General features: G+C 41.5%; 2 protein-coding genes across 5 annotated transcripts; both read left to right on the plus strand.

The window, feature by feature from the left end:
- The first annotated feature begins 22,083 nt into the window (after positions 1–22,083).
- pemt (phosphatidylethanolamine N-methyltransferase) lies at positions 22,084–97,976 on the plus strand. Of its 3 annotated transcripts, XM_078279439.1 has the most exons (7): positions 22,084–22,337; positions 24,182–24,289; positions 52,194–52,309; positions 65,446–65,591; positions 75,984–76,095; positions 94,216–94,290; positions 95,120–97,976. In XM_078279439.1, exons 1-7 carry the CDS (start codon positions 22,245–22,247, stop codon positions 95,172–95,174), a joined length of 705 nt encoding a protein of 234 aa, XP_078135565.1. In that variant the 5' UTR covers positions 22,084–22,244; the 3' UTR covers positions 95,175–97,976. The 3 variants fall into 3 exon arrangements, with proteins under 3 accessions (XP_078135565.1, XP_078135568.1, XP_078135566.1); XM_078279442.1 differs by lacking the exons at positions 94,216–94,290; positions 95,120–97,976 and adding an exon at positions 80,311–80,871; XM_078279440.1 differs by lacking the exons at positions 94,216–94,290; positions 95,120–97,976 and adding an exon at positions 80,160–80,299.
- Positions 97,977–107,329: 9,353 nt separating this feature from the next.
- LOC144536146 (dexamethasone-induced Ras-related protein 1-like) lies at positions 107,330–109,103 on the plus strand. 2 transcript variants are annotated; one of them, XM_078279115.1, is made up of 2 exons: positions 107,330–107,770; positions 108,099–108,389. In XM_078279115.1, the coding sequence occupies exons 1-2, from the start codon at positions 107,500–107,502 to the stop codon at positions 108,290–108,292; spliced, it is 465 nt and encodes a 154-aa protein (XP_078135241.1). In that variant the 5' UTR covers positions 107,330–107,499; the 3' UTR covers positions 108,293–108,389. The 2 variants fall into 2 exon arrangements, with proteins under 2 accessions (XP_078135241.1, XP_078135240.1); XM_078279114.1 differs by having other exon boundaries at positions 107,361–107,770; positions 108,025–109,103.
- Positions 109,104–123,563: the final 14,460 nt, after the last annotated feature.

Raw genomic sequence — 123,563 nt, forward strand, 5'->3', positions numbered from 1 at the left:
CTATTGTTTGTGTACTTCTCTTCCGCTTTTAATACCATACAGCCACATCTGCTGGTGCACAAACTCACTGAGCATTTTGGGATGGACAATAACGTTGTGGGCTGGATCTTGGACTTTCTCATCAACAGATGTCAGAGAGTGAGAGTAAATGGACATTTCTCTGGACTAACTCCTACATCAACTGGCTCACCCCAGGGATGTGTCCTCTCTCCTCTCCTGTACATCTTGTACACTAATGACTGCCAAAGCGAGACTGCAAACCGCCACATTGTGAAGTTTGCAGATGATACTGTTATTTTAAGTCTTCTGAAGGACAAAGAAATGTCCTTGTTGGTGTCAAGAAACCTTTTTGGAACTAAATGTGACAAAGACCAAGGATATGTGTATAGATTACTGTGGTTAGAAGTTAGTAATTTCATGGCTCAGATTAGAACCCAAATTGAAACGTAAGCAACTAAAATTGCTGAATGTTAGAACATTGTGTCAAATTGGTCGTTATTACTGTGACTTATAAAGTGTCAGGTTTAGTTCCATCATAGTGTTAATAGTGTCAAAAAAAACGTTAGCTGACGCTGTTGTTCAGTAGCTAGCTCAGAGATTATTGGCTAATGAAATTACTGATTTAGCGGGGGGGGTTGGTTAACACTTTTGCATGACACTGTATCCGTGTCACATTCTCATTAGGGGCTGAGCCCCCCTATAGGTCTGATCCTAGGATCGCCCCTGCAGAGGATTAAAAAAACATGATGGACTCTTCAGAAGAGGTCATTATCTTCGCCTGAGTTCGCAGAGAGAGCTGTGTGGAGCTGATAGTCTTAATTAACTTTATATCAACTCATTTGGCAATGGCTTGAATGTAACGGACGTTCATTAAATATCAAGAAGTTACGCAGTAAAGATAGTGGTTTGGATTAAAACACTCCCAAGGAACACACATTTTATGGGTGCAAGTCTTTTGTGGAAGTGAACTCCGCTCCCTGGCTTGAAAGTCCTGTGTTTATGACCCACCCTGACCTGCTCCCTACGCGGCCAACTGAGTTCTTATACAGCAGCAGTCACTGGTGTGCATACAGCAAAAAAAACGTGCAATGCTTACGAATTACTGTACTTCACTTTTCATAGCAATATGAATGTACACACCTTTATTGTTGTATTTGTATTGATCTTGTGTGGTCACTGCTGTGAAACCAATTGCCCCTTTGGGGACAAATAAAGTTCTACTTGACTTGACCTCAGTCGCCAGCAAGCCTTTGTCTGTCTTTGACACTTGCACAACTGTCTGTTCAAAATCAATAAAAAGACTTGTATTACATTTGGGGTTTTCTCGCTGTACCAAACTCGCACCGAACTGTGACTCCTAAACCGGGGTATGAACCGAGCCGTAACTTCTGTTTATCGTTACGCCACAGCACCCAGTAACAATAACTCTTAACGCCGCCTAACATGACTTAAAGGTGAGACACAAGGGTACCAGACAAGGGTAAGACACAGAGACTACAGGCCCTGGCTGAACCACAGACTGTCATAAAGACACATTTCCTTCCTGTCTGTGTCAATGTTTGTTTTCCCTCCTTGCTCAACCCGGCAGTAAATGATTTCATTGGAAAAGTAGATTAAGACTGCCATCCAGAAATGGAAATGTAATCATACAGTATGGAACATGGATAAATAAACACATCCCAGGTTCTCCAAAAAAACGTATCTACAAAGATTATATATGTCCAATATAATCCATATACACATTGATTAAGTCCCTATTGTGTTATCTTATTTGAAATAATCTCTGATATTTGAAATATTGTTTATATTGCAAGTGGGACATTTTTATCAAGTGGATGAATTAGAATAGTGTACCAGCCACTTAACAACTGCATGGAGAGCAAGGAGATAACCTTCTATTACCTGGAATGAGGTCAGCTCATTTTTATTGTAATAGTCGACCTTGTTCCAGTTTAAGCATTTTCTGTGGCTCTCTTCCCAGTATAACACTAGGAAGCATTAACAATCTGCACAGGTGATGGTCAAATCATGTAACCTGTAACTCGTGTTGGTTCATTCATTCATAAAGAATTACATCATTATGGGTTAAGGTTAGCATTATTGTACCCAGACATCAGTGGGAAAAAAAAAAAAATATTTAATGCAGCATCTGGCGTGTCTGCTATATGACCCAAATCAAACACACCCACGATGCTGTGTGGCCAACAGGTGAAGGCCGGGTCTGGCTAACATTCTAAATGCTAATATGCTCATGGTGAAACAAAATGAACACTTGAACAAACATCAGAGTGACAACAACTACCTACCTAAATGACCGAAACCATATTAGGGGAACATTTGTTTGACGTGTACTTTGGCTTTTTAGTTAAGTCCATGTCACATTCAATAACATGGAGGGGGCAGGCTTTATGACCTATACTGCAGCAAGTCACCACCACAAATACAGTCTACTGTATGCATCAACCCCTGATTTCCACTAGACACATGCTAAGTCTAGGATGATAAACACATACAAAAGTGAGGCATGAATGGCAATGTATTTTGTTTTGTTTATTTTTTACTTCTGCACATACAGTATATGTGTTAATATGTATATACAATACAGAAATTGATAATACATTTTTATAAGATTGATAATATCCTGAGGGACCTAAGAACAAAATAAGTATAAAATAGAATGTAAAAAGGGTAGGTGTAATAAGCAAATGCTTCAACCTCCACCTTTTCGATCAGTGTTGATTGTAAAACGAGTTAAAGGTCCCATGACATGGTGCTCTTTGGATGCTTTTATATAGGCCTTAGTGGTCCCCTAATACTGTATCTGAAGTCTCTTTTATATAGACCTTAGTGGTCCCCTAATACTGTATCTGAAGTCTCTTTTATATAGACCTTAGTGGTCCCCTAATACTGTATCTGAAGTCTCTTTTATATAGGCCTTAGTGGTCCCCTAATACTGTATCTGAAGTCTCTTTTATATAGGCCTTAGTGGTCCCCTAATACTGTATCTGAAGTCTCTTTTATATAGACCTTAGTGGTCCCCTAATACTGTATCTGAAGTCTCTTTTATATAGACCTTAGTGGTCCCCTAATACTGTATCTGAAGTCTCTTTCCCGAAATTCAGCCTTGGTGCAGAATTACAGCCACTAGAGCCAGTCCCACAATGAGCTTTATTTAGGATGTGCCATTTCTATTCTCATCTCATCTATTGAGCAGGAGAGAGGGGGGGGCAAGGTGGAGAGTGGGGGTGTGGCCTTGACCAACTGCCACTTTGCTCATTTGAAAGCCATGATGCCTCTCTCTCATGGATGGGCCAAATTCTCTGGGCGGGCCAAGCAGAGAAAGGGGAGGTAACCTTGCTCCTTATGACCTCATAAGGAGCAAGATTCCAGATCGGCCCATCTGAGCTTTCATTTTCTCAAAGGCAGAGCAGGATACCCAGGGCTCGGTTTACACCTATCGCCATTTCTAGCCACTGGGGGACCATAGGCAGGCTGGGGGAACGCATATTAATGTTAAAAAACCTCATAAAGTGACATTTTCATGCCATGGGACATTTAAGATGACACTGCATGAACTAAGGTGACACTTTGTTTTTGTTTTGTTTTACCATTTATGTTATGTATGTGATGTTGTGTAAAATAGAAGCATTCGACTACGGTGAGAGCCTTGCTGAGTGTTCTTTCAAAACTTTATTCATGAGAGTGCATCATTAATCATCAGAGACCATTCACCTGGCTGATGTGGGCGTTCTCAGCAGCACTGTGATTCACTTTGTGTTATGCAATAGGAACTCAACAGTGATGGCAAGGGTATCATCCTGTGTCTCTTGTAGATCTGATGTACAGCAATGTTTGTCTTCACCTTGTGATTCAGAACTCTTAAGTAATCAAAACATGATGGGTTATGTCTCATGTCAGTTTATGTAAAAGCTCTCTTACTCCATTTGTCTTATTTTATCTATATCTATTTTCTCTTGTTTCTCTTGTATTTCTAAGCAACGCATTCTAATGAACAGGTTTGGATGACAGTGTACAAAAAGCATGCACACCAATTCGTATGATATCCTATGAAATTACGCATGTGAATGTGCCGGCCAGCCAGGAGTTTTCAAGAAAAAGATGGCAGAGAAACCGCAAAGGAGGAAAAGGTCTGAAGAGTACAAATTTAAAAAAAGAAGTTGTATGACCGGGAAAGGAAGACGAGCCTTGTTAACATCGGTGAGGCATTTCCACGCTGCAGAAACCTACGTGATTTCAAAGGAATGAATGCTGATGAGGGCTCTCGTCGTTATGGACAAGTGAGTAATAACGTTAGCTTCGCTGTTTCACTGTTTGCTGTTTTCAATAAGTCGGTTTAACCTTGTCCGTTCGCCATATTCTTCCATTTCATTTAGTCTGCAGAGATCCTAGCAGAAGTGGTCGCTATGGCAATGCGCTTGACATGCATCTGAGAGGCGTAGATTCTGAAGAGGGGGGGTTGTGTTCATATATCAAACATCTTTGCGCAGCTCACTACACCTTTAAGTAGGTCTCCCAGGACATGAACATTTTCTTGGGTGAAAGTCTTGTGTTTTCGCCGGGTGCTGAACTCGGGAGCGTGCCTATGTTCCCACAGCCCTATGTTCCCACAATTCTAAGATTTTTGTCAAAATTAGGCCCAATGTTCCCACAGTTCCCACATTTCTAAGATCTTTTTCCAAAATTAGGACCTATGTTCCCACATTTCCTTTTTCATAAATTTGTTTCAGATTTTATCCCACTTTCTCCCAATTTGGTAGCCAATTATACCCAACCTATAATCCAGTAGCAATGGACTACAGATGGAATGTAACCCTAATTTTAAGAAAAATCTTGTGTGGGAACATAGGGCTGTGGGACCATTGGGCTGACCCCCCCGAACTCTGCTCCCCTGCTTGAAAGCGCTGTTTGTTATGACAAATCTATCCAGCCCGACCTCCTCACGACACGATATCGAGCCCTCTTATACAGCAGCAATCAACATGGTGCACACAGTAATACATTCGTGGAATACACAGAAATTACAGTGCATTACTTTTCATAGCTACAGTTTGTGCATGGACAAGTGGTTCATGAGAACAGCCTGTTCTAAAACTCCAATGGTTGTACCTTTTTGTCAAGTGAGAGTTAATCTGACCCTGTGGATGCTTTGCCTGAGCACCACTCACAGTAAGCTATGTATCTATTATAGAAGAATAAAAGAAACGGTGACAATAAGAAGGCCAAACACTGAAGGTTCAGTGTTGTTGGTAGAAATGAGAGACAGGTGCAGACAGAAAGCAGTTCAAAACAAAGGCAGCTCAGACCGTATAGACGGATACCTTTCTGAAACGGTGTCCATTTAGATGTTGAAAACAGTTAAATCTGATTTTTTAAAAAAGTAACTTTCTGTTCTATAATGACAGCTGCTCTATTCACATGGCACTTCTATTACCTTGAGTCAGTTTGTGCTTTTGGCAATTTACCCCACAACATCTGTTTTTCAGTCAGGTTTGGCCAAGGATAAGCAAAGTCTGTTTCACTCAAATCTGCTGACTAGATCCCGAAGGTTATCTGGATATGACACAACGTAGTAGCCGCAAGAAGTCTAGACTGAGCTTGCACAAAATGTTCCTTACTAATGCTGCCACATGTCGCTCATTATCCTTTGAGACTTTGCCCTTTTGATGGATTTCAGCGTGTTCCTTTTTTCCCCTTTCTTTCTTCGCTGAGAAGCCGAGTCAGCCTTCTGAATTTGAATCCAAATTGTTCCAAGGGCTCCCACATGTTTCCTCAGTAACCAATGTAATTTTCCACCCACAAAGGTTTATAAAGTGTATCAGGGTGCAATTTTCCAGGGGGGATGCCTTTCTGGTCTATATATCCCTGCCTCTGCTGAATTGTTATTATACTGTGAGCCGGCTACAGGCGCCGCCAGGTGATGGTCCTTTCAGGGGCCGTGGTAGTGGAGTTTAGCCAGAAAAAATGAGCGTCATGCGGTGATGACAGTCAAGTCTAGGCACCAAAACAACTAGTTAAGTTTAGAAAAAAAGATCTTGATTAAAACACTCCTGTGGAACGAACGAGTGTGTGAACTCCGCTCTCCGGCTTGAAAGCGCTGTGTTTTATGTTGACACCACGTTGTGTTATTTCATTTTGACATTATTTTCCATTGAATATTGAAGTTCATAAGTGAGTGTTTTGGCATGGCTGGCTGTATATCCAGGGCATTGAAAGGGGGGTTTAATTCCTTTTGTTTTGCTGTGCATGATCAAAAAACATCCCCCCCTCACAAATCACACCCTGAAGTATATGATCCGTAATTTGTGGCGGTTGTTAGTTTACAATACATGACACAGACATGACTAACCCTAACTCTAACCCTCTGCAAATATGACATTGACCTGACTGCATGTGTTGTTTTTTTTTATTGTAGTCCCATCTGTTTAGTACTATAAGCTGTTGTGTTGCATGAGGCTGTTCCTTTAAAGCTATTCAGGCTGTTCTCATGAATCATTCATAAATATAGCTACGGAAAGTAAAGAACTTTATTTAAAATAAAAATTATTTAACATTTTTTTGTTGTATGCACCACATTGACTGCTGCTGTATAAGAGCGCTCTGGACGGCGAAGGGAGCAGGGGGTGGATGGCTGGGTCATAAAACACAGGGCTTTCAACCCGGGGAGTGGAGTCCATGTCCCGGGGAAAACAGCTCGATGGTGTTTTAAGCACCCAACGTCTCCTTCCAGACAGCGCTGCGACCGTTGACTTCAAGGCACCCAACCCTAACCCTAACCATAACCATTGCCTAATCCTAGTGCCTTCCAGGCAGCGCTGCCTGGAAGGAGACATTGGGGGCTTTAAACACCGATAAACGGGAAAACGGGAAAACACAATACTTTCACCCAGGAAACGTGGGTTAGGGTTAGTAGAGTGTTTTAACCCAAACAACGATCTTATTTCTAATGTTAACTAGTAATTTTTGGTGCCTAAACCTAACTGTCGTCGCCGCATGATGCTCACTTTTTGTCAGCTAAACTTAACTGTAACGGGCGCTGGTTTCCAGTGACCTTTTGTCGGCTAAATTTATCTTTAAACACTGCTAAACTCAACTGTCATGTGCCTGGTCGTCACGTCAATCCAGCAGTGTTTGGTAATGCTTGTGTACAGTAATATGTATGTTGCTCTTTGTGCTCCTGTGTGATTACACTGTCTGATTGCGATACATTCTGCATGTGGCTCCCACACTATGCAAGAGCACAATTGTGGCTCTGTACAGCTTCTTTTCCCTGCAGAAAAGTTCCCCCCTCCCTCAGTCAACAGGGACGTCTGCCACTCCTTTGCCAAGCACACAACACACATATTCACTAAACCACTACTGACGCAGGTATGTAGCATACGTTTTGCTTTCAGCAGTCATATGTTTCCAACCTAGTTTGACAAGGAGGAGCAGCACAATTGTAGCATTTCAAACGGTTTACGTAATGTCTCTGCATAATCGGAACAAAGTGTTTGTTTGTATGTGGATGTCACAGGTTGCCTTGCCTAGAAAGATTTAGGACGAAAGAGGATCTTCGTCTGTGTGTGTGTGTGTGTGTGTGTGTGTGCATGTATGTGCGTGCGTGCGGGGGGTAGCAGGTAGCAGGAGGAAGAGAGATGCTTTAGTGAAGTCACTGGCTGGAAAGTGTCAGTGTTTGAATGTGTGAGTGAAAAAGCCAGTGACTGAATATTCAGTGAACGTCATTAAGTAAGAGAGAGCCTAAGTCATTGAGAGTAAAACGTCAGCTAGTTAGGGGAAATAAAAGCATAATAGCAAGGGAAAAGCATAGTCAATGTGTTTATTTTCATACACGATTGTGTATCTAAAGCCCAATTCACACTAGCCTGGCCCTACCAGACTCTGGTACATTTCATTTGTACAGAGAGTCTGGCCACTCTCCATTGACAAGTGTTAACTTCCTTGAAGGCGGGTACTCTGTTGAAGTTTAAAACTATTGGATCTGCCCAGAGCCGCTCTGGATCTGCCATAACCAATCGCTAATGTTTGGTTGTGATGTATGTCATGCGCACGTGCAACAAGAGGGGAGACCGACAACAACTATCGGCTTATATTTAGCATTAGCATCGCTAGTGTTAGCCTTAGCCAACTCCTTCACCACTAACGGCTGGAAAATCAAACTTTTCCCGAACCCCGTGGGGAGGAGGGCCACAACATCATGGCCACCAACACAACTCAGCAAATATTGTTCTTGCTCGGGCTTTTACTTCTGGATATTCGGCAGTGTTGCCACAACGGACCGACTGGCTTCGCTCGCATCTTTCTAGCACATGTCCTCAACGTCATCGTTCTCAGCCACTCCCTCTGTTCACTGATTGGACCGCCAAATATTTGGCCAGAGAAAACCCAAGACTATACCGCAAACCCAGACAGAGCACTGAAGGAAAATGAAAATTGAGCGGAAGTACGTAGAAGGGCGGAGCCAGGCTATATTCGCACAAGACTAGTATTACCAGGGGACCTCGTGTGATTTTGACAATCCCCCCCAACGTCTGTGGTTCATACAGCGCATTCACACGGGATAAGCGAAGTCTGTATTTTACTCGAAATTACTGACATTATTCCTCACATATGGTGCCAAGGCTTTCCTTTTATAATTGCCAATGCAGCCAATAAAACCCTGAATAACAGAAATGCCGACACAGGACTAATATAATCACATGACCTCTGTGGACATCTGTGATCCTAGTCCCATGTGAATCTACCATGTCAGTAATTTGTCAAGTAGAAATTCCACTCAAATTAACCACCACGCAGTACGGTATTTCGCCAAACACAGAGGTTGTGTGGTAATAATAGTACAGTGCGACTTGCCATTTCACTGTGATTCGGGGGTGTATTGGCTGCGTTGGCAATTCTAAATGAAAGTTTTGGCAGAGCCTTGATATCATTTCAGTGAAATACAGACTTGTTTTATCCCGTGTATAGGGTAGTCTATATCCTTGACGTTCCACTTCCAGGATTGCTCCGGTGCCGCAGAAAATTCCGGCGGATGCATGTATTTTCCGTTTCCTTCAGCTTTCTTTGTGTTGGAATTTTTAACTCTGGTGGGTTTATGAGGACTATGGTTAACTGCTCCTCAGATCTCTGCATGATAAATTTAGCCAGCTAGCTGGACTATCTGTTCATGCTGAATTTTCTCTCACACGACTATTTTACAGCGGCTCCATGCGGAGCTTAGCGCCGCCCATGACGATTGTGATTGGTTTAAAGAAATGCCAATAAACCAGAGCACGTTTTACTCCCATCCCTGAATGCTGTGTGGACTAGCCAGACCCTCCTCCGCTCCGCAGTGTGTGGATGGTCTGGCAAAGCGAGACTAGATTTAGGGTAACCCTAACCCTGGTAAATAGGGCTAAAGATGGTTCTAACTCCTCCACCAAAGATGGACCGGCCAACTGATGGAACATTCTCACTCTGCATTCACTCTGTGACTCATTCTCTTTCTCAGATTGGCAGCCAAAATGGAAGGCCTCTTTGCGACCAGCCTCTGCCACCACTACAGAGGCCTCGCGTTGACAGACTCATAAAATTACTATGATCAAATTAGAAAACCATGTCAATCTCCTTTCCTAGGCAGACTGAAGAGAGCCTCCCACAGAAATGTGACGCATGTCTCCTGGAAGTTGAAGCCTTTTTCTTCTCTCACATTCATTCTTAAATGGAGAATACATTTGATGGTGTGTAACTGTAAGTTTCAATGAACAAGTGTCTATCTAGACTTTTTTAACAAGGACTGCACTCCAAAATCTAGCTGAATCATGCTTTGTTAAATATGTAGAAGAGCGCTTAGAGCTGGGCGATAGAAGATATTTTTGACCAATCTCGATATCATTATTGTGACGATATTGTAGAGCTGACAATTGGTGCTTTCACAAAATATTTATGCAATGAGATTTTTTTTATAAATAATCATCAGTAAAGTGGATATAATGACTAAGTTGGTAAAGGCAAATAATAGAACAGCTAGAACAGTCTGGTAAGTTCATAAAATGACTGGAATGAAGCCTGTAAAACCAGAAAAAGACAGCTCGACCGTGTTTTTTGCCTCCAACGGTGCCTTTCGGGCAGCTAACCCTAACCTTAACCCTAAACATAACCATTGCTGCGCTGCCTGGAAGGAGACGGGGGCAAAAAAACACCAAAGACCAAAAAGACAACACTTGTGTCATATCATAATATTACGATATCCAAAATGTAAGACGATATCTAGTCTCATATATCAATATCAATATAATATTGACATATTGCTCAGCCCTAAGACTACTACATTGACTTTCTGTTCAGTTTGATGGAAAGGGGCATTTCAGCTTTGGCCTATGACTGACGCATGCAGACCTTTTTTTTTTTCCTTCATGTTAATAATCTCACATGAGCCGGGATGTGTGCAGAAGTCCCGTCTTTGTCATTTCCCATCAGTCTGCTGCAGCAATCATGTGACAGTCATCAGCTGTATCGATCCACAGTGGCGGGGAAACTCTTTGTTTACATGCAGAGTTCAATCACAGCTTGCCTCATTAACACTGTAATGGCGGGGGAGGGAGGGGGTCAGGATGGAGGAGAGAGTTTATGGCGGGAAAGATGGAAAGAGGTTGGGGAGAGCAGAAATGGAGAGAAGTGAAATTGTGTGATAAATTTGTCCAGGGTTTTTGGAAAGAGAGGCAAGGTGTCACGTGGTTGAAGTGGGACTTTTAACAAGAGTTCAATGTATTTCTCTACTGGGGAGTTTTGCCGACCCAAAACAACATGCAGTCAGAGACTGGCTTTTTAAAACAAACGTAACTTAAAAAAAACACAGGTCAGCCAATCCGGTTCAAAGCCAGCTCCCTTGGCTCCCCAGCCTTGGCTGTATGCTGCACAAGTCTGTTGCCTCGAGTCTCCAACTAGTGGCATAAAAGGTAGTCTCGCATTGCCAGACCTTCCTCCACAGCGCTGCGAAGGAGGGTCTGGCTAGTCCACACAGCATTGGTAGAAATGGTAGAAAAACGTGCTATGGTTTATCGGCATGTTTTTAAACCAATCACAATCGTCATGGGCGGTGCTAAGCGCCACACGGAACCCCGGTGCCGCTGCAAAATGGATTTGGGAAGGAACTTGTTTTGGTGGAACATGTGTACGTTCAAAAGTTGCTTTAGTCGTGCAACAGAAAACTCAGATTCTACAAATAGTCTAGCTAGCTGTCTGGATTTATCCATGCAGATACGTATCTGAGAAGCAGTTAACCGTAGTCCTCATAAATTGACCGGAGTTTTAATGCCAACACAAAGAAAGCGGAAGGTGACGGACATCCGCCAAGAAGAAGGACATTGAAATTTCCGGTGGCAATGGATCAATCCCGGAAGTGGAAGGTCGTGCATATAGACTACATAAAAGGTCAAAACAACTCAGCAGTCTTATCTGGCTACTTCAATTCTAAATTTCATCAGGAGTTTAAAGGAGGTAAGGTGCAATCATAAATCTATGATACACAACATAGAGATGAGACAAACTAAATCAGTTTCTCCGATGATTTTGGTGTTAACAACTACAAGTAGTGGCTGCCTCCTCATGTGTAGTACTCAGCTTATGATTTATTAACTGAAGGAGGGGTGACACGCAAATTCACCCCTCTGCTTCCCCACAAAGCATCTATCCCCTGTCCTGCAGCAGACCCTGGGTGCAGCGTGCCATGTGTTGCATGTGCCTGGCTCCATCCCCTTCCATCTGTCACTCTCACAGTTCCCGCAGGATGTCAGCCGGACCCTCGACTCATCCGCCCGCTCACAACCAGGCCGTAAGCCAGCATCGTGCTGTCGGCTTTTTGAAGGCTTTGTCCTATGTATCCTCGGCAGTCACGCCCTAACCGCCGTCTGTGAGCCCTGTTCCTCTCCAGGCCAGCCGCCACTGCAGCCCCCGTCACTGAACCCTGCCGTCCGTGGCCACGCTGCCCTTCAGGCCTGCCGCTCCTCTTCAGGCCTGCCGCTCCTCTTCAGCTCCTCCCCACTGGCCAGCGTCCTCCGTGGCCCAAGTCTCTGTTCTCCACCGTTTCTTCCCTGTCCACACCTGCCTTCTCCTCCTACTTTATCAGGAAGAGACAAGACAGACAAACCCACACAGCGCCCCAGTGCACCAATTGTGGCGCACAGCAGCAACGGTCCCACCACGTCTAATGTTAAAAGCGGTATACCTTTCCCAAATGGCCTTCCAAAAAAAGCTTAAGGTGTGTTCAGACCAAACTGTATGAATGTATTTTGCACCTAGGGAACATCCGCCCTCATGTCAGTTATGTTACGACATTGGTGCTAACTTGGTTCGTAGTGAAGTACAACCGATAGCTAGAATCACGTAACACATATATAATAATACATATTATCGGAACTTAGGGACCGTTCGGTATTTATGGAATGGACCACAAGACCAAAGTGGCTTGTTTGGTGCATATTTTTCCATGTAGCTCTTAGTCTCTGCCCTCCTTCGCTACCAGATGGGTCTGACCCATGAGTTTGCTGGGGGGCAGGGGGAGCTGTCCCCCTGGTGGCTGAAACGAATAATTGCATTGTTTAAAAAATGAGTGGAATAATTACGTCTGATATGATCAGATATTTTATAAATATCTTAAATAACACAAAACAATTAACTGGTGGTAGGTAATACATCTGATTTCATATAGTGCTTTAGTAAAAAAAAGTATTTCCTGGCTGACGATGGGAGCAGCAGGACGTAAAAAACGAAAATGACTGTTGTACTATGTCTGGACATCTTACCGTGCCAAGGTTGCAATAAAGGTTTCCTAAATGCCACATTTGATGTCAGCTTACTAATTGATTGCGGGTTTTGTGTAGATTTTGACTTTTATACGTTTATTCCACTTTGTTTAAACTGCGAAGTGGAGGAAGCCTAGTGACCATAGTCACTATAGCAACCAGTTTGTGTGTTGAATGTTACCCAGAGTGCCTTGCTGAATGGTCTCAATACTTTATTGTTTTATTTCATGTGAATACTAGTTTACTAGAGGACTAACTTAGTATTTGAAGTAATGCAGTAATGCATGAAGTGTGCATTTAGTTTCCATGCTTATTGTGTTTCCACAACAATGTTAGTGAGTAAATCTACTGAAATGGCCACCACACCATAACAGAGGAGTGATGCGTCAGATGAGAATGCAGAGGTTTAGTCACATATGTCATGGGTGTAAAAAAACAATGGGAATCTGTATATATTTGCCAAACGCAAACCAGTACGGAAGTTATTGATAAATTGCTGGGGGAGGGTCATGCCTTTTTTCCAAAATCGTTTTGGAGGGTCATAGAAATTGTTTTACTGGCGAGGGGCGGGTCATGTCTTTTTTGGCTAAAGGTCCCAAGACTCCTCCGGTGGCCCCTTAAATAAATAACGAACAGTCTCTTACCATGCATTCCTATGGCTTTGCTCTCTTTTCTCCAAACCCTCTCCTTTTTAGTTCTGTCCCTGTACAATAGTGACGTTGAGTTGTAGAGCTCTGGGTACCCATGGGCGGCGAAAATAAGTTCTTTCATTTCTGATTCTCGGTGACATCAGGAGAAGCTCAACGCTGATACGCAAATTATTCTGTTAAGTTGTAACATTTCAACTCGCGTGGACTCGTGGCGCCAGGTGTGAATTTGCATCTATTTGTGTTTTGGATTGACAAGCAAAAAAATCGCTTAGCGTTTGGTCTGAACACACCTTTAGAAAGGGACAAGATACAAAGAATCTTACAAATGGGGAAAATGGCATACACCTTTGGACAATACTCTCTCTATGGTGTTGGACTTTTATACACGAAAGGTAAAATCAAACCCTAGACAATTGCTGCGTAAAGTGACGCTTGTATATTATATATAGATGTCTACATAGACACAGCTTAACTAATGTTTTGTATGTGTAACTGAAACCGCAAGGCCTCTTTTAAAACTCACAAAAACTGTCACTTTGGGACAGCAAAACAAGACATTGGTATTATTGACTTAATTGAAATGGTGAACGTGTTAACACCACAGTTGACTATTTATATATCCCGCAGGCACAAAGCAATGTTAGGCATCACCTCTCCTTTTAGCTCTGTTTCGGTCTCCACCAACTCCTGAGGAAAATATTAGCTGCTAAATGTTCCACTATGTTCACCAACTCATAGGCGCAGATACCGTGAGTGCTCCGGAGCTCGAGCACCCACGGAAAATACTGAGCACCCACGTGTGCCAGACTGCCAGTAGGCTACATTCATTAAAATTAAACATTGCTGCTCCATATCCTAGCCACCAATCACAGCGTCTCTCGGATGAAAACGCCTCTTTAGTGACCTCCCCCTCCATCCCCCCACTATACAGTGTGTGCATGTGCATTAGGTCATCAGAGCGAGACTAAAATGGACAGATTTGTTATTAAAAAAGCAAAACCTAATGATGAAAGTGCATCGACGACATCCACCAACAGTGCGGAGAGTTCCACCAGTGCATCGCGGTTACGTGTCAGTTAAACTTCTCATCTCCAATCCTATCTGTAGCCTATTTGTGAGAAGTGGCGCTGTCCTCAGTTGAAAGATAACCTACTTTACGGCTTTATTATCGAGTTAATAGGCGTGTGTGTTCGTGTCAGCCGCTGTCCATTTCCTAAGGTTCTGAAATGCAAACGTTTTTGGACTACTTTTTTTTTTTTAAAGGGCGTGCGCCCATGAGCACCCACGGAGGAAAACATAAATCGGCACCTATGCACCAGCTAGTCTTTAACTGTGTCTGTCTGCAATAAGGTGTTAAGCAGGTAGTGATCACTGGAAAAGAAGCAGTAACATTGTACAATGTTCTATGAAACGGAGACAAAAACAATTGACAGAAATCCAAAAATAAGCGACGTAACATAATATAAAGTAATCTATTTTACTTCAAATCTATCTTGAAACATTTATGTATACATTAAAAGGGCACAAAACCTAAGATGGATGCTATGGGGACATTAGCCATAAAACAAGAAGAGATTATTTCCAAATGAGGCAGTGAGAATCATGAATTAATTTGCTTGACCTTTATTTACCTATTGCTCATACATGAACAGTGTAGGTTGGACCGTTCTGTACTGTCTCTTTTTATTGTCCTTTTAATTTTGTCTTTAAATGTTGTTTTGATGTCTTTTTTTTTTATGCAAATGACTGTTTTGTTGTCTTTAATTGTCCTGTTGCCAATGCACCTGTCACTGTGACATCACTGTGTATATGCTCTTTATTTCCATCCATTCCATCCATTGTTTTATGGTAAGAGGGGTTTTGTTTAGAAGAATTGAAACACTAAATAAAACAATATGTTTTATTGTCACATCCTGTTTTGTTTTTTTAACCAATAGGCAACATGGGTGGAGAGCCATCCTTTCACTCAAGTCATTAGCAGCACAGTACTGGTGTGTAAATTATTGCAACCATGACCCTGATGAAATCTTATGTAAGTCGAAACGCCTTTGTTATTTTATTTTTTATTTTTTAATTTAGCAAAAATCTTACAGAGTGCCTTGGATTGTTTTTTAAGGAGACATGCATTTTTACCTTTTTTTGACAGAGACCAGTTTCCACCCATGCAACGAGCCCTTCACAAAAGACTAAATAAAAATGAATAAAGGAATAAATTAAGCCGTAACACCATCACTGCAGCAGGTAGCGACTTAATAAAGCTATCTCTGTTTTTGTTTACTTGCCAACAGGAAAGAGGAGTGTGCAGCACATGGATCCACCAAAACAACACCAGTTACTTACTACACAAGTTTGATTTGCATAACCCAATGACGTCCTTCTGCCTGGATTACAAGAAACCCCCGAATACATTTACACTATCAGTACATCTTGTTGGCAGATATTACGTCGGCAAATATTACTGTAAGTTACAATCACTGGTATGTAGGGATCAATGTTTTCTCTGCGTGAGTTAATTTGCGTAAATTACAGCTGGGGTGACAACACAATCATTGGACGAGTACAGTACCAAATAAATGAGAAGAAAAAAATGAGTTTTAGGATTACACATCATCAGCCGTGCTAATTCAGTTGAGCTGACGACAGTAGTAGCGGGGCTGTCCAACACATAAACAAGAGGATGATCTTTATTGTTTCGTTTGATAGATTTGCTATGCTTATCAATTTCCTGCCCTGCGTGATTTGATTCCATATTGAGATGTATTGCAGTGCTCTGACGCTGTTCAATGAACTGCCCGACAGAGAGAAGCTCAACAAGCCAAAGCTCATTATGGCACTGGGAAAAGAGAACAGAAATAAGATGTAGCTCAGCTCCGATCAGTTTTAATAAGTGTTTGCAGATGGAAGGAGAGACGGATGATTGAATGGGTTGATGAATGGATGCATGGATGGATCATTGGTAGCAGGGTAAATTGAGGGATGGATGTATGGATTGGTAGCTAATGATGCTAAATATGGCTTAAATGACTGACTTCCTTTTTTCTGTGCGGAAACCTACTTATATCATTTTGGAGGCAAAACTGCTCTGAGGGCGGAAATAATCTAAATGTCCAACCTAGGACAGAGCCAAAGACTCACAATTTAATTTTGTATATTAGACTGAAGCCTATATATTACACCTATTATGACTTTTGAACAGATGAGTTTATTTCAATCCACTGATACTGTATAATAATGAGAGTCATCTAAAGGCCCTGACACACCAACCCGACAGCCGACCGTTAGCAGAAAAGCCAGTCGGACTGATCAGTCTCAGGCTCCCCGAGGTCCAAAAAGTGCCTTGGAACACACTGAAGCGACGCCGACTTGAGCGTACCTTCCGCGCGTGCGCGATATGTAATACAAAAAATGAAAACCGGAAATGACAAACGCGTCACGTGGGTCTGGCTTCTCCAGCTGACCGATAATGGCGGCTTGTTCGAAATACGACCTCGTATTTTACGAAAATAGTTCACTGAAACGTGTTTCTGAAAACATTTTAAGCGAGAAATAGGCCATATAGTTGCTGAATCTCTCTTCATTTCAGATTGACAAAGGTCAGTTTAAAAGATTTTCGATTTCCGGGTTAGCACTCCACCAATCAGATTGGTCATTGAGTCCGACTGCCCACCCGCCCTCCGACCCAGCAAGTCAGGTCGGCCAAAATGAAGGCTGATGGCCCTCCCTCAGGAGTTGGTTGAGACCAAAAACTGAGCTTAAAGAGAGAGAATACTAAACTTACATTCATCAGGGGGCCAGAGACACGGCTCGAAATCAGTGCTAATGTCGCTCCATGTCTGCTGAATGTGTAAATAAGTGTTTGCCATATCAACTTTAAAAGGTCAATGTTATGTTCCCAACATCTCCTGCCCACAAGTGGCCAAAAAAACATTTCAATATAAAAAGTCTGTTTCCATAGCCAGCTTTTTTTTCCAACTTATGTTCAGGCCAAAGGTGACTATTGGAAGATTACATTGATACCCTCCGAACAGTCTCCTGTCTGCTCATTGTACTGGCAGTACGCCAGCTTTGTTCTTTGTGGGTCTCTTGAATTTCATGAACCTGCTGACCGTCTGCAGTACGTAGGACAGACCGACCAAGGCAGGCAAGCAGCCAGTAAACTCAGGGTACAGGTGAGGACAATGCATGTGCTTAAAGTCCTCCCACACACACACACACACACACACACACACACACACACACACACACACACACACACACACACACAGTATAAGCACAGTTTCATTTTGATATCAGTTAGGGGGGCTTATGTGTTGATCAATAATGACACTATTCTACTTTTTTAGAAAATGTGCAACAGTGTGTGTTTGGAATCTTTTAATGTCACATAAATTGCAGAAAACAGGAAGAGTGTCTTCTTCGCCGACATCGTGACTTAGTCTAATTAACTGGAATTATCAGCAATCCAAAGCAGTTTAACATGAACTCAATGTCTTAACTCATTTGCAGCAGTATCATATGTATCAACTGATCATGATATGTTAAGATCAAGTGTTCTAGTCCAATTGGTCCTAGGCATTTACAGCGGTGGTTCCTGGTTAGCTTGTGGCCCTCTAGGGTGAAGCAGTGTTTCCTCACCAATCCTCTTCACAGGTCGCATTACGATTGAAAGTTGCAATCGGTTCACAATAAAACAGCATTGATTTGAGAGAAGTCATACAAATGATCCAAGTCCAATATTTGGTAAAGGCTTGTTAGGGCATTTTTTGCAAGTGCCAGTTGGTCTAAAATTAATAAACTAATTTGGATTTGGCCACCCTTGCCCCCCCCTCCTAGAACTGCCACTGGCACTGTATGAGTGTTGTGATTGATTCCAATTCATCTGTCTGTGTCTCTCATGTGCATTCATGAGAGCCGGTGTGGTTTTGAGTAACGTCAGGCTTATTTTTCATCTGTGTCTGATGATTCAAAGCTTTCGCTAGATTGTCAGAGAGATTGTGGGAAAGCAAACCCTGCTCTGCCTGGGTCTGACTGTAAACAAGAGAGAAAGCTGGAGGAAATGATGTTGCCGAGCTGCTGCTTTCATAGACAGTGTTTACCCGTGAGGAACACCATGTGTGTGCGTGTGTGTTGAATGTGTGTACGTGGCAATTTGGCTGTGGGTGTAATGTGGGTTTGTGTTTTTAAAATGTTTTTGTACACTATGAGAACCTACTGGCACTAATACTTCAACAATAGAAAGAGTGTGGTCATTGGTGAATCTTTTGCACCAACTTTGAATACCATTTGTGCAATTTTTTTTATTTTATTTGTATTAATTTGTTGAATTCCCATGAGAAATGAACACTACCAAAAAACACTTCTACGTAGAAAGAGATAATCTCAGAGTGTGAACAAATGCGGACCATAAATTGCATCAAAAACAGTGTTTGATTTCATGATGAAAAAGCATCTTGATGATAAACCTGCCGATTTGTGTACCGCTCAACTGCGTTTACTGCAGAGAAAGGTGTACTCGAGAGATCAACAGTCTTTCATTTCCCTCCGCTTGTTTTGTCCTCCTTATTTCTATTTAATAATATACCGAAAGTGTGTGCAATTACATTTTAGGATGGTCCTTTGTTTGTGTGTGTGTGCATGCGTGCGTGCGTATGTGTGTGTGTGTGTGTGTGTGTGTGTGTTTGCCTGTGTGAATGAAAACATAACACACATGGTCTTCCTGTCTAATCCACGGAAAAGTAAACACAGTCAGCTGTGTGAATGTTTAACTGTATGTGGAAATGGATGCGTTTATGTATCCTGCAAACGGAACAGACATTGTGTAACTGAAAGTATTGTGAAAAATTTAAGTGTGTGTGTGTGTGTGTGTGTGTGTGTGTGTGTGTGTGTGTGTGTGTGTGTGTGTGTGTGTGTGTGTGTCTTTGTGCAGGCACTTGTGTGCAGGTCCACCTGTATTGTTTTTGGTCCCGCGTGGACAAATAGACACATAAAGGAGTAGAATGTCTTCTTTTTCTTCCTTTTCTTTCTGGGTCTGATGTCAGGAACGATGTTTACCATCATCTCTACAATACGGTAAATACGATGCAGTTTAGAATGACCCAGCCTCTCTACAAACCGTTCTCTTTCTCTAAGAAGGAATGAAAGGAGTTACTGCTGCTGTGAGGATACAACAATGACTTCCTTGGTCAACTGTCATATAACATACACGACATCCTCATGCCGGTCTTCCTTTTTATGTGTTTTTTTTTTTTTTTTATCTCTGCTCATCCTATATTCTATTCACGACATTTGAATGTAACACATTTATTATTTTGTCAATAGGGATGAAGAGACTGAGGGAATAGATGACAATACTGACACCAAACAGATACTTTAATGAAGCAGATCCATGCCAGTGTCGCTGTTACAATAAGGTGTTTGAACGGATTAAACAAACAAGATACAATGCGTTAATCATTGAGCTTTAGAGGATTTTGCTTTGGACAGAGCCAGGCTAGCTGTTTCCTCGTTTCCATTCTTCATGCTAAGCTAAGTAAACAAGCAGCTGGCTGTATAGCTACATATTTACCGTACAGACATTAAAAGCAGAATTCATCTTTTCATCTACCTCCTGGAAAGAAAGTGATTGAGGTGTGTTTTCCAAAATTTCGAACTGTTTCTTTAGGTATTATATGAAATAAGAGCCTAGATTTGAATTGTGTATTGGCAATTGCTCGGTTAGTACGACAACATGTTTGCGATACGTTCTGAGGGAAATTAGCAGCAGATTTAGAAGAGAGGACGGTGACAATTTTCCCAACCAGATGGTTGTAATGTCTCAAACGTTGAGTTTTCTACAATGCTATTATTAAAAAAGAGACATTTTCAATTTTACCTTCTTTTTATTCACTCAGAACGTGCTAAAGAAAAATATCCGGATTAGCAGTACCTTGAACCAGTTATGGCAAAATCATAATAAAATGTATAAGATAAGTGTATTAGTGTAAAAAGGTGTGCACTTTAAACCTGCAATGTCTTTTGTGTGGCTTTTCTAGTCGTGTTTTTGTACCCTGACAAATGTATGTCCAATAGTCACTCTTCTCGTTGCTCTGTTTTTGGTCTCCACCATCTCCTAACTGATATATCTGGCTCTGCTCAACGCTTCACTTTGTCTCTTTGTCTTGTCTTTCTGCCAGAGCAGGGAGAGTACCTTTTAGAGCTTTTTATGCAAGGCTAAACCTGACGTTTTTGCTGTCACGTTTCCATTTAATAGTTCTTTCTTTTTGTTTAGGTTTATATTCCTTTTGTTATTTTTTCTCTGGGGGGGAGACAGGATAAAGAGAGGAAGAACAAATGAAGGAGCAAGAATGAAAGGGTAGATGGAGGAAAGAGTAAGCATCTTAATTACAGCCATAATCTTCACTTGCTGGCTGGATGTCATGCACCTCGGATTTGACATAAGAGTTCTCGCCAGTCAGTCAGCGGGCTGATGAACAGACAGCACACTCAGTCAGGGAGATGCAAGGCCTCATGTCTCCCACCGCATGGGGCATCTGGTGCTTAACCGATCCACTCCAAACAAACAGCAGAGGGTAGGATAGGAGTGGAAATAAGGAGTAAAAGGAAAGACAAATGCAAGGAAAGGAGGAATCCACAGACTGTCAAACTAGCTCGCAGGATTTTACCCGGGAAGATGAAGCGAAGAGAAAAGGATTAAGATATCAAAATATGACTCGATCAGAAATAAGAATGGAGAGGACATGTTGACAGCAGGGGGGAAAAGAGAGGAGGAAGAAAGAAGAGAAACGGGAGGAAAACAGAAAAAAGAGAGCGTACACTAACGAATAATAATGAGGCGGAGGAAGGAAATAAATGCTTTATGAGAAGAGAAGAAAAAAGGAGGAGAAATAAGAAAAGAGAAGAGATGAGAAAACAAGGAAGAAGAGGGGTATAAGGGATAAGAGAGGAAAAGAGAAAAAGAAATGGAGAGGAAAGAAGAAAAGAGAAGGAAAAAGGAGAGAAAGGGGAAGAAGAGAGAAGAGAAAACGGGGAAAAGATGAGAAAGGTAGGGATAAGAGAAAATTATGGAGAAGAAGAGGAGAAAAAAAGAAAGAAGGGAGAAAGGAAAAGAGAAACAATGAGAGTCGATGTAGAGGAGGCAGAGGGATGAAATATTTTTATATGATTTTTTTTCATGTCAACCAACAACATATATATATATATATGTATATGTCAAATTAAAATGAAGCTGTTTAATAGCTGATGACAGATGAAAATGCATGCTTGCTGGCGTGATGACAAACAATAGACCTTTTAAAGCGTTTGAAAACAACTCCCAGTTCAGTTTTATTTATACTACATAACAGATAATATGTATATAATATGTCCCAATAAATGTGATGATTGTTATATTGTAATATTGTCAGCCAGCAGATGTCACTGTAGAGACACGAGTATTCATTTACTACAAAGGAGAAAACTAATGCAGGAAGAAACAAATCCTACACGTTAGCATGTGTTCCAGAAGGTCCAAAAGTTTAGGATTTAAGTTCATTTCTGGGCGAGAATATCGGCTGCCTGTGTTAGATACATAAATTAATTGCTTGTATCCAGTAGCCTACAAGTGGAGTATGAACTACACTTCCCACGATGCATTGAGCCGGGGTTATAGGTTATCAGGACTTGTGTTGTTCTCCGCGGCAACTGCACCCTTCTGTCACCGAAAAATAAGAACCTTGCACTTAATATTGTGCAATATTTGCTATCTAACCCACACATATATGAGGGCTGTTGGTCTGCCAGTGTTCACTCAGTGTGTATGAGCGCTGTTCCGGACGAAAAGCCTGCTGGGAATAATCAACCTGTGCTGCTGGACTGCTGCGGAGGACTCAACAACGTCGATTATTCGAAGGTAAAATTGAAACGGTTGAATACGAGGCTGGTCTGCACGTCTAACTTTCACGTGAGTCGGTGTAACGGCCCAGAAAAGCAGCGAGAGTCCCGGTTTGACCGCCTAACCAGTCGGCTTTATTGATTGCAAAGTGAGCTCGTGACAGCCAGAAAAACAGGCGGTCTATCTCCCTTTTTCAAAATAAAAGCATGGTTTTCTGCAAACCCACAGTAAAGAAATGGTGGCTCCAAGCAATGCAACTTGAACAAAACACAATATGAGAGTAACTTTTCGCAATAAAACAAGTTATAAAATGTTTTTTTTCTTATCTTTTCTTTTTTCATATCTTTAATATGTTTTTTTTTAACCTGCATACTGATACAGTTGAAAAAAACAAAAACAAAGTACCATGTTTCACCAATAGAAATAAGTCATATTTCTATGATCCCTCTACAGTGAACAACAGAAGCAGCTTGTCATATGCACAATTTCAGGAAGTCACTGTTTATGATTTTAAGTGACTTAGCACACTAATTGTTGCAGAGATCCAGCAGAACTGGACAGTAAAATGTCTACTTTTTCTCTTTTTATTTGTTCATTCTGATGACAACACATTGGCACAAAGAATTCTGAAGTCTAATGATGTAATGGACTCCGCAAAAAGCATATTTTGAAAGTGGAGAGCGAGTCTGTCAAATATGGAATATTTGTGGCTGTTTTGCCCTTTTGGCCCCAACACTTTGATATAAAACACATCAAACATTCAAAGCAATCTGAGGTCATCGGCCTAAAAGATATCTTGGTAACACTTTATTTTAAGGGGTGTGCATAAGACTGACGTGACACTGTCATAATTATATCATGAACATGAAGGAGTCATTTGGAGTGTTCATGAGTGTTTATTCGGTATATTATGACAGTTTTAGTGCAAAGTTAGCGTTGTCCGAAATGTCTTTGTCATGACAACTTGACATTAACAAAGACGACAATCTCTGTGTTATGACAACTTGACATTAAACAAGACAATACAACCTGTCGATGTCAAAGACATCTGGGACAATGCTAACTTTGCATTAAAAGTGTCATAATTTACTGAATGACGCTTTCGTAAAATGGCCCATATTTGACAGCTACATAGCAGGCTAAAAAAATGTATTAAAGTATGAGTTTAGAAATGCTATTTTGTTGTAAAAAAAACCCCATCTTTTATTTGTCTTCATCTCTGGCGTCAGCAGGTATGAGATGGCAAACCACACACAGCACTCCAGTGTGTGAGGGGAGAAGGAATATCAGACTATAAATACATTGTTATGCCAATGTGCCATGCTTCATTTAAAAAAAATAAAAGCCCCATTATGCCTGTTTTTTCCTTTCATCCACAATGAAAACATTGTATAAAGGCCCGCCACTGTGATTTGATACACCAGCACAAGCACAGCTATATTATGCAGTTATAATTTGACTTTTAGACCATAACTAACAGCGTCTGGCACAAAAAAATAACTTCAAATAATTTAAAAAAGCCTCTTAAAGGTCAAGAAAATGCTGATGTAAGCCTATCTTCTGAAGCTCTCGGTACTTCAACATTTAACTGAAACGTATCTGCAAGCTAAATGGGAAATAACATGGGAATAAGTAGCTAAAGTGGTTTGAGGTTTAAACAAGTCCAACATGAAAACAAAAAGGAATCTCAAGACCAAGACCAAATAAGTCTGAGTACGTACCAACCTTTGCAGATTTTCAAAAAATTCAGTTCAAATTTGCTCTAAATTTGGATGGAAATCTGACAGAAATCTGTGGAGACCTCTGACAATATATGTTTTTTCTGTATTTATGTTTATTTTTCACACGGCTGTTTCTTTCAGATGGACTTGACGCCGATGGAAGGATTCCTAAAATGCATCAACTTTGGTGACGCCAGCTTTTGTATCGCTGTGATTGCCATCATTTTCAACCCTTTCTTCTGGAATGTGGTAAGAGATACTCCTAGACACTCTAGCTACTAAATAGTCATGTATAACCTCTAGTTTATCCTATGTATCTAAAGGTTTGTCCGGTTAAGTTCACTGAGGTCTGGAGCAAAAACGATTGTAAAATTTGAGACGTCAAAATCATAACCGTAAGCGTTTATGATGGCTGAAAATTTATATTTTTCACGGTCACTGTTTATGATTTTAAGCGACTCCAGCAGAACTGGACAGTAAAATGTTTACTGTTTATGTATCTGTTGTAGACGCCATATCTGTCACTTACTTTACTTAGTTCTCTTTTTATTTGTTCATTCTGATGACAACACATTGGCACAAAGAATTCTGTTTGATTTCATCAGTCTAATGATGTAATGGACTCCGCAAAAAGCTTATTTTGAAAGTGGAGATAGAGCCTTTCAATGATATTCCTAAATTGATTTTCGGTTGGATACCAGCAAATGTCCTATAGCATACTTGTGTTGGTTTCGAAGTGTACAGGCAGCTCAGCGTGTCTTCACCCTTTTATACCTAACTTTGCTGAGACAGCAGTCTGTGTTTTTGGCAGCCATGTACAAACAGTAGCAACACTGCTGCTGTTTCTGGCTATGAGTAATCAGCAGGCACTTAGCCTAACAAGCTAATCAGTGAATAACTGTGTTCATTAACTCGTTGAAATGTACTGAATCCCCAGCAGTGGTGCTTTTGCACACCAGATGCACACCAGGGATTCATTGGTGGGAAGCTGGTGAGATATTTTGTCCTATTTGCTGCAATACTAACTCCTACTGGTTGGTTGGGGCACCTGGTGGATGGGGAAAATGTGAACTTCCACTTCAGTGACGCCCTCCTCCTGAAGCCTTACTCTGTTGGCTGCACTGCATAGAGCATTTTAGGGCTGCAGCTATGGATTATTTTAGTACTCGAGTTCCATCGATTATTCGAGTAATCGGATAAGACTTACTTTTGCTTTATTAAATAGCAATAGTAAATAGTGGTTTGTTGGCGCTGCAAGAAAATGGCGAGCTCGCTATTTTCTCTCTCTTCTTGCATTTTGCAATACCCGCCGTCTTCGTCACGTCACAATCGTCGTCGATCGTCATAATCAGCCGTGTGGAAACACATTGGGGTGTATATAGAGTTTAATGGTTTATACGTAGCCTCGAAGCAAAGACATTTGAATCAATGATTTATAGTTATCAAGTTACTCAAGCAATCGTTTCACACCTAGAGCATGTGTAAAATAAACAACACTGGACATTGTATACCTCCAGCCATTGCTCCAATACCTCGGTTAACATGGTGGAAGAAACCAACTGGGAACTATAGTGTTAGAAGCTATAGCTTTGAAATTTGCTGTTCACAGATAGGCTGTCATTGACTGTTGATCCGTCTTTGTCAAATCAAAGAAAACGGGGTAACACTTTACTTGAAGGTATCTACATAAGAGTGACATGACACTGTCATGAACACACACGACACAGTCAAGACACATAAACGTTTATGACTTGTTTATACTGTTTATGACACGTTCATGACAGTGTCATGTCACTCTTATGTAGATACCTTCAAGTAAAGTGTAACTGAAAACTGTCCCCACAGTGTCTGAGCCTGATATAACTGCCCCTTTTGTCTATAACAGAGGATTATATTTCATAGATTTATCAGATATCTTTATCTTTTAGGATCACGATCAGGCAAGCAAGACTGATTATAGCTAATCTCTAAAAGACCAAACATCGCAAAATATTGCATTTTAATATGGGGCGATTAAAACGTGAGTTTTTGGGGAGAGGGGGGGGGTGTTGATTGCAATGCACTGTAAAAGAGTCAATCCTAAAGCATGGACCAGTGCTATGCAGCCTTGAGTCATACAGTACATTTCAAGTTGCATCTTGCGCAGTGATGGGGTTTACTGTGTGAATCATGCCAACACTCTAGTCTAATTATGCGTGGAGCTTTAGATAATACTGCACTTAATTTAGTAGTCATGTTAGAAAAAAACCTCTTTAACTATATTTCTTCCCCACACTCTTGATGTGGCACTTTGCTGTCAAACATGGCCAAAGTGCACCATTATAATTATAATGTACTTGCTCATAACTAAAAAGCTACATGCAACAAAGAAAATCTGTGAATAAATAAAGACATTCAAATTTGCAAGATGTTCAACAGGTATTTCTATTCTGTTTCTGTTTGAAATGATGTGTTCCATCCAACATATTTTACTTAGTTATGTCAACTACTACATGTACATAATAATAATATAATAAAAAAAATGTATTTACATTTTAAGTTCATTTAATATAGCACCTTTTACAAAACAAAGTAACAAGGTGCTTCAAGAGTGAAATTGTTGAAAATAAGACCAAAAACCAGTAGAAGAAAGGGAAAAAAAAGAACAAACAATAAAAACTAAAAAGAATAAAATTACAATAGAAATATAAATAAAACCAGCTGTAGACAATCCAGGCAGGTGAAAAGGGAATCATGATGGTAACTTGGTGGTAGTAGTAGTAGTAATAGTAGTAGTAGATAACTTTATTGTCCCCCGTGGCAAACAAATAGACCCCGACAGACATAACATGAAGAACATACAGTACATCACACACTACAATACACTCTACACCCTTGGGTTTGACCAGGCCAGCTGGACATCTAGCTTGTTTTGACTGATTTAAGGCTTTTATGGCTTGTGGTACAAAAGAGAATTTGGATCTGTTCTTGGTCAGAAGAGGTGGGCAGAAACGACACCTAGATGGCAGTAGTTTAAAATGAGATGCCGGGGGGGGGGGGTGTGTGTAGTCACATACAATGTTATTGGCCTTTCTCACCAGTCTGTCTTTGTAAATGTGTTCAGTGCTCGGTAGTGTTATCCCAAGTAACTTGCTGGCAGTTGTAACTGTTTTTCTGATTGTCTTTTTCTGTGACTCAGAGGCATTTCCGAACCAGCATGTAATACAGCAATTTAAAACACTTTCAATAAAGGCAGTATAAAACATTTGGAGCATTTTGTTAATGACATTAAAAACAAGCAGTTTCTTTAAAAAGTACATTCTTTGCTCTGTCTTAGTGTGCAAAAGATCAGTCCATGAGTCCCATTTAAGCTTGTTGTTGTCCACAACCTGAATAGTCTCCCCATTGATAAAAGTGTCGGTCGATTTCTGCGACTTTCTAAAATTTATGGACATGTCTTTGGTCTTATTGGTATTTAAAATTAAGTGTGACTTATTGCACCATTCTAAAAAGGAGTCTAAAACTGGCCCTTGAGCTACCTCCCCATCCTGTAGCAGACTCACTAGAGCTGTGTCATCTGCATATTTAATAAAGTGCCTGTTTTGTAAAGTGCTAGTGCATGAATTTGTGTATAAAATAAATAGTAAAGGAGATAAAACACACCCTTGTGGAGAGCCTGTGGATGTTGTCATCGTAATTATATAATTCACTGGCTAAAATGTCTGCAAGAATCTTAGGTTGCATGGTGTTAAAAGCAGATGAAAAGTCCACAAATAGAATCTTAGCATGAGTCTCAAGTCTCAAGGTGAGTGAACAAAAGGTGTATTAATGTCAAAATTGCATCATCCAACCCCCTGATGATAGTGGGTTTGGAATACAATGTACCTCTTTACCAGACGCTGTGATGTCCAGATCTGATAACATTGCTAGGCTGTAGGATCGTTATATCTAAAATTGGCGTAATTTACTTGCTGCTTTTTGAAATGGTGTTTCATTTTACCATTTAAGTTATCACACCTGCACTGCCTGGCAGCACGCATTCTCATCATGCATTAGCTCTCTCCTTACAAAGAAAAGCCATAATAATAAAGTAAGTGTCACTGAGGTGCTCTTGGCTTTGCACATGATCCCAAATCACCCTTTTTGTGCATTTTGCTGGAAGCAGAGCATATGAGCGAAGTAGAGCGGTGAGAATTTTCCGCTCCTTGTTCACGGAGCTGTTTGTTCTCTCCACTCCCCCCGCTCAAAGCTGCTCCAGGCCGCTCCGCTTAACATCGCTCTGCGCTTAGTCTCACATTAGGTGCTTTCTGACCGGATAGTACTTGTACTTTTTTTAGAGGAAAAGTACACTTCTAAGCAGTTCTAAAAACTACTCTTCCCCCAAAATCTTTTTTTCCGTTTGCATTCCCACTGGCCAAGTGGCCGTATGGGACTGGTAGGAGGGGTAAGGGAGTGACGCAAGCACTGCAACGGTCTTTGCCGGTGAGCCGCAGGACACGCTTGTGGAGTTTAACTCCGAAAAGACAGTTAACCACAGGTTCCCGTTAATCTTATGATGGACATGTGTTGTGATATTTAAACAAACGAACCGTCAACGGTGAAATAAAAGCCTCTTATTTACGAGAGCGGTCTGAGAGACCTCCAGCTCACAGCGAAGGTGTCTGAGCAAGACTGGCCAAGCGACGAGCTAGAGGCCGGGGCAGGCGCTTGCTGGCTGTCGCCTCACTTCATGGTGGTTCTCAACTCCGAAAACTTTGAAGCAAATTGTCAATTCGGCACGCTAATGAGGCCAGAGGAACTTAAAAATCCCCAAATTTTTACAATCGGAACATAAACAACATAAACATAAACAACAACACAAAAAAGTGTTCTAGGAACGTTTAGTTCTAAGAACTGCAAAAATCCCTTCGGTCGGAAAGCCCCTATTGCCAGACCTTCCTCCACAGCGCCGCAAACGAGGGTCTGACTAGTCCACACAGCATTCCAGGATGGGAGAAAAACATGCTCTGGTTTATTGGCATTTCTTTAAACCAATCACAGTCGTCTTGGGCGGCGCTAAGCGCAGGATGGAGCAACGTTGCCACTGCAAAATAGCCTCGGGAAGGAACTTGTTTTGGTGGTACATGTGTACGTTCAAAAGCTGTTTTAGTTGTGCAACAGAAAACTCAGATTGGACAGATAGTCTAGCTAGCTGGTTGGATTGACCCTGCAGAGATCTGAGGAGCAGTTAACCATAGTCCTCAGAAATCGTCCGGACACAAAGAAAGCGGAAGGTGACGGACATCCGGCATAAAGTTAGGGATTTTTGGAATTTCCGACGGCACCTGAACAAAACCAGAAATGAAACGTTGTCAACATAGACTACTCTGCGCTCAACTCAGTATCAAGTCGCAAGTCGCTCACGGCTCGCTCCAAAAAGGAAAAAAAAACGTGTGTTGTATGTTTTGGATGAAATGCGCCCAACCACCTTTCATGCCAGGATCTTCGCCAGCAAAATGCCGGCCTGATGGCAGGCAATGGTGGCATGAAGGGAGGGCGGGCGACGTTCATCTACATGTACTCGGTGGGAGCGGTACCGGAGCGAAATTGGAGCTGGATATAGCGGGAGATAGGGTGACGTTCCAACATATTAAAAATATCCTCTGCACTCAATCCAAAGACCTTCTGCTCTGCATTTTATCTTCAGACTGAAAAAAAAACTGTAAGTGGCTGAAATGGGAGGTATTCAGGCAAAGAGCATTAGGACTGATTGATCTTACTTAGAGAATCAGGTGATAAAAGATCTTTTCATCTTATCTGTTTGAGCTACAGTGCCATATTCCTGCAAGGTGGGAGTGGTAGGGATTGGGTTTCATTTAGTTTTATTTGACTACCACCTTTTTAAAGAGCGAAGAAAGAAACAGACATATATGTGATCTTTGTGCTTAAAGATTGAGAAGAAATATACATATATATATATTTCATTAGGGCGCTAACTTGTACATTTGTCCAAGGAATATGTTAATTTATGGTGATGACATTTCGATGAAAGGTAGTGGTAAAGCATGCTTCTCACCATTTTTCTTGCACGTAACGTCACACTGTCACCTTGTTTCATGGCACACTGTGTGCAGCATGTGCCGTGCTCCTGATAGTGGTGAAGGTTTAGCATGTTTCTGCTCAAAAAGGCTGAAACGTTTCATCTTGAACTATAAGGGCATTCAGAGAGAGCAGACCTCCGCCAAGGCCAGGCCCCATATTCTGGCTCTTTACCTCATTTGTCTTTCTCACTTCACTTCTGCACCATTTTTCTCTCTCTGCCCCCTGCTGTTGTCTCCTTTCAGCGTGCCCTTCTGCTCTCACTACCTATGGTTTTGTCATAGTGGGGTTAGTGAATCACATTGTTGTATTTTTCCTGTATGACCAGGTCTTCCTGCCCCCTCTTACCTCATATACTCACATGATCTCCATGAATTTTCTTTCCTACGTATTCGTCATCCTTTTTCCAAAATTAGCGTGCATATGCACGTTTTAATGCGTAAGTTAACTTGCTAAAAATAGCCAATTCCGACTCCTTTCCCATACCCAGTAGACAAGTATGCCTTTCAGTTTTTTTTTCTCCTGCTGTGTCATGTTTCCATGTCACGAACACGCTGGAAAAACAGGGTTAGTAAACAGCAGCATGGAGACCAGTGACATATGACAGTGAGTGACAGTGAGATGTTACAGTCTTTCTGATAACTATTACTTATTGAGCAATTTGGAACGATGTCCGAGCACTGCATGCGTGGAGACGGACTTAATTTGTGGCCGAGATTACATAAGTCAAAGGGTTATTAGTGTCTTTCCCTCTCTCTTACCTTCGTGATTAGCCTGCTCCTCTGCCTTTGCCTCTGTAATGACTGATTTGTTTTATAGGATGTAATAAAACAAAGTGAGTATTTCTGCCTCAGCTGTCGTAGAAGATATGCACAGATGCAGACCAAGGTGTGAGTCAATGGTGAGTTATTTACCTAGTCTTGTATAAATGTGCGTTAAATTTTTCTGCATCATCGTAGGGGTTTGTGTGGGAAACTGATATTGCTTTCTCTTCTCATCTTCGAAGTCTCCACTTTCTGATTTCAGAGCAAACTAACAGTTACTGCTGCGGTCTGGAAGATAATAAAGCTAGATCATGCACATCTTTGCTTAGAGGTGTTGGGAATTGGTATGGGTACAGATTCAATTATTAGCAAATTATCAAAGATGTTTTATCAATATTAATAAAGTTATGAATGTGTGTATTAATAACTTTACCAAATCGACAAACAATCAAAACGGGGCACCACCCTGGAACCAGGGACCAATAACTGAGCTGTGAAACAGTCTCATTGGTGGTGTTCTCTTTAAAATACAGATCTTAATTAATCAGAATCAGAATCAGATTTATTGGCCAGGTTTGTGCTCTCAAAGTACAACACTTACATTTGATTAATTTATCTGGTATCTCTGAAGGAACAAAATAAGGGGTGAAATTCGAGCATTGACCTGTTTAACCAGCCCTTATTACAACAAATGTGAAGAGACCCGTGTGGGTAGCTAAGGCACGTGATCAAGACCCCAGATGGCGATTCGTGGAGCTGGTTGCAGCCAAGGGGGTAAGCCTCTCCCCAGAATGCGTAGCTCCTATGGCGCCATTTTGATGTTACCAAGCCATCACCTCCCGCCACTTTGACAGCGAATAACTTTACATCTGAAGCGTTTAAAGACTCTATTTGTCCATTGTTTATTTCTAAAGAAACATGACAATGTATAAAAGGCTCCATTACCTTGTATTCCACGTTATGGCTCCGTAGCAGATGTTTTTGTAAAAATAGGCTAACGGTTGTGTCATAACCACGCGACTTACTGTCGCATAGTAGGGGAATTACCGTATAGTACAGGAGAAGCTTGCAGGCAGTTTCGACTTACATTCGCTGTGTAAGTTTAATTACTAATGTTAGCTAGCATTTTAGTTAGCAATAATTAGTCTGTGCCTATGTTATCCCCTTACATATACCTACGCTCTCTGTCTCTGCAAGATTGGGAATGATTGAGATTTCTCTTGGCACAGCTACCAGAAGACTTACAACTTTCAGACAGGTTGCTCACGTCATATTTACATCGTCTCCGTCTGGAGGCTGCGCAGTAACGCTCAGCCATCACCAGAAAAGTGCTTCTAATATCCTTCACTGGTCTCTGTCCAGAGCAACGGGATCTGTTGGTCCATTTTATATATGTCTATGGTTGCAGCCCACAAGGCTATGAGCTAGCCGGTTAGCTTGTTCAAGCTAACGTTTTACAGACAAAGGCATACACAAAGAGGCTACTTTGCTATGGGCTAGCCAGTTAGCTTATCTGTGTATGAAACTGAGGAAGCTAGCAAGGCCAGCTGCGTATATGAAGCTTTGTTACACACCACGACTAGGGTTTAGCCGTTAGCTTGTGTGTGTGTGTGTGTGTGTGTGCCCTGATTTTCGGGGCTCTGAAAATAACTAAACTCCGTGGAAGGGAGCAACAATGTAGCATTTACAGTTTCACACCAGCTACGTTATTCAACACAACATATCAACCATGTCCCGTGATTTAGGACTTTCACAGAAATAGATTGGACTATGCAATGCCCAGAAAAGCTTGTCCCTTTCTAGGGCAGCAGGGAACAAGTCTCAGTCGACTTTGAAGAAAAACAGTGTCTGTGTTGTCCGATTTGAAACACTGGTTGCGTGTTTCCATAGGATCCAAGATGTTCACCAGAACACCGAAATAAATCCACTTTTCGGGAAATGGAGCTATTTCGCACAAGCGCTTGCGCGCTCCCTACAGCAACGGCTGTCGCAATGTAAGACAGAGGTTTTTGGGAGTTCATAAGTTTTGTATCCTGGCCACCGGACGTGGCACCATGCGACGTTCAAAGTACGCTGAGCCAATCGGAATTCAGTGTTCTTTAGAATTCCGGCCATTGTGAAGTCTCTCCATGTGGAGGTAACATCCAGGTGTGAACCTTAGGCTGCAAAGGCCCAGATTATTTTGTCTGAGGAAAGGCTTCAGGCCTGTGGCCTCCTCTCTTTGTCTGAGAAGGAAGCCCAGGCCGCATGTGTGTCTCAGAGGTCTTTATTTAAAAGATCATTTTAATTCCCCTTTCTCAGTGGTTCCAACAGAGGGCATCTCCCCACTGTTGGTTAGGATGATGCCTCATTCTTGTTTAATTTTCTCCTCTCTCTGGACAGCAACAGGTTGCCCTTGTTCCCACCTCTCCAGATATCTTTAAAGGCAGTTACACACCGGGCCGATAATCGGCCGTTGGACAGTCTGTTCAGTGTGTTCTGTGCCGTCGTCCGTCCGAGGAGCTGTCGGCCTTCATTTTGGCAGACCTGACATGCTCAGTCGGAGACAGGGTAGTCGGGACTCACCCGGAAATGGCGAGCGGAATGAGCGTGACTCAGCCTCTCAAAATCTGACGAAAATCTTTTAAACTGACCTTTGTTGATCTGAAATGAAGACAGATTCAGCAACTGCATGGCCTATTTCTTCTTTTTTTCATAAACACGTTTCGGTGAACTATTTTAGTACAATATGAGATCATATTCTGAACAAGCCGCCATGACAGTCTGTCTTTGAATATCCGGAGAAAACAAACCCACGTGACGCGTTTGTCCAATCAGCTGCCGGTTTTCATTTTTTGGGCAACAATACAGATTAGCGCCGCCTGCTGTCATGGAGACCTCTTACGTCTCGTCGCTTTGGTGTGTTCCAAGGCACTTTTTTGACCAACTCTGGGAGACTGATCAGTCCAACTGCCTTTTCTGCCGAGGGTCGGCCGTCTGGTTGGTGTGTAACTGCCTTAACTCTTCCAAAGTCAAATCTGTTCTATGAGATTAGATCGGCTCTGGGGCTGCATGAGATAGATGTCAGTGTCAGTGACACTGAGGTACTGGGAGGAGAGTGGTCAGCCTGTTCTTTCTTGTTTTATACACCTGGCATCCCAGCTGGAATCGCATGGACATGACGGCTAGCCTTTAGATAAAAGGATGTGGGAACTGTGTTACTAGAAGATTGCTGTACAAGCCTTATTCTGCTGACCTTCAAAATAATGCTCCAGTGCAGCATTAATGCCTTCAATAAATTGTTGGAAAAATGTGTAATGTCTAGTTTGAAACCAATGGAAAGGTTTTAAGAGAATGACTGCAAAATGGAGAGAATTTGACATGATGTCTTTTCTTGCGTTCACCAGTGTCCCCTAACCCCCTTTACCCCAGTCTATATACTTCTGCAGTTGCCAGGGGGTACTTGGGACTGCTCAACTAATATTAAAGGGATATTTCACCGTTGGAAAGATGAATATATCTTTAAATTGGGTACTTAAGTAGTAGAAATGTGAATTTTTTTTTAGAAATGGGTGGCTTCTAGGCCAAGAAAATGTGTTTTTGGCTCATGTGGATAAAAGACACCAAATCCCAGAATGCACTTACTTCGCTGCTTTAGCTTCTACTTCCAAGCCACGCCTACCGTTTACAGACAGACAGTGAAGCAGCATTCAACTCAAGTGTTTTATTGTCATTTCAACCATATACACGAAACAACGTTTCACCGTGGCTCAATTGGTTACACAATTAAAAATGAATAAAAACGACATTATATAAAAACGACATACGAAACAGGCTACATTTAGTGCACACATATGCTCCGTAAAGTTCAGCTAACACATAGCTACTAGCATTTGCGCTTGGTGGGCTGTAAACACCGAATATAAAGTTATATATTTGTGTGGAATGTAGAATGGTCGGCATTTAACAGTCACAAACTCCACCAGCAGTTAGCAGTTAGTTGGATACAAGCACCAGTCCGTGTTAACACAGCCCTCCTCCACTAGTCTTACCCGGCGATAGCTGTTGTTCAGCAATGTTTCCACAACAACAAAAACACAGCAGTCTCTGAACTCGCGTTGGGAGTTTCGTTGAAGTTGGATGTAGTCCAGTTTGTTGTCTAATGAGCGGACACTTGCAAGCAGGATTGATGGAACAGGTGGCCGACTAGCGTTAGTTTTCCACTGGCACACTCGTTCAACGTTCCCCGCTGATGATGTCCCTTTACTGGCCAGAAGCATCGAGCAACACCGCTGGTCTACATAGCAGGCGAGCGAAGCTGTGTCGAGTATTCCGTCTGTAATAAAGTGTCCTGCATATTCTCCGATCTGTACGAATGTATCCCGGTGGTACACATGTGCGGTAGTTTGAATGCACATAATTGTTGTTCTAAAATTGTCGTTTTACGTCATCGGAAGATTTTTTCCAGACCCACAATACAGAGATCTCTGGTCTCAGGGGGACATGAGGGAGGGAAGCACGGTCATTCAAAAATACTACCGTGTTTCTGCTGATACAAAGCTTAATGCTAAATCGGTTGCTTTTTAAAGTATCCCTTTAAAAAGAATGGAGAAATTGCAATTTCATTGAAAAAATGTGTCGGCATATTGAGTCACACCTGAAAACTACATTTTGTGATTAAGAGTGTGTGAAAAATAGCCACAATTTGTGATGCGTTTTCCATCACCCAGCAGTGGTTGGTCCACCAGAGGGTGGAGCTGACACAACAGACTTGGGCTACATCAACACAAATACATTATTGTTATTACATTTTTAATAAATCATTTGATTTTGACCATATGGCTTTAGCAATAAACAAGTCATTCTTTGTCAGTGAAGTGAAGTGCTCTTCTTTTTTTTTTTAAGCTTCAGTTCAGGCACCGTTTAGGCAAAAAAAAACAATACCCAACCCCCAGTCCTCTACTGTACTGAGGCCTGGGATCCTGAGGCTTCTGCGTATCTTAGCTGTTCCTAGGACTGTGCTCTTCACTGCCAAAGACTACTTCTGTCATTGTTGTGCACATGATAGATAAAGATAGCCTGGCTCCCTCCTACGTACTTCCGCTCAATTTTCATTTTCCTTCAGTACTCCGTCTGGGTTTGCGGTATATTCTTGGGTTTTCTCTGGCCAAATCTTAACCGCTCCAATCAGCGAACAGAGGGAGCAGCTGAGGACGATGACGTTGAGGCCGTGCCCTAGAATTGTAGTTCCGTAATGGCGGCGGAGAAAGATTCGAGCGAAGCCGTTCGGTCCGTTGTGGCAACGCTGCCGAATATCCAGAAGTTAAAGCCCGAGCAAGAATAATCTTTGCTGAGTTTTGTTGGTGGCCATGATGTTGTGGCCCTCCTCCCCACGGGGTTCGGGAAAAGTTTGATTTTCCAGCTCGCTCCGTTATCGATGCTAAGCCAACGTCACGACCAAACGTTAGCGATTGGTTATGGCAGATCCAGAGTGGCTCTGGGCAGATCCAATAATTTTAAACTTCAACAGAGTACCCGCCTTCAAGGAAGTTAACACTTGTCAATGGAGAGTGGCCAGACTCTCTGTACAAATGAAATGTACCAGAGTCTGGTAGGACCAGGCTAAGAAAAAGAACCCTGAACCTCAAAATATTGATTATACTTAAAGTATTGGATAAATGGTAAAAAAGTTAAAATGATTGGATAAATGGTTGAAATAGTTAGCTGTTCAATTTTATATTAAAGGTCCCATGGCATGAAAATGTCAGCCCTGGGTAGCCCTGGGTATTCTGCTCTGCCTTTGAGAAAATGAAAGCTCAGATGGGCCAATCTGGAATCTCCTTCTTATGACCTCGTAAGGAGGAAGGTTACCTCCCCTTTCTCTGCTTTGCCCGCCCAGAGAAGTTGGCCCACCCATGAGAGAGAGACATCATGGCTTGAAAACAAGTGAAGCATGGCAGTTGGTCAAGGCCACTAAGGCCTATATAAAAGAGACTTCAGATACAGTATTAGGGGACCACTAAGGCCTATATAAAAGAGACTTCAGATACAGTATTAGGGGACCACTAAGGCCTATATAAAAGAGACTTCAGATACAGTATTAGGGGACCACTAAGGCCTATATAAAAGAGACTTCAGATACAGTATTAGGGGACCACTAAGGTCTATATAAAAGAGACTTCAGATACAGTATTAGGGGACCACTAAGGCCTATATAAAAGAGACTTCAGATACAGTATTAGGGTACCACTAAGGCCTATATAAAAGAGACTTCAGATACAGTATTAGGGGACCACTAAGGCCTATATAAAAGAGACTTCAGATACAGTATTAGGGGACCACTAAGGCCTATATAAAAGATACTTCAGATACAGTATTAGGGGACCACTAAGGTCTATATAAAAGAGACTTCAGATACAGTATTAGGGGACCACTAAGGTCTATATAAAAGAGACTTCAGATACAGCATTAGGGGACCACTAAGGCCTATATAAAAGAGACTTCAGATACAGTATTAGGGGACCACTAAGGCCTATATAAAAGAGACTTCAGATACAGTATTAGGGGTACCACTAAGGCCTATATAAAAGATACTTCAGATACAGTATTAGGGGACCACTAAGGTCTATATAAAAGAGACTTCAGATACAGTATTAGGGGACCACTAAGGCCTATATAAAAGCATCCAAAAAGCAGCATGTCATAGGACCTTTAAAAAAGTGATATCCGCCCGTATAGTGTAAAGTAACATCCAGTTCAAACCAGTTCAAATAAATATATTTCCTTTCGAGCCCCAATTACAGAGAAGACTATAACCAAACGTTTGCAATAACAGAAATCAAGAGCAACACCGCATGAAATCACGAGTGAGTCCGCAGATTAGGAGCTGCATATGTAGCATCAGCTATGTAGGGCTCCTATGTTTTTGCTCCAACTCTCAGGGGTTATCTGGGTCTTGAAGAGTCCTAATTTGGCACTCCTGATGAGATTAAACACTTTTGTCTTTTGCTTTACTTCAGACCGTCTAAACACAGATAACTCATGTTGTTGTTATTGCTCTGCCCAAGGCCAAATTAGGACTCCTCAAGCTCCAGATAAGACCCCTGAGAGTTGGAGCAAAACATAGGAGCCTCACATCACTGACGCTGTGCATGCAGCTCCTAATCTGTTGACTCACTCGTGACTCGGTGCTGCTGTTGATTTCTGTTATTGCAAATGTTTGGTTATAGTCTTCGCTGTAATTGGGGCTCGAAAGGAAATATATTTATTTGAATTGGTTTTGAACTCAATGTTACTTTACACTATACTGGTGGATATTGTTTTAATCATTTTTTGGGGTATAAAATTGAACAGCTAACTATTTCAACCATTTATCCAATCATTTAAACTTTTTTATTATTTGGCTATAATCGATATTTTGAGGTTCAGGGTTCTTTATCTATCATGTGCACAACAATGACAGAAGTAGTCGTTGGCAGTGAAGAGCACAGTCCTAGGAACAGCTAAGATACGCAGAAGCCTCAGGATCTAGAAATTAGAGAGGAGAGGAGTGGTAAGATTAAATAAAAACAACACTCCAAACACAAAGGAAGTATGAGAAGGGAACAAAGGGGGAAAGTGCAACATTAGTCCAGTCATTTCATGAAAACAGGTAGGCCAAATTGCAACAGAAGCAAACTCAACTGATTTTGTATCCTCAGTATGTCCTGAGTAAGGGAAAAAAAGGTTTACCCCCATTTTGGCTTAAAATGACTGGACTACATGTCAGTGTGAACCTGCAGTGTATCTCTGATTATTTACAGAGTCTAAATGCTGGGAAAAGAGAATAGAGAGAATAAAAGCAAACTGTGCAGAGGAGGCACCTCAAGCAGCTTATTGAGAAATGAAACTAAGCCAAAACTCAAGAAAGAAAGAAAAGGGTGGAGAAAAAAAACAACTAGCTGAATGGATATTTTATTTAAAAAGTACAGAGTAAAGGGGGGGAAATATAAGAGAAAGACGTGCGAGTGTAAGAGTGAAAGGAGGTGTGATGAATTGCTCACACGGTAGGATGTGTCATTGTCACGTCTCTGCAACATTAACTGAAATACCATTATTTCCTGATAAGTGACGCTGATGTCAATGAACTTCTTGAAGTTTTTTTACTTTCTGTTGAAGAACTTCATTCTAAAACAGAACAAAATTGACAACTACTCTTAGATTTCTTGTGTCAAAGTGCAGACAGTCATACAGTAAACAACTATTGAGGTTATCATGAGATCTTGGGACTTACAATCTTAACCATATTTACATGCAGAATGAAGATATCTGTATGCTTTTTTTGTAATGAAACCCTTCAGTTTAGCCATGGCAGTTTCTTTCACAATGAAATTCAACAATCGGCTTTTATTCTGATTATTTTCATGGTCTGACGCACGAGGGTTGCGCACATGGGAGCTTAAAGTCTTTGTCTTAGAACAAAATTAATGGAGTTATATTTAGCATAATTATTAACAAGACTGTGACAGCTGAGGACTATGCATTATGGTGTCTGATTTTAGATGCTGGTGTGTGTGTGTGTGTGTGTGTGTGTGTGTGTGTGTGTGGGGGGGGGGTATCCTTCTTAAGAGCCAGCTGTAGCTGTAGTTTGGATCTCAAGTGACAAAAAAAATTGTGAATTGAATGTTTTTGTCAAGCCTGAGCTCTTTGTGGATCTTGGTTCAGGGTTCAGAAGTGACTGCTATTACTTTAAGGTCCTTAGTACAGTCAGACATTTGAGTAGGGCTGGGTTAAAGAAATAGATTCTCCAATTAAAATTGATCAAATATAAAAAAAAAAAAGCCTACTTACTGACACAGTTTGACCCGTCCCACTAGTCCCACTGGAATTCTGTGGACTGTAAATCCCCCAGCAGCAAAACCAAGCAGTGGGCTTGCTACACTATGAACTACTACAACTACTATTTCTAGTCATAGTTCCATTATCCTTTTTGTGACTATTATTGCCACTGTTCATCACACCCCCAACCGGCACCGTTAAACACCGCCCACCAAGAGCCTGGGTCTGTCCGAGGTTTCTCCCTAAAAGGGAGTTTTTCCTCACCACCGTCGCACTAAATGCTTGCTCTTGGGGGAATTACGGGAATTGTTGGGTCTACGTAAATTATATTGTGTTCTAGACCTACTCTATCTGTAAAGTGTCTTGAGATAACACTTGTTATGATTTGATACTATAAATAAAATGGAATTGAATTGAATTGGACCAAACCACTGTGAGGCAAGGGAGGGAGGGACTCAACATGTTTCTAAATGTAAAACCCCTATTGTTTCCCTGTTTGCGTTTGTATTGTTTTACTACTTACACAATTATTTGAAGTATATATTATGTACAACATGTATACAGTGTGGTTTTAATGATAGTTTTAGGGGGGGGGGGGGGGGGGGGGGGAACATCCCTCAGACCCCCCCCTGCGATTTCCACCTAAGGTCAGCAACCATTTTGCATATACAATAGTGAGATCTGACTGAACTAAACTTCAAAAATAAGTTCATAAAAGTAAAAAGATACATTTTATTCTTGCCTTACTGTATGGTGGTATTTAACGACAGTTAGGTACTCTATGGATCATTGTGATAAGAAATAAGATTGTGCACTCAGGGGCGGGGCTAGCAGGGAGGCACATGGTGGCACCGGCACCCCCTAAAATATGATTAGCTCCCCCTGGTGCCCCTCCCAATCCATCGGGCGAGTTCTGTCACTTGACTGCCTGTTCAGCCAATCTTCCCATGTCTTTGTCACATGACCAAGTAATGTTTCCATGACTACTATCCAAAATTCTGATACCATAGGACCAGCACTGGAATAGTTTTTGTTTTTAAAGTAGCAGACTGAGCATATAGAAAAAGGGTTATTGTATACAGATATACAATTTGTTTAAATTGAATGATTCTTGGTCCCCCCCCCCCATGCCAAACACTGTGCCACAGATCGTTAAATGGTGTGGCTTGAGAGTGGCAATAGGTGAAAGGTCATTGGGTTAAGGGTGAAAGGGGTATACCTTTAGGATAAGGCATCTGACCAGCGAATGTCATGGAATTCTAACTGTTACATAATGAGTAGTCTCTCATTGCCAGACCTTCCTCCACAGTGCTGCGGAGGAGGGTCTGGCTAGTCCACACAGCATTCCGGGAAGGGAGAAAAACGTGCTATGGTTTATTGGCATTTCTTCAAACCAATCACAATCGTCTTGGGCGGTGCTAAGTGCCAGACGGAACAACGGTGCCTCTGCAAAATAGCCTTGGCAAGAAACTTGTTTGGGTGGAACGTGTGTACGTTCAAAAGTTGTTTTAGTCGTTCAATAGAAAACTCAGATTCAACAGATAGTCTAGCTAGCTGTCTGAATTTACCCTGCAGAGATCTGAGGAGCAGTTAATCATAGTCCTCAGAAATCTACCAGAGTTTAGAATGCCAACACAAAGAAAGAGGAAGGTGACGGACATCCGACCGAAATTAATGACATCCGGTGGAATTTCCAGCGGCACCTGAACAATCCCAAAAGTGGAACGTCGTGGATATAGACTAGATAATGAGAAATCTAATTTCCAGAGGGAGCCCTAATAGAAAGCTTATGAGCTCAAGTGTCAAAAATAGCAAGGGTTCAGCTTCTGAGAAGCATGAATTGAGTGGGACATGATCTGTAAAATTCATATTTATGTACAAGTGAACATTTGGACAAAAACAATGTTGGGCTTAATTTGTGACCATGAAGATCAACTGCAAATACTGTATGAATTGGATGCCTAATTTTCTGAATACCTCTTCATGGACCAAGATGCGTGTGATGGTGATATTTTGATCTGATTGAGTCACTAAGACATGAGGAATCATCCATTGGGAACACAACATTTCCAAGATATTTTGTTCAAAGTGACCAATATTGCCTTCCTTAGAGCAACAAGACTAAGAGTCAGTGCTTGCTCTTGGTGAGAATTGTTGGGGTTCTGTAAATTATAGTGTGGTCTAGACTTAATCTGTAAAGTGTCCTGCGATAACTGCTGTTATAATTTAACGCTATCAATAAAATGTAATTGAATTGAGTCTGTAGCCATGCTAGCAGCTCTATGTAATGAGGCTGTACTTAGACACGGCGGTGCTTTGAGCAAAATGATACATGAGCATGCAAACACGCTTACAATGAAAATGCTAATAATATGCTGATGTTGAGCAGGTATAATCTTCACTATGGTCACTATTGTGTTAGCATGCTAACATTTGCTTATTAGCACTACATTAATTTTGCAGGTAATTGATCATGAACCCAACTATTGGACAAATTGAAATGTTACGATGATCAGTCAAAGTTATTACAATTTATCCTGCAGGGGAACATGAATCTGTATTAATGAGCCTGAGTCTGTATTTAGCATTGAATAGTTGTTACATAATATTTCCCTCATGGTTGTGTCCTTAGTATACCTCTTCTGGGAACATGGATGTTCGTACAAAAATTCATAGCAATCTATCCGATATTTGTTTTTCAGTCTGGACCAAAGGGATGGACTGACGGATAACAACTGATAGATTTTTGATTTTGAAGAAGGCCTGAGGGCCAAAACGTCATCTAAATAAAAAACAGAAATGCACACGGAGCCAGAGTGTGCAGCACATTTTCCCCCTATTTTCTAATAGACAACATTGCCGTCCCTAGAGCCACACTGATAGCATGGCTAAAAAATAAAGTGTCCTGTTCTCCCCCATTTTGATCCATATCTACATTAAGTTTGTTTGGTTAAACACTTGCTCCCAGAATCTGCTCCACTGCTTTTGGGACAAAATGTCCACAAATCCCCAGATATTTCAATATTTAATTATTGGTTTCTAAATTGAGGAGGATTTAATCAGGGCTTCGCCGATGCGCATGTGATCTGTCTATGTTCTTGTTCTCTTCCTCCACGATACTCCAGGACAGCACACATCCTCGCATTAATGCACTTGGCTGTGCGTGTGTCTGCATCTGTGCCTGTGTACATGTCATCCTCCATCAAACCGCTGTACTATACAATGGGTCGAGCTGTTGTTTAGGCTGATAGAATCACAGTCCAAGCTAGGACTGCACAATACATCGTTATTGGCATCGCAGTATCAACTGACGCAATATACACATCGCAAAAAGGCTGCGACATATCGCGAAAGACACTCAGAGATAGTTAGTTGAAAGAAAATTATCAGTAGAAAACTGCACTTTAAAATGTAACTGTTATTCTCATTTTATGTTCAATTCAATGTTCAATTTGTTCAATAAAAGAATGTTGTATTTTAGCGGAATACTGAAAGCAGCAGAAATGCAGAACTGAGTACACTTTAATGTCTGTTTATTTATCGCAAGTAATATCGCAATATATGAAAGTTACCTTAACTCAAGGTACAGCAAAGTACCACACACATTGTATTACATAAGATGTACATTGTATTACATAAGTTGTACATTTGGTTCAGTCGCCAGTAAGTATAGTATATATAGAGGATGCTTTTAGCCATATTTTACCATTTTTGCTGCTTAGATGTTCTCCCATTTGGGAAAATCTGAATTTCCATGTCGGAAATAACTTTTCAATGAGCTGTCTTCCTTTTTGTGAAGCCCATTCAAGTGCCTGTATCGGAGATTTAAGTGGGCAGATGGGGACCCAGGAGCAGCCTGTTACTCAAGCCTTGATTGAATTTGTCTTAGAGAGCTGTTAGTTCTGCCAAGCTGGCGCCACTCGCTGTACTCTCTTCATCCCTGCCTTCTGTGAATTCCCTGGCCTGATTGAGGATTTGGTAACAGCATCAGTAGTCTGTCTGTAGAACAAAACACACGGCATTTTAATTGTTTAGTGAGTGCCCACTGCCCAGTGGTTCATCATGTTGGATGATTGTTGGGATGGTGCAGTCCCATCACTGCTTCAGACTAGAGCGTACAGGCACAATTGGTCTGCTAATGTGGATGGTGGACCCTGATTGTCATGTTTCCCACAGGGTAATAAGATGTGTTCCTGGGTTTTTAAATGAACCCCCATGTATTTCTCTAAATAAACCCCTCAAGAAGAAATAAGTGTCGCCGAAAATGGTAAGTGCAAAGTGTGCCTTTTTGGAGTTTACACTAGCCCGTGCATTGTCAAGCATTTTAGGTTAATTACAAAACAGCCTTCTTAAGTCAGGTACAGATGCACCCAGATAATGAAATGTTCACACATTTGTTTAGTGTGCTTGCATTCATGTTCAGATGAGCATTTTATTGCAAAACCAGGAGTACATTGCATTTTGATGGTCAATTATGCTGTAATCACACCCTCAGTTCCCCAGTCATCCTCATTAATGTTCGAAAATGTACGATTACACTCTGGCGTTTCAGAGTCAACATGGACGTGGGTCTGTGTGCCACATATTTGTTGGACACTAAGAAAAGAAGACATTGTCAGCGGTAAAAATATATAACTATATTTTCTCTTCCTCTCTTATGAGTAGTGAGCACACTGTATATCTCTTCCCAACCTCTTTATTTTATTTCCACACAGTCACTTATTTTCAGGTAAAGCCTAAGCAGCATGGTAACCTGGCACCGGCACCTCCTCGTTTTTGGCGTTGCTGAATTTTTGACATTCTTAACATAGCGTGAAATTACACACAAAAGCTTGCCTATAAAAAGTCTGCCATATAAGAAATATTGTCTCTTCTAGACCTCTTCAGTCTACGTCAGCATTCCGCCAGTTTCGAAAACGAACACCTGCGCCGCCATGCTCTATGAATAGATACGAGAGGATGATGACGTATGTGTGCGCCGTTATATTAGGTGTCACATTTAAATTGCTACATCAAAAAGCTTTACGTCATCGCATCATCTATGCATTCACAAACGTGTTACCTGCTAGGCTAATTCCTTCCAGCTCCATTGTTGTTACTGTTCTGTTTCCCTCTGGCTCGCTGTGTCCCAGTGTCCCACAGAGCAGACTGTAATGTAATCAACATTTGGACGTAACCTTAGTGTGAGTCACAGAAGAGCTTAAATTGTTGGGCTTTAATTACACAGCAGTCTTCTTCTCTTGGCATTGAGACAAAGACGAAATAGGGATGAAAGAGACATTAAGGAAGACGATGCTGGAAGCTTGCAATGTGCCTTAAACCTGCATTCTATCTAATTTCCAGCAGGGGGCGACTCCACTGGTTGCAAAAAGAACCCCGTTTCTATGGAAGTCTATGGGGAAATGACCCTACTTCTCACTTGATTTACTACCTCAGTAAACATATTCATAATTAATTCATGGCCTCAATTGCCACTTTCAAGTCTTGTTCAATTCAGCATGATGTTCATTTTGTAAATTATGGTCCAGTTTATTTTAAAATGAACGATGTTGTTCTGCAAACCAAGCTACCTAGCTACCACGAGCGCTAGCTGGTAACTTAAGGGAGGCTTCACACTCAAGACTTCAAAACAGCAGTCCACAAATCAATGGGTGATATCACTGCTGCTACCAGGGTTTCCGCGGGGTCTTAAAAAGTCTAAAAAAATTCTAAAATTTCAAAATCAAAATAGTCTTAAATAATTTTAAACGGGTCTTAATTCTACGTCCATGTAATGCTACCTCTAATGCTCATTGAAATGCTCCCGCAGCGCTTTAGAATGTTTTTTTTTTGTTGTTTTTTTTATTCTCTGGTGTAGTTCTTTCTTCCAAATATAATTTGCTGTATTACGACTAAAAATGAGACCAACATGCAACTAGGGCTGGCTACCAAATTCAGTACTTTTTAGGCACCGACCGAATTGCCTCTAAAGTATTGAGTATCTAAAAAGGCCTCGTCAATACCCAATTTCAATACCTAAGGAGTCTCATAATCACAAATAATGTTTGTGATTGGCTATCTAACGTTACACATCGTATAGACACGCAGAGATGGGGCTCACGTAGTAGGAGCTGAAACATAAATACAAAGATTTGTGCCGTAATGTTGAAATTTCTTTTTGTTTTGTAAAATTGGTATCGAATAAAGTATCGTTTAGGAACCAGTATCAAAGTCACTGTATTGGTACCGGTATTGAATACTTTGAACAATACCCAGCGCTACATGCAACTTACTGTATATTGCAGCCAACCAGCTTCAGTTTATTGGCGCAAGTCTCTTCCAGATTGTACCACAGACATAAAACAGATTTTATTCTTCAACTATGGGAAAGTGGAAAGTTTAGCGATACTGCTTGAAAAAAAGCTGAATTTAGGGCTAGGTTAAAGCCAGTTGCTAACAACATATTTGAAGCCCACTGCTTCTTATGCAAGAAAGCAAATAAACTGGGAACGTTGGGTGGACGGGTGCTGGAATCTCATGCAAAAAGTGAGACACATCTTGTCTTAAGGGTCTCCAGCAAACGACAGCTATCAGCCAGTTGTGTTTCAGCCGATGTTTCCGGACGATGTTTCTGGACTCTGACATCTAACTGACATTTTTTGTGGATGTTGTGATACAGGTAATAGGTGGTCTTAAAACAGTCCAAAATTTGACTTGGGGAAACCTGCAGAGACCCTGTTCTGCATCCATTATTTTGCCCTGAAGATGTAGTTGTTTGGTCAGTTAATTTTGAAGAGCCTAAGGCAGCCTCGTGAATTACTACCTCTGATTGCACTCGACTTGAGCATGGAGCTTAAGCTCCCATCATTGCCACAGGCTGCTTAGTGACAATCAAACACTGCAGTGAACATATCTTGAAAAGGACTGTCCATGCGCATCCTTTCCCATAGAGCTGAAGAACCAGTGAGAATGCCATTTGAGTAGGTGTAGAAAGCCTTCCTTTTAAACACCATATACAGTTTCCTCTCACCTTTATACATTTTCTTTTCTTTTCTCTATCTTTCCTCTCCTGAACATAGAAACAGTGTTGCCATGGCAACATTTGCGTCTTTTCTTTGCTGTTGTACAGTCCGTCAGTGCACTTCCTCAGCCCTCAGTCAGCCAGTCATTTTGAATCCGTCCACAGTCAACTCTTTCAGTCAGTAATGACACAGGCGTATGAGTTCCCCATATCAAGAGACAGGCCACACGCTTTGTATGTTGCATAAACAATAAAGGCCGTTTCACATGCGCTGCGCTCGCCGCTACGTTGTCCTATTCCCAACTATATTTGTGCTTGCCGCCGGGCTCAGCGCAAATTTACGTCATACATGCGCCAATATTTGAATGCACGTCACGTCTGCGTCCGGTGTTTACATCAGACGTGCAGTACATGCGACATTGTGGATACACAGTAGTGAGTTGGTGGAGACGATGTTTCTGTCTTTGAAACAAAAGAAAGCCTTGGCACTTGCCCTGGTTGTGAGGAGAAGACGGAGGATGGCAGCAGGAAGAAGGGTGTGGGTGCACGAGACCCTCAGGTCCAGAGAGCAGTTGGGGGAATTCCGGCTGGTGAAGGAGCTCCGCATTCACTGTGACCGGTTCCAGGGGTACTTTCGGCTCAACGGGGAGCAATTTGACAGTCTGCTGATGAGAGTCGGGCCTACGATTTCCCGGATGCGAACAACATTCCGAAAGCCCATTTCTACAACGGAGCTTCTGGCTAATTGTCTCTCCCTGACGTGTGGCTCCAGACAAGACAATATGGAAAAGTACTTCCAAGTCTGCCCCTGCACCACTTTTCCTTTATGTTCCCTTAGGTTCTTCCACCTTTTCTTACACTCCTCCTCTAAATAGATGAAGACGTGTGGATTATTTTCATTTCTAAATAAAATGTTGCTTTTCAACACTGTTTCATTGCATGTTTATATTCTTAAGTAAGAGGTCTGCAGTCATTGCAGTTGGCTATAATAAAGCTAAGATATGAGCCTACATTCATACATGCATCATTCATTCTCATAAAAAATACAGATATATCCTACAAATACCTGTATGGAGCTGTATAATCAACTTGGTCTTTGGTTTTCGCAGCTCACAACAGTAGGCTACAGTTCTTCTTAGTTGCTTTGGCGCATTTCTCAGATCAGAGATGACAGTAATGTGTAACTTTGTCACATAGGGAATAGTGCTCCCTTTCATGTGCATTGTTCATTAGACTATACTTACAGAGTAAACTGTTAAATATGGACAGCAACACAAAGCAGTTTCACTATCTTGGTATAAACAATGGCGTAAGGACTTGTCAGTTTGATTCATAAATACTTGCTTTGGACACAAATAAAAGATTTCCAGCAAGATACACGATTTTTCAGGTCAGTCACTACGCGGTGCAGTTTACACCAATTGTTTTAAGAAGTGCACTCACTGTTGTGCAAATGCAAGACATATATGTTGATTTCACATAGCTAAAACAAACCTGAATGATTTAAATTAAGAGGCTACAATAATCTACACAGCTGGCATGCCTATTATGGTGAAATATGCTTCCACAGCATAGTTTTGCGTCCGAGGTCTCTGTACGACCTCAAACTTGTGTCGTAGCCTATACAGCTCTGGGAGATCGCTGACGGCCAAAATCAACCTCTCGTCCATGTTCCGTTTGTGGATCCACGTGTATTTTGTGTTTTTGTTGTTGTTTTGTTTCAGACACTTGAATGCACGTCACAGCGCACTGCAGCCGCTCTTGCGCGTGCCGCGGTCAAAGTTGAACCATGTTGAAGTTCAATATTCACCGAGGTTTATCCTCAATCATTTTTCATCAGGTTTGACCATATTTGCTGTGCAGTGCAGATTTAAGCTTCAATTATTTAATCTGGCATAGCCAGACTAAGGCCATGATCACACTTGGCGTCTTTTTTGACAAGAAAAAGTTGACTACGGGGCTTTTGTAGTTGCAGCTGAGAGCGTCTTTTGTTGCTATAATGACAGCTTCAGTATGCAAAGTGCTATGTGGAGCGGTGCAAGATAAAACAAAGCGGTTGAGCGATCTAGAGAAAGAACAGAGAGAGGGAGCGGTGCTGCTACTAACTTGCTAGCACAAGTCTATCGGCAACTTCTCCATTTTTTCTTGCTGTTATGGAAACGATTTTTTTCAGGTCGAACTTTTCGCTACTCCAACTTCAAAAAGACACTGAGCTGCAGAAACAAATGTGGGTGGGGGCGTTTAAAAAAGCGCTCAGGACTTTTTTTAAACACAGTTTACTCCATAGGATTATAATGTAAAACAGACGCTGGCAGCTTAAAAAAAGACGCTAAGTGTGAACATTGCAAGTTATTGCCTAAGTTCGCAAATGTGTAATAGTCTGGAAGTGTGACTCAAAGAGCGGACTCAAACGCAAGGCTCAAACGTAAACAGATTTATTGACCAAAAACTTGAACATGGATCGGGGAGTAACTCAGGAGCAGAAACTAGGATAGCGAGGGACTCAGGGGAAAACCTAGGATGGCGAGGAACTCAAGGGGCAGAAACTAGGATGGCAAGGGACTGGGAAGTAGGGAATAGGATGGCGTGGGAGCTCAGGGGAGCGCGGGGAAACCGGGGCCGAAGATCCGAGGAGGTGACACAGGAGAAGGGAAGCAGAGGAGCTGAGGAAGGGCTGGCTGGACGCGGGGATGGAGGCAGGATGAAGTAGGGTGCCGTGGGAGGAGGACTGAATGGTGAGGCCGGCTGACTAGATATGGAAGGCTTGGAAGTGAACACTGCGAAAGCAAACACAAAGAAGGGTAAGACAAGGAAACACACAATTTTCTCAAATTACATCTAAATAGTACACTGAAATGTTTTTGTCTAAATAAAAGCTGAAAGCTGCAGAAAATGAAGGGGAGTGGATTTCTAACAACAAATTCATCTGGTTTCCAGGATAGAATGATCCAGTGTTGTTGTCAGACCACCTAAACTGATACCAAGTAATCACCAAGAGTATTGAGACTGCGACAAGACCAGGACTTAGAGTAACTTACGCTTAGCTTACCTATCTTAATGCTTCCTTTATAAGTGCCTATAAAAATCCGAGGTGGTCCAGGCTGTCTGAGTCAGCGTTACATTGCAGAATGTACACACTGCTGTGTGTTTTCTTTTAGATGTTGTTTTGCAAATTAACTCCTTCTGGTTTAGGTAACCACATTTTATTACCGAGGATTTGGCTGACATCCACCAGACAGCCAGAGCTTCTTCTCCTCTCTCCCGCATTCACATTCTTGGCAGTGTGTGTCAATGAGGCGGGGAGAAGGGGGTCAACAGTAACAAATTTCAAATTAGAAATGAGTCAAGTTATTGGTTGCATTTGAAGCAGGACTTTTACATCCAGTCACAGCAATGATCAGGGTGCGATTTGTGAAAAAAGCAGAGGAGGTGGATGTTTTTTGATCATGCACAACAAAACAAAACATTAAGAATTCAATCCCCCTCCAATACCACAGATATAGCGCCACTCGGCCAGCCATGCCAAAACACATATGCACTTCAATATCCAATGGAAAATAATCTCGAAAATGAAATAGGACAATGTGGTGCCAACATAAAACACAGCGCTTTCAAGCCGGAGAGCGGAGTTCACTTTGCGGCGAAAACAAATCACTTTCAGGCCTTTGAATCAACCTCTCTGAACAAGGCCCTTAAGGTTATATAATGCATTTGAGTCATGATGATTAAACATGTTTATATGGAGCTTGTTTTCTTGAGAGTCCTGCTTTTCCTCAGTTTTCACTAATTTTGGAGGCTTAATGCCCCCGCTAAAGCACAGATGACAAAAACAACAACAACTCAATCTTACTTTTAGACATGCTTGCTGTCTGAACACAATGTTAGTCTGCCCCATCAGTCAGCCATTCACTCAATTACTTCTCCATCCAGTCAGTAGTTGCATCCACTTGAATAAACTGTCAGTTTGTAAATTGCTAAATGGATTCTGAGCTGTCTGTTTAGAAATATACTTCAACGAGGAAGCATCTCAATCTGTATCTCTGTCCCTATTTTACTCTCTATATTGCTAACCAAAGCTAACACTGAATCAGCCGTCTTCTTTGCGGGGAAAAAGATCGATGTGGGAAAAAGAGGGGAAATCCAACAACTTCTTCTGTGCGTTAATTGGCGGATCGCAAACCAAGTTTAAGGCTCATACCGCCACTTACCGCCCCATTACTGTATTGGAGTGTGTAGAATAATCAATGGCATTACTTAATCTGCACGGAAGAGCGATTCACAGTCAGGTCTGTTGTGTTTTAGCCTTGATGCCAGCCGAACTTAGCCCCGCCCACAACATTTGAGGTCGGGAAGTTCGGTCTGGATTTGATCCGTTGTGGAGCAACTATGCTCGAACCAGAGCTGTTCGGACCAATGATCAACAGTAACGTAATCAACCACGTCACCAAAGAACGCTTGGGTTGAATTTGTTTACAACAAAGATGGCTGCCGCTGAAGAATTGAGATAGTGGTGTAGATTCCGCCATTGTGTCTGTTATAGAAGATATCGACAGCGCATTGAGTTTAAAAGAGGAACGGAGAACTGCGATCAAGGCATTTGTCAATTGGAAATATGTTTTTGCCGTCCTTCCTACGGGATTCGGCAACGTCACATACTCCGTTGCTCTGATTGGTTGTAGGTCTATCCAATTGAGTGCAGAGGCATTTTCTTTCCTGGTTCGGTTGAAACACGCCCCATAATCACAGCCCAGTGGAGCAGTATCAGACTCATATTCTGACTAGAATCTGAGTATGACGACGTCAGGCTAGTTGTGTTTTTGTGTGTGTGAGAAAGAGAGAGAGAGCGCATATACGGCAGTATGTGGCGGTCAACTTATGCGGGCCGCCACACAATATATCAATGTATGGGAAACACTGCTGATGATAGAGCAATGCTTTAAATCATGAAGACATCAATACACCACCAACCACTACATTAAACACTGACGTGTTTCCTAAAAGCTGAAGCGAGTAATGATGAAGGTGATTACAGGCTTCAGAGGATGGGAACAAAAAAAGTCCACAACCTTCTTTGGTCAATGTTTCAAATGAAAAGGTAAGAGCACTTTTTTTTTTGGTAAAAGCATCAAGACGACCATCTTTTAGAGGTAATTGAAATAAAAAATACCATACTGGCTCTTTCCTCAAGGCTTTAATCAGAAAGAGTAGAGGCAAAACTCCGAACACATCTTCCTTTTTTAAGAATGATTTCAGTGCCGTTCTTTGTTCTTTTCTCAAAGAAAAGCTTAACTCCAAGTCTTCCAGAAGACCGCTGTTCCCAGCAGCAGCAGCAGCAACCATAAGCCTGCCCACCGACACGATGTGATTGGCCTGACTAGAGTTTGGTTCTTCCAGCTCGCAAGCCAACGGAGAGTGCCTAGACCCCCCTGGCTGCAAATTAAATTTAACTAACCGAAGCGTCGAATCTCACAAAATGGTATTCGGCACAACCCTAAACACTGTCATCTCATGACGTCTGCTTTCTGTCATTTGTCAGGTGGCGAGATGGGAGCATCGAACACGGACGCTTTCCAGGCTCTTTGGTGGCCCCTACCTGGCCTGTTACTGCCTCGGCTTCATCATTATTCTGCTCAACGTGTACCGAAGCCACAGGTGAAGCACACACTTGTCTCCTTTCCTCTGCTCCATTCATGCTATTTAGTGGGAATGCTGATTTAGCAGGATTCCAACTATTGTTATTCTGTTCTTTCTTTTTCTTCTTATTTATTCCATACGTTTTTTGGCTCTCCGTAACTTCTGTATACTTTCAGCTATTAAAACCATTCAACTTTTAAAATCTTCAGCTCTTTCAGGAGATGATGGGACTTCTTAAACTTTTTTTTTCTACCATTTCTGCTTTTTTAAATATTAAGCTTTTAAACATTTTATTTTAACATTAAAGTCAATGAGACCGGCCTTCAAATCCTCTTCTGCTTCAAAATGTATCTCCTCCTACATTCCTTCACCTACAGACAGGATTCAAACTTTAAACTGTTGACAAATTATTCAGGTATTCAGGAACTATTATGTTTTGATATCTTTTACAGTTTTTGTGAAAAAGCTGTGTGATCATTTCAGGATTTTTCTGCGTTTCTAATGAGTGTGTATTGGGCTGCTTAGAGTGAAAGCTTAGTTCCTTCTCTATAAATTGCTCTCACACCCACAATTTTTACTTGTCATGCACAAATAATACATCAAAACGTAGGTATTTTTATCTAGTTAATGTCAGTTATGCGATACGTCTTATACTTTTGGCTCGGCGAGCTTCCAAATGACAAGAGTTCCAAATCTTCCTCCATTCGCTGCCCTGTTAAACATCTTCCACATTTCTGAGTGAAATGCAGAGCGAACCACTTTTTTAAATTGCTGATATGCCCACATTTTTAAGTTTATCCACATAAATTTTATATCGATACGTTCACAAAGGCCTTGTGGTGGTCACGATTACGTTATTTGACTGATACCCCTTATTTACCCAGGTAATTCATTTCAACTTTCATCTTTGACAGTTTTACAGTTCAGCTTCAAGCTTTTCTAACAATGTATTTTAGCTCTTTACTTAGGTAATGCGGTTTAGTTTCCAACTCTAACAATTTTCCTGATTTTTCAGCAATGCAGTGCATTTGAGCTTTAATATTTTTCATACAATTTGTTTCATATTTCTGCATTTGTGAGTTATTATCAGTTAGAAAATATACTCAGACCTCACAATGTTCTACGTCTTTTGTCATGATTCAACTTTCAAGCTTTTAACGTTTAATGAAATTCATACTTATTAAAACGATTTCCACTTTTTCAACTATTCTCACTTCTTCAACTTCTTCTTATGGATTTAAGCTATTCATCCAGTTTAGCTTTAGCAATTCAGCTATTCAGCATTCCCATGCATTTTCTGCAGGAAATGCATTTTCTAGTTTTTTTTTAATCCTTCATTCCTGTCCAAATTAGCTCCGTTTTGATCAATTTAAATTTTATTAGAAGCATTTTTGATTAGCATTATTACATGATTAACCATGATTAACCATAACACGTTTGCGACATTGTTGAATATAATTTAGGCGGAGACAGCTGTTTCTTCTTAAGTAGGGCTGCACAATTAATTGTGATTTTATCGAAATAGCAATATGGACTAGTGCAATATCCGGCATCATAATAGCAATGTGCCAAGGTACAATCGCTCCTGGCTTTTAAAGGGAATTGGAGATGACACTCTGATTGGTTTATTGCATGTCTCGCCCAAAACACACCTATGATTAATAAAGACACTAAGACAACCCTTTTGAACCATGCGCCTGGCGCACGGACCCTTTTTTCCGCAATTAAACTACCAAAGTGGGTTAAAACACGCCCCTAAACGCACCTGCGCCAAGCGCTTCACGCTGTGCGCTTAGATCTTTAAAATAGGGCCCTCACTCTCTTTCCCTTTCACCCCGTTTCTCTCTCAGTTGTCCTTCATCTTATACTTCTTCCTATTCTTCTTTCTTCCACCTCTGTGTCCTCTTTTAGTCTTTCCTACTATCGCTTGTTCCTTCCTCCCATCCTGAACTGTGCCCCCACACTTCTGTATGTGCCAGTGTCACCCCACGCCTGCCATCATACTGCACCCAGCGGATGTACACGCTGCCACAACTCCCACTGGGGATCAAAACGGTGACAGGGCACCCTCTGCAAAAACACTAAAAATAAACACTATGCCAGGGTCAGAAGATCATTTTTTTTCCCTCTCTCAAAGGATGTCTGTGATGTCTGTTGCCCGGCAACAACACTGTGGATCAAGCTGCTTCAGAGCAGTACATTGTCATGCCAGTTTTATCTTCTGCTTCTAAAGAGAATGTTTCTAAACACTAAAACTAAAAATCGTAGTAGTAGCAGAGACAGTTTACTGTAGAGCCGAGATGCCCCAATTTGGAGTCATTTTCTGTATCTGTGTCAGGTGGTTTTCTCCACTGCCACGCCTAGCGGCAGAGACTAAGTGTATTATTTCCAATGGGAGAAGTGAACGTGAGCACAGATTATGACCGATTTTTGGTCACCCATAGTCACCAAAGTAAATATTGGACCCATTTTTCACAAGCAACATATCTCCTAAACATTCTCACACTAAAATAGCGTTTTTCAGATGAGTCAAATCAGGAGAGAATTTACTGTGTTTGAGACCTGCTTCTGTCTCAGGAAACAAACTCTCGCGAGATCTGGCAACACAGATACAGAAAGTATTAATTCATGCAAATATAACTTAATTCGTCCACATGACGTTTACTACACTTTAAACGAGGCCACGGCAATTTAGGAGACAGGAAGTGTGTACCGTTTCATACCACTGGCGCAGCGTGTAGCAGGCCAGAGCAAGCTTGATGTCGTCGAAAGCACGGGAAGAAATTTGGCGTGCCACTGAACGCACACTCCTACGCAAAGCTGCCTCTACACCTGTACGTGACAGCCTGCAATACAGCTCTGCCCCAAGTGCAAGATGTTTGACGGTGGAATGTCGTCCAACGTTCTTCGTAGGAGTGTGGACTGAACGGCTACAACTTTTCTTGGCTGGCTTGACAATAGTGTGGTTGGCTAAAGCATTTAAACAAAGTTTTGTGTGGGGGTTTGTAACATTCCAAAATCTTAATTTTTACTTAATTTTCATTTGCACTGTTAATGCATATCGGTTCCAAATATCTGTTTCATTAACTACTAGTCTCGCATTGCCAGCCCTTCCTCCACAGCACTGCGGAGGAGGGTCTGACTAGTCCAAACAGCATTCCGGGATGGGAGAAAAACGTGCTCTGGTTTATTGACATTTCTTTAAACCAATCACAATCGTCTTTGGCGGTGCTGCTGCAAAATAGCCTCAGGAAGGAACTTGTTTTGGTGGAACATGTGTACGTTCAAAAGTAGTTTTAGTCGTGCAACAGAAAACTCAGATTGGACAGATAGTCTAGCTAGCTGTCTGGATTTACCCTGCAGATATCTGAGGAGCAGGTAACCATAGTCCTCTAGTTTAGAATTCCTACACAAAGAAAGCCAAAGGTAACGGACATCTGGCCAAAAAGGACATCCGGCGGAATTTCCGGCGGCACTAGCAATCCCGGAAGTGGAAGGTCGTGGATATGGACTAATTAACTACTAATAATCGGTATCGGCCTTTAAAAAAAGTTATATAGCACTTTTAAAAACACACACATGAGCAATATTGACAAATAAAGATAAAACATATGAAGAAATAAATAAGAATAAACATTACAAAATACAAATTCAATTTAAAATAAAGGGGGGTGCAGCCCTTTACACAAAGGCTAAAGTTTAAAGTGCTCGTATTATGCTCATTTTCAGGTTCATAATTGTATTTAGAGGTTATATCAGAATAGGTTTACATAGTTTAATGTAAACATTAAGTTTTAATTTTCAAAAAACACCATATGTTTGTTGTACTGCACATTGCTGCAGCTCCTCTTTTCACCCTGTGTGTTGAGCTCTCTGTTTTAGCTACAGAGTGAGGCATCTCACGTCTGTTCCATCTTTGTTGGGAGTCGCACTTGCGCAGTAGCTAGGTAAGGACTACTAGCAGAGTATGAAGGCGTGCCATGCTAGCAGCTAGGCAAGCATTATAACGTGTTAAAAGTGACACACATTTGTCTCTAAAGTAAAGGCTGGACTACAATAGAGCTGTTTGTAGCTGTTTGTGAACAGTGTTTTCTGTTTGAGATGGTAAGTCCCTTTGGGCTGGACTTAGGGCTTTTTCACTTTATGAAAGATATATAACACAATAAAGGAAAGGGAAAAAGCCAAAAGGCTTAAAACTGTCCAGAGATTCAGCAGACCTAACAGACTGAGGGAGAAGATTCCAGGGTTGGAGCTTAAATGGCAAAGGCACGATCACCTTTGGTAAAGGGAAAGGTGTTACAACGTGAAGACTGCAGTGCACACAGTGTCACGCACACAGCACACCTTTTTGTTTACTTAAATTGCACAATTTTTGCTGTTATCAAATTGCGATTGCATGCAGCCCTATACTGCAGCTCCTGATCCAACAACTCACTGTGGGTGTTCCATATATTTAACCTTCCTACCGTTCCCATGAGTTTTTCCCGTAGACAGTGTGGGTTACGTGACCCACAGTTGGCACTCGTCTTGGACATGAAACTTCCTTAGTTCAAATCATCCGTACAAAAGATGATCAACTGTGTTTTGATGGACATGTGGTTCCTTGATAGAAAGTCGAAAGTACAAGTGTCCTGCTGTTAAGTCATGTAGAAAGAGAGAAAAAGAGAAACGCATGTAGTTTTGACGCCTCTTAACACAGCACACCTAAAGCGATCCTGTGGCCTGTGGCTAAAAAACTAACCATACCATACCACATACCATAACACATATTTAGAAATATGATCGTTTGGAAACTGTCCGCACTACAAGCATGCCAACAGCCCAAACTGCCAAATTCATGTTTCCGTTTGTGCAGTTGAACTGGAGACGGAAGGACAAGAGTAGGAAATTGGGGGGAGGATGGAGCAGCATGTGCTATGACACATTCCGATTATTGTCCTGTTTGTAACATTATTGTCCTACAACACTCCCAAGTACAGTATGCAGGATTTAATGGGAGCAAATGTCAAATCAAGCGGTGGGTTTGAACAACTGCATACCCAATATTTAAAGGTCCCATGACATGGTGCTTTTTGGATGCTTTTATATAGGCCATAGTGGTCCCCTAATACTGTATCTGAAGTCTCTTTTATATAGACCTTAGTGGTCCCATAATACTGTATCTGAAGTCTCTTTCCCGAAATTCAGCCATGGTGCAGAATTACAGCCACTACGAGCCAGTCCCACAATGAGCTTTCCTTAGGATGTGCCATTTCTGTGTCTGTAGCTTTAAATGCTATTGAGGAGGCGAGAGGGGGGGCAAGGTGGAGGGTGGGGGTGTGGCCTTGACCAACTGCCATGCTTCGCTCGTTTGCAAGCCATGATGTCTCTCTCTTTCTCATGGGCAGGCCAAATTCTCTGGGCGGGCAAAGCAGAGAAAGGGGAGGTAACCTTTCCCCTTATGACATCATAAAGGGAAGATTCCAGATTGGCCCATCTGAGCTTTCATTTTCTTAAAGGCAGAGCAAGATACCCAGGGCTCGGTTTACACCTATCGCCATTTCTAGCCACTGGGGGACCAAAGGCTAGCTGGGGGAACGCATATTCATGTTAAAAAACCTCAAAGTGATATTTTCATGCCATGGGACCTTTAATATAGAATGAGAATGTGAAACTTTATGTCTGAAATTATAGAATCAACACCAGATTCTAAGGCTGAAGTGTGGTTGTGTGAAATCACCAGCCTTGAGTTTCTAAGCTCTGCTGTGCTGTAAAGCGGCTCATTATTAAAAGGGACTTTGTCTGACTCTCACACCAAGCCTTCCCTCGCTGACCTTTCACATCCTCCTCCTTTCACGTCCTCCTCCTTTCTTCTTTCTCTCTAATCAGACTGTCCATTTCATATTCCGAAAGGCACACACATGGCAGATGTATGGCTTTGACAGGAGTCGGTCTTTAATATCTTGCTATTGTATACCATCATCCCTGCACACACAGACAGCAAAGTCACATATAACACACAATAAATACAGTGGGGAGAACAAGTATTTGATACACTGCCGATTTTGCAGGTTTTCCCACTTACAAAGCATGTAGAAGTCTATAATTTGTATCATAGGTACTCTTCAACTGTGAGAGACGGAATCTAAAACAAAAATCCAGAAAATCACATTGTATGATTTTTAAATAATTAATTTGCATTTTATTGCATGACATAAGTATTTGATCACCTACCAACCAGTAAGAATTCCGGCTCTCACAGACCTGTTAGTTTTTCTTTAAGAAGCCCTCCTGTTCTCCACTCATTACCTGTATTAACTGCACCTGTTTGAACTTGTTACCTGTATAAAAGACACCTGTCCACACACTCAATCAAACAGACTCCAACCTCTCCACAATGGCCAAGACCAGAGAGCTGTGTAAGGACATTAGGGATAAAATTAAGGCTGGGATGGGCTACAGGACAATAGGCAAGCAGCTTGATGAGAAGGCAACAACTGTTGGCGCAATTATTAGAAAATGGAAGAAGTTCAAGATGACGGTCAATCTCCCTCGGTCTGGGGCTCCATGCAAGATCTCACCTCATGGGGCATCAATGATCATGAGGAAGGTGAGGGATCAGCCCAGAACTACATGGCAGGACCTGGTCAATAACCTGAAGAGAGCTGGGACCATATTCTCAAAGAAAACCATTAGTAACACACTACACCGTCATGGATTAAAATCCTGCAGCGCACGCAAGGTCCCCCTGCTCAAGCCAGCACATGTCCAGGCCTGTCTGAAGTTTGCCAATGACTATCTGGATGATCCAGAGGTGGAATGGGAGAAGGTCATGTGGTCTGATGAGACAAAAATAGAGCTTTTTGGTCTAAACTCCACTCGCCATGTTTGGAGGAAGAAGAAGGATGAGTATAACCCCAAGAACACCATCCCAACTGTGAAGCATGGAGGTGGAAACATCATTCTTTGGGGATGCTTTTCTGCAAAGGGGACAGGACGAATGCACCGTATTGAGGGGAGGATGGATGGAGCCATGTATCGCGAGATCTTGGCCAACAACCTCCTTCCCTCTGTAAGAGCATTGAAGATGGGTTGTGGCTGGGTCTTCCAGCATGACAACAACCCGAAACACACAGCCAGGACAACTAAGGAGTGGCTCCGTAAGAAGCATCTCAAGGTCCTGGAGTGGCCTAGCCAGTCTCCAGACCTGAACCCAATAGAAAATCTTTGGAGGGAGCTGAAAGTCCGTATTGGCCAGCGACAGTCCTGAAACCTGAAGGATCTGGAGAAGGTCTGTATGGAGGAGTGGGCCAAAATCCCTGCTGCAGTGTGTACAAACCTGGTCAAGAACTACAGGAAACGTATGCTCTCTGTAATTGCAAACAAAGGTTTCTGTACCAAATATTAAGTTCTGCTTTTCTGATGTATCAAATACTTATGTCATGCAATAAATTGCAAATGAATTACTTAAAAATCATACAATGTGATTTTCTGGATTTTTGTTTTAGATTCCGTCACTCACAGTTGAAGAGTACCTAAGATAAAAAAATTACATACTTCTACATGCTTTGTAAGTGGGAAAACCTGCAAAATCGGCAGTGTATCAAATACTTGTTCTCCCCACTGTACTACACTGTGCTACACTATACCATAACGCCATACAGAAGTAAAATAACTAAAGGCATGCACAGAAAAAAAAACAATTTGATTCCAAAAGAAGGTTTTCTTTTATTTCTAGAAGCTACAGAGTGTGTAGTGACGCAGTCAGTCTCTCACACCCACTAACCCCCTAACCTCATCTCCGTTTCCCAGACCCTCTTTTCACATCTCCTTTCTAAGCCAAATCCCAGCAGTATGCCTTGCTAGGCCACCTTACTTAACAGAGAGCCCAGCACTCACTCTTTGTGACTGACGTGGCGGAAAAAACAGCCGCATCACATTTCACTTTGCGCTTCAGTTGACAAAGGAAGAACACAATAAGAGACACAGCAGAGACCCCGTAACCCAGTTTTCTCTTATTAACCCCAAACCTGGTTTTGATTTGGGAGATATTTTTGTCTGCAGGAAATATACCGCATTCAGACAGCACAGTATATGTACACACACACACACACACACACACACACACACACACACACACATTCACACACACACACACACACACACACACACTGTATTGGCCCCAGCACCTGTGTGTGTTCTATTATAATTAATGAACACTTTCAACACTGTAAACACTAATCTTATGAACTCTGTGGTATAATTACGTTTAGGGACTGCAGGGCATGGCAGCCTTAAAAAAAAATTTACTGTCAAATCTAAGGGGTCTCAATTAGTCCGAATGGGGCATTCATGTTGGAGCCAAAATGTGGGAGTTTATAAATGCCCTCATTCAGCTTTTTATCCGTTTTTTTTTTTTAAATTCCAACTATTTTTGGGTTTGGGACCTTTAGCTGCATAACACCAGCTAATGCTACATTCCAGGCAACCCGTAACTCGTGTTTTCACAACCTTCTACCTGTGAAAGTGCCCTGGAATGGCAGTCAAACCCGTAAATTACTACTCATACCAGATTGTTGTACTCCCAGTTACAGTTTTTGATGTCACACACACATAAACAACAATGTCGACCCCTGTTGACGCTGTACAGACGCCGGTGATTAACAGTGAGAAATAGAAATAAATAGACATAAATAGGCAACGTAAAGTAATTCTGCGCATTGTAATCAAAACAATACACATACGATTTTGTACTACTAGAGGTTATGTTTATTAAATGAAGCCCAAAATATGTCGCCGACTAGAAATCGCTAGTATCAGCTAACGCTATCTAACGTCAGCGGTAGGTAGCCGCTAGCTAACGCTAACGCTAGCTAGAAGGGTTTGTGGTGACTTTGCCTGGAACGCTACCAAGTCGTGAGTCGTGACTTGAAGTCGTAACTTACGGGCTAAAAATTGTGTCTGCAACAAAGCATAATTCTGGGTTCTTGGACTTGGTGATCATGGCATTTACCACAAATAAAATAAACAAACATTTAATACATTTGATATAAGATAAGAGTAACCGTATGGATCCCACACTGAGGAAATTCACATTCAAGAGTTTACCAAATGAAAGGAAAAAAGTGCCTGAGTGATACAAATGAAACATATAAATAAATAAATAAAAATAAAAGCTACTTGCATTACATAGATATATATATTACATAAAGATGTCCTCATATTTTGCCAGGACTTTGGTACCACCACTTTTTAAGTAGTACTATTCTGAACTTCCAAAACAAAACTGAACTCACTCAGTACATGCGAGTCCAAGACAAGTACGAGACCAGGACAAGTCGAGACCATCCATGACCGAGACAGAAAAAAAAAATCCACCACTTACTTAATTGTTCATACTTTATGTGATGCGAGAGACAGCACATCTTCTATTTTAAGATGATCATTTATTATTTGTAATAATCAAAAAGCAAGTGCAGAGTATAACACTGTAGGATCAAATTAGACCACATTTTTTACTTTAAGTATAACAATTTAACTTAAGTCCCTTAAGTATGAAGAGCAACTTCACATTTTAGATGTTGAGTTTTTTTTTGTTTTGGTGTAACAAGAACATTCTGGACTGCTGATGGAACATGTAACAAATAACAAGCAACACAGGTGTCACTAGATCTTACTACTGGGCCTGAAGAATCCATAGTACAAAGTGCTTACTGGCTGATTATGTCTGTGGCCATTGAGACATATGACGCAGCCATTTGGACAAAAGCAGTAGTGTTTTTACCACACCTGCAGTCGTAAAGGTCTTTTCTTTACGGTGCTGTATTGCCCACTGTATTACTGAGTTAGCTTTACCAGGAGGTCATATAGTCACGATGAATGTTTTCCTCAGACAGAAAATCATTCATTTACAATAAGAGAATACGTTACAGATGCATCGTTGCATTTCAAGTGTTGCATACGGTAACTTAGCCTACTTTGGATGTCTCGTGAGATAAGCCGGGGATCACTGTCACTGTGTCAGAGGTTGTTGTAGCAACCAACATATTAATAACTTAGATTATTATAGTGCATTTCATGAAACCAACGGATGCTTTACACAAGTACAGGGGGACAAGGGAAAAAAAAATAGCAGGCCAACAGAAATACATAATGGATGGATACAGGGATTACGCCCCCTTCTAAAATACTTAGAAGGGGGCGTAATTTAATGCCGGCCACTGATATACAACCACATCGTGCTATCTAAAGTTATTTTATTAATGAAATAGACATATTACATACCTGAGGGCCAATTTGGGGTCGTTTTTTAATCCTTTACAATCCCCTAATTGTCTCCATCTGTTGAAAGCCAGACAGAGTGTGACTCAGTTTCACCCATCATCTTTCACTTTCCCTTTTAGCTTTTAGTTCTTCATTTTATTTCCTTTTTTCCTGTGATGGTCCTGCCCCAGTATCAGCCATAACTACAACAGATAATTATAAAATAAAAATACAATTAGGCCTATATAAAGACATCTCCTGCTACCTTTTACCTGGCTGGATACTCACTAACACTGGCTTTTCCGGTGTTTCGCCAAAATCTGTGACTGAGAATGTCTTACTGTAGCGCCGTCTCCCTGCTGTAAATCATTTTGTGACTTTGCGGGAAAAATCGGGCCCGGGCAAAGCCATTAATAAAAATTATATTAAACTAGCGTTCTTTTCACCGTTAGTGTCGTTTGCTGTTACAGCTCATTTATGATCATCAGAGGAACAATTATACAGTTTCAGAAACATTTAGAAGTGAAATATAGTCACTTTTAAGAAAAAAAAGCATATAGTACCAACTACAATATTTGGCGAGTCCAATGGCCGAGTCCGAGACAAGGCCAAGGCCAAATACCAATGAGTTCAGTTTGAGTGTGAGTCCGGACTCAAGTACTACAGCCAATCGATACATCTTTATAGAAATGTATTTGTTCGTTCCTCAGCACTCTGTAAGTACCATCTTTTATACACAAACCAAACCAAACTGAGCACCTTTAAATGCACTGAATGACACTCACTCTTCCAGAAACTCCTCATTTAAACATTGTAAGATAACACACTGGATACAAAATGAAAATGCTTTTACTTGAAGACCACAGTCTTGAGCAACGCACAACCTTCAAAGTGTCTGTAAGCGCTGGTTACATATGTGTGACGTCAGGGAAAGTTAAAAACACACACAGTCAATGCATTATGGCTAATTTGTTACCCATGCTAGCAGCGTGGCTTTATGGATGGAAATCTTAGCCTGTCGGTGGGTCAGTCCACCAGTTTGGTCCAGACTGAAATATCTCAACAATTATTGGATGACCACAGAGCATTAAACTTTTGCAATCTCCTTATTTGAGCTAGCCTCAACTGGCCACTCAATTAACTGACGGTGGCCATTTGCCAAATACCTGCAAAATGTATGACATTCCCATCAGCCTCAGCTGTACTTTGTGTTTTGTGCTAATTAGCACATTACAATGCTTACATGCTGAAATAGGATAGGTAACCATAATGGTGCTAGTTATCAACATGTTAGCATTGTCAGTGTTAACATGATAGCATGATAATGTAAACAAAGCAGCATTGTGCTGAAGTACAGCCTCAGAGCTATTAGCGTATCCATCGTTTGTCGAAACAAAAGCCGCAGTTGTGGTTACATCAGCAGTTTACTACTGTTTGAGCTAGGACTGTAGAGCTTTGTGAAGAGAGAAAAAATAAATAAATCAGATATCTGAGTCAACAACAAATAAAACAAGACCAGTGGGGTTATTGCCAAAGTATGGCCAAACAACACATACACACGTTTCTGCATTTCTACATCACAACAGCAGAGATACGAGTAGTTATACATCTTCAATTACTGTGATCTGTTTGATTCAGATGTAATTCAATTCCATTTTATTTATTGTATCAAATCATAACAAGAGTTATCTGAAGACACTTTACAGATAGAGTAGGTCTAGACCACACTATAATTTACAAAGACCCAACAATTCCAGTGATTCCCCAAAGAGCAAGTATTTAGTGTGACAGTGGCACTAATGTAGTAAACAAGAAGGACAGTGTTCTATATAAGTTATTTTAAATTGGTAATATTGAAATTTTTCAAAAAACGTAAATCCAGAGGACTGTCTTCTTTTCCGACTGAACAATTATCACAAAGGGTCAAGAAATTGAAGCCTGCAGTTTGAAGAGATTTTGCCGCTAGTGCTGCTACAATATAATCTTCAACTCGAAACTGCGTCTGCAAGTTTGAAGAAGCTATTCTATTCATCAATCTTCATCAGCACTACATCTGTAGCAACACAACAGCACGACCATGACACTTTTTCGTGATGTTTATCAGTGTTACGTAACATCAGCATTAAATGAATCTGATTAAAGTAGGTCACACATGAATCGTCTATTGGAATTCAGTGCCCAACATTTCTTTCGACCCAAAAAACAAAAATAAATCAACCCCGGAGGGGTGAGGGAAGGCACCAGAGTCACACGGGGCAAGGGAAATAGAGGACAGCGGGACCCAGGGAACTGGGGACAGAGGACTCTGGGGCACAGGGAACGGAGAGCACTGGGGCGCAGGGAAGGGAGAGCAGAGAGGGTCCCCTCGGCAACGGGGGACAGAGGGGGGCCCCTCGGCAACGGGGGACAAGAGGGCAGGCAGGAGAAAGTTGAAGTTGAGGATTTATTAAACCAAAACACAAAAAATAACCAAGGGAGTCTAGAGAATAGCTGACACGGAGAAACACGACCGGAATAAACACACACGTACAATGATCTGACACAGGACAAGGGGAACACAAAGACTAAATACAGAGGGTAACGAGGTAACAAGAGGCAGGTGACACAAGGGCTGGGAAACAGGTGGAAAACATCAGGCAATCACAAGAGCGGGAAAACACAGGGAGTAAAACTAGACAAGACAGAGAACAGACTATCAAAATAAAACAGGAAACAGAACATAAAACAAGACCAATAATCACACAACAGAAGGAAACAAGACATGACAGAAAACCAGGCTATAAAAATGACAAGAAAACAGACTACAATAAGACAAGACAAAACACCAAAACCATAACACTTCTGAATGCTGTGTTCCATAATACACTGGTTATATAAACGTGGTTGTGATTTGTTGTTGTTTTTTTCTGCAGTATGACGGTGGCGATGAAGGCCCAGGCCAGGTGGGAGGTGATGGACAGGACAGATGTTTTCTACGCAGGCGTAGCTCTCATTGTGCTGGGCACTGTGCTGGTGGTCGGCAGCTTCCTGGCTCTGGGATTCATTGGCACCTTCCTAGGTGGGTGTCTATATCAATCTATAGCTAAATAATTTACTTAAGGGGATCAATAAAGTATTCTGATTCTGAAACACAGTGTTAAATATTAAAGGGGCAGTCCACTGATTTAACATGTCAAGGTATTTTTTTAGTCACAAATGTTGATGTATTTTGATTGGCTGTCACTGTATCGTAATTTAAATCGCTCTGAAAGGGATCCCAACCATATTGTTTTGACTTCCGTCGCTGTCGTTGTGTTGTAGACTCCAGCATCCACTTGAATTAAACCATTTAAAAATATATATATATATATATTTATAGTTACTGTTCTTGGTGTGGATGGCTCTTTAGCCTTGTTGTTGTCTTAATTACATCCCTATTTATGTTTTTCTACATACTACCTACAATATATTCTGTGTATGACGTACTATTAAACATGTATTTATTTATTATGACTATTTAATAAGGTGGCATAAATACATGCACTAAACAACACACTGAATATTTAGGGATCATATGTGACTTGAGCATACAGGAGGAAAAAAAACATGCACTTGCAGAGGAACAACGCATAACCACACACATTTGTGTCAATTTACTGTATAGAGCCTGGCTCATTTCTATGCATGTAAACCAAAAAATCCCACTTGTAAATGGAACGCAGTTAACTCGGGTGTGACGTCATTCCCAGCTCCGGCTTCCGCGTTCTGAGATAAATGGAACCCCCTGCACTATCTTTGTCCATCACTCTGTACACGTACCCCCATTTGAGAAACACTGCTTTAAGCAATTATTACAATTTTGCAGACGGCTTACAGAGCTGTAGCAGAAGCAAAGTAGCACACTTTTTAAGTCATTAACTTTATCGCAAAGTTCCAACGCAACTTCCAACGCAAAGTTGGAAGTCTCCTGGCTAGTCCTGCCTTGTACTGACCGAAGTTGGAGAAACAGCTAGCTGATGTGGTATTAGCTAAAGTGGTTAGCACACATCAAATGTTTCGGCCCATCGTAGACGGCCCTGCCGATTTTGACCAGCTCACCCGGAGACTGAAGGCAGGACACATTCAGAAACACGTATCTCACTCAAAACAGCATGGATGTTTTGTTTTTTTCAAGTTTGTATGTGTGGAAGCATCAGAGACACAAAATATTGATTTTTTTTTCATAATATGGGCATTTTAAATTGCATCGTCCCTATTAAATTAAATTAAATTAAATTAAATAATATTTAATTCAATGATTCCTTCGACCATTTAGAGCAGCAACGTTAAAGTCTATCCGGCAAAGTTCCTCCTCAAGTTAACAGTGGGACTAGGCCCAGCCAATATCAGCCAATAGACAAGTTTCCTCGGCACACGTGAACACAGACGGCAGTAAACAGATAACGGTAGTGCAGAAAACTGGGGAGAACACAAGTTGTTGCTGCCAGTTGCCGTAAAAGTGATACATAATAACATTTTCAATAGCTCCAGAGGGAGACATTACTTTGCAGCACAGAGTAGTTACTTTTATTCATCCAGAGATTTATGTGAATGCAGTCTCTCTTTAGTATATACACTGGGATTCTCTATCAAATAGTTGTGTAAACTGTATCAGGATGCCCAGAACATTGTAAAATAATAACATGACACCTAACCAAAGGCCTGTTCTGCGAAGCAAGATTTGGCGTTAACGAGGTAACTTCAGGTTCAACCCAGGGTTTTGTGTATCACAACGGTGAATCACTTGTTACCGGGTTAAATCGTAACTTATGCTGAACACCTAACCTGCTCGGGAGCATGTTGAAGATTAGAGATCAACCGGCATAAAAGCACCGCCTACTGACCAATCAATACTTGATTTATAACGGTGTCACCGTTCTTAGAAGATCCGGTAGAACTCGGCGCGCGGATAGTGAGGCGCTCAGAAAAGTTTAGAGACCGACAAGCCCAATGACATTCTCTGATGAGTATCTTTATGAAAGACATAGATTTTCAGCGGAGGGAATAGGCTACGTATCTTTGTCCGCTTCTTGAACCGTATATGTTGCCAATGCGACATTTGAATTATATTTATATTTGTTTTCATTTGCTCCCACGATCTCTTACCACTGCCAAGTTGCAACTGAAATCATAGGATGCAGCAACGAAAGTTTATGGAATGCACTAGTGTAATTATGGTCAGTTCTTGTGCCTGACTGATGATGATATTGGTAAGCCTTGTAATTTACGCATTTACAGCGTCGCCAATTTTTTGCCAGCTTTTCTTCCTGGATTTATCAGCAGCGACTCTAGCTTTTTGCCTGTATAAGGTGTCTGTGTTCCTGATATTTCTGTAGGATTATCGTTTGCTATGTGGCTGTGGTAGAGTTGTGATAGTCCATGTTTGCGATTGGTCATATGGAGCAAACACTGCCCCTTTTATGTGAACGCGCGCATCGCTGGATTGGGAAACCCTGGGTCGTGTCACAGCTTATGCGGGACCACGGTTGCTAGGTTAGGTGAAGCCGGGTAACTGAAATAAATCCAGGGCATGTTGATCTTGCTTCGTAGTAAAGGCCTCAGGTCAGTTGGGCAGCTCGCTATAGACCATAATATTTATTTATTTGTCCAAAAAATAAAATGTTAATGTGTGTGCGATGGCACACGTTTAAAGTACAATTGCGGCAAGTGTTTGCCTTTAACGATTTTTCAAGTGATTCCGCCATCGCAGACAAATTTCCAATATCGGAATTAAATCCTGAGAGTCTTCCTAGAGTTTGGGCACGATCCCGTTGTCTCAATCGTTTGGTGTAAGGTGGTCATAAAACAGCGGATAAACGAGGACCTCCTGCCATTCATCTGCACGTCTTTAGATGTGAGATTGTGTCAGACTTTAGTCTTTTCAAAGTCTGTTTAAAGTCTTTTAGTGTATGGTAGACATTGGGTGGCTCGGGTGGGCCTGTGTGGAGCTGGTCTGACAATAGGCCTTTTTCATGGAAGACATTTTGATATGTTACTGTAGGAAAAGCACATGTTAAATTATATAATTAATGATGGCTGAATTCCATTTAACTGCTTCATTTTTAGGGACTTCGCTTAGCATAGTCATGCTCCCCAGAGGATAAGCCTCAAGCTACAAATTTGTGATGTAGGAATTACTTTACATGTCATCGCTGTCGGCAGAAGCCTTGTATCTCCATATTTTGTCTTGTCATTTTTTTTTTTTATAAATCACGGGAATAACGGGACTGTTAAAGAAGAAAGCGACTTTAGGAAACATTCCGGGCGGTGAAAGTCCTGTGTCTGACCCATCCGCCACCCCAACCAACTTCTTTATGCGGAATTTCGGCCTTACATACTACTCGCTAAACCCTGTGTAGCTGCTGCTTTCCCCGGTACGTTCTACAAACACGCTGAAGGGCGCTTTTCGTCGCTTCAGACGCTGACAGCCACTGTCCAAACGTCCGTATTTTACAAGTTCGGAATGAGAACGGGTTGCAAATCGCTGCTGTCGGGCAGAAACCTTGTATGTCCACGTATCTGTCACAGGTGCCGCTTGTCCAGCAGCTTCTCCAACTTTTAGAAACAGCAGCTAGCAGGGCCGTTTGTAACTTTTTGAGGGCCCAGCACTGTTGTTTGGGGCGTGACTGATTCACCTCTAGTCTCTAATCTTTTCATAGGAATTTAAATAAAAAGGTTGATGATTGATCATATAATCATTTTCAAAACATTCAAAACTGTATATATATATATATATATATATATATATATATGTGTGTGTGTTATTTCTGTTTCAAAAGGCAGCAATAAATAACATTAAAATCTAGAGTGTTCATGTGATTTTATACATTAGTGGTGACATTTTTATGCATTCATGCATTATTATGCATTATAATGCGTGATAATCGTGAAACTGTGATTATTCTTGAGACTATAATCGTACCAACAATATATATAATCGTTGCATCCCTTATGGGCCTGCGTTAAGAGAATGGTTTTGTCCCTCACCACAATCTACCTGCACCGTGTTTTCTTATATATACACACACACACACACACACACACACACACACACACACACACGCACGCACGCACCACTGCGTCGCTGCTTCAGAGCAGGATATAGCCTAGAGGATATACCCTGTGGGTGTGTGTTGTCATTTGATGTGTCTTATTCGCTTTATATTAAGCCCCTTAAGTCACTGTGACCTGATGATTCAAACTTATGGCACAGGGTTAGAATTGAAGATCCAAACCCAATCAAAATACAGGATCTGTTTACAACCTACTGATCACAGACCCACTTCTCTAAGCTACCACTAACACTACCAATAGTCTTTAACAAATCCAGGTTGCTCTTTTAAAAAAAAGAAAAATGAAACAGTGACGCAGGAACACACACAAAAAATGTTGTGCTTCGCTTTTAAATCTGAATGGGTTGCCGGTAGTTGCTTTGGAGGTCAAAAATAAGTTTAGAAAATCTTTCTGAAGGCCGGTTAACTGGTTATCTATTCAAAACCAAACACATTTGTTTTGAAAAACACAAAACTCTTTTTCATCCTTCCCCACCTGTGGAGTTTAAATGATCATACGTAATGAAAACCGTTGTACAACTCGGACATTAACAGACTCTCTTTAACAGAAAACAGGGCCAGCAGCACCACATGTGTAACTCAGCAGGTCAATTGTACCTACTGTGCCTGTGAGTGTGTTTGTGTGTACACAATATAGGAACTTATGACATAGCAAACAATAGTTAGTGCGCAGGTTACAGTGTGCCGTGTCCTGCAAGTAGTTCAGCTGCCCCCAATTTTTTATTTCCTAAAGACCCCCACTGCACAAGTCAACAAACACACACACACACAATTATAATATTATAACACAATTATTGTTTACCACCAACCTCCAGAACCAAAGAAACATACTACAATTACTTCTACTGGTGCTGAACTGAAATTGAACTTTTATCAGTATACATATCCATGTTTTTTGGTGTTTTACTTCTGTACTACCCAAAATTTTGATTCCAAAAAAATGAAGAAATTTAAATTGTATTCATTGTTCCGCAGTGACAAATCTCCCTACGTTAGTGTTCTCCAGGGAGTATGTTTTTTTGGTACTGACTGACTGTGTTGGTGCTGTAATTTGATTGGTGCAACTGTGTGTGTGTGGGCCCTGAAAAATTGTTTTCTATTGCTACTCTCTCATAGCCTGGTTGACACCAGACCTTTCTCAGTTGTAACTGAGAGTGGGTCTGGGGAAGGTTCATTCACAGCCCATTTCCAAAGGGGCGTCACCAACGGACGCTGCTCAAATGCCTCTGGGCGCAATTGGATAGACCTAAAACCAGTCAGAGCAATGAAGGAGATGACGTATGCATAGCGACAGAAAAACATCTCAACCAGCGAGCATGTTGCGCTATCGTCATTGTAAAAGCCCGCCTCAACGGTTGTGATTGGTGCCTCGATTTGGAAAAATTGGAAATGGGCTTGAATGGGCTCTTGGCCAGACGGACTTGCAGAGCAAATCTCAGATTTGCCAGAAGTTCGTCAGGGTTTTCCCAGGCTGACTCTGTTATCTCTGTCATGATTCAAATTGCGTATCGGGACCACTCCTAGCTGTGAGTCTTGACCGTCTAGTCATAAGACTAGACGGTCAAACATTTGCATGTTGAAATTCCATCAAAACTCAGCTGTCTGGCCTCCACTTATCGAGTGGGCGCCAGTTAACCTAGCTTGCTAGCTTTACATACAATACAAACTGAACAGAAGGGTGGGTCCTCCCAAATATTAAATGTTGTAAAGAGACAGAAAGCTTATATCGCTAAAATGTATTAGCTAATGTTTGCTAGATAATATTTGGGGGCTTGTTTAAAAAGGGGGGAAAATGCCTTGTATCATTGTATCGTAAGCTATACACCAGCGTTACTCATTGCAAGGCTCGCGAGCCTCCTGCAGATCACCAAGCTTTAATTTGTGGCTCGCATGGCAGTAAACAATACGGCGATATGATCATGCAGTCAATACAGATATTTCATGAAAACATTAAAAACAAGCAGGGCTATAACTTAACCCTAAGTCAGCTCTATTACAAATAATTTATATTTAAAAAAATACCCAAAACAGTGGCATTACAAGATTGAAATATAGACTAGAAAAGCTATTTAAACTTGCTCTGCCCTTCTGTCCATAACACTGACTCACAACACTGACTCACTGCGAAGTTGACAGTTTGGGTCATCTTTCCAGCTATGCAAAAAATTGCATGTTGTATGTTTAGGGATGAGATATTGATAAGCAGACATGCTATTTATGACTGGATGTAACTTTTGATACTTTGCGGTAGAAGTGGCTCTCCTATTGACTTTGTCCTATCAGTGTGGCTCTCATGAAAAAACTAGTGAAGACCACTGCTATACACCATGACACATGGACGTTTTAAAAGAACTGGATACCATACTCCAAGATTACGCTCAATCATTTGAATGAAAATGACTCTCCTTCGCCTGAAAAACAAACAAAAAAAACATCTAAAATAAAGCAACCTTTCCTTTTGTTGTCCTCGAGAGAAAAAAAAATGTTTTCCCGCTTCCTGATTTGCTTCGGCATTGTGCGGGCCCACTGCACATGCACATTCAAGTTTTAATCAGAGAGCGGTGCCCTGCTGCGTCCTGCTGAACCTGCTATGTCCAGCCATGCTCTGCTGTGCCACGCTACATACTGTAACGCCCTGCAGTGCCCTGCTATGACATGAACTACTACGACTACCATTTGTAGTCACTGTTCCATTATCTTTATTGTGACTATTATTGCCACTGTTCATCACACCCCCAACCAGCACCATCAGACACCGCCTACCAAGAGCCTGGGGCTGGCCGAGGTTTCTCCCTAAAAGGGAGTTTTTCCTCACCACTGTCGCACTATGCTTGCATTTGGGGAAATTACTAGAATTGTTGGGACTTTATAAATAGAGTGTGGTCTAGACCCACTCTATCTGTAAAGTGTGTCGAGATAACTCTTGTTATGATTTGATACTTTAAATAAAATTGAATTGATTAAGGGTGAAAGGCAGTATTTAACATGATGCACAAAAAGTTGAAATTGGAGAGTCTTCGGTGATTAGACTCCATCGCTATGTGAAATTTATAAGGGGTAGAGAGGCCACGGGCCGACAGGAATATCAACAAGATAGAACCAAGTCAATAAGAACAAGATCTGGTTGGACAGTCCATTTTTTTATTCGAAATTCGAGATCGTGACACCCTTACTAATAGAAAAGAGCCCCTATTATGCTTCTTGGGATTTTTCCCGTCTTTTAGTGTGTTATAGTACCCTGGAAATCCAGAGTTCTCACGACAGCACCATTTGAATTTGCTCAGCGACTCACTCGGGCATTCAGTAATGATGCTCATTACCCATGCCCTTGGAGCCGAGCTGCACCAATCACATCGGTGTATCTGATATAGCGGGCCAGAGGCGAGCTAAACAGATGTCGACAGCGCTGCGACGCGGAAGTCCGGAATCAGTCAGTAAACATTGGTCGTAGTGTTATCCAATTGCGTGCAGTGATATTTTCAAATGCATACTTGGTGCCGCCCCTCGAGTTGGGCCATTTTCATTACTCATAGCCAGACCCTTAATCTTTCGGATTTGGGTCTGGATTTCCATGCTAGTGTTACAGTTTTTTGAATATGTAATAGATAAAGTATAGAAAACACATTTCACTCCAAATGGAGCTTTCTCTCCCACAGACAGCACTTTTTCTCAACTGCCTGAAATGCCTCACCCACATTCCTGTTTTAAGTTCCGCAATCAGTGATGTCACTGATTCAGAACCGGTGCCCAGTTTTTCACATGTGCTGCCCAGAAGTGCTGCCTGATCAAGCACAGCCCACACAGTTGCTTGTTTTGAATTTGGTTGACCAATCACAACAGAGTGGGCCAGCTGACTGGGCTTTTCAGGAAGGGGGGCTCAAGAGCTCAGGCTCAGACACAACGTTTAAGGCAGAGTCGCTGCAGCAATGGGCAGTATGAGAAACATAATATTTTTTGAACATCAAAGCATGTAAACATATTCTAGTAGACCCCAAAAGGAGTATAATAGAGGCTCTTTAACTGAACACCCAGAATCAGCTGATTAGGCTGGGTAAGAGAGAGAGAGAGGAGGAGAATGGAAAAAGCACAGAAGTCTTCCTGAATCAACTTACGCTGAGCTTCAATAATAATTAATTTTGTTTACAGTTCTGGCTGTCAGTTTTCTAATACTCGGCTTAAATGGATTTGGCAGCAAGGCCGAGTGGCGTCGCCGTACCCGGCTCTCTTAATACTATACTATAATATTGGTCTGATGTTTTTCCAGTCAGCAGCACACCACATATGTTGACAGCAGGTCTCCTAGCAACACTAGGTCTCAAACACTTACCCAGATGCTTAAACCTTAGACACAGTTTCAACAAATATATTTATAATCTGTTTCACCCTGTTCTGCTATCCACAGCGGCCTTGCCTAAAATTAAAGCAGACCTTTTGGCTTTCTTAACACTACTAGCAAGACAGCTCATACTACTTAGTTTGAGACAGCCTGTCCCCCATCTGTGGAGGCTTGGATCAGAGATGTTTTGCAATTCAGTAAACTATATATACCATACTTTGAAATACATTTTTCAAAGTATGGCAACCCATTATTGACCTTATAAAGAAGCTGCAGTTCCATAGTGTGCCTCAATGAAGCTGACTGTCACCCTTTGTGTCCTATTTTTAAACTTATATATATATATATATATATATATATATATATATACTACTTTGCTTTTTAACTGTAGCTCTTAAAGGTGCCCTGCCACACAAAACCATTTTTACTTGTATTTTTTTAAATATGTTAGGTCCATATGTGTTTGTGTTATGTCGTGAATGTGAAAATGAACTGCTACCTCCTCTGTCAGCTCTAGCCACTGAAAAGAAATAAGCGGAGAAATCAGGCCAATTACAAAAGTAACAGTCTGACGTGGTGTTGCCTGAGCTCATTACTATTTATTGTTAGGAGGATAACCCCTTCAGATGAAGCCTCTCGTTTTCGAGGGAGTCCTCATGAGCTTGCCCAGTTGCGCTGGGTAAAGGATGCTGATAGCCAGGCTCTCATTGGCTTGCTGTTAGCCAGTCAGAGTCAAGCAGAGAGTTAGCTCATTGAATATTAATGAGAACTGGCACAAATCGAGCTGAGTCTTCTATACCATGCTAGAATGGCTTGAAACAAGGTAACCAAGGCAATTTTTCCACAAAAAAGTGTTACAGAGTCCATGGTAGATCTTCAGACATTACCACAAAGTAATGAAATACGTGTGGCAGGGCACCTTTAAAGGCAATTTACCAAGAAGATGATTTTTTTTGTCTTGTTTGTTTTTCTTGCTGTCTTTTTCCTACAGACCATATTTATAAGTGCCTTGTGTGCAACCACTGTTTTGTCAACACAGTCTCACTCCCAGCGGGTCAAAAAACGACGCTTGGTCAGGAGCCTTCATTTTTCTACACGCTTAGTCGGCTCTCTTGGTGTCACTTTTTGACGCTCTGGGTCGGGACTGATTTGGCGTCATTTTTCAACATGCAGGGTACAACCATTTTGTTAGGGGTTAGGGAAAGATCGTGGGTGGGGTTAAAACATGTACATTTAACTGACATGCGGGACATGGTACAGTTGGGAAAATATGTACCCTTTGTTTGTTTTATAAAAATTGTTCTGAAGATACGTGTACATTTGCATACTTGAACTTTGTATAATCTGTAAAAAAAAAAAAAAAAAGAAGAATTTGCTAAAAATCCTCTTAAAGAATATACATAATATAATGTATATTTCTCTGAATTCAATTTTTAGTTCAATTATTATTATTTCTGTGTTGGTACAATAATCCAACTTTTACTCTGGAGTATTTCCCATTAGGTCATGTCCATGTGCTCATATGTTGACATCAGTAGCAGCCAGGTGACGGAGGGGCAGCCAGACACTGTCGCATTAACAAGGCTGTGTGCTGCCAAAGCCGTGTTCCCTGGCAGCGCATCCTCAGTCTGGCTTCAGAGTCTGCTGTTTTGTCAGAAACATGTCAAAAATGATTGTAGCATGACAACTGGTCTAAAATCTGTTCTAACCATGGCAACACTGTGAAACAGTCCACCAGGTTTGCCTCTGAATCCCTGTCGACCTGTACTAGTTGATAAAACCGGTGCCTGGAGACAAACGTTACGCCTCCAGAGATGTTCCCTGCTCATGCCAAGTACATGCTGGGATGTGCTCCAGCCTCCTGTATCACTGAACAGGAAAAGATGATGATGATATAAATAAAATGGACAGGTTTTACTTATGAAATGACGTGGTTGTGAAAAACAAATATTAACTCACTTTGTGTGTGTGTGTGTGTGTGTGTGTGTGTGTGTGTGTGTGTGTGTGTGTTTTGACTTTCCAGGTGATTACTTTGGCATCCTGATGGATGAGAAGGTGACAGGCTTTCCCTTCAACATCATAGAGAACCCAATGTACTGGGGCAGCACTGCCAACTACCTCGGCCTGGCACTCATGTAAGTGTGTGTGTGTGTGTGTGTGTGTGTGTGTGTGTGTGTGTGTGTGTGTGACTAGAAAGGAGGAGAGGTCGCTTTCCCGACTGTATCTGAGGTCAACAAGAGTGTATTTTGAATCTAATGTCTTTGCAGAGGTCTGTAGCTGAGATTGGCTCATACAAAAACTTACAAGTTATTTTTACCAGGTTCGTCATTAACCATTACCTGAGGAGTTGTTAACACATAAGTAAAATCAAGTAAAAGGAAAATGACTCGCCGCCTGGCTGTTAAAGTGCTAAAATACGTCAAATGGCATTGTAAATAAAGGAAGGGCCTGCAGAAGACAATCAGCTGCAGCCAGCAAATGGAAAATTTAGTTTTCTCTGAGTTGCAAATCACTTCCCTCTTGAAGGTTGGGAGGTTAAAAACTTTTACGTGTGCATCGTCTCTATGACAACTGTGACCACATCTCTCGGAGCCCGGCATGCGTAGTTGCTAGGCAAGCGCTCCAGGGAGCCAGCCGCCAGTAAAAGCTATTAGCTCCCTGTTTTTCGTCACACACAGTTACGTCTCTATAGTCCTTTTTGTTGTGACAAATTTAGCCCCATTTTCTCTCTGCTTTGAATTTAATTCATGTTCAGCCGTGTATCTTCTTGCAAGCTTTGAGTGATCAAACCATCTTCTCTCTGTGTCCCTCCACTCACCTCCATGATTCTCTCCCCCCCCCCCTCTTTTGTTGAGTTGAGATACAGTAGCAGCCTCTGCCTCAACCTGAACTGCTGTTTTCAGTCTCCGTCCCTTTGCTGTTTGTTGTTGTCCTCTGGATCAACAGTAAAAGCTCTGGGGAAAAAATAGACCTTTGGTTTAACCCCTCACATGCTATCGTTTGGATTTTATCAATACTACTTCTCTTATTGATGCTTCTTATCGGTTTGGGTCTTTATTGATACCCTTATATGTTATTTTTCATTACTAAATAATTGCTTCTATAAAAAAAAAAGAAGAAGAACAAATTCAGAACAGGATAAGAATTTATTTATATTTTAAATATAACTAAATGTTGTTTCTAGAGTAGCAACAGTAATGTTTGCAACACCAAAGTCACTGTATAACTCAATAATATCTCACTGGAAACAAATCTAAAATGTCAATAAAATAAGTAATATTACTGATTATCAAAATACGGAGTGTAGTTTAGAAGGAATGGAGAACACAGACATCAGTCAGTATCAGTCATTCCTCCTGTCTTCTGTCCATCATCTGCTGAGGAGAATCATTGCAAGTGAACGCATGCTACAGACAGCTTTTGTTTGAGCTTGTTTGTTTGTAAGCTAGCTCGGCTAATAGAAAATTAGCTAATAGCAAGTTAGCCACACGCTTGTTAGCCGTGAACTTTGATGAAAGTGATTGTAACATTTTGGTCGCCTTAAAATGTAATTTTCAGCGTTCGGTACCACCTTGCCAACCAAGCTAGCTAGTGCTAGCGTTAGCTGGTGACTTTGATTTTCTGTCTACTGCCGTACATACAGCTGAATGTCGCCAAGACCCGGAGGGTTGAAAATCGTCAACTTTCCCTCTTTACCATTTAGCTTAGCACAGCACCATTGCAACCATACACGACACTTGCTTCGCCTCATCATCCTCCCTAGCTCCACCCTCCCCAGCTCCACAATCTTGTCCAAAAATCGTCACATTTGGTTTTAAAAGAACAAGATGGCAAAGGTCAATCGGCCACGGACTTTGCGATTACATGGCATGCTCTGTGACCACTCTGCTGCCAAGGCACTCTGACTTAATGACATTAAGGTTGCTTTCACACCTACCTCGTTGGGTCCTTTTAAAACGAGCCCTGGAGCGTTTAGTGGGATAGTCCGGTTTGTTTGGGCTGATGTGAAATATGAGATATATGATTTAAGCGATGATAACTTTCAGATCCATAAGCTGTTCTGAGCACACATCGCTGGTCGTCTGTGTGACAACACATCATTGTCTCTCACATTGTTCGCCTTCTAAAATATTAGAAACACTAAAGCAGAACCAGAAAACCCAAGACGTTATAAATTTGGTGTTGCTCCATTATTTCTGAGACCAGTGTCTGCGAGTTTTGGATATTCGGTCCAATAAACAAGCGACCATCTTGATCGCACCTAACCCTTACCTTAAACCTAACCTTAACACTAACCTTAACCCTAACCATTGCCTAATCCTAGTGCCTTCCAGGCAGCACTGCCTGGAAGACGTTGTTGGGGGCTTAACACACTAAGCACCAACTATAGGTGTGAAAGCGCCTTAAGACTTTCAGCATAGAACGTATTCAAGTTATAATCCATAAGATTCCATTTCTCTGAGGCAGCCCCCTGCTCTGACATCTCTCCATACATGCTACAGTGTACTGTCAGAAGTCTTTTGCTTCACATCCAGTATGTGCATGCATTATTTCCTGTAAAACCCTTGTGTGTATGTGACATGAATTCCACACAGGAATAGTGTACAAGTGGAACAGTAACAAGAAAAACTATATAAAGATGATTTAATTGCTGAATTCAAATACAGAACATTGACTGTCCATAAATCGAATCAAAACTGGGGTTTGGTGCAATGAAAATCTTAAGAATTATAACTTCAGGCAGTGTAGGAAAAAGAATAAGCAAGCTATTTAGCTGTTTCAACTCACCTACTTGCATAACATTAGCAGAAAATTGACAGCCTGATGAATCCTGCCCTTCAGCTACATCATGGACCGTTATCATGTGCTGTGCTTTTGGGAAAGAGCGGTATCTTTGAGCGAGACACAACAACAACAACATCAACGCTTTCAAAAGGTCTCTCTCTGCTCTGGGCAAAATCACATCGCTCCTCTGCCCACTCTACCCTACCCTGTTGCTCTTCGGCTGTGGCTGATCCCTCAGTGTGTATATGTGGAGAGTGCATCGACCGAAGGAGAATTCAGTCACAAGTCAAGTACATGTTGATTATTTGTGCTCTTGTTTACAGCCAAGACTGCATTTCTTATGTAAGACCCTTAAGTGGGATCATTGCTCCTGCGGAAGCTCTACACAGAGCTTTCCCCGTAGCCTACGTGAGTGGACTGAAGTTTATACTTGCGCTGGTGTATGCGTCGTTCTAGCGGTTTTCTTTAAGAGACTTGCACAGTCGGCATGTGTGTGTGCGGGGAGTGTGTGTAGTGTAATGAGTGAGAGAGTGACAGGGATTAGCTTCAGAGGGAGTACCGACTCTAGAGTCATAGTGAGAGAAACACTGTGTCTCCCCTGTTCTTTCTGACCACGGTGGGAAATCTGTAGCAGGAAAAGTTAACCCTCTCCTTGATTTAATGTTGTTTATGGAGAAGGAGAACCCGGATATGAGTAGGGGGAAATACAAGGCTACCAAGCCACAGCCAAGATGACCAATCACACTTGTTGTGGTCTGCGTCGCTGTGACATGTAATTACATTTCTTTTAGAGGTTCACGTACCCACGCCGTTGATTTAACGCAGAAGCATAAATTGGCCATTAGGTTGTTTGGTGTGAATCAGAAAGTAATGTTTTTTTGTTTTATCAGGGTGTGTTGGAGAGCATTCTCAGGTACGGCATATCGGCGTGATTTGGTAAACTCTCTGCTCGGCTAAACTTGCTTGTCTGGTACAGTCTGCCATGAAGGTGATGGGAAGGACTGAAAAACTCTCCCCTCAGCCAATATTTGAGCATACTGTACTCATACAAGCACAAAGAGTTTTATCTGATCTGGCGCACCCGGCAGACCAAAACAGAGTCCTCAAATGCAGACTAAACCGTTTAAAAATGTCACGTCCAGCAGTAGGCACACATTCGTTTTTCAAAAACGAATGTGTGCCTACATCAATCAAAATGTAAAATAATAATGCTTCTTGAGGCCGTATGGGTTGTGCAATAGTATCACGGTGTTCTGTTAATGTAGTGTGCAATTTATGTGGCACGTTGCTCTCATTGATTTGCACTTTGTTTACATGTTTATTTTTCTCTTTTTATTGACTCTGTTTTTATTGTTTCTATTTATTGATCTTTATTGTTATTGTTTTTTCTTTTCTTTCTATTGTTATTATATAGAACTAGCAAGCTACACGCTGAAAATGGCTCGGTTTGAAAAAAAATTGGCATGCCTGCTTGGTTCTTTCGGGGAATGATTGTAAAGAATTACAACAAACATGTTTAAGCATCAGGGCCCTATTTTAACGATCTAACCGCCACTGGCCTTCAGAGGGGTTTCGCCGTCGCAGACGGCCGCCTAAGAGTCCTCGACGTCCTACCCGGCCGCCTGAGGGACTCTACCTTTGTCGACTTGCTTGGCCCCCAGAGGGATTCTGCCTTCGCCGCCGGCCGCCAGAGGGGTTCTGCCTTTGTGCTAGGCCGCCAGATGGGTTTCGTCTTCGCCACCAGCATCCAGAGGGATTCCTCCTTCGCCACCGGCCGCCAAAGGGGTATCGCCTTCACCGTCGGCCGCCAGAGGGGTTCCGTCTTCGCTGCTGCCCGCAGCCCTGGGGTCCCCGAGTCCCACTGCCCTCAGTCCCTCGATCACCGAGTCCCACTGCCCTCAGTTCCCCGATCCCCGAGTCCCACTGCCCTCAGTTCCCCGAGTTCCACCGTCTTCAGTTCTCAAGCCCCATTGACTCTTTTCCTCCCTTCACCCCTCATGGGTGACTTGTGTTTGTACCTCCCCTGGATCCTCTCCGCCCTCCTTGGGCAGTTTTGCAGTTTTGTTTTAAGGACTCCTTTTGTTTGTGTGTACTTTGTTTTTTGTGAAATAAATCCTTCAGCTCGACCCACTCTCGCCTGCTCTCTGCTTTTGGGTCCTCAAATTCTCTGAGTCATAACAGAATATAAGAGTCTAGGTTTTGTATGTAAAACTGCAAATTGGAAAGTAACTCAGGTGTCAAATAAATATAGTGGAATTGGGATATTGGAATCGATTAATCCATCTAAATAAATACCACTACTACTAAAGTACTGTAAAGTACAAGCAACTTAAAACTGTGCTTGAATACAGTACTTAAAATTAGTAAATTAACTGATTTGCCGATTAAATCTCACAAATACTAGAAAAAAGGACACTGTTATACATATTTGGTAGGTTTCCATTATGCTGGTATTTTCCTCACCATTTTTCTACATTCGGTCAGGGATAGGTTAAAGTGATGAAATGAGAAAAGATGACAGATGCATCTGTCCTGTGGATGTGTTTTGTGTATGATAGGGTTCAAGGTTAGTTTTACTTCTCCCTTTTCTTAAAAATAGGTCAGTGTTTAATTGCTCTCATTAACACAGATCACACACACTGAGTGATCATCACACTGATTGCTGTGTGTGTTTTGGTTCTCTATTGATTGCATCGCCTTTGCCGGAGGGCAGATCAGTTATCATTATCAGCACAGGCAACAGTGAATCACAGCACGCTCTGCACGTAATGCATACCATAGAAGACTCTGAACAGACTTTGAAAAGACTATAGTCTGACACCATCTCACATCTAAAGACAACCATCTCACATCTAACATTAAAGACTGTGGTAATATGTAAAGACTGGAGATCTTGCAGGGTGACAAATTGCAAGACTACAACTAGATTCATTTTGAAAAATGTAACCAAGCTAGCCAGCTACAGCTAGCATTAGCTGGTAACTTAAGGGAAAGTTTGCAGATTTTCTGGTCTGCCGTACATGCAGATGAATGGCGGCAGTACCTGGAGGTCCACGTTTATCTACCGGTAAAACTTCCGATGGATGACACTCCTCAGAAGGGTTGAGAATCGGCAACTTTCCCTCTTTATGTTTAGCTTTGCGCGACGCCATAGCAACAATAAACAACACTGGCTCTAGCCGTTTGCTGCTTCCTGTTTGGTGCTGGAGGGAGCACGCCCATGGGTTGTTGACAATGTTCACGTGATTTAACTTCACTACCAAGACTTAAAACTTACGATAATATCAAACACGTTTCATTTTGTCAGAATGTCGAGACAGGAAAAAGACTGACTCAGACTGAGTTTTATGACCACCTTACACCAAACGATTGAGACGACGGGAACTCTCGCAAGACTCTCAGGATTTTATTTCGATAATGGAAAATAGTCTGCGACAATGGAATCGCTTGAAAAGTCGCTTGGTGTAAGGTCGGCATAAAGCACATGCAACCTGTCTGCTGCTTGTCAATGAGGAAGTATTTATGTGGGAGGTATGAGGAGAGTATGAAATTGGATCCATGTTAGTAATCCAGTTTTAGTCCAAAGTCGTGCACTGCAAGCTTATAAAAGATGGTAATGGGGATAAAAAGCAATGCACACATTGCAATTTAAGGCGCTTTTCAACCCAAGGTTCTAACCTTCCCCAGAATTGTTTTTTAAGGAATTGGAAGGGTTCTTCAGCCCATGTTGTCTGTGTTTCTATAGCGGTAAAGACTTGTGAAGATTAGGCAAATTCTTTTTCTGTTACAGTCAGGTCCATAAATATTGGGACATCGACACAATTCTAATCTTTTTGGCTCTATACACCACCACAATGGAGTTGAAATGAAACGAACAAGATGTGCTTTAACTGCAGACTTTCAGCTTTAATTTGAGGGTATTTACATCCAAATCAGGTGAACGGTGTAGGAATTACAACAGTTTGTATATGTGCCTCCCACTTTTAAGGGACCAAAAGTAATGGGACAATTGGCTGCTCAGCTGTTCCATGGCCAGGTGTGTGTTATTCCCTCATTATCCCATTTACAAGGAGCAGATAAAAGGTCCAGAGTTCATTTCAAGTGTGCTATTTGCATTTGGAATCTGTTGCTGTCAACTCTCAATATGAGATCCAAAGAGCTGTCACTATCAGTGAAGCAAGCCATCATTAGGCTGAAAAATCTAAACAAACCCATCAGAGAGATAGCAAAAACATTAGGTGTGGCCAAATCAACTGTTTGGAACATTCTTAAAAAGAAAGAACGCACCGGTGAGCTCAGCAACACCAAAAGACCCGGAAGACCACGGAAAACAACTGTGGTGGATGACCGAAGAATACTTTCCTGGTGAAGAAAAACACCCTTCACAACAGTTGGCCAGATCAAGAACACTCTCCAGGAGGTAGGTGTATGTGTGTCAAAGTCAACAATCAAGAGAAGACTTCACCAGAGTGAATACAGAGGGTTCACTACAAGATGTAAACCATTGGTGAGCCTCAAAAAACAGGAAGGCCAGATTAGAGTTTGCCAAACAACATCTAAAAAAGCCTTCACATTTCTGGAACAACATCCTATGGACAGATGAGACAAAGATCAACTTGTACCAGAGTGATGGGAAGAGAAGAGTATGGAGAAGGAAAGGAACTGCTCATGATCCAAAGCATACCACCTCATCAGTGAAGTATGGTGGTGGTAGTGTCATGGCGTGGGCATGTATGGCTGCCAATGGAACTGGTTCTCTTGTATTTATTGATGATGTGACTGCTGACAAAAGCAGCAGGATGAATTCTGAAGTGTTTCGGGCAATATTATCTGCTCATATTCAGCCAAATGCTTCAGAACTCATTGGACGGCGCTCACAGTGCAGATGGACAATGACCCAAGCATACTGCGAAAGCAACCAAAGAGTTTTTTAAGGGAAAGAAGTGGAATGTTATGCAATGGCCAAGTCAATCACCTGACCTGAATCCGATTGAGCATGCATTTCACTTGCTGAAGACAAAACTGAAGGGAAAATGCCCCAAGAACAAGCAGGAACTGAAGACAGTTGCAGTAGAGGCCTGGCAGAGCATCACCAGGGATGAAACCCAGCGTCTGGTGATGTCTATGCCTTCCAGACTTCAGGCTGTAATTGAATGCAAAGGATTTGCAACCAAGTATTAAAAAGTGAAAGTTTGATTTATGATTGTTAATCTGTCCCATTACTTTTGGTCCCTTAAAAAGTGGGAGGCACATATACAAACTGTTGTAATTCCTACACCGTTCACCTGATTTGGATGTAAATACCTCAAATTAAAGCTGAAAGTCTGCAGTTAAAGCACATCTTGTTCGTTTCATTTCAACTCCATTGTGGTGGTGTATAGAGCCAAAAAGATTAGAATTGTGTCGATGTCCCAATATTTATGGACCTGATGTATAAAGCAACATAGATGGACAGGGCTGCTGGTGGTCGCAGGTTAAACACACTCTGCAGCCTGCAGTTCAGTGTGCCTGCCCATTTCATCTAAAAACCACTTGTAAAAAATACCCCAAAACATAGATTTAGTCTCACTGTGCTTTAGATTGAACCGCTAATAAACCATCAGAAAACAAGGTTTTATTTTTCTCATTCACAGCACTGCTGGCTTTCTCTCTCTCGCCTGAGACACAAGTCTGCAGTTGGCAGTTCAGTGTGGCCGCTGGCTCGCGAATATCTGTCACTTTCTCTTTGCCTTTTTTAGTCAGGAAGCCAAAAACAAAGCCTAAATTTACTTTTAAAGTTAACACAGAGAAATATTCTCCCTTCGTCCTAAAATGGTCATACATTGATATGAGTACTTTGCTGTTTAGTGAATGAAGCAGTCGGCAAGTTGAAGCAGCCACACTGCGTGTGTTTGACCAATCAGCGATGTTCCATCCCTGCAAACCCCGCCCGAAGGTTACTGTATTTTCAGAAAGTACTACCCTCCGATCAGGACCTTTAGGGGGTGGGCAAAAGGCCTCCTCCTGCAGACAAATAGCGGCTTTAGAAGTCATAACTAGTGCCACGTGTATCATAATAGTAAAAGGTGTTATTGTTTATGTAACACAACGCTAAAATGGGTCAGACATCTGTTTCTCAATTCCTCCAAACAATGCAATCATTTTTGGATTATTCAATAAGGACTAGTGCTGTTCTATGATTTATTGATTTTTTTTTGGAACCCTATCAAGATTATATAATCTGATCATGTTATCATTCTAAACTATACTCTTTTCTAAATGAATGATTCCAAGCAAATTGTAATCAAAAATCAGCAGTGAGTTACTTGTTCTGCCGGACTATTTGCTCTGCCATATGCTTACAAGGTATTGTAAGGTACTGTGATTAGATTCAATGGGGAAATCTTGTCTCAGGCCCTGTTCACATTTGTCACAAAAACATTCAGTTTAATTTGTTTACAATTGATTGTTTGATTCTTGTTGTCTGTGACCGTCAATTTTGACAATGAAGGTCAGCACAAGCAGACTCCAAATTGTTCTCAAATTATGATAACAAGAAGAGTTTGCAGCCACACAGTAGTGATTAGGCAAAACTATGTTCAGGACAACATGGTAACACTTATAATGACAATGTTAACTTGCTGATGTTTTGTAGGTAATGAAATTTACTATGTTCACCATTTTAGTTTAGCATGATAGCATTGCTAACTTTTGTTAATTGGCACTAAATCAAATTACAGCTGAGAATGATGGTAATATCATAAGTTTTGCAGCTCAAAAAAACTAAATCTTTGAGGTGATGGTGGCAATAGATAAAAAGTCAATCAAAGAAGTTATTAGAATTCATTTTCTGGGGGCCTTGAAGATCTGTAACAAATTTATGACAATCCATCCAAAAGTTGTTTAAACATTTTACTAAAAACTAAAATAATAACATCATTGTGGCGATGGATTACCATAGCCATTAAGATTCATCCTTTTGGGAACAATATGTTTTTATATATGTATGGCAATTCTCTTCAAATTTGTTAAGATATTTTAGTTCTGACCAAAGTGCTGGACAAACCACACCCAGAGCCAAAACGGCAGCGGACCTAATATCCTTCCCTGTGGAACTCCAGATTTGATGCATTGACTCCTAGTTGAATACCCCTCTCCGTTAGGTCTATTTATCTAAATCCCCGCTCAACAGAGTTCTTCATTGGTACACTTGTTTCATGATAATAGAGAGTCGCTGAGCCAGATGGTGATGATTTTCAGGTTTGTGTATCAATATAACTGAGTGGATCCAATTGGACATGCTATAATGAACTCAGCCAGCTGACCGCCGCCCAGGCCGGAGGGGTTGTCGGCCCCACTGTCTCACGTCCCAAACCGAGCCTGTTTATATTAAAACTGACTGAAAAAGATGATATTGAGGCTTACCTCCAAGCCTTTGAGAGAACAGCAGCTAGGGAGAAATGGCCCCATGAGCAATGGGCCAGCCTGCTAGCCCCATTCCTGTCAGGCTCTGCACAAAGGACATATCAGGATCTGACTGCTGACCAGGCGACAAACGCTGGAGGTGCTGAAGAAAGAAATCCTGCGCCATTATGGATTTAATCTGATAAGCAGGGCACAAAGATTCCACGATTGGACGTATGATGCCACAGCACCACAAACCGCGATGTCCCAATGCCTACGGCCTCAGCCAATGAAGTGGCCGTCGGACGTCCCTGCAACTTGCTGATGACGTGCTGGGCTGCGGAGAGTGGCCCTTTCCCTGTCACCCCGGTAAGAGCCAACGGAAAGGACACCATGGCACTTTTGGACTCAGGGAGTATGGCGACCCTGATCAGACCTGAATTCGCCCAGTCCTTACCCCTGACCGGCACTGTGCCCATCACTAGGCCTGCACGATTAATCGTTATAAAATCGCGATCTCGATTCACCCTGTTCACGATTTAATTTTTAAATAACTTCCATTTTTTTTGGGATTCATGACTTTGATTCTCATTTAATTTTACTAACGCTACTACTTTCTTCTGTGAGTTTTAAACATGGACTGTATAAAATAGGTTTTAAAGTGCTGCAGTGCGCTCCCTTCTCTTCATTGAAGCCTCTGTGTTTACAGGCTCGTGGTGATGATCAATGTGCTATAGGTGCCAAAAACAATCGATGTTTGGTACTGCCAATTAGTTTTGTTTTGTCATGGTTCATGTGTGCAATACACATTACACTTCGTGAGAAAAAATCGTGGCAGAGAATCGTGATATCAATTCTAAGCTAAAAAAAATCATGATTCATATTTTCCCCCGAATCGTGCAGGCCTACCCATCACGTGCATACACGGTGAGACCAAAGACTACCCTACCACACTACTCCACCTACAGACCACAAAGGGACAGAATATGGTGCCAGTGGGAGTCGTCCCGAATCTGCCCGTGCTGGTCCTCATTGGGAGGGATTGCCCTATGTTCCACCCACTATGGGCCAGTATGTCTGGGGATGTAGAAAATTGAGGAAACCAGAAGAGAGCAAGCCGGAGGGGTGGGACAGACTCCAGAAAGGCGAAGGCCCGGATGTGCGGGTTCCAGGAAGTGTCAACAGGAACCCCCTTGGAGGGTGAATTGGGCGAAGGGGGGAGTCAGGAGGAAGAGGAGGTGAGTCTCAACGACATGTTTCTGATGGACCAGGAGGTGGAGCCAGAGCCTGCCTCTCTAGCGGGCCGGTTCGGCACGGCCCAATTGGCTAACCTGGCCCATGCGCTCCAGCAGGTGACCGTGGTGGACGTAAACCCATGGAGGGGGTAAGACATATAACCTACCCCACTTTTCGATAAGGAAGAAATTGTTGTATCAGGTTGTGAAGAAGAATGATGAATGTGTGGAGTTGTTATTGGTGCCCCATCCCTTTGTACAACATGTCTTGCAGTTGGCACACTCCCACCTTCTTGGGGCTCATCTAGGGGTAGAGAAGATCCTATACCGGATCAAAAGCTGATTCTACTGGCCGGGGGTGAAGAGAGCAGTGGAAGAGTACTGCCACAGTTGCCCAGAGTGTCAGCTAGTGGCGCCAAAGCCACATTTTCGCAGTCCCTTGGTTCCCCTACCTATCATTTCAGTCCCAAGAGCAACCGAGGACACCAATATATCCTGGTGATTCTGGATTATGCCACCAGGTACCCAGAGGCTATTCCCCTGCGCACCATGGCTACCAAGGGAATTGCACGTGAGTTGGTTATGCTGTTTTCCTGAGTGGGAATCCCTGATGAAATATTAACTGACTAGGGAACCCCATTCATGTCCCAAATTATGAAGGATCCCCTCAAACTAATGAAGATAACCCAGTTGCGTACCTCAGTGTATCACCCACAGACAGACAGTTTGGTTGAAAGATTTAATCAAACGCTGAAGCAGATGCTAAAGAAGGTAATGGAGGTGGACGGAAGGAATTGGAACCAGCTACTACCTTACCTGATGTTCTCGATCCGGGAAGTATGGGAGACGACCCCAAGGACTGCTGGACGTGGCGAAAGAGGCTTTGGAACAGCAACCATCGCCCCATCGAACCATGGTGGAACACGTGAAAGACATGAGAGGCCGTATGGCAACCCTGTGGCCCCATGTACAGGAACATATGCGGGAGGCCCAGGAGGCCCAATCTCGGGTGTACAACAGAGGAGCAGAACCAAGAGACTTCCAGCCAGGAGACAAAGTGTTGGTATTGATCCCCACCTCAGAATGTAAGTTTTTGGCTAGATGGAATGGACCGTATGAAGTGCTTGAAAAGATGGGTGATGTTAACTATAAGGTCAGACAGCCGGGACGTAGACATTTGACTAAAATATACCATGTGAATTTGTTGAAGAAATGGAATGCACGTGATGTACTCTATACTTTTGAAAGTTTAATGAAATCTCCAAATTTGACGCCTACCCCATGCCCCGAATTGACGAACTAATTGAGAGGCTAGGGACCGCCTGCTTTATCAGCACGCTTGACCTCATAAAAGGCTATTGGCAGGTGCCTTTAGCTCTCGAGGTGCAGGAGAACACGGCGTTTGCCACCCCTAAAGGGCTTTTCCACTACAAGAAACTGCCCTTTGGGTTACATGGGGTCCCAGCTACCTTCCAGAGATTGATGGACCGAGTTCTCCGTCCCCATCAGGAGTATGCGGCGGCTTACCTCGACGATATCGTCATCCATGGAAGTGAGTGGGAGACCCATCTGCACCAGGTGAGCTCGGTTCTGCAGGCCTTACGGGAGGCCGGGCTTATAGCTAACCCCACAAAATGTCGGCTCGGTCTGAGTACCTGGGTTACACGATCGGGAGGGGGTGTGTCAAACCCCAGGTGAAGAAAGTGGAGGAGATTCGGGACTGGCCCTGCCCCCTCACGAAGAAGCAGGTACGCACGTTTGTGGGTTGGCCAGCTACTATCGTAGATTCATTCCCCACATTGCTTCTCTAGCCGGCCCCTTAACAGATCTGACCAGGAGCTGCCGGCCAAACCAGGTGGTGTGGACCGAGGAGACTGAGAAAGCCTTTCAGGACCCAAAGGGAGCGCTGTGGACCCATACTGGTGTCCCTAGACTTCTCCAAACCACTGGTGGTACAGACTGCTGCATCTGAAACTGGGGTCGGTGCTGTCCCATCACAGCTGCAAGAAGGTGAGGAACACCCAATCTTGTACATCAGCCGGAAGCTGTTGCCACGAGAACAAAAATATTCCACAGTGGAGAAAGAATGTCTTGCAATCAAGTGGGCCCTGGAGAAGCTGAAATATTACTTGCTGGGACGGCACTTCACCCTCGTTACAGACCATGCTCTACTGGTTTAGATGTCACAGTAATGCTCGGGTCACTCGCTGGTTCCTGTCTTTACAGCCCTTTGCTTTCTCTTTCACAGGTATGGGAGAGCCCATGGAAATGCCGATGCCCTATCCAGGCGGGATGCTCTAGGGAGCTGGACCGCACTTCCCTCCGGGTCGGAGCTGGGGGGTAGATTGCAGGGAGAGGTCAGGGGAGTGGTAATTGAAGGAAGGTATCTTGCGGCCCGTTGGCTCCACCCCCGAGCCTTATATGGACTTCCTCTTCCAACAAGGAGAGGCTGGGATCAATTGAGTGATTTGGTTTTGGAGGGAAAAGGGAAGCAGGTTTTAAACTGGGAACAAAGAGAACCAGAGGAGGAAGGAGAAGGAACTGAGTGAGACAGAGTGGTGGAAAGTAGGGTTGAAAATCACCTCCTACCTGTACCTGGATTTGTAAATGCTTGTGTGTTTGCAGGAACATGTATGACCTGAATGAGCAGGCATGCACTCCTCCAAGATTGAGAACTATATAACCACAAGAAAACAACATCACGACAACATGAGCATCTGACCTACATATTCCTGCAGGCCATATAATGAAGGTCCCACCTTCAGTGTGCATGTTGTGCATTCAAATGCGTTCAGTTTCCAACGGTGCTATATGTTAGTTACTTCCTGTCCATTTGTTATGTAGCAATTTCTGTGAAGGTGTAAATTTGCATACTTACGGTAAATTTATTCTTAATCAAGTAGGGCACTAACTTTTGGCACAATGGGCATCAGCACATACTGTTTCCCTGTCTTATGAAAAACTGAGTGATTGAGCAAATTAATACAGATTTTTTTTGTCCCATGGACAAGGACATGTGCTTGTCCAAGTACTTAATTTCCACGCTGCCAGCATATGAGCATCTGCAGCCTGATTCATACAGACAGAACATATGGAAACACATGATGCATAGTCATGTGCAAAGATGCATATTCAGACAACAGCATGCAAACTGAGACTCACAGGCCTGTGCGAATTAGACAGATGCGGAAAATGGAAAATAATATAATCCTTATAGCAGCCTTCATTTATTCAGATGCTCAGTAAATTACACCAAACCAACAGCTCTTCTCTCTGGGGATCATATAATCATATAACAAATCATGAAGCAGTGGGGAGAAAAAAGGAAACTGAAAGGCCAATATACAAAAAGAAGAAAGAAAACTGACATTCAATTCTAGCTCAGGCTGTGTTTGATAAATGTGGATTACGTACCAGTTTGGCACAAACAAGTTAGCTGACAGTCTGACCAGTTTTGGCTATAATTTGTAATTAGGACAAGTTGAAATATGGGTCAGTGGTAAATAGAGCCTAACACATAAGGCCCACTGACTCATCGATGTGTCAGAGGACCTCTCTGAAGCCAGTGTTTTGTGTCAGATTTAAAGATTACGAAAACCGTGACTTGATTGTAACAGCAGTTGTTAGTGAACTGAGACAGAAATCTGAAGTCACAAGAGATGTTTAAACTCAACAATTTTGTTTGTTACTGTACGTAAAACTTAAATGTACATGAATCTAAAGAAATAGATGTGTTGGATGGAACATCCCTAAAGTGATGAATAAGACTGCAAACATGCAAATTGCCTGCCTCGCAATGGTAACACCATTCCACGAAAACACGAAGCTTTGCAATTTGGCATTGTGAAGGTCTTTACATGCTGTTGACCCAATTTGAGAAGGATCTGTTGAGTCCTTTAGGAGGAGTGTCAAAAGGTTCCCCATATTAAAGGGCTTAAAATGGCGTGTTGTCACATGACCTAGGACATCATTGTTCAAGATATCAACTATCTGTTCGCAGTTTGGAGTCACATTAGTTGTTCCAGCACAGTAACCTATGGAAAAGTACACAATAGTTGTGTTAAAGGGACATTCATCATATGTCTTTTAGGGGTGAAATGTAAAAGCTGGCCAAATATGAAATCCCTGATAATGTTTCAAAGATCACAAATACAAATGTCAGATTTGGTGTCAGAAACAAAAATCAAGGACTTCTTTCTCGAGCTGAAAGTAAGAAATTCTAAGAAAAAGTACTGACCTCCGCTTTTAAATCTCTGAACAGAAAGTTCCCAGTGTGGGCCCATGGTGCAGTCCCATTTTCCGTGGCTCCCGTGATCTTCAAAAAGGTCAAAGGCAGTTAAAAAAATTGAAAGAAGTAATTTTTGGAAATCCCAGGTTGTGTCAAACCTTTCATCACTTCCCACGTCCTGACCTGGTTTATGGTTATGCAGGGATAAAAGCAAAATATTGCCTGTATTCCAACTGTGAACATAAAGTATTTCTATGATATCAATACAAAATACCTAAACGGCATTATAAGTTGATTTCCAAAAACTCCTAAAACAACAAATACTACTGTTTATTTACTTCCGTACAGCGGTGGTTTAAAGGGGCGCTATGCCGTTTTGGCAATTTCTTCGCTGTTTTTTCGCTTTTTGCTCACAGGTTTCTCTATAGAGCTCCCCTTACAGCTTCGGAACAGCAACGCTGTCGCAAAAACTCGTTGGCGACTCTCCCCCCTCCCATCTTCTCCCTCTGGTCATGTGCATTTGTTTTCAAAGAAGTGGCGAACGCACAGAGCCATGTCCACTGAGGTTTTTCTCGAAATATTACCCTTCTCTCCCGGGTCCGTAACATTATTATTTTTTCCTACAATGGCCTTAGAACGCTGTCGGAGCTGAAGCAACTTGCGTTTGCCAACATCAAGCTTACAAGAAACTCTGAAGCAGATAAAGTTTCTGATCAAAGATACTTACAAGTGCGACAGCAAGAACGCCAGGTCAGCATCGGATTAGCAGGCTTCTGTTTGTCTCAATTCTCGCCATTCTGAAAACGCAGGTCCGATGTTTACTTGTGTCTGACTCCTCGCTCGGTCAGTCTGCCGTTTCATCTTTCTCTGTTCCTCCGACAATGCTTTCCTAGCTTTCTGCTTCTTTTTTGCCAGCTCAGCCATGACGATAGTGTGATAAGCCGGTTCCTGGATGGGGGCGTGTAGCGGCGTGTATGTGTGCAGTGTCATGAAGCAATTCATTACCTCGCGAGACGTGATATCACGCAATACTTCCTGACGCCGAGGCCAGCGGCTCGCCGGCCCAAAGTTGCAAGGGTGGTTTTTCCGCTCACAGGCGCTAGGGGGAAGCGAGACGACCACCATTCAACCCGAAAAAAGTCATATAACCATTCCAATGACTCCGAAGCTGTTCAGTTAAGGTACATTAAGCAAAACAAAACTGCATAGTTCCCCTTTACCGTTCTATTTAACGTAACACAGTTTTTAACACGTAGTAAATGTGAGACGGAACAAGTTAAGTTTTGGCAATACAAATACTTAGGGTTAGTAAAAAAATCATGTCATGACAACTTGGCATAATGTCATCCTGTTTAATGTCAAGTTGTCTTAATAAGGACACTCGAAAGAAATGTAATGTCAAGTTGTCATGACAAATACATCTTCTGGTAATGTCATCCTGGTTAATGTCAAGTTGTCATTACAAAGACATCCCAAACAAATGTAATGTCAACTTGTCATGACCAAGACAACTTCTGGTAATGTCACTTTGATTAATGTCAAGTTGTCATAATCACGACAACCCAAACAATGTCAACTTGTCATGACAAAAACAGAATGACACTTAATGACAGAAGTCATAAACGTTTATGACTTGTTTATAACGTTTATGACAATTCATGACAGTGTCATGTCATAGTTATGACAATGTCATGTCACGATTATGTCGATACCTTCAAGTAAAGTGTTACCGAATAATATTGCTTGTGGTGATGCCTTTGCCTACATATTTTAGTAGCATTTATATTTATATTTAGTAGTATAAGCCTCATTAGCCAGTCACATTATCCAGCCTGATTGTCAGGATTATGCTTCTTTCTTTTTCTTAATCACAGGTTGACAATGGTCAGCTTCAATATGTGGTTTGGTAAAGAATGATATAATTAATGTGCCATGTTTAAGGCACTGTATGTGTCTACAGTGCTTTGAGATAATAGCCTTTTGTTACTCACACTTCTGATCCACACGATCCGGCTTTTAGCCCAGCAATCACAGCTTTTGTAGTTAATTATGCCCACTGCATTACCACCATTATGTGTTCCACACGTGATTTGTGATGTAATTTAAATCTGTGTCACTGTGCCATTTTCTGATCAGGTATAGTATATGTAGGTCATTGTGTTGTGTGTTTTTTTTCTCCACCAGGATGAACTACAGGGTAAAAAACTTTTTGAAGGGTCTTTTTTTACTTTCTTTTTTATTTTTTATTTCTCACTTGAGGCCTGTTTCATTCCAGTTTCACTTCTTCTCTGGCATTCAGGGAGCAAATTGTTTGCTTTAATCCAGCTGTTTTTTTTGTTGGTATAGTTTGAAAGTGTGGTGAAAATGTATTTGGGTAAACACAAAGAGAATGATTTTTAATTCACTCTCAAGTTCTGCCGTCTTTGTTCTGTCGCTCTCTTTATGTACTACTCTACCTCTCTTGCTCCCTATCATTACACACTTCACATAAGTTTACGACATATTAACAGGCCTCAAAATGTACTTCGCTGTGAAGCGATTCGCATAGCACATACGTGTTGTACACACAATATGTTACCTAATCCATCTGACTCGCTCTTTCTTCTCTCCCTCTCCGTCTCCAGCGGTGCTAGTCCGGTTGGTCTCGTCCTGACTGCCATAGTAGCCGTGTCTTACAAGGTGGCGATACGATTTGAGGGGTAAGTCTTTCTTTGTTTAAGCCCTGTTCACATTTGTCAATAAAAAAACATTTAGTTAAAAGGGTCCTATTGTGCTTTTCCTTAAGAAAAACTATATTTTGTCAAAGTATCAATAGTCAACCCTATAATATCGCCGCAATATCGATATTGATGTATTTGGTCAAAAATATTGGGTATTTGATCTTCTCCATATCGCCCAGCTCTGGTTACAATGTTGGATGTTGGTACTGTATTAAACATAGAAAGAGTGTAGCTGACTAGCAAGCTCATTAACTCTGAGAGCTTTTTCCCATTTTAATTAAACTCTATTGAACTATTGAATGAAATAATGTTGAATCCTGAAGAAAAAAAAAGTCAAACGTTGTAGTGCAGAGAAGCTACAATGGTTCATTAACTACTTTTAAAAGTTATAAGGGTGTGTTTAAGAAGTGATTAAAAAGATAGAAAATAAAAAAGATACTACAGGCTTCACAGTACAGTCATGATACAATATTCCTACATCCTACTAGCCTACATACTTCAATCTCCTGCACACTGGTCTGCTGTCAATAGAGCGCTAAAGAAATGTGGGCCCCCTGACAACAGTCTAACAGCAGCTCTAATCCCTGGCTTGTTTCTCACCTATTAGGGATGTTATTTCACAAACTGTGTGCATTCATGTGCAACAGAGTGCACATGTGGACACACAAGGCATCTTTCTATCATTGACACATATACGTTTAGGCTTCTTCGCGGTTCATCGAACATGCGGTCCCTGGCACAGAGTGGTACGGCGTTCCAATTCTCTGATTTATTGTCCCATGATATGTTTGTTCTGCTGTATTTACAGACCATTCACTGAGCAGATCTATCAGGAGAGGAGTCAGCGCCGCAAGCATGAATAAACACCTCCCGCCCCGGCGTTTCCTGCTCCTGGTTTGGCTGAGGATTCCCGTCCTACCACAAAGACAGACAAACTGAACCACAGACAGACTTACCAACAGGGTTGCCATTAATCCTCCACCAGTGTGGATACAAACGTTCATACGTTCACACTGCAGCTGCAAGTGTTCCATTTTTGATTTGGTTTTATGCTCATCTCATGAATGTGGACGCTACATGAATCTTGGACCACATGGTATAATAGTTTGATATTCTGAGAAACCTTCTCATTTTCCTTCTTGTTGAGAATCAACAACATTGAGAACATTGATATCACTGGACAAGAGAGTTAGGGGTGGGAATCTCTAGGCACCTAACGATTCGATTTGATTCCGATTCAGAGGGCTATGATGCGATGATAAAACGATTATCTGTGCATCTTGTTGCGTCAACATTTTTTATTTCTATACATGATTTTTGTTTCTCACTCTGACTACTTGACATATGTAATAAGCCATAATTAAAATAAACAGATTGATTTACTGCCATTATCTTTTAAATGTGTTAGACTCAACTAGCATTAGGGATGTAAATGAAAAACATATATATTAGTTTTGCATTTACACATACATCTACTCACATTTACAGAGATTTTAAACATTTAATGTTAGCTCATTTGCCATAATTCTTAGTGTAAGAGGTAATGCACTCAAATACTGGCATATTGTAATGATTCATCATAAAGCCACTTCATAAGGCCGTTCCATTGTTTTCCTATGTGCCTCGCTGTGCCTTTCTGCTAGGCACCCTACTGCGGTTTTACCACAGATCATGTGTAGGCAGCTTTAGACTCTCCTGTTGCCCATTTCTGATCTGTAGCTTGCGCTCGTTTATACAGGGCAGATGGACTGGTTCAAATGCACTAGACCATGACGCCAAAGCATCCTGACTAAGCATCCGTATTTGACGGGTTGAGAATGAGAATGGGTTAAACACATATGAAGGCAGCTTGTAGCGGGGCTAAAGCACTTTGACAACACGCTTTAATTCTGTATTCTTTACGGCATGCAGTGTGGTCTCATATACACAGCGATTAACACTTTTGCTCGGTCTGAATTTGCAGCGGGGGGCTTCCTGAATGCTGTGTGGAGAACAACTCGCCTTCCCGTCTATTTCCCCCCCCCCCCCACCCCTAACAAGAGTGATATCAATCTTCTCATTAAACTCTTGGCAAGAAAAGCGAAAAAATAAGGTAATTAGTCCTTTAAAACTGTACTTGGTTAGATTTCTACTGTGTGTACAATAAAAACACGCCCACCACCACCAACTAAATCATGAAAAAGATCTGCAACAGAGAAATAGGAACCTATCTACCTTAACTAAGGTGCTATATACAAAGCCTACTTTTCAAATGCATATCTATTCCTGTTATTGTCACTGGACACGACGCACAATACAGTAGCAGCACCCTGCACCTGACACACCAAAATGGAATGAAGTCATAATAATATTAAAATAACATTACACCTGTGTTTAACAAGTCTGCTGTGAAAAAGTGATATTACATCAAAGCTGCAAGGTGTAGATTTAAAAAAAAAAGATGAGATGAGATGACATACTGTGATTCAACACTTTAGCTAGCTACATAAACATGAACTTTAATGAGCTGCAGCCGTGAGCTATGTTTATCAGAAGGCTAAATTACTAGCTAGCTCGTCACTGGCGTGTCCTCGTTCGGATGGCAGCACTAGGCGGTGCCACTAGTTCGGCCTTCTAGTCCTTGTAGCAGGCTAATGCTGCCATCCAAGCAAGGAGATGACAGAGGCTGTGTTAGAGGAAACCAAACTGAGCCCTTATTCGAGCTAGGCTAAAGGCTAACCCTTGCAGACCAGCTCACCCAAATGTGTTCACAGCAAATGTCCACTTACTGGACAATAAACTGGACATTTTGACACAATGTCATTCCTTTTTGTACTATATATAGATTGTTTACCATAAAGTCTGTTGTTTCTGAGTTAATTAGTTAAGCCTTCAAATTTGCTGCAGCCCTGAGCCTTGGCTAATGTAAAGGAACATGCACGTGCATCTGCATTGGGAGAACATCCAATAGGTACGCTCTTTCTCTCTAAATGACCTGTGATTGGCCAAACTGACCAGATTTCTTAAAGCCTAAATACAGAGCCAAGGAGGAGGTGCAGAAGTCTAGTTTTCTCTCAGAACACTTGAATTGCAATAATGCTGAGGAATATTATGGAACTTCTGCCCAGTGATGCGAAAAATAAACTACCTACCACGGCTTTAATGACCTCAGTAATGTAAATAACATTCCTTGTGTTATTTGGGTTCCTCTCCAGATGCATTACTTTGCCAACACTGTGCTACTCTTGACATGTGAAGATATTAGCAAAGACTGAAAGATGTTTGTTCACTAGTTCATCACTGCCACAAGTTCTCAATTCATTTTCTTATTAACTCTCATAAAAATTCATCTTGGATTAGTGAATTTTTTATTACGTCCGTCAAAGCAGAACGAATAAATTAATAAGAGTTGAGAGTCATGTTCAGAGAAACATTAAATTCCATTTTTTCCTATACAAAACCAGCACCAATCTAGAATAGCCTTCAACACTGCCCATGTTGTAGCCATTATTCAGTGTTATATGCAATTTTTCATGTAAATATTGAACCCTTTTAAATGTCAGAGGAGCTATACCAATAAAAGCTTTATACTGTACCTATGCAAACCATTCCATACTGAACAATACACATTGCCTGGTGATGTACTTGATGGGATACTGTATGTAATAAAAGATTAAGTCCGGGTCTCTCTTTGTGTCTCACAGCTTCTAATTTATGCACTTAAAGCAGCACTCATGCACATGTACAGTGGGGTAAAAAAATATTTAGTCAGCCACCAATTGTGCAAGTTCTCCCACTTAAAAAGATGAGAGAGGCCTGTTATTTTCATCATAGGTACACTTCAACTATGAGAGACAAAATGAGAAAACAAAATCCAGAAAATCACATTGTAGGATTTTTAATGAATTTATTTGCAAATTCCTCGGGAAAATAAGTATTTGGTCACCTACAACCAAACAACATTTCTGGCTCTCACAGACCTGTAACTTCTTTAAGTCCTCCTCCTCTGTCCTCCACTCGTTACCTGTATTAATGGCACCTGTTTGAACTTGTTATCAGTATAAAAGACACCTGTCCACAACCTCAAACAGTCACACTCCAAACTCCACTATGGCCAAGACCAAAGAGCTGTCAAAGGACACCAGAAACAAAATTGTAGACCTGCACCAGGCTGGGAAGACTGAATCTGCAATAGGTAAGCAGCTTGGTGTGAAGAAATCAACTGTGGGAGAAATTATAAGAAAATGGAAGACATACAAGACCACTAATAATCTCCCTCGATCCGGGGCTCCACGCAAGATCTCACCCCGTGAGGTCAAAATGATCACAAGAACGGTGAGCAAAAATCTCAGAACCACACGGGGGGAGATAGTGAATGACCTGCAGAGAGCTGGGACCAAAGTAACAAAGGCTACCATCAGTAACACACTACTCTGCCAGGGACTCAAATCCTGCAGTGCCAGATGTGTCCCCCTGCTTAAGCCAGTACATGTCCAGGCCCGTCTGGAGTTTGCTAGAGAGCATTTGGATGATCCAGAAGAGGATTGGGAGAATGTCATATGGTCAGATGAAACCAAAATAGAACTTTTTGGTAAAAACTCAACTCGCCGTGTTTGGAGGGGAAAGAATGCTGAGTTGCATCCAAAGAACACCATACCTACTGTGAAGCATGGGGGTGGAAACATCATGCTTTGGGGCTGTTTTTCTGCAAAGGGAACAGGACGACTGATCCGTGTAAAGGAAAGAATGAATGGGGCCATGTATCGTGAGATTTTGAGTGAAAAACTCCTTCCATCTACTTCCATCAGCAAGGGCATTGAAGATGAAACGTGGCTGGGTCTTTCAGCATGACAATGATCCCAAACACACCGCCCGGGCAACGAAGGAGTGGCTTCGTAAGAAGCATTTGAAGGTCCTGGAGTGGCCTAGCCAGTCTCCAGATCTCAACCCCATATAAAATCTTTGGAGGGAGTTGAAAGTCTGTGTTGCCCAGCGACAGCCCCAAAACATCACTGCTCTAGAGGAGATCTGCATGGAGGAATGGGCCAAAATACCAGCAACAGTGTGTGAAAACCTTGTGAAGACTTATAGAAATGTTTGACCTCTGTCACTGCCAACAAAGGGTATACAACAAAGTATTGAGATGAACTTTTGTTATTGACCAAAATACTTATTTTCCACCATAATTTGCAAATAAATTCATTAAAAATCCTACAATGTGATTTTCTGGATTTTTTTTCTCATTTTGTCTCTCATAGTTGAAGTGTACCTATGATGAAAATTACAGGCATCTCTCATCTTTTTAATTGGGAGAACTTGCACAATTGGTGGCTGACTAAATACTTTTTTGCCCCACGGTACCTCTTACAGGCAGATGTGGGAGCATCATGCATAATTATGTTTTTATTGAATTAATCAGGAATATTAGGACAGTGCTTTTTCTCATTATGAGTGTGATAAATGATAATTTTTTTTATTTATTGCTCTGGGTTGTTCATCTTGGACGGCGCTAAGCCTCGGGAAGGAACTTGTTTTTGGTGGAACATTTGCACCCCGCAAAAGAAAACGCCACATAAAATATTAAATGAAGGTAGCTGTTCACACAATACAGTAACGTGAGCTATTTAAATTAGCAGGATACATGGTTAACAACATTTGCTCTAACCAGTGTATCGCAATGTGTACTTCGTCCATAGCAAATCCCCGCTAATCATTCCCAAAACGTCCCAGTTAGAGAGTAAATGCCGTAAACATATTCTTTGTAATTCTTTACAATCATTCACCAAAAGAGCCAGACAGGCCTGCCTTGTTGCACAATCCAAATTTTCTCCAAAACTTGCCATTTTCAGCGTGTAGCTTGCTAGCTCGAAGTTTGTTATTGTTTCCCCGAAGCGAACAAAGTTTGAGAACAGCAACATACAGAGCGGAAGGTGAGGGATCTCGAATCAGGCTTTTTCCTGGAAATGTACTTCCTTGGATCTAGACTATGATTATTCTAACCATGTACCGAGTAGCCTGGATTCTGGTCTATGGACAATTTTATTGTACCGCCATGCCTTAGCCAGTCTCACAGAGCAGTTTGTAAACGGTGTAAAGATTTATTAAGACAGGTAAAAGGAGAATTACACTAGTCCAAACATGATGAGGTAAAAGCATGTATTAGCATCTCCATTTCATTTATTGACACAACACACTATATTGTTATGATTCTTAGGCGGAAGAAATAAGATCAAGTCAACATGTGGGCATGTCAAAACTCATTGATTGGTTAAAAATCACACCAAGATTAGGCAGACTAGACAGAGAAGATGAGGAAGTATAGTAAGTATATAGTATGAAAATAATACCTACTAAACTATCACATTTGCTTGGCAATATTATAAGCATTTTAAAGACAATGTGAATATGTCACTTTGAAAGTCTACTTTTTCTTTCCACTATGAACCATCAGACTTGGCCTTCTTGAGTGAGCAAGAAGGGCAGCAATTCCTGCGAGTGTAAGACTCCTCTCTTCTGTTTCCTGCAGGAGTAGTTTTTTTTGCGTCAGATATGAGAGCAACACAGAGAGCCTGAAACACTAGTGTTTAAACTGACTGATTTCAGAGACAGATGGCTGAATAGTGGCATCAGACCGCTAAGTCTACAGCATTTAAATGAGCAACTCGCGTCACTACTCTCTGTGCTCAGAACCTGCATGGCAATGAATCAGCCAACATAAAATCACTGAGTATAACAACGTGAATGCAGCATTCAATGACATAGAGAGAGAAAAATAAAAGAGATGAGTCTGAATGGTTTTCAGTTGAGGTAAAAAGGTCTTGTTCGGCTACATAGGAATGGTTTTCTTCGAGTGGACAACAAAAGCAAAAATCCATCACCAGGACAACACAGGGTCATCAGTAAGACTAGTCAGAGGCTTTACCAAAAATATAAGCTTTGAAGGGCTGACTCAGTGGAAGTAGTGGAAATCCTTTTCAGCCTAATGGACTTACCCCTTCCCCTTCCCCTACCCCTTCGTCTTACCCCTAGCCTAGCTTGTCCCTCGAAACAGAGTGGTAAGGGCTAGAAAACAGTCATATTCATTTATATATTTTATAGTTCTTTTAAGTTCACTTTGGTTGTGGTGGTGCTGATGCAGATGTTCTTTTCTGTGTACTACTTAGGTCTGTTTGCAATACATATTTTTATACACACTGCATGGTGTGTTGTATATCTGTTTCAGTTATCACTGTTTTGAATGTGATTGATGTTCAGAAACAATTTTTTTTTTTTATCACAATAATCTGTCTTCATTGCCCAATAAAGTAAACGTAACAGGCAAAACCAGTATATAAAAATATATTATATTACAGAACCATTATCAATTATTAGAACCATAACTTACATTTCACACACATAAAAAAGGCACTCAAATGTATAAAACTCAAAGACACAAAAGACCACAAACAATACTATACTGTCCCTTTTTTATCACTTTATTCGATATGCTATGCTACGAGTATTTTTTACATACGATACTATATTTTTATCACTTTTTCGACATACTATACTATGCCTATTTTATCACTTTTTTCGACATGCTATACTATGACTATTTTTTACAAACTAAACTATGACGTTTTTAATCACTTTTTTGACATATACTATGACTTTTGTATCACTTTATCGACATGCTATACTATGACTTTTTTTTGGAATTTTTATCACTTTTTCAACGTACTATACTATGACTTTTTAATCACTTTTTTCAACATGCTATACTATGATTTTTTTCGTCATATTTTATCGTGTCGTGGTTTATAGCTCAGTGTGTAAGAAGTCAGATTTGGGAGCTTTAGGTTGCGAGTTTGATTTCCATCAGGAGCTATTTATTTTTTAGTCAAATGTCTAAAGAAAAGTCATACTATACTTAATATAGATACATTTTTTTATCACTTTTTCGACATACTATGACTTTTTTTCGACATGCTATGCTATGACTAGTTTTAACATACTATACTATGACTTTTTTAGGACTTTTTTGTTCTAATGACTTGTTTCATAGTTCAGTCTGTTAGAAGTGAGGTTGGGGGACATTAAGGTTGGGAGTTTGATTCCCATTAGGAGCTGTTTATGTTTTTATTCAAATGTCTAAAGGAAAGACTATACTATTACTTTTTTCGACATACTATACTGTTACTTTTTCATCACTTTTTTCGACATGCTATACTATGACTTTTTAATCACTTTTGTCGACATACTATGAGTATTTTTTACATACTATACTGTTTTCATCAATTTTTTCAACATACCATATTATTATTTTTTTCAGTAAATTATGTTGTTCCTTGATTTATAGCTCAGTGTGTTAGAAGGCAGGTTGGGGAGCCTTAGGTTGAGAGTTTGATTCCCATCTGACCCTTTTATTTATTTTTTTTGTTAAATGTCTATTGGAAAGTCACACTATACTATGACTGTTTTTTGACATACTATACTATGACTTTTTTATTACTTTATCGACATACTATGCTATGACTTTTTTTTTATCATATTTTTCAACATACTATACTATGACTTTTTTATCACTTTTTTGGACATGCTATAGTATGACTTTTTTATCACTTTTTTCAAGTAGAGTAACATGATTGTTTCAGAGTTCATTCTGTTAGAAGGCAGGTTGGGGAGCCTTAGGTTGAGAGTTTGATTCCCATCTGACCCTTTCATTTATTTATTTTTTTTGTTAAATGTCTATTGGAAAGTCACACTATACTATGACTTTTTTTTGACATACTATACTAAGACTTTTTTATTACTTTATCGACATACTATGCTATGACTTTTTTTATCATATTTTTCAACATACTATGACTTGACTAAAGGAAAGTCACACTATACTATGACTTCTTTCGACATACTATACTGTGACTTTTTATGACTTTTTTGACATACTATTCTATGACTTTTTTTTTAATCATTTTTCGTGAACTGTGACTTTTTCATTACTCTTTTCAACATACAATATCATGACTTTTTTCGTATTTTTTCAACATACCATACTAGACTATTAGACTTTTTCATGGCTTTTATGAGTTTTTTTAGACATACTATACTATACATTTGTATCACTTTTATACATACTATGAGTTTTTAATCACTTTTTTCAACATACCATGCTATTATTTTTTCAGTAAATTATGTTGTTCCTTGATTTATAGCTCAGTGTGTTAGAAGTCAGGTTGGGGAGCCTTAGTTTGAGAGTTTGATTCCCATCTGACCTTATTTTTTTTTTTTTTGTCAAATGTCTATTGGAAAGTCACACTATACTATGACTGTACTATGTTTTTTTGACATACTATACTATGACTTTTTTATTACTTTTTTCAACATGCTATACTATGACTATTTTATCACTTTATCAACATAGTATGCTATGACTTTTGTTATCACTTTTTTCAACATACTATTCTATGACTTTTTAATCACTTTATCGACATACACTGTCTGTCTGACAAAAGTGACATTTTTAGCATTTTTTTACATACTATGAGTTTTTATCACTTTTTTCGACATGCTATACTACGAATTTTTCATGAGTTTTTTGACATAGGATAGATACTATGATTTGGTGGTTTGATGGTTTTCAACATACTATGATATGACTTTTTAAAGACTTTTTTTCGACATACTATCACTTTTTAATGTTTTTTTCAACATACTATACTAATCTTTTTTATCACTTTTTTCGACATGCTATACTTTGATTTTGTATCACTTTTTCGACTTATTATACTATGACTTTTTTATTACAATGTTCAGTGTTCAGTTCAGCTATAAAGCATAGTTTAAATTTTGTAAAATACACTTATTTACTTCTTGGGACCAGATGAGAAGATTGATAGCACTCTCATGTGTGTAAGTTAAGTATGGACCAATCCCAGGAGGTTATTAGCTTAGCATTGAGATTTATAAAAACAGGGAAACAACTATCTTGACTCTGGCCAAAGTTTAAAAAAAAAATCCACCTACCAGTCCCACTACAACTTACAAACTACCACATTGTATCTCTTTGTTTAATGTTACACAAACTGAAATGTAAAGCCATATGTTGTAGTTTTTGAGGGAGTTTGTGTAAATATGTATTAATGCCCACCACTTCTGTCCTCAATCTTTCCATTTTTCATACAGTGGTAAAAATATAATTTTTTTATTTTTTAATGTCACCATGAAACAACTGCCTTGACTACATTGCATTCCTCTTCCTCACGTTTAAGTCTGTCTCACGAAAATACATCTTTTCAACAAAATCTGACTTCAGAAATGACATCACTATATTTCCCACTCTGTCTTTCTGCCCGGCAGAAGTCGTATTTGCACGCTGTTTTATCCACATCATTTGTTTTTCCACTCTCCTCTGCATTTCCTGCTCCACTGCTGTAGTACAGTACACCGGTCCTCCCACACAGCGCCATTATCAATCAGCCAGCCAAAAGTGACCACCGTTTTTTACACGCCACCTCTTCCTTATTACTCCTGCATGCGTAGGGTTAAAAATACACTTGCAAACTGTTTTTTATAATTTGTTGTGTCTGATGTTCCTGAGATGGAGCAAAGGACCATCATTGCACATTTGTTAAAGATCTGTAATGAGCCCCTCATCCATTTTGTGTCATAAACTGTTTGTGCCTTTTTCTCTGTCTCTCTATCGGGGGTTACACACTGTTGAAAGTAACTATTCTCACACACAAACACACACACACACACACACACACACACACACACACACACACACACACACACACATATCATTTCTCCTGCTATCTGGCGTCTGCCCTCCTCAGCAGAGCTCCTGCATCATCCACCAGAAACTCTATACTGTTCATCCAGAATGCTGCTGCCTGTCTCTATATCCAACCTCTCAAAGTTCTCCCACACCACTCCTCTGCTGCATTCACTACACTGGCACCTAGGGGTGTGGAAATTAACCATTGCATCGATGCATCGCCATGCGGACCCTGACGATTCTGCATCGATGCGGTGACAGACCATAATTATTGCCTGCTGATGTTGCTTTTTGATTTTCCGCTCGCTGCTTCTTCTTTTTTTGTTGTTGGTGAAATGCCTAACCCCGACCAATCGAGCTGCTTCGTAGGGCGGGTCTTGGCGTGGCCATAGTGGGATTCGTAATTTCGCCTCCCGGCTTCAGCTCAGAGGCTGCATGGCAGGGTCCATGGACAAACCCTACACTCCAGCATACTTGCGCTGCACAAGTCATTCATCACACCTGAGTAGGGCTGGATAGTGAGGTCAATACTTTTGGCACAGACCGAATTGCCTCTAAAGTATCGAGTATTGAAAAATGCCTCGTCATTCAATACCCAATTTCAATACCTAAGGAGTAAATCTCATCTGCGTCAGTGAGCCAATAAGCACGCTAATAATGTTTTGTGATTGGCTGTCTCACGTTACACATGGCAGAGGCAGGTAGGAAAAACTCTACGTCACACACAGAGACTCACAGAGGCTCACGTAGTAGGAGCTGGAGAAAAAAAATCAACAGATTTGTGCCGTAATGTGTAATGTTGTCATTTCTTTTTGTTATATAAAATTGGTTTCGAAAAAAAGTATTGCTTAGGAACTGGTTTCAAAGTCAATGTATTGGTATCAGTACCGGTAAGGAATATTTTTGAACACCTGAGCCCTACACCTGAGTGAATGAGCCACATTGAAAAAGCAAATGCTCATTTTTTAATCGAGTTTGAATCAACTGCCTTTCAGTTTAACCCGGTAACTGCCTCCCCCTCTTCCCTTTGCAGAAACTCCATTCAATTTCATGAAGCGCTACTGAAAAATAAGGAAAACAGCTTTATTCCCACCTCCGTACACACATCTTTTTCTCAATTCTCTTAAAGGCAATCCACTAAACAAAGACACAGAAACTGCATGTATTCAGCTCACACGCACACGCACAAGCACAAACACACACACACACACACACACACACACGCACACACACACACACACACACACACACACACACACACACACACACACACACACACACAATCAGTTTTTTCCTCAGGTAAATCATGCCATTCTCATCTGGATACAATTGTACCCTGAGTGCCCCCTTTTGGCCACTTTGGTAACTGCCCTTCTGCCTGGTGACATAAAGCTGCAGCAGTTACTGAGGATATAATTGAATACATGATGTATTCATTCATATCCTCATATGTAGTGGATACACAACTGCTCATATCTTGTAGAGCAAATATGTGTTTAGTGTGTTATTTTGCATAGTTTGTCCTTTTGCAAGCGTGTGAAAAACTGGATGCAGAGTTCAATGTTCCTTGTTATAACAAAAATGAACATAAACAGTGCCAGAAATGGGCCAGCACTCACCAGTACTGAGTACCGGCATTCTGAATTTTGCCCACATGATTACCCTTACTTTTAATTGTTATTTAGAGTATTAATAGGCTAATATTATACCAACATAGACTGTCTATCATGATTTATTGGGGGGGGGGGGAAACAAGCAATTCTAATTCTAAATTCAGACATTCAGCACCCCCATTTAGCCTGTATGTATAGTCATGCATGCTGAGTTAGGGTACTGGCACTTATTTTTAGGGTCCAATTTAGGCACTGAACATAACCACACTTTGAAGGCCACTTGATAATTCAGAATCAGTGAGAACACTGAGTAAACCTATTTAGCAACACATTTGCTTGGTCTGGACGAACTCATACCCGCTGCAGGCGTTTTATATTTGGAGAAAATGTCGAAGGGTCACTGATTTTCGGCACAGTGTGCCAAACCAAGTTAAATGTCAGAAAAAGCGTCAGTTATTTACTAGTGCAGTTCAGTGGAAGTCATTATTTTGTCCCATCGCCCTAAAGTTACATTGTACTGTTTTGGATGGGTTAGATGTTCACTACTCCCAGCGCACCCGCCTTGTCTTCATTAGAAATGGCAGGCTGACGCACCAGTTGGCAAATGGTCCGCTTTTCCCAGCGCTCATGAAGCCCAGAGTTCCTACTTACTGAGCTGTGACGTGGGCGGGAGGAGGCGTCCGCCGCGCGCTCAAATACACGGGCTCCAGTCCGGAGTTGAGACAGAAACACACAGCAGAGCAAACAGTAGCATCTCCACTGACTAAAGACTGCTCCGCCGCCTTTTACGCACAACTGTTTCCAGGGGAAAAGCAGTCCACGCACTCAGGTGTAATCATGATTAAGAAAATGTCGCCGTCCGAAACCGAGTTTGACATCCCAGCCAAGAATTGCTACAGGATGGTGATACTGGGATCCACCAAAGTTGGGAAAACAGCCATCGTGTCCCGTTTCCTGAACGGGAGGTTCGAAGAGCAGTACACGCCGACCATCGAGGACTTTCACAGGAAAGTGTACAGCATCAAGGGAGACGTTTACCAGCTGGACATACTGGATACATCAGGGAACCACCCGTTCCCCGCCATGAGGAGGCTATCCATACTGACAGGTACTTATCCGCATATGTGTGCCTTTCTGTTTTTGCATGCAGAATAGTTATAGAGAATTCGACAGCAATAATGGTCGTGCAAAAAAAAAAGGGGTGCATTTTATATGTTGCAAACATGAGATCAATGTGCGCTTAGAGCGCACAGATGCAGCAGGGTGCACTTGTGCATGTTAGGGTTAGAAAACACATGTTGCAACTCTTAGCATGTTGTCGAAAGCAAGCCATTAACCAAAGGCATCTTTCTCTCCCTGCAGGTGACGTGTTCATTCTCGTCTTCAGTCTGGATAACCGAGACTCCTTCCAGGAGGTGCAGCGGCTCAAGCGGCAGATATTCGAGACCAAGTCGTGCCTGAAGAACAAAATGAAGGAGAACATCGACGTGCCTCTGGTCATCTGCGGGAACAAGGGCGACCGAGAGTTTTACCGCGAGGTGCAGCAGGAGGAGATCGAGCAGCTGGTGGCCGGGGACGAGAAGTGCGCGTACTTCGAGATCTCCGCCAAGCGCAACGAGAACGTCGATAAGATGTTTAAGACTCTGTTTACCTTGGCTAAACTACCTCACGAAATGAGCCCCGACCTTCACCGGAAAGTGTCCGTGCAGTACTGCGACATGCTGCACAGAAAGTCCATGAAAAACAAGAAGATGAAGGACATTGGAGAGGCGTACGGGATGGTGAACCCGTGCGCGCGGCGACCCAGCGTGCACAGCGACCTCATGTACATTAAGGAGAAGGCGATAGGAGGCGGCCAGAGCAAAGACAAAGAGAGATGTGTGATCAGTTAAGTGGACTGGGAGGCACACTCAACTCGAATATTTGGAAGAAGATGCAAGTGCGTCAGCTTGGGACGCGACCTGTGCGGCCGTGTGCGCTCAAACTGACACGGGAGGTGTGGTGTGGATACGCCGGGGCCGCCGCTGCCGCCAAGCGCTCTGGCGCCGTATCCAAGGACAGTACTGGACACGCGAGTCCGCTAGAACTGCTAAAAAAAACAACATTGCCCACTAGACATGAGAATGTTTGCTTGTTCTGTCCATCAGAGCCCAATGTGTGGCGTGGCTTCATACTTTGTGAGACTCATGCATCGGTGCGTAAAATGTGTTTTTGTGAAATCATGCCGTCTACACATGCATCACACAGAGGGGAGAAAAGAGACTCTAAGGCTCAGGGGCTGGAAATAACGTTAACATCGTATCCTATTTTTCATAATGGCTACTTGAATGTTTCGTTGCAATCTGAACTTTTTTTATTGTGAATGTACAGTATATTTAAACAATGTAAATTTTTGCAAAGAAGTCAAACAAAATCGTAATATAATAAAAAAAATCCATAAACTAAAACTTGTTTTGCATTGTTTCTTATTCCTTCTATATCTATCTATCTATCTATCTATCTATCTATCTATCTATCTATCTATCTATCTATCTATCTATCTATCTATAGTGTTTAAACACAGACCCACAATCCCCTGCTATTCTCTTCATTGTAACCAAAAGCCCCATGCACTGAACACACACACACACACACACACACACACACACACACACACACACACACACACACACACACACACACAAACAAACAGACATACACACTGCTTTTTGCACTTCTGTAGAATAAGCATCAGTGGGCCAAATAATAGACAACTCTCAACATCCAGAAATGTGTCTCTCATTGCTGTGAAACGGATGCAAAGGTCAAAATCCACAAACATCCTGAGATCAGACCAGTTTAGATCTGTATAGTGCACCCGGATCCAAACAGTAATAACATTCATCAAAAAAGAAAATACAGCATAGAGAAACTGGCTTAGACCATCTGAGAAAGCAGGCCTATGGTTGTTTGGACACGGTCCAATGTTTGACAAATAATAAACCATTTTATGAAACCATAATATTGGTATCAGCAAGGGTTAGAAATCCGATCTGTTTGCACCACTGTGACTCCACATTTAGTAAAATAACCCAAATCCTAAGCCTTAATGAATTCACATGAACCTGAAAACTCCATCAAAATATCCTTAAGCACGGAACACAACTATACATTCTGAATCGGTGTCAATCTTCCAAATATGCCAAACTTTTTTTTGTAAAAACGTGATGAGCTATAGCATGACTTGGCACATTAGGCCTCTTTATCCATGAGTCCACTCCCTAGGCTGTACAAGATGAAAACAAGCACACTGTACGCTGGAGAATTATTACCCCCTGCAGCTCCAAACACAACACACAGTTTGTTGTAAACGTGGTTTTAATTTTACATTATTTGTACCATGTTATTCCCCCCGACCGTCCGAGATGAACCAGAAACACACTGTCCAGTTTGTTCACTCTCTTGCACTCTGTGACGTGCCGGCTCCACGGTATCAGCAATAATCCTGTATACTGTATTCTTTTCACACACACACATACACACACACACACACACACACACACACACACACACACACACACACACACACACACACACACACACACACACACACACACAGAGAGAGAACATTCTCTTGCGTGTGTCAGAAAGTGTGTAAGGAGTCAGGGACACACAGCAGTGTACTGTGACACTGCCCTCCAACTAATCAGTAACAAGATGTGCTCTACTCCTTGTTGCATTCATTATAAAAAATAATAATAAAAATACATCATTATGGTGTTTATTGTTATGCATCATTGTCTCTGTTAGCTGAACATTTGTTTTTCTCCTTAAGAAACCTGTGTGTTGATCCCTTACCTCAGGGACACTCCAAAGACATAGAAAAATTACATTTAATAAGATCACGGTGTATAAGGTTTACACACAGCAATTCATTGTCAACCAGTCAGAGCAGACGTTTTTGATTAGCGCCATCACCATCCCAAATGGCAAAAGAGTCAACATTTGTATCAGCAGCGTCACAGAGGATAGAGGAAGGCCAGCGTCACAGTGTAAATAAGTACAGGGTGTAAAGTACAGCAGAACAATGAGAGGATGTAAAGGACGTAGAGTATGGGTTACAGCGCAGGAATTCTTCTGTGGAATGTCTCGGCAAATACTGTATCTGAAAATGTTTCAATCGTAATATCTCTGGCGCAGTTGAAGGATGGCCTGACAAAGCCTCTGCTAGATAACGCATACAGGGGAGACTCTCCTCCCCCCAAAAACGCCCTCATAGGTTGTTTGTTCAAGAAGCAATTACGACTCATCTTTAAATTTCTAGTGGTGGCGTCCTCTACTTGTCATAGTTACTATGACAGGAGCAAAGCAGAAGGTAAGGTGACAAAGTATAAGAGCGCCACGTAGGGCTGGGTATCGTTAAAAAATTTCTATACCAATACCAATACCATGACTTTGATACCGGTTCCTCTATATACTTTTTTCGATACCAATTTTATAAAATCCATTTTAACAAAAGAAATGACAACATTACACATTACGGCATAAATCTTTTTAAATTTATTTTTCAGCTTCTACTACGTTACTTACTGTGCGTAACGTAGAGTTTTTCACAACGTGTCACATCAGACAGCCAATCACAAACATTATTAGATCTTGGTAGAAGCTAGCTTGGTCCTACCAGACTCTGGTAAATTTCATTTGTACAGAGAGTCTGGCCACTCTCCATTGACAAGTGTTAACTTCCTTGAAGGCGGGTACTCTGTTGAAGTTTAAAACTATTGGATCTGCCCAGAGCCGCTCTGGATCTGCCATAACCAATCGCTGACGTTTGGTCGTGACGTCGGCTTAGCATCGCTAGTGTTCGCCGTAGCCAACTCCTTCACCACTAACGGAGCGAGCTGGAAAATCAAACTTTTCCCGAACCCCGTGGGAAGGACGGCCACAACATCATGGCCACCAACAAAACTCAGCAAAGATTGTTCTTGCTCGGGCTTTAACTTCTGGATATTTGGCAGCGTTGCCACAACGGACCGAATGGCTTCACTCGCATCTTTCGCCACCGCCATTACGGCTAGCGCATGACCTCAACGTCATCGTTCCCAGCCACTCCCTCTGTTCGCTGATTGGACCGGTAAAGATTTAACCGGAGAAAACCCCAAAATATACTGCAAACCCAGCCGGAGTACTGAAGGAAAATGAAAATTTAGCGGAAGTACGTAGGAGGGCGGAGCCAGGCTAGGTAGAAGCATGCTGCATGCTCAATGACATTTTTTTCATAAGGAGGCCAGTTGGGGCAGTGGATGGGTCAAATAAACACGTAACTTTCAGCCAGGAGAGCGGGGTTTAAGCAGTTTGAAAATTAAATTAAAATAAAAGTAAAAATAACGTCACCACAATCTTTTTCTACTACGACTGTTTCACAATATTAACAACGTGTTTAAAACCGCAACTGTTACGTTCAAAACTGCGACTGACATTCTCTGGTTTAGATATGAGGACGGAAAACACTCCTGTGGGTCATATTAGATAGGAACAAACGACCCATATCGTCATATTGTTCGGAGGACTTGTTGATACAAAGGTGTGATAACGGCAAGAATACCTTAAAAACCAAAACATGTATAAAATCTTTAAAAACAGCATATATTACAGTGGAGCTTGGGGTGGTTAGTTTAAACAATGTAAGTAAAAAGTATATGAGATAAAACAGTGTATATGTGTATACTTTGTAACATAGGAACATGAAAAAAACATTGTCAGTGCTTCAAAAACCACCACGCACAGACGTATGCAAGACATGGGTTTCAGCTGTCGCATTCCTTGTGTCAAGCCACTTTTGAACAAGACACAGCGTCAGAAGCGTCTCGCCTGGGCTAAAGACAAAAAGGACTGGACTGCTGCTGAGTGGTCCAAAGTTATGTTCTCTGATGAAAGTACATTTTGCGTTTCCTTTGGAAATCAAGGTCCCAGAGTCTGGAGGAAGAGAGGAGAGGCACAGAATCCACGTTGCTTGAAGTCCAGTGTAAAGTCTCCACAGTCAGTGACGGTTTGGGGTGCCATGTCATCTGCTGGTGTTGGTCCACTGTGTTTTCTGAGGTCCAGGGTCAACGCAGCCGTCTACCAGGAAGTTTTAGAGCACTTCATGACTTCCTGCTGCTGACCAACTTTATGGAGATGCAGATTTCATTTTCCAACAGGACTTGGCACCTGCACACAGTGCCAAAGCTACCAGTACCTGGTTTAAGGACCATGGTATCCCTGTTCTTAATTGGCCAGCAAACTCGCCTGACCTTAATCCTATAGAAAATCTATGGGGTATTGTGAAGAGGATGATGCGATGCTCCAGACCCAACAATGCAGAAGAGCTGAAGGCCACTATCAGAGCAACCTGGGCTCTCATAACACCTGAGCAGTGCCACGCTGCATTGCTGCAGTAATTCAGGCAAAAGGAGCCCCAACTAAGTATTGAGTGCTGTACATGCTCATACTTTTCATGTTCATACTTTTCAGTTGGCCAACATTTCTAAAAATCCTTTTTTGTATTGGTATTAAGTAATATTCTAATACTGAATTTGGGATTTTCATTAGTTGTCAGTTATAATCATCACAATTAAAAACAATGAACATTTGAAATATATCACTCTGTGTGTGATGAATGAATATAATATACAAATTTCACTTTTTGAATGGAATTACTGACATAAATCAACTTTTTCATGATATTCTAATTATATGACCAGCACCTGTACATTACATACACAATTACCAGGAGACACTTTGATTTTCACTGCTCAAACCTCTGTGACCTCCACTTCTGGCAAATATAATGAAGAGCTATTAGTAAATGTTTCCAGCTGCTCACAGTTTAATCAAATGCCAACGATCAGTCTCATGTACGTCATCAAAGTCACACGAAGTGAGAGAATGGAGATGTAACTGCTATATTGGGGACTAATGACACAGTAAAGGTCCGTAGGATCCTGCTTATGCAACGCGGTGTCGTAACTGACTCTCAAAGCGCGTTACAGCGAGGCTGGGAACACCAGGAAGTTAGCCAGGGAGGTGAGATGGCTTTACGCACGCAGCCGTGTTGTCACAGTTATTCTGGGAGACATAGAAGCAGAGACGAGATGCCATACTGTCACCTGGCAATCTCAGGAGAGTCATATCTGAGATTTATCTATCAGCAACGCTCTGTGCTTACTTTACCCTAGGTGTTCTCCCTTTCCGGCAACAGTCTGGTCTGGGTTTTCATTTGTATTGCATTATATGCCCCATATTTTTGTTTTGTCTGGTTATGAAGTGGTGTTACTTCATGCCTTATTCATTGCACTTTGTATTGTCCATCATGCTGAGAGTTACAGGTCATACTCTACTGTTTGCAGACATAACAGCATGACGCTGACATGTGGAGGGATGAGTAACCAGCTTGTTTTTTTTTTATTACAAATGTGGAAATGGGTCATGTCTACAAAATGATAGTCATTGTTTATGAAGCGGATAGATTTTGATTGATATTTGTATGATTTTAAGATTTATTCTGTTAACAGACACGTGTTGTGTGGCCGATAGTGACGTTTAGTCGTCAGGGAGACTAAATCCGTTCAGATTACGGATCATCTACAGTCTGTTGTTTATTAACAACAGCAACAGATCGCATGGAGAGCATATTAACAGCTACTCTGTCAGAATCAAAACAATTGGAGACTACATAAAGCTGATGTATGGGTCTGATAACATTTGAATAAATCCTAACAGGATGTGAGTGTTTCTGGGACTTCCTGTTCAGACTGAAGGCTGAGATTGCTAAAGTGGACAATAAATCAAGCTTTAAAAAATAAGTAAAGCTACATCTAAGGGCCTTAAGCCTGTAACCATATTTGGAAACAACTTTTGTACTTTTTATGTATAGAAATATTCATATGTATACAAAGAAGTGGTAAGATTGAACTTTTTCTATATTCAGTGCTTATGTATTTAGTGTAATATTTATAAGAGTATATGAAGAAGGAATATGTATAGTTATATTTGCAAGAAAGAATAATGCTAGTTCTACTCTTATTTTTATATCATGTGGTTGTTTTGTCTGAAAATGTCTTGTTTGTTGTAATGTTTTATGTTTTGTGTGGCCCCAGGAAGAGTAGCTGATGTTCTGCCTCAGCTCATGGGGATCCTAATAAAGAAAGGAAAGAAAGAAAGGCTGCTGGAAACGGCTGGAAACTGTACGACTTGACCGCAGCTTTTTGTCAGCGCCCCCCGCTGCTGCCGCCTTTCTCTCGTCCACTTTACAGGCGAGGCGCAGCTCATCTCGAACAAGCCCATTGTTTCTTTAGCTATTTAGGGAAGCAGAAAAAGCGGTAAAAACAACACAATAACATGTAGCTAATGTGTAGTAGATGCCTATTCACACATCCAGCAGACATGCTGTTTGTGGCTACCTGGCAAATGTAAGTCTAAGATTCACTTTCCTTTTAGCTCTGTTTTAATGCACACTTTGCATAAGACATGAAAACATGAATTTCAGATTGTTTACATTGCATTTTTTTCTGAACCCTTACAATATTCATTTGCACAGTACTGTAGATTTTGCTTTAAAATAATATACAAACAAAGCATCCATAAAGCAGAATTTCATTCTGGTCTAGTTCTGCTTTGATGAGCGTAGAAATCGGCACAGCAATGGATCATTTGATAGAAAATGTTACTTTATTTTTCAAGCATAGAAATATTAAAATTAGAATTAAAATTGGAAAAAAAAGCTTCAGCCTTTCAACTTGGGTCCGATTTCAGTGACAACAATAGTGACATCACTATCCAGCATTTTCCTATTCCTTAGCAACCTCCACAAATTAAATCTAATCGCAGACGGGTCAACTGGAAAACTTTACAACCCTTATTTGTCACTGAGACATAATTAAATAAAAACTAGTGTACGGTAACCTTTAAGCCCTCTGTGTTATGAGTCATCTTAGGAACAAGTAGCTATAAATGTACTAGCAGTTTTGTAAGAAATAAGCATATTGGTCATCTCGTCCTTCTTATATTTGAAGATTGTGTAGCAGAGGAAGAAGAGACCTTTATGTTTTAGTCTGACAGCCTGTGGACTCTTGTATTTCACAACACAAGGCTGATTGTTGTTACCCTAAACTGTTACCTCTTACACAAAATGATCGACTGATACAGGGAAGATGAGTAGCCCAGTGTCTGGCAGCATCAGTCTTAATCCGTAATGTATTTATGTTTCAGCAGAGCACCACAGCAGGCTCAGACATGGCTCAGACACGCTGAGATCAAACCGATAGGACAGGCCCCTATAACACAGTGACATAACGCCAGTTTATTAGGTCCATCTTCTGTAGCTAATACTCATGCAGTTTAAAACAACAGCACCAGGGGTCTCATTTATAAACGTGGCGTACGCACAAAACGGGGCTGAAAATGCGCGTACGCCACTTCCCACGCAAAGGTTGTGATTTATAAAAAACAAACTTGACGGGAAAATGTGCGGTCCTCCACGCAAACTCTGACCCGTGCGTACGCACATTTTGGAGACAAAATAGGAATTGGCGACGCAGATGGTGAGGTGGAGAACTGAAGTCAGACTGCAGAAAGTAAATAACGATTACTCGTAATATTTTCATGTATTGATGCCTCACGCACATTTTTTCACTCCATATCATCCACGTTACCATGAAGATTAAATCCAGCAGTGTTATTTGAGCTTGTACTGAGTGATAATTGTTCCATAAAAACCTCCAACTCAAATCTTAAATAAAACGTTGTTCTTAATGTTTAATCGGCGCTGTCTCGCCTTCACATTGTCCGCTACGGAGCGCAGGAGGAGGAGATGGCCCTACTGCATGGAATACAGGATAGCATCAAATACCCTAGCATTAGATAACAGCAGAACACAGTGTAAATAACTACATATCTGTATTTAATACTGTGCATATATCATCAAATGTCAAAGTCTGAAAATTCAGCCGTTAAGCTCTCGCGCAATCGTTACTGCGCTTACTACTACGTCACTTAAAGTCCTCGTTATCGGTCCGAACTTTAATACTGTTTGCAAAACCTGCATGAAGAAAAGTGTGTTCGCCTATTACACTTTCGTCTTCAAATTGTATCTCGGGGTGGGGGATACTACTAGTTGATGCTGTGTTGGCAAGGTGTTAACAATCACAATATGTTGTAAACATATACATTCTGCGGTGAACCCGTGCGTAATGCTGCATGATGGCACTGCTGGCCCTGCAGGAGGACTAACCCCCAGTGGAAGAATCAGGAGAGAAAGAGACTTCAGGGACCACGACGATGACTGGCTAATATGCCGATTTAGATTCCCTAAAGCTGCGCTCTTGGATCTATGTACTAGACTATGTCCAGTAGAGAGGGCATCGCGCCGAACTGTGCCATCCCGGTCCAAATACAGGTCCTCGCCACTCTGGAGGCAACCGGCTGTTTCCAGAGGGAAATGTCAGACAGCTAAGTGTTTTCTTTTAATAAATTTTATATATAATCTTCAACTTTATCAGTAAGGCTTGTTTGGATATAATATATAGTTCTGTTAAATCTTATTATATACGTCTGGTATATCGAAGCTGTCCCTGAGTGCCGTAATGCCTGCCGTTTTGGACGTATTATTAATACATGTAGTTATAGATCAGGTTTCCCTACACTGTACAAGAACAGGCTGAAATTATAATTCAATTTGCAGCAATTCCTGAACGTCTGAGAAGTTTTTTGCTTTTTTTCCGCCAGTCATCATGATTCGGTGTAACAACTGCCAGTGTCATTCATATACTGATCAGCATTCACGAGGTGCTTTGCATTGACTATTTATGGTAAAAAAATGGGCGTGTACAGGGCGGGATAAGAGGCGGATTCAAGTATGCACACTTGTAGGTAATCTGTGATTTATAAAGGGAACTTTGCTTACAGGTGTGCGTACACACGGTTTTATAAATCTGAATTGCTGCGGAGCTCTCCAGCATCCGGCAAAAATAGAAGCTCTGCGTATCTGCTCAGGAGGGCTGCGGACCGCCGGAGCTGGGACGGAGTCGGAATGCAGCCGTTCTGCAGTCAGTGAAAATACACACATTGACTTTAATGGAAACCTATTGACTTCGCTGCCGCTCCGAAGCGGATCTGCAGCCATTCCGCAGTTGGTGGAAATTGCGGGTAAGTGTTGCTACAGTGCCGTTACGTTACAGTCATTCCCCGGTTGCAATGAAGGTGTAGAGATTAAGTGAGCGCAGATGCGCAAGACCTAGAACCGCTTTTTCAGGAGGGGTACTTAAAGAGACAGGCGCTTAAATGGAACATTTCAGACAAAGGATGAATACAGGTATATTCAGACAGACAGCATAAGAAAAAATAATGTGTTTTTATAACATTTAAGCATTGTTAGAATCTATTTTGTGAAAAGTGTTAAGAAGAGGTTTTAGAGTTCATGGTGTTGACCTTGTTGCCTTTTTATGCACCCTGGGTTATGAGAGGCCATTTAGTTTTACAGTGATTAGACATTATAAAAGGAGTGTGAGAAAGATCTTCTCTGATCGGGGGAGGGAACGAGGCAACAATGGTCAACGTTTTGCAAGCGCGGGATTTGTGACACAAAGTATGGAAATGACCTGGCTCTCATGAAAACTCCTTAAAGTTTGCAGGAGATTAAAACACACAGGTGTTCAAATCCAACAATAGCGACTTGTCTCTGTTGAGCTGAGAATGGGAAAAGTCAAGGTCATTTTTCATACGGTGTGTTACAAAATCGTTAGGAGCCGGCTGGAGCCAGAAGATCTGGACTGGATCCAGTTTGGGATGGAAGTGGATAAATAAAAGAGCATTTTAAGTTAGGGGATCAGATGCTGGGGGAATCTTTGACTGACTAAAAGGTGAAAGGTAGACCTGTATAGTATCTGATCTGTATGCATACACTCTTGTATTTTGCAATATCATTTTTCACTAAAGCTTGTTATTAACTTTAACTGGACGAATCCTGAGTCTTATTTCTCTGATCTACCAGTAAACAAACACCATTCAGAGTGAAGTGACCATAAAATTGGAGTCAGATTAAGTCTGGCCTTTTTTAGGGCCAGCCCGGTCAATTACGGTCACATTTTAGAACATTTATCTTACAGCATGTAAACATGTTCTAGTAGAAACCCAAAATACGTACGAACCTGAAAATGAGCATGATAAGGGACCTTTAAGCTGCAAACAAATGTGATAATCATTTTAATAATGTTTTAGGAAAAAATGAGGTTGGGGATAGTGTGATGGATATCATTTTATGATTTTCTGACATTTCATAGACTATAGTGATTAATCAAGAAAATAATCAGTGGATTCATTGATAATAAAAACTGAGGCTAGGAATACAGTTTTATATCCTATTAGTGTCATATCCATGGCTAAAAGGTAGTAGGTTTTCGTGCATATTGTAAAAATAATCAAATCCAAAACAGATGTAATTTTTAAACAGACAGTTTACCAGCAACTCATAAACCTGGGATTCTAAATCTCCACATCCATCAATGATTTCTGCATTGATTCAGAGTTGAATGCACAAACAGTTTTAATGACTTTACATCAAACTTCTCACGCTCAATACGTCAGAGATGTTCTCCAGAGCAGATTAAACCTTGCACCTCTAAAGCAGTGATTTCGTCAGTGGTTAGTAGTAAGTCACAGGTTAAACTGCAAACAGGAAGAGCGTCAATGCCACCCTGTTAAATCATGTATAAGCATCGGAACTGAATACACGCAATCATATTAGGGCTAGTTACATCCTCACCAGATTCAAGTTACACTTTGATGCACGTGAGCCTGTATTGTGGATGTGAATGTTGAATTGTGTACGCCAAACATGGCTGCCAATTTGATTGGTTGCATGCCAGCAGCAGCCACCCACATCCTCCTCCGGATACAGCCGCACATGACCAAGTGGACTTTAGTTAGGATGTAAGTGAGCCACAGGAAGTTATTTTGTTAAAAGGTAACATCAGTGTGTTTCTTAAGTTATCTTAGTTACATATTTGGCCAAATGAATTACACAACATTTTCAGGCATTTTCTTCCTCATTCAGAACAGGGAAACAAATACAAGTATTTGCTATTATTCACTTTTTATTCAGAATAAAAATACCTCCACAGAGCAATATAATCCATTACAGTAGAAAAGTTATGTTTTATCTAGTGGTGGAAGAAGTATTCAGATCATTTACCATAGTGTAAAAAGACTCTGTTAAAGTCCTGCATTGAAAATATCTCTCAAGTTAAAGTATGTAAGTATCATCAGGAATCAGTGCACGTCAGTGCATTATTCCCTATTCTCCTGTCATTCACCTGATTTCCACAGAAGGAAACGGAAACACCACGAGGAAATAAACATTACTAACTTGATTGTCACATTTATACGGAAGCCGGGAACATCCACGGTTGCAATGATTGTTTTTATTGTTTGTTTTCTCAATATCAATATAACAGGATGAATCTTGTTTTTGCAGAATAATTATTTGCTCTCGTGATAAACAGTTAACTATTTCAGAATGGCTGCCGAGGAGAAGTTCGAATCGAGACTATCTCTCCACCAATACATATTCCATATGTACGGGGATGATCCCCCTGTGTTCAGGTACGTGGATACTTCTTTAAGACACACCGCCTTGCCCGGCCACACCCTATAAAGCACCTGTGCTGGCGTGGAATCACTGATAGTTTGATCGGAACCGTCTCCGAGCGGCCTATAGCTGGAGAGATAGTCTCTTCACTCAGAGAACCATGGTTACAACGTAACCAAGCGGTATTCATCTTCCTGAAAACACAAAGAAATGTACCTGATAGTGTCGCCAACAAACTTAAAGATGATAAGGTCACTGTCAACCAATTTTATGCTGTGAATGTGAAATATTAACTTTATCTACATAATGTTAGCAGTACTTTGTTAGCATAATTTTGCTTGCCTTAGATTCATGAGCACGAGATACTTTCACGTGTTCATAAGTATCTTGTGTGCACCAGAAAGCATCTTGTGCTCACGAGAAGTGCAAGAAAAAAGCTTTAGGGGCTCTGTAAAAATGTGTATCTGTGAGATGGTAAAGTGTTATTAAAACTCAAAATATCTATAGCATGCAATGCAAAATGCTTGGTGGATGTAAAGTGGAAAAGCAGAAGTACGTCTTGAGCCTTAACTCTGAATGATGATTTTTTTTTGTTTTTATTGTCTGTCTCCCTCTTTCCCTCACACAGAGACACACCTCAACACATGCAGTAGTACAAAACACACACCAGCACATGTACACACGTACAAAATTGCTCACAAATCTAATATTAGTGCAGCATGTTGTATGTCTGTGTGTGTAGAGGATCTGCATGTTTGTCTTAGTCCAGATTTGTGACAATGTCTGGCATCTAAATTTAACATTTTTGCTGCTGCTGATACAGTACATAGATGGCTTTTTGGCTGGTTTAACTTGAGGCAGATTGAGAATCTAAATGCTAGTCAGCATGAGATCTGGACGCTGTGTTTGGTGCCTCACATGGTCTCGTTAAGAGTCTTCTCATAGCACTTATCTGATCGAATGAAACTGGTGGAATTGTGGTTTCTAGACTTACATCCAATGACAAAAGTAATAGTAATTGAATCAAGTCTAAAAGGAATGGGCTAAGATATCCGATCCAGACATAAGACACAACTCTGCTTTTTCTGCTAATTCATGTCTGATAGGGTTTCTCCACAACATCTCCACAATTTCATCTAGTTAAAATTCTTAAGATTAAATCTACTCTTTTCCCCTCATTGGAAATTCCGAGAACTATGAATCCGCAAATATGTTTTATTTGAAAAGATGTCTCCTTTTTCCCTGGAAAGTCCATTGTAAGTGTACGTGCAGTGCAGGCTTCAAGTTTCCACATTCCACTTGTGTTGCATACTGGACCATGACTTCCATAGTGATGTCACCAAATCATATACTGTAGCCTATACACATGTGAAAAACAGTGAATTTTTTGTCGGGGCCCCCGTCACCTCCCACCCCAGAGTCCTCCCTCCCCCCCTTCACAACAACAACCCTTACAATCCTGGAAAGTGATGTTAAACTACTGTTTAAAAAAACTAAACCCACGCAAGCTGTCTTTCCCTCCATCCTGAAGCACTGAGCTGATCAGCTGTCTCCGGTGTTCACATCTTTAACGCCTCACTGGAGACATGCCACGTACCAGCCTGCTTCAAGTCCTCCACCATCATCCCGGTCCCCAAGAAAACAAGGATCACAGGACTAAATGACTACGGACCCGTCGCCCTGAACTCTGTGGTTTCGAAGTCTTTCAAGCGCCTTGTTCTGGCTCACCTCAAAACCCTCACCAACCCACTTCTGGACCCCCTGTGTTCGCCTACAGAGCCAACAGGTCTGTAGACGACGCATTCAACATGGCTCTTCATTTCATCCTCCGACACCTGGACTCCTCAGTAACCTATGCCAGGTACTGTTTGTGGACTTTAGCTCTGCCTTGAACACTATCCTCCCTGCTCTGCTACAGGACAATCTGACCCAGCTGCATGTGCCTGACTCCACCTGCAGGTGGATCACAGACTTCCTATTTGACAGGAAGCAGCGTGTGAAGCTGGGAAAATACGTCTCTGACTCTCTGACCATCAGCAACGCTTCCCCTCAAGGCTGCGTCCTTTCCCCTCTGCTTTTCTCCCTGTAGTCCACAACAGCTGCACCTCCAGTCACCACCCTGTCAAGCTTCTGAAGTTTGCAGACGACACTACCCTCACTGGACTCATCTCTGGTGGGGATGAGTCCGCCTGCAGGCGGGAGATTGACCACCTGGTGACCTGGTGCAGTCAGAACAACCTGGAGCTAAATGCTCTGAAGACAGTGGAGATGGACGCAGCCCTACCCGCCCTAATCCCCCTGGGGGACTCTACAGCAACACTGGAGTCCTTCCACTTCCTGGGCGCCACCATCTCCCAGGACCTCAAGTGTGACCTCGTCAAAAAAGCACAACAGAGGATGTACATCCTGCGACAGCTGAAGAAGTTCAACCTGTCAAAGACTACGACGGTGCAATTCTACACTGCTCCATCACCATCTGGTACGCTGCTGCCACTGCTGAGGCAAGGGCAGAGTGCAGTGTATCATCCGCTCTGCTGAAAAAGGTGATTGGCTGCAATCTGCCGCCTCTCCAGGACTTGTACGCCGACAGGATGTATGACAGGATTTTTTGTTCCATATTATTGTAAAAAACCTGTTGATATCCAAGTCTTTCATAATGTTTAAATGTTTTCTTTTTGGCATGAGTCTCTACCGCAGCCTTGCAAACTGTTGACTGGTTGGTTTGTGTAACCCATAGATGTTCACAAGTCATTTTTTGGAAGTCCAAGTCAAGTCTCAAGTCTTTGAGCTCGAGTCTCAAGTCTTTGAGCTTGAGTCTTTTGCCACGAGTCCAAGTCAAGTCTCAAGTCTCTGGCCATCTGATCTGTCCCTAACACTGTATTGTTAAATCTTATGAATTCAAAGCATGTCCTGTAGCTACCATCCATACATTACAGTATAACAATCTGTTGTACATTTGGGGTCTACTGCAATGCAATCTGAAGAAACACAAATTAAGAACTCTGTTTCAATTTCATAACTGTATTTTTCAACATTTTGGTATCTGCACCAAAGAATACATGTTTGTCTGTGTTATAAACTGGCTGTCAAGCCCAACCTCATCATGCATTACATTTTTCAGTGTTCAAAGTTTGAGGGAAACATCTGTATTGAAAGTTAATACACCAACCATGGTGCAAACATGTGAGAACTGATACTTTCCGTATTGCTATTTAACAACAACCTGGTGAACTATTAACCTAAGTCTGTCACATCATATGGATACAACTATAAAGATACAATTTGCCTGTTCCCAGTA

This window comes from Sander vitreus, chromosome 21 (genome assembly GCF_031162955.1).
Source record: "Sander vitreus isolate 19-12246 chromosome 21, sanVit1, whole genome shotgun sequence".
In the NCBI taxonomy this organism is placed as follows: Eukaryota; Metazoa; Chordata; class Actinopteri; order Perciformes; family Percidae; genus Sander; species Sander vitreus.

Coding starts and splice junctions, on each gene's coding strand:
- pemt (XM_078279439.1), top strand. CDS start 22,245: ATGAGCGCTGTTCCGGACGAAAAGCCTGCTGGGAATAATCAACCTGTG. Junction 24,290..52,193: donor ACCCTTTCTTCTGGAATGTG/GTAAGAGATACT, acceptor GTCATTTGTCAG/GTGGCGAGATGGGAGCATCG. Junction 65,592..75,983: donor ATTCATTGGCACCTTCCTAG/GTGGGTGTCTAT, acceptor TTGACTTTCCAG/GTGATTACTTTGGCATCCTG.
- LOC144536146 (XM_078279114.1), top strand. CDS start 107,500: ATGATTAAGAAAATGTCGCCGTCCGAAACCGAGTTTGACATCCCAGCC. Junction 107,771..108,024: donor GAGGCTATCCATACTGACAG/GTACTTATCCGC, acceptor CTCTCCCTGCAG/GTGACGTGTTCATTCTCGTC.